This window comes from Gordionus sp. m RMFG-2023, chromosome 3 (assembly GCF_954871325.1).
Source record: "Gordionus sp. m RMFG-2023 chromosome 3, tfGorSpeb1-WG-v2, whole genome shotgun sequence".
NCBI classification, from domain to species: Eukaryota; Metazoa; Nematomorpha; class Gordioida; order Chordodea; family Parachordodidae; genus Gordionus; species Gordionus sp. m RMFG-2023.
Genome location: NC_088777.1, coordinates 53,869,010 through 54,013,188, shown reverse-complemented (window position 1 = coordinate 54,013,188; position 144,179 = coordinate 53,869,010). Strand labels below are relative to the sequence as shown.

The window sequence follows — 144,179 nt, the reverse complement described above, 5'->3', positions numbered from 1 at the left end:
CTAGTGTGTCTACACACCTGAAGGATTAGAAGGATGTTGACGACAGTGGAATGTCTTGGGTGGAGTCCATTTGGAAATTTGCAATGTAAAGGGTCGCGTCTGTTTATCTTGACATGAACGTTACACAGTAAGCATTTATAGGAAGAAACAATGTTCCAACTTGTGTCGGTAATGGAGCCTGATAGATATTCTTAATTTTCAGCTGAAAGAAGGCTGCCGATAGTTTAGGAGTTATTTCCAACCATCCGTAGCTACTATTAATGTTTACGAATTTAAAAATTGGCAACATTCTCAGCTGTTGGTTAGAAAGAATGAATTCAAAGAAACGTTCTAATAAAATGTTTTTAGCTTGAAGTGTTGAGAGACACGATGAAAACGAGAACATATGATCCTAGTATTAAATGACGTGTGAGCGATGATTGTTGGGTTAAGTAGACGTTGGACAACTAAAAAGGCGGTTGGTGTAACTTGAAGATATGAAGGCAGAGAATGAAAGAAGGAACGGAGTACGAAATCTAATACCAGACGTCAATTATAGGAAGAAATTGTCAATGTACTTTTGAAATGCGCTTCATGATTTACTAATATATTAGTTAAAATGATATTTTTTTGGCAATAAAATAAAAAATTTCTTATTATATTAATTGTAAATATTAAGTACTAAAGATCTCCCCTATTTGCCTATTTTATTAACAACTATGATTTCATTCTATAATCATAAAAAATAATCAATACCAAATATAATCTGTCAGACCTGCAAATTGGCCCTGGCCCGTTATTGGCCATGTAAGTTGTATTAGATATAAGCCTGGCCTATGACCCTTTGCGGCGCGAAGCATGTAATTATTAAAAAAAATCTTAAATAAAATCAGAAATATCTTTGATAATATTCGTAATTTTTCTATTTATGCAAAATATTGTGTTTCATTTACATCATACGCTTCTGTAGACATTTATTTAGTCTTGGGAAGTTTATTTTTGAACAAAACCTTGCATCTTTTGGTCACCAATTTCAAAAAATTGGTGAAAGTCAAATAAAAATTTATAAAGTCCAATATTTTTAAAAATATAAATAAAATATGCATTTGTACATTGCTCATTTATTAGATAATTTAGTTTGCTATTAAATTTTGATTTTTGGCACTTTTAGGCGAAACAGTTTTGCTAATTTGCTAGTATGCTATTATCTTGGCTCATTTATTATATAATTTGAGTATTTTCTATTAATTTATATAAAGAGGGTGTTTTCTTAAATTTTTTAGAAATGATTTTGATAGTATACTTTTAGTTCACTAGTAAAATTGTTATTTATTATATAATTTTAGTATTTGCTATTTAATTTTTACATAATTTGTTGCTAATTAAATGTGTTCTTTTGTCACTTTTAGGCGAAATGACCTTTTGCTAATTTGCTAGTATCATTGGTCATTTACTATCAATTCTAATTACTTCTGTTCATTATATAATTTTAATATTTTCTATTAAATTTGATTTTTGGCACTTTTAGGCGAAAATTCATTTTGTTAATTGTATTTTTCTCATTTTCTATTAAATTTACCAATTTGCTATTACATTTTCTAATTTACTATATGATCTGAGTGTTTGCTATAAAATTGTCCATTGGATACTTTTAGACCAAACTATTATTTTGCAAATTTATTAGTATATTTGCTCATTTACTACTAAATTTTATAATTTATTATTAAAATTGTTTATTTATTATATAATTTGAGTATTTAATATTCACTTTGCTCTTTTGGCACTTTTTGGGGCTTTTAGAAGAAGCACAGGTACACCAATGATTAGACGTAGAATGATGGCTCACAGGCAGGATGGTTTCGTTTCACCTCATCAGCGGAAGACACTCAAAATTTTTTAGTCAATACGCAATCATCTCCCTCTCGCAAAATTCCCGCATTTGGAAATTTCCCGAAAAAATCCCCTTGCAATATTAAAATTTTTCGCGTGTTAATATTTTTAGAATTTTAAAGTTTTTAATTTATAGATAATAATTTTGAGAATCAGTTGGTAAATAGAGGATTTTTTTTATAAAAATTAATATATTTTTATAAATAAGAATATTATTTTCATTAAATTTTGTTTCGTTTATTAGATCAAGTCAAAGTTAATTTACACTCATTTAGGGCCGTAGCCAATGAGATAACAACAATTTTGGTAAGCCAGTAATCTTTACGATCTTAAATCAAGATTTCATGATATTTTTTAACATATAGCAGCAACCTTTTCGTGGGAGTAGTTCAACAAATATGCTTGATTACATTTAAGATAAATAAAATAAAAGTGAAGATGCCTTAATTTTTGCTCAAGGCTGATGTGACAAAAGATGCATCAGGTTGTGAAAACCTGAGAATAATTATTTATATTTTTTTCTGGAGAAGTCTAAGAATATTTAATCAGGATTATTAATTTACAGTGTCTTTCTGCTGAAAGCATAAATAATTGCGTTTTAAAGCAACTTAATGAGTTAAATATTAATTCAACGAATATGATAAACCAGGCATATGATGGTGCAAACGTTATGTCTGGCCGAAATAGGGAGTATCAATAAAAAAGTTCCTTTTATGCATTGCGACAACTACATGTTGCAAATAATCGATTAAATTATAACAAACTTGCTTGTAATAGTCAATATTACCTTTCCTAAAAATGTGGATTCAAATCCGTGTAGGTCTAATTTTTTTTAAAATTGTAAATCTGATTGTTTTGCTTTTTTAAAAATTAAATTCGGTATAATATCTAAAAACCCGATGGCGCCTATTTATAGTCTGTATTTTATATTTTTAGTCTGTATATCATCATACCAAAATGTGTCTGGGATGATAAGGTTCAGTTTAGTGTTGTTAAATGGCTCATTCTGAGCCGAATTTTAAAAACGGCTAACTCAATATTTCATCCCTAATAATATTACGCAAGACTGAAGATTTTATCTATAGAAGGAACAAAGGTTTAGATGTCTATTAGCTAAACCTCGACGCTTATACAATATATTTCTGCCTAAAATATTGAGTTAGCTGTTTTTAAAAATCGGATAATGAGCCGTACAACAACATTAGTTCAGATTATTTATAGGCTCCAATCAATAATCATGAGTGTTATCTTGGCAATATAAGAATATTACATAATTTATCATTTGTTATAATTGGAATTATAGCTTAGTAATGTTAAGGAAGAGAAAAGATTCTTACTAATATTCAAATTTATACAATATGAAATTTAGAAAATAATATTGTGAATCAAGTGTAAAAGGGGTAGACTACTAAATGTTAAAATGGGGATAATTTATTTTGAAGTTAAATCGGTGGTTTTTCTTCGGTTTATATTCATTTATTCACTCTGGTAGTTTGTTCCACGAAAAATATATTTATATTTTATTTTCCTTTATTTTTATTTTTATTTTTACTAATTGGCGCAAATATGGACCAAAAACAATCTTACGACTACTCACAAGAAAAATAAAAAAAATATTTTTCGTTTTTTTCTTCTCTTTTTATATCTATTATGACAAATAAATATAGATTGATTAATAATAATAACATGACGACATAGTCTCAATTGCGACAAAAAAAATAAAATAATATTGATAAAAATAGTTATAGCGATAATAAGAAAACCACATATTAAAAAAAAATTGATTATATAATTCTTTACAAAGATCTCTTGTCCTCTCGCAGCATAAATTCGAGTTCCGAGTCAGATATGGTATACTCTAACCAATCTATAATTTCTTCCGTCAGATTAGTGATCGACAACTCATTTTCCGGCCAATTATCAATTTCACTCACAACTCTTGACCCAATCCTGTGGGTGTGGGGTTTTCCCACGTTCCTCTCTCCACTTTTGGGTGCTCTTTGGCTACTCCACGCGACTCTCATTCCCTAATTACCTTCAGTATCCGACACGGCTTCGCGCTGCCATGTCGACATCCATGCCACTTCTTCGGATATCTCGCCTGGGTACTCGTGTTCTCCAGTCATTCCACGAAAGCCTGACTTTGATGCTTTCAGCCTTTCCGCCTTCTTGGCTATTTCACTCGCTGACGCATGGTTTCCTGTCATTCCCCGATCACCCGACAGATGCTCACGGTCGATCATCATTTACCCTCTTTTGAGGCATCGGCTTATAATGTGCCCCTGGGATCAACCTGTTTGCTGGCGGCCCCTTAAGTGTCTGCCCTGGTCTTATGATATAATATATCTCTAAATCTTCGAATATCTAGCTGCACTCTACGGCTTAATAGTATGTAACTTTTATATATTTACATTAATTCCCCTTTCAATTCTGACTTATAAGATTTATATTCGAAATAATATTCTAATTTACAATTCAGTCCCTATCTCTCGTATAACTTACTACTCCTACTCTTTTTTTCTCTTTTCTTTTTATTACCACGTAATTTATATCCTAATTAAATTTCAAAACTTATAACTTAACTCATGAGTAATTATCAAAAATAATATTTTCTTTACCTTTTCGTATCTTTATATTAGAATATATTAAAATGTTTTTCACATCCACCCCTTATTCTTCTTTTTTTTTTATACCAATTTAATATTCTAAAAAAAATTTCCATGTGCCTTTTATACTTTTTTTTACAATAAGTAATAAACTTTTAGCATCTAATCCTTACTTCTCTAGATTCTAATTTTATTTTAACTTTCTCACTATCTTTTCCTACTTCTATGATTTATTACCCTTTTCTCTCCGTTCATTTCGTTTGCCAAATTCCCTTTTATCAAATTTTATTTCGACATTTAAAATTAGATACATGTACGAAATTAACAAAAGTTAAATTTATCACTACATTTATGTAAATTAATTAAACTCAAATTTGCTGAGCACCAGCTGTTTCCCTAACTCATTCTTTCTCGTTTATTTGCCTCTTCTACCCCTCATAATTTTACCTATACTCACCCAGTTGGATTGAAGCCGTTCATAATCTCCCCGTTATTTAAATATGTATTAAATACCCCTTTAATTTATTTTAAAGACAAAAATATACGTTAGTTTTAAAATTTCCAAATATATGTACCCCATTATCCACTTCATAATCTCCGAGGCACCCCAAATCCTCGTTGAAAATTTCCTGATACTTTGGTACTAATCTCCGAATCTCCCTTTTGCACTTTGGTCATTTCCAATTTCCCTCCATCTTCTTCATTAAGTAGCAACTCCTCTTCACAGTGCAGTGTCTTAGAATTCATCACCCTTCGATTTTCTTGATGCTGGCATACATCTCTTACCCAGTCTTTCCCTTCTCCTCCCTTCTCATAATATCACGATATTCTTTAACCAGTTCATAGTTCCCCGAGTAATTTTATCTATTTTTTCTCTAGAATTCTTTTCCCCATCTCACTCTTAGAATTATTTTCCCTTATTTCGCTCTTAGAATACTTCCCCTTATTTCAGAAACCTGATCTCCAGTCCCGAAATTACATTCTCACTCTCAAATTCATAACTCCTCACTAATTATTGGCACAAATACACTCAAGCACGAAAATGCTCCCACCATATACCAATTCTCGTAATCCAGTCCTAACAACATCTATATTTCGATTTTAATTCATAAATCAAAAACCTCAATCCTCTCGCCCACTGTAGCTAATTTCCACCCTACCCATGGCCGTCAACTGTGTTTCATCGAATTCCCATATTCTTGACCCCTCACTCTCTATAAATCTACCCGGCCAAATTCTCTGATACCTATTGTATCCTATTACCTTAAGCCGTATCAAACAACATAGGAGCCATTCTCCCATTTAAATTTATCATCACTCTGGGACATAGATTATGTACCACCCCCTCCCATAGCATTAAGAATCCCTTTTTATTTATTTTTCCCTTGGAAAGCCCCTCTTTTTTCACTCTTAATCGCTTTCCTTCGATCGTATTGCAATTTTTTCGCAATCATCTAGTCACAAATTTTCACGTCCATCGCCACATCACATATCCACCTTTACGGCATCTAAAGCATTCCATTCTTTGCTCCCCCATTTCCTTAACTTTAATTATCTCCTTTCATTTTCTGTCTCTAAATAGTCCACACATCTGAAGTATTCTGACCCATCCCTCTCTGTGGGAGTAATTATTTATATTATACTCTTCCTTACTATGACGAAAACTACCACTTCCTTCACATCTTAATTTCTCTGTTTTCATTGGACAATAATTGACTACATGTCCAAATTTTCCACAACCAAAACATTTTGTCTCACGGCAATTTCGGAGCATATGACCTGATTTATCGCAATTATAAGACCTCATCACTCCTCTCCCTTGAGTCAATACTCTGTCTTATTTATACTCTTATCCCCCGAGAGTTCTATCTTGGCTCTCTATACAGTTTCAACGCTTGATTATTATCAAAATTTTGCTTATCCGACTAATATACGTATCTTCTTACATCATTATACGTTCACCCCTTAATTAACTCCTGACCGGTTAATCATGTTACTTTACCCATCATCTTCTCCCCATTATGTTCCTCAATGATTAAAGTTTGCTCTTTTATTTTTACCCAGCCAATCCTCATTCGACTGCTCCAAATTAAACAACATATCCATATTACTAATATTACTAGCGCTCTAAAAATATTATAATGGATTTCCCAGTATTTTACAAAATTTTAATGTCTTCATTTTTGCTTATAAAAAATTTACTATCACCTTTAAAATTAAAATCGTAACTATCTGTAATGTTAAAACATATATTATTACTCAATAATCCCACAATACACATATACATCCGTATTTCACGATATTTAACAATTTAATACGTTACTCACAACCCCTAAAGATAATTTCCTAATGCGACGCTTAACCAATTCCTTAACTTAAAAATCCAACACACGGGTAAACGAATTCCTCGATTAACTAATTCCTCAAAAAAGAAGAAAAAAATGGATTGCTGTGAAAAAATATTCTAAATATATCTAATATAAAGATATGAAAAGGTTAAGAAAATATTTTTTGATCATTACACATGAGTTATGTTATAAGGATTTGAAATTTAATTAGGATAGAAATCATGCGGTAAAAAAAAAAGAGAAAAAGAAAAAGGTGAAAAAAGGGTAGGGAAGTAAGTTAACAGAGCGAGAGGGACTGAATCGTAAATTAGAATAATATAAATTAAAGAAAATTGTAAATTAGAATTGTAAAAGAATAGATTATTTCGCATATAAATCGTATTGTATAAGTCAGAATTGAAAGGGGAGATAAGGTAAATATATAAAAGTTATATACTATTAAGACTCAAATTTAGGTTGGATATGAGTCGCAGTTGGATATTCGAATATTTCGAGATACATTTTATCATAAGACCAAGGCAGACACCGGATCGTTGGGGGCGGCCAGGAATGCAAACTAGAAGATTGCCCCAGCCCCAGGTTGAACACCGTCGGTGCTACCATTGCGGGAAAGAGGGGCACGTTATAAGCCGATGTCCCCAAATGAGGGCAAATGGTGAGGGACCGTGAGCATCGATGTCGGGCGTTGGGAGAATGTCAGGAAACCATGCGTCAGCGAGTAAATAGCCGAGAAAGCAGAAAGGCCTAAAGCATCAACGTCAGACTTTCGCGGAATGACTGGAGAACACGAGTCCCCAGGCGAGATCCGAAGAGGTGGCATGGATATCGACATGGCAGCGAGATGCCGTGTCGGGTACTGAAAGGAATTATAACCGGGAAGAACAAGAGTCGGGTGGAGTAACCAAAGGGGACCCATAAGTAGAGAGAGGAACATGGGATGAGCCCACACCCGCGGTCAAGAGGGATGAGTGAAATTGATAATTGATCGGGAAAAGAGTTGTCGGCCACCTATCTGACGGAAGAAGTTGTAGATTGGTTGGAGTATGCCGTATCTGACTCAGAACTCGAGTTGGCGCTGTGGGAGGACAAGGGATTTTTGTAAAGGAAGAGTTGTGGTGAAAGAGAGATTTTATAAATATATAGTATATTAAGATATAATTATTTTATCAAATTTTTTGAATGTGTTGTTTTCTTATTATCGCTATAACTATTTTTATCCATATTATTTTGTTTATTTATTTTTTTGTCGCAATTGAGATTATGTTGTCATGTCATTTATATTTATCTGTGATAATAGATATTAAAAGAGAAGAAAAAAAATGAAATAAAGATAATTATTTTTCTTCCAAATATTTGTATAATTGTTTTTTGGTGGCCAAAAAATTGCAATACGGGTCGAGACAGAGCGGTTAAGAGTGAAAAAGAGGGGTTCTCTAAGAAAAAAATAAAAAAAAGGGATGCGCAAATATGCTATTGGAGGGAGTGGTACATGATCCTTGTTCCAGAGTGATGATAAATTTGAATGGGAGAAGGGTTCCCATGTTGTTTGATACGGGAGCAGCTTTAGAGATACAATAGATATCAGAGCATTTGGCAGGGTAGAATGATTGAGAGTGAGGGGTTTAGATATTAGCAATTCGATGGAACAGAGTTGGCAGCCATTGGTAGAGTGAAAATTGATGCTATATTAGATGAGATGACTGATGTTGGATTTGAAATATAGAAGCTGTGTTATGGTGGGACTGGATTAGTAGAATTGGTTCAATGTATAGAGTTTGGGGAGTATTTTCTTGCTGGTGTGTATTGTGCCAATAACTAGTGAGGAATGCGCAGGATGTCGGGAGTGGAGACTAGGTTTCTGAAATAAGGAGGAAGTATTCATAGAGTGAAATAAGGGGAAATAATTCTAAGAGTGAGATAGGGGAAAAGAATTCTAAGAGCCAAATAGGGGAAAATAATTCTAGAGAAAAAATAGGTAAAAATTACTCGGAGAACTTTGAACTGGTTAAAGAATATCGTGATATTATATGAAGGGAGGAGAAGGGAAAGACTGGGGTAAGGGATGTATGCCAGCATCAAGAAAATCGAAGGGTGATGAATTCTAAGACACTGCACTGTGAAGAGGAGTTGCTACTTAATGAAGAAGATGGAGGGAAATTGGAAATGACCAAAGTGCAAAAGAAGGATCGGAGATTAGTACAAAAGTATCAGGAAATTTTCAATGAGGATTTGGGGTGCATCAGAGATTATGAAATGGATAATGGGGTACATATATTTGAAAATTCTTAAACTAACGTGTATTTTTGTCTTTAAAATTCTCAAGCAAATTAAAGGGGAATTTAATAAATATTTAAATAACGGGGAGATTATGCCCTTGGACATATGCCAAGCGGAACTTTATAATTCTTAAAAAATTTAGGCGATAAGTTAAGAGCCCTTACATCAGAACCAAAAGAATATTATTTTTTAAAACAAAACCTACAAATAACTATTTTAAAATATAACTATTCATGTTTTTTGGGAACTTGTAGTCACACCTCCGTTTTTATAAAATAATGTTTTATTTTATTTTATATTTGATATGTTAATTTTAATATACATAGGAAGAATAAAGGAAAATAAAAATAATAATAAAACATAAATATATTCTTCGTAGAGCAAACTACCAAAGTAAAGTATAAAAATATAAACCGAAGAAAAACCAACGATTTCTATTCCCATTACATAGTAGCCCCCATCCCCCCTTAAAATTATTTTATGCAAGAACTCTTTTTGCTTCAAATAAATTCTCTAAACTTTCTACTGCTACTAATGTTCAAACCCAGTTTAATTGAATTTTTATTACTTATTAGGATCAACCCACCCCGAACCCAAATTTTTTTAAAAAATAGGGCCGGCTCAGCCCAAGGACCGGATAGAGCCAAACCTACTTCGGCAGATCTCTAGTTATAATTATATTAAAGTCCAGAATATACGATAATATGAAAAAATAAATTTTTTTTTAAAATAGAACCAGTCTTCAGGCCTATTTTCCTGACTCCATTATATATGAAAGTCCATCTAGATACTATATTATGTTTCACAGAATATCTATAAAAGATCTTCAAATTTTAATTAAAATGGTTTATAGTAAATGTAAAAATAAATAAAATTTCCAAGCCCAATTTTATAAAAAAATTTCACAGACCCGAGCCCGTCGTTAAGATTATTTTTAAATCTTCACTGTCTAAAGTCCGATGTTATTGCGATAATGCACTCGAGAAAATGTATTCGCGATAATACATTTGTGGTAATGTTTTCGCTGAAATGTAATTGCAGAAATGCGTTCGCAATAATTTTATCGAGGTAATACATTCGTGATAATACATTCATGATGTTATTTTCGTGTTAGTGCACACGATAAAGCTTTCGTGGGAATACTTTCGCGATTGTACATTCGCTATTATATTTTCGCTGTAATATATTCGCGACGATGCATCCACGGCATTAATTTTGCCAATTTTTTTTCGGTAATCGACATTTGCGGTAATCGATATTTGCGGTAATGCACTCGCGATAATGCTTTTCGAGCTAAATTTTTCACGGTATTATCATATAACTCGGGGTAATCATGATTGATTTAAAAGATATTTTTTGATAAACCATGGAGAACTAAGATGAAAAGTGAAGGTAAACACATCATTTTAATTTTAAACAAAATATTAAATACAATGAGCGCTCTCGATTTATAGTTTTTTAAGGCCATTTTTTAAAAAATGAAAAATTATATGTCTCATAAATTATTTATTTTGCTCATAGAAAAGAAAAATAAAAAATATCATAAAAGAAGAATAAAATAATCATTTAAATTACCATTAATTGCGTCATATCTTGTTAAAATAACCAAGAAAATTAAAGTATATTAATTGGTATATTTCTGAGAAAATTATTTTTTGATAGAATGAGATAGCTACATTTCTTAATGGGAGATAGTTAGTTGATCTATAACACCTTTTGAAATAACTCTTCAAAATGATTTATTTCAGCATAATAAATTTATAGCATCAAATCGACAATAAATCAAAAAGGCTTTAACCTTGTTACATATTATACACATTGATGTGAAATTTCTCTCTTGAAACGTTTGATTTTATATTCTATAAATCACACTGATAATTACCCAATTCATTCATTTATTACAAATTAAATTAAATATACTAAATAGCACATATATATAATTCATATTCTTAGGGCTACTTCGTGGATCCCAATGATAAAAATACAGAATTTTAGATTATTAACGCACAAAAAAATAGCAAAAGAATATAATTAAAATAATGCGATTTAACAAAAACGATACCTCAGTCCCCCCCCCCCTCTATTTCTGAAGTTAAATTTTTTAGCATGTTTTAATTTATTACTCTTAGAAGCCAAGTTAAAACATAAAACTAAAGTAAAATAATTTAATAATTAAGCTAGACTAAACTAACAATATTTATATCATATTTTTTATTAGACAAGGCAAAGAATGCTTCTGGTACTAATTTATCATTTGACCCTATCTGTCATAAGTAGTACAAAATGAAAATTGAGGTACACACATTATTTTAATTTAAAAAAAGCAAAATACAATGCTTTTTTGGCCCTTTTTTAAAAAAATTGGCTACCCAGAAAATTGATATCTCTTATTTAAGCACATCTTTAAAAAAATATTTATGAGACGAATTTTTTGATAAAATGTGAAATTATAACACCTTTTTTTTAATAACTCTTAGTTAAACTATAAATTAGGAATAAAAAATATATTTAAAAAATAACTTTTTTTTCCCCCGGTCATGGGTTACTTTATTTGAATATTTACTGATATATGTTGTCAAAATGTAGTAGCAAATAATTTATTTTTTTAAAAGGTAAAATAAATAAAGGTGAAAAATGTAGAAATATAATTTACGGGATAGGATAGGGGATAAAAAATAGAAGTTTGGAAATGGAAAGTTATTCAATGGTAGAGATGAAGCTTAGATAGTTAGAGCGAATGATGGCGGAAGCAAGCCTTTGGCGTATGAAGAGGGATTCCTTAAGCTGATCGGTTTTTTCGCGGATCCGTTTGCCTAATTCTTTGAAAAAACGTTGAGCTTTGCTACCGAAGGTTGTGAGGTTGAGCTTTGCTACCTGGTTTTCCACCAAGTGTCTGAGAGGGCGAGGGAATCGACGTTATGGTTAGATGGTGCATTTGGGTCAATGAAGATGAAGTCCTAAACCAAGAGCTGACCCCTTGACCATGGGATCAAGGACATTCCATCAGGACGTTTCCCATCGGTTCTAAAAATTCCTGGTTGGTTAAGTCTAGATGGAATGCCTCCTGATTTGAGGGCGCGTAATATGATGTCGTTGCATTTGGTGTGCCGTGAAAAAAAACGACCACGACAAAAGCGACAATGGAGACAGTGTCTACCCTTGCTGTCGACACTGGTTACGCAATGTTTGCATTGGTACGGAAGAACAGTTTCGCAATTGAGCCGTAGTCCAATAGCAAATCTTAGCTCGTCAGCGGATAGCGACAAATCGAGGTTGTTGAAGGGTATGGTTTCCAGAAACTTGTAACCGGATCCTTGGTTCAACTGGTGAAACATGAAATCGTCGTCATGAAGGCTCGATTTTAGGTAAGCGACGGAGCCTTCGTTGAGTGGAATATCCCAGTCTCTCTGTGAACATGAGGAGGGTCGTGGAGTATTTGGGACAACGGAATTGTCCCAAATGGTCTGGGCTTCAGCAATAAGGGGTCAGGGAAGTTAGAAAGCTGGCTAATGTGTGAGTCAGGTGAAAGACGAGAGGCGATAAAACCACTGATGGAAGAGGTGAGCGTAAGCCGATACCGCCGAGCTTGCATGGAAGTGATGCTTGTAACCATGAATTATAGTTAAAGCGGAGATTAAGGATCTCTTCAGCAAGAGATTTGACGGAGATTTCAAATGATTTTAATGAGTAGGGAAATTTGAAAATTTAGGTAGATCGAAGGGCATAAAGAATTTTAGGAATTTAGTAAAAGTTTTTGAGGAGAAAAATAGCTTGATGAGGAGAGAGAAACTTAGAGATGTTTTTGAAATGAAGTAAGCTGTGATGCGTTAGTAAAGAAGTGATTGATGGATTCCAGACCACCGACTGGAGAGCCGAGATGACTGAGGGATGAGAGTTCGGTTGTGTGGAAGTTGTGGGTAAATGGGATGGAGCAATGCAGACTCAGTTTTATGTTCGTTGAGTGAGAGACCGATAGCATGGGAATGTGTTTTAATGATGGTGAGTGCCTAAGCGACCTCGTTAGAGGACCGCAGAGTATTCCGTCGTCAATGTACCAAGTATGCAGTGGATGATTGCAGTTGGAAGAAATGTTTTCGACCATTTCGTTGATTCCAATGCAGAAAAGTATCGAACCCAGAGAATCGCCTTGTTGGATCCCTTCTGACAATGAAAGTAAATAGTTTTTGAATTGGAGATGAGATGGCATGGAATAGCAGGAATGGAAGAATTGAGAAAAGGTGGGGAATGAGTGGTACATTTGTGGGAGAAAGTAGAGCGACGAATGGAGTTGAAGGTGTTAGAGAAATCAATTTTAACAAGGATTTCGTAACTTGGGTTGGTTTGGAGATGGATACGAGTAGCGTGTGTGGCTATTTCGCAGCGGATGCTGATTCCTAGTTGGTGAGGTACTAAAATTAAGGCCGCGTTGTCCTTAATTTTGGAAGATATTAGTTTAACGACAAGACGGCGGAATACGGTCCCGATTGCTATTGGGCGGATATCCTTATTGGGTTTTTCGAGTGCGATTATTTTAGCACCAAATGAGAGTGGTCTCATGGACTCAGGAACGAGTTCGTGTGCTATTTTGTTAATAAATATTGTTAAATTTTGTAAAATTGGAACCTGGCTGACTATGAGGGGGGGGGGGTGTAAGATCTTGGAGGAAGATGGGACGAAGCCCATCGTAGCCGAGAGAAGAGTCGTGATGGAAAGATAGAATAGATTTACGCACTTCGGCGGGGGTGAAATCAGTAGGAAAAATATTGGGAGAAGGGGGAGGTATGAAATCAACTCCAGAGGGGTGCTTTAATTTGAGTTTTTTGTCTTCGTAGTAGCAAATGAATCATCAGATGCTACTAAGCGAAGGGCGGATTTGATGTTTAAGTTGTTAATTTTGCTGGAAATTAACTTTGCCTTTAATTGTAGGCTGGAAAGTTTTTGGGATTCATGAGAAGATATTGTGGTTGTGAGGGTGAGGGGTTGTATAGTTGCGTCTTTGATTTGTTGGGTTAAAGATTTCTGAATCTCTGGGAGGTTGGAGAGTCGTGAAGAAAAATGTGAAGAGTTTGAGTCAATGATCGAGAGAGGAGAAGTTATTTAATAATGATTGAAGGCATGTGGAGAGGGCTTTGGCTATTTGTACTCTGGAACCTTTAGGAATTCTAGAGATAATGAGAGGTTTATCAGATTTTAGGAAGTTAATGATGTCGCCATGAGTAGTAGGTTAGAGGGGAATAAATTGTCTAATGTGGTTGGTATATAGGCGTTATTGGATGAGGTGGAAGAATGGCTGTGAAGAAAAAATGGAAATGGATTTAGGAAGGAAGGAGAAGGACGCTTCTCGGACTCAGGACAAACGATGCCATTGGTTTTGTGTTTGGTGAAGAGGCCGGGTTTGGTGATTTTTAAGTTTTTAGAGCATGCGGGACAGTGTACCATTATGTGGATAAGGAGAGGTTAAATATTTAAGTAATCATTTGAAAAGATACTTTTAAAGATACAAATCATATCATACGACATACATCATGTTTAAGCTATTCAAAACGAATACGAATTAAATCGTTTAAATAATTAGAATAATTTTTGTATATTCGTATGAATATTAACCATAAAATTACGAATTGGAAATGATTAAATTCGTTTAAAAGAATCGGATGTAATAATTCATCATTCGATTCGTTTTTCAATAGGCTTATTTCTGTTATAAAAATTGTAAACATAATATATTTATGGCAAAAAAATAATAATCATAAAAAACTTGTAATAACCCTAGGCTCATAAGTAGCTGGGTCTCCACTATCTTTTCTAAAATTTGGAGCCATAGTTAAAGGGATAAATTTTCGTTTTCATTTAAAAATATTTGCTTATTAGAATAATAAAGTATTGATAAGTAAAAGGAAGGTTTTTATGTAAATTGCTATAACAAACAAGACTATTCATTTTTGTATTAATATTATATAATATGGTCATATCAAAGTTAAACCTTTAGGATATATTATATGATAATATTATTGTTAATTGTATTATTATACTATTTATCAGTGTTGTTAAAATAGCTACTAAAGCGCGCCACTTTTTTCAGTAGCGGTAGCTTTAGTAGGTTACTTTTTTAGAAAATAGTGATAGCGGTAGCTCGCTACTAATTTAGAAAGTAGCAAAGTAGCGCGCTACTTCGCTACTTTCAATTTTACATAATAAATACATCCAAAAATTATTAAAATATATTTTTTATTAAATCTAAAATGATAATCCTTTTATTTAATTTAATTTTGAAATTTAAATTTATATTTAAATTTAGTTAGCATTAATAGTTATTAAAAATGTGTGAGATTGTTTGAAGATAGCGAAATTTCTTTGGAAAATGGAAATAGATTATCCTTTCCTAAAATTCAAAAAGTACTTTAATCTTGAAGAAAAAATTACGACTGGATATCGGTTTCAATGCAAGAAAATTTTGCAAACCACTGGTAGAGTCTATGCTAAAAGGCATTGAGAAAAGGTTAAAACTTTATTTTTATTTTCTATTATACAATTATATAAAATGAATGATTTATTGCTTGATTAGCCATAATTTAAATTGGCTTAATTTACAATACAATCTATAATATTATTATATAGTATTAATATAAAATTCAAAACTAATATATTATTAATTACCTTGTTTATAATAATTATATTTTTAAAATCTTAATTTACTATAATTTAATGCTATTTTAATATTTTTTTATAAATGAATCTAAATCTCAGATAAATTTAAATTTTGAAAATTAAAAAGGTATTCTTCTTATATTTATAATAAATACAATCGCTTTATATAAATTAGATTTCCAGATCTGTATGATGATGATAATGTAATAAGCTGCCATCGTTCATCCTAGTTTCAAGTTAAATTGGCCATACATTAATTTGACTGAATCTAAAGGGCAACTTGATAGGCTGATGGTAACGTTAAAAAATGGCATGCCTAACCACGATACTATAGCAAGATCGAAACCGCAGCCTTCCATAGACTGTTTTTTGAAATAAATAATAATAATAATATTATTGAACCTCTAAATGCTTTTTTTAAATCTAAAAATACTCATTTAAATATTTTTGATCATTTTTTTTCATATAAAAAGTGTGTTTATTAAATTAAATACTGTGTTTGCCCTCAAGTGCTAGTGCGAAAGATTATTTAGTATGGCAAAGCTGATACTTTCTGATCGTCGCTCTAGACTTGGGGATGACAGTACCGAAATGTTATTATTAAAGTGCGATAATAAATAAATTATATATATATATGTAACAAATCATATTCATGTTTTTATACCAATATATTATTTGTGGAAATAGAGTTACGTAAAAAATATGATTTAAAATAAATCAAAATAGCGTAAAAAGTAGCTAATAGCGCGCTACTCATTTGAAAACGATAGCGGTAGCGATAGCAGTAGCGCGCTATTTTTAAAAGTAGCGTTTAACAACACTGGAATTGTGGTAATTGATATTAAATTAAATAATTCTTGATTAAATGATTAAGCTGAGGAATAAGTTCCCAGCATGATGATCAAATTTAATTACCAAATATCTCACTATAGGAGGAGTCCAGGGGCTATTCGGGGCAGCTAAATGCATTCGTTTAAACTGGACATCATTTTTTTTTGTTTAAAATTTAGACGTGTCGTATTAAAAAAAAAATAATAATTAACGCTTCAATTTTGCGTTTGCGGTTTTTTAATTTGCGTTTCTGAAAGGCTGCGTTGAACAATATGTGCTTGGGCGCATTATAACTTCAAAAGATAAAAATTTAAACATAAATTATAAGCATTAAAATGTTGTTTGTATAATTTATGCATTCTTTAATTACAAATATTGTTAGTTTTAATAGCTTCTGTAATCACACATTCATTGAGTTGCCATGGAGTTAAAAAAAATATATCATATTATAGATCACATGACACATTATAGATTATTTTAAACCAGAATTTGAAACACGTTAAGAAAGGTTTAGGGTTCTGATAAAATACGGTTACGGTTTTTCGAGTTTCCTAAAAAAATTTAAAGTTCAAAATTTTCTCGGTTCCTTCGTTATTGGGCATGAAAAAAAAAATATCCAGAAAATTTAGGCTAAATATCTCGCAAATAGGATGTCAAATAGCTATTTTAAATAATTATTGTGTAAACACATATATAAAGTTTTATTTAGTGTTGTTAAAGTTACTATTTTGCTAAAAAATATCTGTAACTAGTAATATTTTATAAATTGTAACTACTAACTGTAACTAGTTTTATTTTTTTTAATGTAAATGCCAAAAGTAACTAGTTACTTCTAAAAATATATATATGTATAAATCTAAATAATATATTCAAATAATTAATTTTATTTTTAATATGTGAATTGATCATTTATTAAAAGAATATTAAAATTATTATTAATATACAATAACTTTATAAAAATATGTAATTAAGAGAAGAGAAATAAAAATAATATATTTAGGTTTGGTCGGCTGGGCTTAATGACCCATGTATAGACATAAAGTTGGATCGACAAATTTATTGATATTCTTTGTCGTAGGTAGAAGCATCGCCTGTGATTAAACGTAACCTTTGCTCTATTATTTTGAAAGAATGATCCACAGGTGTCTGAGACTACCCTAACAAACAAATGATTAAAGGTGGCTATATTTATTTTTTGTATCTTCAGTTTAGTGATGGAATTAACAGTAAAATATCTGGCAAAATGATCTGCACATGTATAATCCCAAGCGAGGGGTAGTCCTTGGTTCCAAGGGACTAGCTTTGTGCTAAATTAATTCTAAATTAAATTTAAAATTTTGTTTAAATGTCTGATTGTGTTCGCAAATGATATGTGGAAATAGATTTTCTTTTCTTAAATTGTTACATTGCTGTGTTTTATAATTTTGTAAGCTAATTCAAGTAATAAACCTATTTTTTAATATTATATTTCCTTACATAATTTAGTATAATATTTTTACATATTCTCAAGTTGCTGGCAATATTTACACTCTGGAATTTCATAAGTTATAAATTAATTTTTTTTGAAATTTTGCTAAATTAATGCATAAAACTTACTATAAGGAAAGACAAAGATTTAGATTATTTTGGAATTAAATAATTTTTGTATAAAATGCTAAATTAGTCACCATTATACTCACTAAAAAGACAAAGACAAAGACTATGATAGAAATAACAAAATATTAAATGCAGATATCAAATATCATTTCCTTCAACAAATGATTACTCAAATAACCTTCATTCTATATGCTAATTTAATTTTTTTGAAAATTGGGGAATTATCTAGGGTATTTTTTGTCATGGTCCTCTTGTTCAGGATTTTTTTGCCTTCCAAAAAAAATAGGTAAATTCCATGATCTAAAGTGTTTTCCAAATTATACAATAGGATGCATGCATATATAATTAAGTAAAAAATAAATTATCTAATACTCTTTCCGTATTATTCTTATTATCACAATTTTCTTGACAAAAAAAACTCCAATATTATACAGTTCTATTTGAATTGACATTAAGAATATATATATATTTGCAATAAGTTTAAAATAATTTGCAACAACTGTATATATAAATATCATATTTGCAAATACTTGAGTGAAAAAATCATTAATTTTTAATACATAACCTTAAACCTATTTTTAGAATTAATAGACAATTTTAAAATTTATTAGAACCAAAAAGTAACTTATAATGTAAATGTAACTAATAACTAGTTACATGTATTAACTGGTTACAGTTACTAGTTATGTTTCAAAAGTAACTTTAACAACACTAGTTTCACTAGAGCTAGAACCTGTCATGGTTGCTGAAAATTTTAAAATTCGTCTGGTTCATTAAATATTTTGAAAGGTTCAAGTTCACGTTCCTATGTTTTGCCCCTAGTTCAGATTTCCAGTTACAAAATCTTCTTTGAACATTTATTCTCTGAATTTCTAAATCTATACCCCCCCCCCCCCCGCCTTCTTTTTATCGATAATAATAATAATAATAATATAAACTAAGATTGAATATAATTTATACACCTTCTGTTCTCTCCATAAATTAACAAAGTTTTATTTATATCATTTAAATGTAATATTATTTATTATTGTGAACTAATATTCTGAAAGTTATTCTTTTTAAACTGTATATTATATAAATATATATATTAAATTCGTGAATTACTTACACATACAACATCACTAAAAATATAAGATAAAGTGTTAGATTTAACGATTCAGTTTAAAATATTATATAAGTACTATGTCATATTTTAGATGATATTATAGTAGTGTATACCTTTGGCGAATGATAAATAATATAGTTTCAAACAACATAATGTTAAACATTTTTTTTGTTATATATAAGAGATTCAAAATTCAAATTTCTTCTGAACCTTCTATCACAAGTTTAATATTCGTTGGGTAGGTGGGCTTAATAATTATATTTATTGAATGTTTGTCTTTGTTAGACTTTGCGAATTTTTGCTTAGAATTTTTGTTTTTGTCGGAATGATGAATTCTACGGGCCAATAAGGGTATAAGAGCGCACCCTTTTTGTTCTTCAGTAGTTGCTGAACCTATTGAACCGTGATGCACTATTGGATGGTAATCTGGGGAGTCCATCTTGGAATTTTTCAAGGGATCAATGCTAAGCCGGCTTCGGCAAGATGGACACAAACATTTGGACTCCCTACAAGACTTTAGATGTTTCCATATTACTCTTTTAACCTAAAAATTAAGTTTTTTTTTTGGTTATATTAAATATAATTGGTGACATACATAAAGGCTAGATGGAAACATAAATATAATTCCCAAAAATAAAAATCCAGAAAATTTGATATATAATAATTAAGAAATTTAAATGACGATTTTAATCTGATGAAGAAAAATCAACGCGGTTTTATTTTAAAATATTCTCATTTATATGAAGTCAATTTACGTCTTTTATGTAATGTATACGTGAAGTAGAGGGTCCGCAATTTGAGGATTTTAGAACACCCGCTCCCACCACCCATGCGTGATCAGGTTTTATAAAATACTTTCAACGATGAGCGGGTAGCGGGCCGGTCTATAAACTTTTTTAAGTAATGGGCGGACCTGAGCCCGTGAATTTTTAATATTTTTTTTCAGGCGAAATGAGCGAAACAGACTTCAACTTGTTAAAATTGCGTATCATATACGTTTAATTAAGAGTTACGTGAAAACAAATGAATACAGAGCCGAAACCAGCCATTAAAATAATTTTTGAACATTTGGAGGGTTAGGGTAAACAAAATTTATAATTAACTAGTGGGCGGAGCTTTTTGGGCTCCGTTGCGGACCACCCTCTAAAGGTGAATTGTATACAATAAATTTTTGTAGAGTTTTAAAATAATATACAAATCATTATTATTTGAATGAACATTATGATGTTGAGAGTATATATAAAAAAAAATTGTAACCTCGTGGTTGCAAAAACAGCAGTAAAGCGAAACTAATATTCCCTGTTTAAAGATAATAAATAAAATATTGTAATTGTTTGATTATTAGAATTTGCTTCGTTAAAACCTGCGTAGATATAAGCAATGGTAATACATAGGATGACAATATCGTTTTGTGGCCATTCGAAGGTGTGTACAGTGTTATAATATAGGAAGCTCCTAAGATAGTTGACAAGCAAAAGAAACCCTTGATAAATTTGCTTTAGAAAATTATAAAATATAATGAATAAATTAATTAATTAATGAATTATGAATGTGGCTTTAATAATAAATCAAATTTACATGATAAGAATGAAAAAGAAAGAAAAGAAAAGAAAAGAAAAGAAAAGAAAAGAAAAGAAAAGAAAAGAAAAGAAAAGAAAAGAAAAGAAAAGAAAAGAAAAGAAAAGAAAAGAAAAGAAAAGAAAAGAAAAGAAAAGAAAAGAAAAGAAAAGAAAAGAAAAGAAAAGAAAAGAAAAGAAAAGAAAAGAAAAGAAAAGAAAAGAAAAGAAAAGAAAAGAAAAGAAAAGAAAAGAAAAGAAAGAAAAATTTAATACCAAACTTACAAACAATTATGGGCTCGTCTTTGGCTCTTAGAATAAATTTTGTCCACCATTAATTTGAGTATTTTGACAAGTATATAAAAATTTATCTAAGAAAATAGAGTGGACAATTTAAATATATTTGTAAAAAAAAATACTAAAAGGACGATGAATATTGGCACGACATAAATGTAATGCAGAAGATTGATCTTCAAGATTAGAACGCATCTGAAAGATAAAAAAAAAGATTATAATCATATATAATCTATATTTTTTTTAGTCAATTTGTGACCTTTTTTTTTCAAACTCATAATGAATCATTATTACAATATAAATGTCCTATCTACATTTTTAATACTAAAAGAAATGAAAAATGATTTTGAAAAAAAAAAATGACAAAAGTCTAAATTATAATATATTTATATAATATTTACGTGTGATGGTACATTATCTTGTTAGTCAAATACCAAATCACGGCAAATGCAAATGGTAGGCCTAAAAAAAGGGGGGAATGTACAATAATTAAGTCTACAATTTTTCGGTATCTTATAATCTATAACGTTTCTCCCTTTAAATGTATAGTCCTTACTCATTATTTTCCTATTATAACTAGTCCTGTATAGTTTTAATAGTGTTTTTAAACGACTCCTTTAGAGCCGATTCGATATTTTAGCCGGAAAAATATTGCCTAAGCCATGAAATTTCGATAATAGATGTCCGAACCATTGTTCCCTTCTACAAGCCAAATCTTCAGACTTGAGTAATATTATATTCTGGATGAAATTTTGAGTTAGCCCTTTAAAAACACATGTGTTTAATAAAGTTTTGTGCCGATCCAAATAAAAGAATTTAACTTAATTACGGATACTTAATCAAGGCGCGAAAATCGATTTTCTAAACCAAAAAAGGTGGAGAAGGTTATTTTTAAATTGGTTCAAGATAGACAATCGAAAAACGAAATTCATGGGGGAAAAAAATTGGTAACCTATATATTTTTCTTTTTAACAAAGAACTTTCATTGATGCACTTTTTAATATAAATTATTTTAGGGCATAAAATATGAGTGAATTCTCTAAATATTATGTAAACTGATTGCTTATTTCAACGTAAACTAGACCGGGATATACAGGCCATGGCCAATAAGTCTGGTCTAGTTGCAAAAATTCTAACATAGCCACGATATTCTCAAGACATCAAAAAATTTGGAGGCCTATAAGAAAGATTCTTTGCAGGTCTTCTGATAATTATATAAAACAAAATTTAAAATGTGTAAATTTCATTTTTTTTTTCAAATCTATCTCTACATAATTTTTTCTTTTAAATTCAATTTTCATGACTCATGAAAATTGAAGGAAGACATATATTTGATTAAAAATAATGTAGGATTTGAAAGATTTTTATATCAAAACAGAATCTTCTCTTCTCTGAAAGGAACATCATTCAAAAATTTCAACAATTATTCCATTATATTGTAATGTTTATGAACATGTGGAAAGTTATAGTATTTATCTAGACAAATATTACAATTTTAATTAAATATTCACAAATAAATGATCCAAGTTTTAAACCCATTGAAGTCATTTATTAAGAATTATGGATGCTTCATGCAAAAATTCGTTAACGCCTGTTACTTAGAGGTCAGGCCCTCTCCAATCTCTTGCACGCTTTAACAATCTTCCACGAAACAAGTAAATTTATTCCCCAGATGACCGTGGAGTATAGACCAATTCCTTAATCTATATGTCCCAAAAAGTTATTTTAAAAATGTTAATCAAATACACTTAAAAATTTCGCTTATATTAATAGATAAAAATATTTTACGATATCTTTTTTAAAATTAATGGTTTACTTTCTGCTAAAATAAATAATATCTATACATAATTTTAAATAATTCATTGCTGGGCGCCTGGAGAGGATCGATTAAGATTTTAGAGGTCGGCACGAACCCAGAATTAGATTGTTTGTTCATCCTGGAGGGAAAATCGAATCCCCTTCGCCCAGGAAAACAATATTATAAGACTTGTCCGACTCCCAAGTAATTCTTATAAAGGGAATAGATATTAACGCTTTAAAAATTTTTTAAAAACTTCTGACCCAGCCCAATGTACAAGTTATCTGGCAAATTCTAATTTAGCCAGATCGCAGGGCCGACCTCCAATTAATATTAAAATAAAAAAATTTAATAACATATAACATATATGCTACATTTCATGAAATTTATTATGCTTATAAAGAAGAATACATAACTTATAAAAATATAAGGATACAGTCAGTATTGGTTAAATCACTAAAATTTTGTAAACTGCCAAGTTTTAATACTAAAAAAAATGATCTTAATCTTCAAAGTTGGCAATCAACTTAGAAGATCTAAGCTAATTTTTTTAGGTTATAAGATGGGCTAGGTCATATAGTAATTGGCCCTAGTTAGGGTGACTAAGCATCACTAAATACAGTATTTAGTCTCCTTTTCTCCCAATCATCATTATTTTCCCATAAATTTCGTTTTTACTCACCTGCGTTTAACCAAATTTTCTGCCAAAAAACTAGTGTTGTTTAAACTACTCGTTTTAAACCGATTTTTTAAACGGCTAACTCAATATTTTAGCTAGAAAAATATTGCCTAAGCCTCGAGATTACGATAATATATGTAAAGACCTTTGTTCCTTCTATGAGCAACTAAATTTTCAGACTGGCGTAGTATTTTTCTGGATGAAATATTGAGTTTTACCGTGCCGTTAAACGACACCTACAAAAAAATACATTTAAGAAAATTTATATTTTTAGAAAACTTACCCCATCCAATGATGTAGTAATATTTCATGGAGAACACTTTCCCCGGAAAGTCAATTATCAAAACCTGGTAGAGGTATATGCCCTCCACGAACATCCAAAAGAATGTCGTAGTGTGGAAGTAGATGTAGAATGTTGATAAGGTGTTGCAAATCGATACCTAATAAATATTTAATATTTTAAAAATGATATGTAGACCAGCATTGTTCCTAATATACTAATTCCTCTTTTATTTTTTTTAGTGGTTATTCTCAAAATAATTTTCAAACATATGATTGTTAAACAAAATATATAATATAAGAATTTATCTATACAGCATAGACGTAGCTAAGGGTAAAGGATGGGCGGCTCGGGCCCTCTTCAGAAATTTGTCTGATGAGTAAAAGTTACGATGTCTACTATAATGTCTCGCCTTTATAGGGAAAACATATTTAATAGTCTTCCCTTCCCTGCCAATATCCTGGACTCCAATGAATAAGATTGATTATTATAAAAATCATATAAAATGACTCCAAGGAATAAGGCTGCATTCATAGTAGGATCCGATCCGACACGATTTAACAGCTGATCGATTAACCAATTTTTATTTATTAAAACCAATATTTCTTAGATTATTATCATGTATGGAATTAAAGATAAAATAAAAATTATTTTACAAAAAATTGATCTCATAAACAGATTTTAAAAATCAATCAGCTGTTGTCGTATCGAATTCCCTTATGAATGCGGCCTAAATAAAGAAAACTTAATAGCGAATCAGGTGTAGAGCATGTCAAAATAAATTGGCAATAGATTTTAAATTGATGTATGAAATATAGGCCCTAGTAATGCTGTTAAAAAGCCCGATTAGGGTCAATTTTTAATAAACGGCCCTGTTGAAATTTTAGCCAAAATAATATTGTGTAAACCTCAAGATTTAGGCAAGTAGACGCCTAAACCTTTCTATCATCCACGAGCAAGATCATCAGGTTTACACGATATTATTTTGGTCATAATCTTGATCAGGCTTTTTAGCAACACTAGGCCCTAGCTCATGAGCTCCAATATATATGATTAATGGAACAAAATTAATAAGCGCGCAAGAAACATATGGCACTGAGTTAGGGGAATCGATTTTAATTGGTAATCTGAGAGGCAGAATCTCATTACAAAAATCTGAAGAGTGACATAATAGGGTTCTTGAAAAATTGCAAGGTAGGTTAATATACGAAGAGAGTAACACATGATGGGGAAGAGAAGATGTTGGAAGAATAAAAAGAGATTATATAAAACCTGGGAATGGTTGATAAAACCACAAGGTTACCGTAGCTTATATCATGGGTATAGTTAAGAGAGGTGTAAAAGTAAGAGATAGCAATATGTATGAGAGATATTGTGAAGGACACAAGATTGATAAAGGACATATTAGGGAAAGAAATAAAGAAAATTGAGAAATATATTAAATAGATGGCATGAGTACAATGAGGAGCTATTAAATTCGGGACAGGAAATAAAGAGACTCAATGGCAGGAGTTTTATTAGAAGTGTTTAGAAAAGTATATAAATATTTTTTTAAATGGTTTTAAAGCTCTAGTAGTGCTGATATAAATTAGACTTAGTAGATATGTTAGCAAAGTTTAGCCGACTCTTGTAAAATGTAAAACATATAAATAGATGGTAAGGGCTCCATATACTAAATAAAAGAAACAGTAACTACTGGGTCATCAAATTAATGATTTACTTTGAGTTAATAGATAAAAATATTAAAATATTTTAGGAACTGATTTACATGTTACAGTATGTGTTTTAACAAAATTCACGAATATTAGAAAAAACACATATATATTTTATCAACATGAATAAGACCTTCCATGTTCCCGTCAACTAAATCGGAGAAGTCTCAGGAATAACTTAGCGTACTTCAAACTTATTACAACTAATTTTCCATGATCCAAATATATAAGTCTACACAACTCTTATTTATCAGCTCGTAAACAAAATACGAAATGGTTTTATTGAAAATGACTGCATTGCACTCTGTTAGTGAGTGAGGAAAAGATAGTTGAATGAATGGGAGAGAGATAAAGAAAACTGAGTTATATATAAGAATGGGTATAAAATACAAGAAAATAAAAATTATTATAATAATTCATGGTTTATATTGATGGTTTGAATGTAAAAATCATATGGTTTCAAATATTTAGAATCGACATTTTCTAATAAGTTAGGGCTTTGCACGATTAACCAAAAGATGGGATAACTACGGGACGAGTAAAATAGCAAGAATATTATATAATTTAAGCTTTAACATTAATAAACGGAGCAGAAAGATGGAGATGTTATAAGGGTTCCAATCGACGCAAAACTCGGTGGGAATATGAATATGATGGTGCCTCAGATAAAGAATGGGAATAATATGTAGGTTGACGAGTGGAAAGTTTAAACAGACAAATCTTAAAGAAAATGTGACATCGAAATGTAAGCTTATTAAGATGGATAGAAATATAGTCATAAACTTTTATCCCGAAAAATTTGTAAATATATAATCTTGTTGATAGTTACATTGATCGTTATGCAAATAAATAATTTTGGGTTGATAAGAAGTTAGCTGACATCCAAACACTTTTATAAAGAAGCATTTGTTACTTCCTTTCACTTCAGATTTTTCAGATATATTAATATAAACGAAAAATCTATCTAAATAAAGTTTCAAATGATAATACCCCTCCCCAAAAAATGATTCCATAACGAACTTTGGACAAATGGAAAGGGCGCGGCTGATAAGGTTGTTTCAATTCCGCTAACAGTTGAGATATAGATATAATCTTGTGTCCTGCCATGGCAGTGCGGTTTCTGAAGACCTCGTAAAACAGCAGCCAACAAATCTCGCTCAACAGGAAGGACATTATCAAATGGGAGTGTATTTTGTTGCGGGAGCATCTTAGCTTTCTGAGCAATCAAAATAAATATTATTTAGCATTTTTAATACATTTAAAAAAGAAAGTATATAACTAACCCCCTATGGGTTAATCTCTGTTTAATTGGTCAATTTGATTAATGTCTTCTTTATTTTTCAAAATTCCCTTTTTTTTTAAATAAAAATAACGTTTAAGCAGAGGTGCACTAAATGCCAGCAAAAAAATTTAATAAAACATTTATATAACAAAATGATTTTTGTAATTATTATTATGAAAACCATACCCTTATTATTATTTTAATTGTATCCTTAACCTTGTTAAATCGTAATTTGGTTGTTTTTTGGCTCTCTGATACAATGACATTAAATACCAAACTAGGCTAATGATTCACTTATTTAAAGTGTATACATTAAGTCATTTAGACTAAATATCTCTTATTTATTTGAAATGCTTTTTTATTACCTCCATGTATACACACCATGGGCGTAGCCAGGGGAGGGGGGACAAGGAGAAATCCCCCCCTTTCAAAAATTTATCACTTTTTGTAAATATCATTTATAGCTAATAAAAAACATCCCCCTTAGCCCCCTTTCACTCTTTGACCCTCAAAAATGTATGCATATATCTTAAACAATAATTTGAAAGAAAGAAATGTAAAAGTTGATATTTTTTTATAAAACTATTCATCATAATTTATACAATTTTGGGAAAATAAATATGTAAAATGAACCAAAAATGTTTTTTAATAAATGTAATATAAGCCAAAGATAAGTCTTAAGACAAAAGGGAAATGTATTATAATTATTAATAATAGATCCATTAAATTACTAAATAATATAATATATCAAATATAATTTTTTATAAAGTGAGTAATTTTAATTTATTTATCTTAATAAAAGTAAAATATAATTATAAAACTATTGATAAAATTAAATCATAAATTAAATAAAAATATTAAAGCACAATACATACAGTGTACTATTATATGTCTTAGATTTACAGTATATCTAATTTTATCAATTATCACATGACAATCAAGTTTTTGCCAATACAGCGAATTATATATTTTACAGAAAACTATAAATTATTGATAAGGATATCAGAAAATATCTTTTGAAAACATTACGGCATGAATAATATGAAAATTAATTTTTAATATCATTTATATTTTAAATAAATAGATGGCGTTAAATAATTGAGTGCAAATTGTTGTTGTTATATTTATTATCAAGAGCATTGATTAGTAAAATTTGTTAAAATGTTAACTGTAATATATTCTCTAACTGTCACATATGTCTGTAAAAGTGGAATTTTACCTAGTATTTTACTAATTCTATATAATAGAGGAATATTAACTATATGTCTACTTACTTTTATAAATAAATTTCTTATAATTGTTTGAAATAAATTAATACCATGCTTTTATCATTGGCTTTTATATTAATGAATATACAAGTTATTTATTATATTATTTATAAACTAGTAAAAATATATTTCATATTTGTTCCAGACTTATTCCCCCCCCCCTAGGAAAATCCTAGCTACGCCTACGATACACACTTTTTATGTATTTTAATGAATGAATTAGAGGTAAGGGTGTGGTTTAAGCCAACAGGGATGCCCACTCGTTGATTTAATTTTTCTAAGCCGCTAAGCCCACCCATTAATTTTTCTTAATATCGGCCCATTTTTCTAAAGATTTGTCTAACCAGCTCATCCGCCCAATGTTTAAAAAATTATAAAAAAAACCGTTGATTTTGGCCCTATATTTATTGAAATGTATTTTTTATTTAAACTTATAAAATATGTCTCCTATTTATAATGATTATTTAATTTAAAAAAATAATTGAATATTAATAATCACAACTCTCTTCTACTCATTTCACTCCGAAAAAAATAATATACCGGCCCATCGTCCATCTATTGTTTTAGAAATATTTTTAAATGCGCCCAAGATATATTTTTTAAAAAAATATTAAAAAGGCGTGGTGTTTTTATTATTAGATGCTACTAAGTTAGGACTATGTCAGTTTTTTTTTGAACTTATTTTATATCAAAAATATAAAATGATGAGTTAGAAATGGAGAAATTAGTTTACTTAAATTTGGCATATCTGCAGTTAGCGTCACTAGGGGAGGGAGGAGAGCGCAGAGGCTAGAGCCCCCGGAAAAATTTAGAGAACCCTCTCAAAATTTGTAAAAAAAATTTTTTATACTAAATGTAATTTTGAAAATATTAGCTAAAAAAAATTATGTATAATATTACGAAAATAAAAATATTCGCCTGTATATAAGTGACAAAGAAGATTATCATCCTGTTCTAGGGATGCTCTTAAGATCTTTCCATAAATTCTCAATACGTTGAGTATGGGTCGATATATCATTTAGGTTGTAATTAACCTAGTAACGATCATATCCATAAAAAAAATAATATTAAAAATTTCCTCAAGATTTAATGATTTACCAAAATGATCTTTTTTATAAATTTTCTTTTTTTGAATGAAATTTTTTTTGATTGACACTTTTCCTATTTTGATTTGACATTTCCTCTTTTGTTAGACACTTCTTTTTTGATCGTGGGACTTTTCCATTTTGATTGACACTGTTACTTTTTTTGATGGAACCTTTTCCTTTTCTGTTTGACACTTTTCCTGTTTTGGCCGGACTTTTTCCCTAAGCCTTTGGGACTTTTCTTCTTTTGATTGACACTTTTTCTTTTTTGATAGTGGGACTTTTCCCAGTTTGATTGACATTGTTACTTTTTTTTGATGGAACCTTTTCCTTTTTTGTTTAACACTTTTCCTGTTTTAGTAGCACTTTTTCCTAAGCCTTTGAGACTTTTCCTCTTTTGATTGACACTTTTCCTTTTTTTATTTGACATTTTCCTCTTTTGTTTGACACTTCTTGTTTGATCGTGGGACTTTTTCATTTTGATTGACACTGTTACTTTTTTTGATTGAACCTTTTCCTCTTCTGTTTAACAGTTTCCCTGTTTTAGTAGCACTTCTTCCTAAGCCTTTAAGACTTTTCCTCTATTGATTGACACTTTTCCTTTCTTTCTTTCTTTTTGTCTTTCTTTCTTTTCTTAAAAAAAAATCAATATTGGGAAGAGCGTTCTTAATATTACCATTGGAATCCTAGAAGCTGTGCTAAATTTTAAAGGTTCTACGCATTTGCATACAATTTTTAACATTTTATAATACGAACAGAAATGATGATTTATATTTTCTTACAATAGTTTCATTCCACGTGCAAGGAACGCATCCATCTCCGTTTATGACTTATACTTTCCATTATTTTCGGAAAGTTAAATAATGGTGGAAAAAAATATTACATTTTTTGTATATGTAATTTTATGGCCTTTTAAACATTTTAAGATTCTCTTAATTAATTTTTAGCATGTTATCTAAATCTTATGGTTATTTATATTTAATCAATTTTCAAGATGGGGGGGGGGGTGAGTTACCAATATATCTTCTCAATATTACTCATTGTCTAATACATTAAATTAATGCAAATCATCTATCCGATGATTCTATTCCCCTCTTGTTTTGAACGGATAATAAATTTTGGCTATAATCATTTTCTTTTTTCTTCCATCTCCTACTACGCCAAAGATTTCAAAATATTAATGATTTTTTTTAAAGACTGTTAATTTTTATATACTTGTAGGATATAAGGATAAAGAAAGCCGTGGAGAGGCAAATGATCGAAAGTCCGTACCCGACAAAGTATATCGTTAGGGCTGCATTTATCTTTACAGCAGTACGACCGTCTTCAGTTCCATAATGCTTGATGATGGACTATATATATATAATATTTTTCTTATATATTTTTTTTTATAACGCTAAAACTTGATATTTGAATTAACATTAATTTCCATCCTTGATATTATCTATATTTTTCTTTACCAATTCCCGTTCAAATTCATAGCTACGATATTATATTAGTAGGCATGTTTTGTATAATAAAAACTTTTAAACTGTATTTTCTCTTACTTTTTTTTAAAAACAAGTAATGATTTCCAAGCCCCTACTCTCAGGGCCCGTTTAATATAAGAGGGCTGAGTGTGCCTCTTGTGGATATGATCCACTGATTGACAGTAATTTGCCCTACTGTCAAAGTACGTTTTTAATTTTTTTGCATAAGTTTTATTAATCATTATAGCTTGTTTTTACCTTAATTATACATTGAAAAATACAAATAATCTTAAAATCTTTTTACACAAGTTATAGTTTTTTTTTATTTAGCCCACACAACACACTAGAGATCTGCAAAGGCCTATATAACAAAATCAGGTTGGGGCTGGGTCGGGCTGAATATTTTTTGAGAAAATTCGGACCGGGTCGGGTCGGGTCGGGTCGGGTCTTAGACCTAAATTTATCAACTTTATGTTGAATTTTTTTATGTAAAATAAAAATATTTCATTTTATTTATAGAAAACAAGACGCAATATAACATATATATCGTTTATTTTGAGTAATTATAAAAATTAATTTCTATCGTTTAAATAAATTATGGCCGGGCAAAACTTTAGAAAAAAAAAATTAGACCCGATCACCACAACATACTTGCATCCCATTTGTGCTCCTCTTCCAAATCAATAGCCTCAGCACTCTTGAGAATATATTTATTTATATACATTTACTTGAAAAATTACACCCCCCCCTCCTTATTTTCCCTCACCTCTATTTAGAAATAAATATCCATATCTACAAAAGTCACTTTAGACAATAAATTTCACTTCATTTTTATATAGTATATTGTTATGAATATTTTTTTTTTAGTAGAATTATTATTCTAATGTGTTAAATTTAAAATATTTATGCCAGGGCTTTCTGCTTCAACGTACCCTGGCCTTTTTCTGCTTGCACCACTTTTTAGCGGGTCACGTAAATTTATATTTTTAAATATATCATTGGAAAAAAAATTTTATCATATACATTAGGTAAATTAACGGACTGCCATTTGAGATATAAGCAATAATTTTAGTTTATATTCCCAAAACTGTGTGTTTTAGTTGTAATAACTTCAAAATCTGTAAGATAAAAATTTAATTTTAATTTCTTTTACTCTATATTTCGTTTTAAGAAATATTTTGATTTTTCGTAAATTATCCATTTATAAATTTAATAATATATATATAAAAAAATATGTTTATATTGCTGGAAGAATATTGGAAATTGGAACTGATCTTATCTTACCCATATTTAACATTTCTTTTTAAAATGATACTAATTGATATCAATTTTAAAAAATGAACTAACAAATATATATATATTAATAATTATAATTGAATAAAAAAAGAAAAAATAATTAAAATTAAAATTTGGCCTCTAAATTAGTTATATATATATATAGTTTAGTTTAGTTTATTTTAAAAAAGTTTTAATTATCAACCTTTTTCTCTTCTCTTCTTTTCTTATAATTTAAAAATGAAAATTATTTAAAATTAGAAATAAGCACGGCATTACTGCTTGTAAAAATAAAGGGGGTATAGTTTAGACTTAGATCGAAAAAAGTGAACAATAAATAAAGTTTTAACGATTCTGGCGGATGAAGAGGTATAAAAATCATAATATAATAGTAACATTTAATGATAATCAATCCAATGTATATCGAGGTTTTAAATAAAATGTGATAAATAACTTTTATGACTGAGAATATATTTTAATAATAAAAATCGTTGCAATGATGGGGTAGTTTTTAAGTTAGAAATCAGAAAATACACTCAGGGATGGCAGAAAATGGTTCTAAATCTGGGCATGTTTAAAGGCAGTCATCAGATGGCTTTTAGAAATGACGATTAATGGGAAAATCACGGGAGAAATTTTTGATTCTGAATAAGGAGAAGAAGAGAGTTTACCGTTATAATGACTGAAAGTTTGGATAGCCAGAATACAAGATCAGTGTGCTTTTGGAGATTTTTTAAGATAAAGATGTGAGTATTTGGAGATTCAAAATTTTGGGATAGTAAAACTTGGAAAAATTATGTAGAATATGCATGACTACGTTAAAATGACGGTTCATCAAGAGAAGTAACATAAATTAGAAGTTTAGATATTTCAGATTCAGACATAAAAAAATAGAGAATTTGGTGCGTTACCCGAAAAAGCAAAAACCGCCGGAAGTTTATAGCGGAGAAAAAGATTATAACGCTGGTAGTAAATAAAAGAGAAGTTAGCGAAAGAATAATTTTGACTGTATTAACACGAGAGACAGGGATAACAAGGCATGAAAAAAATAATAAAATAATTTTAGCGCTTTATTAGGGAATTTCCTAATCATTACAAAAAGAATAAAAGAACAAATTCGTGAAATGTTAATTTAAACTTGATTATCTTTCAAATTGCTCGTCCATTGTTTCATGGGATTCAAGGTATCGTTCCAATATTCTGCGGCTTCTTCCTGATGTGCCACATAGATTATATCTAATCCTTGATCATCCTTGAATCACGATAATTCGTTTTACAATATACAACATTTATATATTGATAAAATAAAAACTAAATGATAAGAAAAGGGCTATATATATACCATAATTTATATTTTTCTTTGTCAATTCCACTGTAGAAAGAATTAGGAAGATTGTTTTTAAAATTTTAGGGGATCATTTTTGAGAGAATTCTTGAAATCGATTTATATCATTATAAAACTTTATAAATCCTTTTTTTTTAAAAAAAATCGTTTTTGGTCATCAAATTGGTTTTTATTGAATTATATGATAATTTTTAGACTTTTCATATTAAATTCTTTTTTTCTCTTCAAAATGAATTAAATATATATTAAATAATTAAATACTATGTATATGATATTAATGTTATTTGTAAAATTATAAAAACGGTTTAACTTGGACTATTATAAAAAATTAATTTTAAATTGATGTGAAAATTAGGATATTTTTAAATAAATAATTTATAATAAAATATAATGCTTATTTAATTTTTAAAAAATAATATATGTCATGTATAGTCATAAAATAATTGAAATGACAAATATAATTTTCCTTAATGCAAAATCACTTTTTATTTTTATATTTTTTAAATAATTTTTATAAGTTTTCAATTATAAAATTATTAACCTTTAGGGGGTGAGGAAAGTATATTTTATCTTTCTTGTGTAATTAATAATTTTAATTGAAAAATTATTAATTAATCCCTTCAGTTGGCAAATAGGAATGATATAGGTGGGGTGGGGGGGGGGGGGGGTCAGTAAATTCCAAATCATTATCGAATCTCCATCTCAGAATTGTTATGTATTGTAATAAAATTCATGTTGAAGTATTAAATAGGAGATTATCCATATTAAAATACTTATGTATTAGCTTGTAGTAGCAACATAAGTATCTGTATGAGTGTTGGAAAAACTCCTCGTACTACTGAAAAGTTAAAGGTAGTATTTGTAGTAACGTTAAAAACCTTTTATAAGTAATATTTACAACATGAAAAAACCATTCCTACTATATATAATGATTAATTTCCGATAAATACTCTCTAGCAAGGTCAAACGTGTAAACAAATCCAAAAAAATTATTAATGTTTTTCAGTGTGGCTAACAGTTACTTTTGAAATGTAACCTGGCAGTTACATATTTTAAGTTACTTTAAGAGCACTAGTTTTTTCTATAATGCAAAAGCGATTTTGGTAAATTTTTATATTATTTAACCTTATAGAAAAAAAATAATGTGTTTAAATATAAATTTTGATTATAAAAACAATCAAGACAAAAAAAAATCATAAAATTAAATATTCCAAAAATAAGGATAAGATGCGGTATTTAAATATTTATAAATTTTCAAATTAAATGTTGGTATATATTAAAAATTTTAAAAATAGGATTTCGAATTTTTTTTTCTAGTGGATTAATGTATTCTCCAAGGAATTTAAATAAAACCTTCTATTTTTTTTTATATATTTAATATATATCACGGTGTTACCATTTATATATATATTTTTTTATATAAATATTAATGATAAAGTTAATTTAATTAGATAAAAGGTTTCATCATTCTCTAAAAATTTATATTTTCATTCGTCCGAAATTTAATCAAAGTATTCTAAAACCTAATTGATCATCTCTCTTTCTCTCTGTTCTCTATCGTTAAATTCTATTAAATTAAATATGTGTGTGTACAGCTTTCCATTATCTACCTAGATTAAAGATAGATTAATATTGAAAATATTGGTAGGAAAAAAATGTGAATCGCCAAGGTTATAGATAAACAAATGAAAAATTAGCGGATTTGTTTAAAATTTGTATTGTCAAAAATCTATATAATGAATAAAAGAAAGAAAGAAAGAAAGAAAGAAAGAAAGAACAATTGATATTAAAGGGCATGACTAAAATATGAATCGCTAAAAATTATGAATTGATAGGTAAATCACAAATTGCGCAAATTAATGTTAAATTAAGATTAAAAAATTGTTAAATTTATAAAAAAAACTAAGATGCAATTTGCCGTGACTAATTTTTAAATTAACATGACTGCGCGAGTTGTGGTAATTAATATTAAATTAAAATGTTTAAACTGCGAATCGCCGTAATTAATTTTTGATTTGAAATGATTAAGTTGAGGAATAAGTTCCCAGCATGATGATCAAATTTAATTATCAAATATCTCACTATAGGGGGAGTACGCAATGGGTTTTATCTGGTTCAGCCGATTTTATTTAAAAAACCAGGCATGTTTAGAAATTCGAATTTAAATTCATAATATATTTGTTGGCATATAAAATAGGAAGAGTTTAAAAAATAATAAAATTGCTATTATATCAAATTTATAACCCTCTTTTTACATTTTAAAAGGTTTCAAAGTTTATATATCATGTTTAAATATGATGAAAGTACAGAGTGGCGGCAGGCCTAGATAAAAACTATTAAATTTTATTTAAGACATAATAGATGAATTTAATATTATGATACAACATATCTAAATTTTGAAGTATATATAGTTTTATAAAATAATATAAAATAAAATGAATAAGTTAGTAAAATTTGCCATATATTTTTTAAAAGGTTTATGTAGAAATCGCTATTTTTTAAGAGGTCACTCAAATATTAAAATTATTTTAATTTTATTTTGATTAATATTATAATTTTATTTTAATTAATATTTTTTATTTTAATTTAATCTATTATTTTATTTTGCATTTTATTTCACGTCTACAACAAAATATATTTTTAGAAGATATTAATTATATTAGTAACTAGGGACTAGTAGACTCAGTGATAGTCAGATCAAAATTATTCTTACAAATATGATGTATTATAATATATTTATGTAATAAAATAAAATAAGTATTAATTGGCTACTATTATATATATAATTAAATCAATTCTATAAGATAATGCAATATAGAATTAGGAAAAAATAAAAAATAAATTATTAAAAATTTTACACATTTTTTATAAATTAAATAGTCCTTATTTTGCCATTTTTATAAACCAAATTAATTATTTATAATAAATATATATATTGAAATTAAATAGATTTTCTAAATATATATTTACATATTTCTGATTTATATATTTTGTAATAATATCTTATTTATGGATAATATAAATTATTATTATTTTTTGAATAAATAGTCTACGATCATAATCAATTTTATAATTAAAGATAAGAAATAAATGGTAAAACTTTATTATAAGTGATTTAATGTTTAAGTTTTCAAACCGCACAGCCTAAGGAATCCCTTTTCTTACGATAAAGAGTTTCTACTGCCATTAATCGCTCTAACTATCTAAGTTTTATCTTTTCTATTGAATAATCTTCCATGTCTATGCTTTCCTTCTTCCCTTCTCTTTCCTAATTTTCATTATTTTATCCCTTATTTTTTGTCGTAAATTCTATCTTTATATTTTTCATCTTTATTAATTATATCTTAGAAAAAAATTAATTATATGCTATTACCTATTCAAAGAAAAATATTTTGATGAAAGAACATTTTAATAGGTGGTAATCAACTATTTATTGTTTAATCGCTATCTAAATAGTAACCATGAGAGTTTATAGATTCAAACTGTATCAAAATGTTGTATGTGAAAAAATTTAAAATTTGATTAATCAACCAAAAGCAAATTAAATTTCTTGTAATAGATTAGAATCCGTTTTTCAGTTTTTTTTATATTTTTAACCTAAAAATATCGTTTATTTTTACTTTGCCTTACCTCCTGAATGCCGACCCTTCTTAAAAAAAATGAAGGCAAATGGCTCATGTCCCCCCTCTCACCAAGATGCTGATGACTTTATAAATTTTACGGATATATTATTTTGATTATTAAATACTAATCTTAAATGTTCCAAAGTTCAGTTCCGAAGGAGTTTATTTTTGACGCTATATAGGAATAGACATATAGTAGTCTTAAATTTAGGAAATGTGAATAAATTACTAAAGTATCCCAATTAAACCTATATATATATTTAACCCTTATAGAAGCTCATTTGTGAAAGGGAAGTTCGAAGATCAAAGTATTTTATTATAATTACGTTTTTTAATTAAAGCGATTGACGGGGTAACAATGTTAACGCGAATAATTTTTTAACCCTTGAGCACAAAGATTTTAAATTTGGTGTGAAGATGTATTTTTATATCTAATTTCATACCTATGTTCATCTTTTAAAAAACTTACCTGGTTTTTCTATTTTGTCAAAAAACTGTTTTTTACCCAAAAAATATAAAAATCATCCTCTAGTATATTTTGCTTTTACTAAAATATACATATCCTCAGGATTCAAATTTGGCACATATGTTCCTTAATGTATTTGTTATAAAATAAAATTTATCTGAAATCTATAGGGAAGTCACCACGCAATAACGATGTTTATAATATATGTCACCTTAGGGTAATAAAGCTGTTATGGGTCGGTTAAAATATATAATTACAGTAACACCAAATAATATATTAAACGGATTCTTAGCTTGTGGCATATAATATATCCCCTAAATAAACCCAAATATATTTACAGATCAAGATTATATCTGCTGTATCTGTTCGAGAACAACGGCGAACCCTGTATATTAGTATGCAAAAATTTGTATCTGTATCTAGATGTATCTTTAAAATTGTATATTTCTGCATCTAGATCCATTTTTAGACGATGTATTTGTATTTGCACCTAGATTCATTTAAAAAATAACTTTTAACAACTCTATTATATATATAAAATAATAGTTTGTATAATTCTTTATAAATTTGATATCTTTTATATATAATATAATTTTTAATATAAAATCGGCTCGGGAGTCGGCTCGGGAGTTGGCTCAAATGGCTTATTGAGCCGCTCTAGTCTGAGCCGTATTATACGACTACGGCTCGAGTTCAGAGTCGATAAAACTCAACTATTTAACAACACTAGGTCCAAGTCCATATTAATGGTGAAAAATATTTCCCAAGCCCAGGAAATCCCAAATAATTTATTTGATCCAGAAAAATAGGTCTGATGTAAGGGCCTTATAAGAATTAAATCTTTCTAATTTCAAAATTATAATCAAATGAAGGGTAAATTTCTGATTTACCTATGATTCTACTGGTGAGCTCCTGGTATTTATATGAAATTCATGAATACATATTAAAGTACCATTCTGAAAATATGTTCATCCTAATTTAAATTTTAATCAAACCATTTTAAATTTTGATATTTCCAATACATGCTCACAGTACACATTGCAACAATTTTATCTCTTTTACTCTTAAATTTTAATATTTATATAAAATTTATTAATAAAGTATATTTAATACCATACACACCAACTAAATAATTACCCTTCAACACATGGTTTTTTGATCAGTTTTGGCTGTCTGCAAAAAAAATTTCAGACCAATCTATATCCCATATTTAAAATTCAAAAATCTTAGCACCTCTACTTTAAATTTTATTCAATTTGATTTCCATCACATTTTTAATTTGATATTTCTAATACATGTTCACAGTATACATTGGACAATTTTACCTCTCTTATTCTTAAATTTTAATATTTATATAAAAAATTTTAATAAAGTATATTTAATACACACACAAACTAAATAATTACCCTTCAACATCTATATAATTAATTATGTTGAAATTGGTGCATAAAATGATTGTTAATTTAAATTAAATATATATGAAGAATTATCGCAAAATAAAAGGTTAAGGGGGGCTGCGTTGAAAGAACGTTTGCCTTTCCAATCGTGAAGTCGCAAGTTCGAATCCCGGGGATGGCAAAAAAAAATTTAAAAAAAAAACTAACATTACACTATATAGTCTTTAAATACATTAAGGAGATACGAAAACGATCATCATGTGATTATGGAGATTATATATATTAGATTAACAAAATCTCGAGGTTTAGGAAATATTCTTCTGGTTTAAATATTGACTTAGCCGTTTAATAACACTACCATACTGTTTAGAGAAAGTAATTTAACAAAGGCAGGATTAATATTATTAAAAAATGGGTCTAAACACTGTAACGATTGAGATGACAAGATGATGCACAAGAAGCAACCCTTATTATATTATAACATGTTATATTAAAGAATATTTTAAAATAAAGACAGATTTATATTATTATGTTTGAATGTTTGTAATAAATGTGAATGTGATGTTTCTATTGAAATAAATATAGTTGTGAATAAATGAGGTTATGAATAAGTACTATGAATAATTAAATATTATACACATAATAAAAACAATGATAAAAATTCTATAAGCCAACCTAAAGTCTAATTTATCTTTAAAAAATATTAAATTTTTTATTTATCTGCTCCTTAAAAAGGAAATTTTTAACTTAAATTTTATTTTACGATGTAATTACAATAAAATAATGATTCCATTTGGTCTTAAAATTTCTAACCATAATGAACCATTATGAAATTTTATAAATAGCTGAACCGAACCTAACCAAAACGTAACCATTATTTTTTTATACATACTGAACCGTAACCAAAAAAATAGCAAAAAGTTTTATTTGGAAAATAATCACTATGATTGTTTGCAATATATAATTTGGTCGACTATAATAATAGTATTAATTATTTTTCATCTCAAAATTTAATAGATAACCCCCCAAAAAATTTATTCTACCAACATTAGAAGTGCCTACCCTATATCCCCTTCTTCAAAAAAATTAGAGGTAAATTGTTCCTACTTATCATTTATAGATTCCTTTATTAGAAGAATTGAATTTGTATCCACCTCCTATTCATTTAAACAAGATATATTAAAATAATGGAGAACAAAACAGATAATAAAAATAATTTTTGATACTTGAGAGTCGTGAGATAATTTGAATCCCGCTATCCACCCACTCCCACACACTTTTGACTCTCTCTGATTATTCACGATCAATCCAATTTCAAAAAATAAATTTATATTAATTTTTTATTTTAATACAAATCATAAAGAAAAGATGTACGTCGATTCTTGAATATTCGTAATAAATCTCATCTATAATATAATATCAGCATATTATGCATCCCCCTAATTTACTTTTCCCTGAGAACCCTTCTTTTGACACTCTTAACCGGACCCGTATTGCCCTTTTTTCATCATATAGCCATAAATCTTCACAATCTCTCGCCACATGTCCACCTCTTAGGGATCGAAAGCATTCCATATTTATCTCTCCCGTTTACTTAACAATAGATATACTAAATACTAACCCCTTCCATTTTCTTTCCCTCAATAGTCCTCACATTCGAATTATTCTGACCTATCCCCTGAATGGAAAACCAGTTTTTTGTAATTATTCGTATTACATTTTTCCTTACTCTGACAAAAACGGCAACATCCTGTACATCTTAATTTCTCTGGTTTCATGACAATCGAGATATTTCGCATCACCGAAAATCTTGTAGCATATGACCTGGTTTACCGCAATTATAACAACTTATCCCTCCTCTCCCTAGAGACTCAATCTGTCTTATTATTATTCTCCTTCCCTGATGGTTCTCTCTGGGGTTCCTATCAGACTTCTGAAAAAATGGACAGCCATTCCGTGTAACAAGGTTACAAGACAAAAAATTGGGCAGAACTTCTATATAACAAAATTCTGAAAAAAATAGGCAGCACATCCTGGTAACAGAATTCTAAAAATGGGCAGCATTTCCGTATGATATGACTTATCGTTTACAAAACTTTGGCAAAAACGGGTAACACCTTCGTGTTAGGGGTATAACTCTGCCCTTTTGGCCTTAATATGACATTGCTTCTTTATTTACAAAAATAAATCGTAGATCCGTCTTGGCCACCACTAATTTATAATTGGTCAGTTGGGGACGTTGTTTCAGGTATTCCAAATAACGAAATTGTTTTAAAAATTTCTTTTTACGCAATCTTTTGTTTATTTTATTTGTTTTTATATTTTATTTTACTTATTATTCAAATTTATTTTTTTTATGAAATTTATATAATTACGTGAATGTAATATTAAAATGAAATAATTTAAATATTGTTAATATGGTGTCCAATAATAAATTTATTATGTTTGTAAATTAAACTTAAATAAAACTACTATGTGTATATATATATATATCTTTCACATTTTGGACTGTAAAATCAATACTGTATTGATTATTTTATGACCGAACCTCAACTTTCAAGAATAAAATCTAAAATTAATGAATCAGAATCGGTATATTTTAAATTAATAGATATTATATCAAGCAATAACATTTAAATATCAAACAATAAAAGAATATTAAGTAACAAAAAAAATGTCCTTCTTTTGCTGCTTTAAAATATCAAAAAAAATTTAATGATCAAATTAGTACATTTGAATTTGTAATTATAAATTTATATATCTAGCAAATAGATTAATATCAAAAATATCATCATTTTGCCACCATGTTAATCTAGTGCCAATATTAAGTTCATTAGATATGACATTTACAAATTACAATTTTGAGTAAATAATTTAGTCAAATAAATTTAAAAAATTATTTTTTATTTATTTATTTATAGCATTGATAATGTGGTATAATAATGATAGAATAATTATTTTTTAAAAAAAATTTTAATAAAAATCTTCCCTAATGATGGCGCCTTTTAAATTTATCATAATTTTTATAAATAATTAATTGGTTTACATTAATAAATATAAAAATATATATCATAAATAAAATGAAGAAATTGATAAATTAGGAAAAAATTGTGAAATTTGTAATGCCTGTGCCAATATAAGATAAAAATAGTATTTGGCCATAATTGTAATAAATGACAATAATATCGTGAAGGAAGCAGATAAGGTGTTGGAAGATAAATATATACAAGAGATGAATGAATTATTGATACGATACAATGAGATTTTTATAAAGGAACAGGGGACATTAAACAATTATGGGGTGAATATAAAATTGAGAGATAATTCGATACCTAAATATTGTCCAATTCGTCGCGTTCCTTTCGAACGGCGAGATGACATAGAAAAGGATTTAAACAGATGGAAGCAGGAGGGAATTATAGAGTCAGTGGATAATAGTAGTTAAGCGACACCTCTAGTACCGATTATAAAACCCAATGGCTCTGCGTTTATGAGTTGATTTCCGGGTCACGATAAATGAATGGGTGCAGGAGATCAAGTTTCCGTTATCGCGAATCGATAAAATTTTATCTAGTCTATAAGGGGCCAGATATTTTTCAAAGGTGGATTTTGTTAATGCATATTTACAGTTAAAGGTTAGCGAAGAGACCAGTAAACTCTGAACTATAACGACGCAAAAGGGATTGTTCAACTTTAACCGGTTACATTCGGATTAAGTGTGTCGGCGCCAATTTTTCAAAGAGCAACGAATTCAATTTCTTATGGAATGTAGGGAATTTTTTATTATATGGATGACCTGTTGATTAGTGGGAAGTCCATGGATGGAAGAACATAATAAAAGATTAGAGAAGGTATTACAACTTATCAAAATGATGGGATTGCGTGCAAATAGAGAAAAGAGTATGTCTGGAGTCACCAGGGTGATATATTTAAGACATATAATAGAAGACAGAGGAGTAACTCTATTAAATAAAAAATATTGAGGAAAGTATGCGATCGCCAAAGGACAAAAAGGAGTTGCAGTCGTTTATGGGAATGTATCCGATTTATTGAAGCTTTTGCAGAGGTAGCCGCTCCATTCTATGATTTGTTGAAAGATAATACACCTTTCAGATGGTTGGAGATTCAAAAAAGAAGTTTTGATTTTATCAGTGGATGCTTCTCCAAGGGGTGTGGGAGGAGCACTTTTACAAATATTGGATAAGGAACAAAGGCCTGTTATATATTTTTCGCGAAGGTTCAGACTGGCAAAGAAGCATTATTCGGTTATTGAAAAAGAATCATTGGCGGTTATATTTGAACTCATGAAATGCATAGAGTATCTGATAGGGCACCGATTCATTATATATACAAGCCGTTAATGTATCTGTTCAAAAAAGGATAACAAGGAATTGAGGTACGTTATAGACCAGGAAGGATTAATCACTTGCTATATGTGTTATCCCGATTATGGTGAACAAGGTTGAGGATAATTATGATAATGGAACGATTAGGAAGTTATCTTTAAGGAATGGCCCAGTGGCTTGGCAAGGAATAAAACAAGGCACGACAAAGGATAAGGAGATTTAAAAAATTATGTAATGTTTAATAGGCTAAGTAAATTGGGAAAAGAAGGATAATCCATACAGATTGGTGAAACAAGTAATAGCAATTATAGATGACTGTTTGAGAGGCAATAGAACTATAGTACCGAGAAAATTGAGAGATACAATAGTCAGAATGTTTCATGCGGGACATCAAGGGTAAGTAAAATGAAACAATGGACTAGAGAATATGTATGGTGGCCGTCAATGCAGAAGGATATTGCAAAGGTCTGTAGAGAAGGTTTAACTTGTAATGATTGGTCAAATCTACCTAGACGGAGGAAGGGTGATAGCTGGATGGAAACTACACAGGCATGTGAAAGGATATATTTAGATTTTTTTTGAATGGGAGAAAAAGTATTATTTCCTGATAGTGGATGCTTTTTCCAAATGAATTGATTGCTCAAGTGTCGGGATTAACGTCAGTTATAGTTATACGAAAATTGAAGAAATTTTTTGGGAAATATGGAATGGTAAAGATGATAATAACGGATGGAGATACGGCGTTTACAAGTGTAGTGTTTAAGGCGTTTTGTGAGAGGTGTTATAACGGCTCCAAATCATCCCAGTTCCGGTCAGGCCGAGAGAATGGTTGCAGTGATGAAATCATGGTTGAAATATGAAAGATATGGTAATGAAAGATGGTTGCCGCAATTGTTTTACAATAATAGCAGGAATCAAGATGGGGTCTCCGGCAGAAAAATTTTTGCGAGGAAGGACATTGTTAATGCTGGATTCGTTAAAGGAAGGAGGAAATGAAAAGATTGGATGTGTAGTGAAATCTAGTAAATTTTGCCTGGGACAAGAAGTGTATATTTTAATGTTCAAAGGAAAATTCTGATGGACGATGGGAAAGGTGGAAGAAATAATGGGTAGTGTTAAATACAAGGTTAAAGATGACAATGGAATAGTATATTGTAGGAATCAAGATCAACTGAGGCCGAGAGAAGAATGTAAAGGAGAGGAAGATGTTGTAATTACGAGTATACGAGAGAGATATAGTGATTGACGTTGGAGAGTGTCGTGGATTTTTTTATAATGATTAATGATTTTTTTATATATTAAGATTAGTGATCTGCACGGGCCTAATTTTTTGACCCGGCCCCGGCCCGAACACAAATTTTTGCCGGCCCGAACCCGAATTTTTGCCGGCCCGGCCCGAACCCGAATTTTTTTTAATTCATCCTAAAGTAATAATTATATTTTTTTTAGCTTTTAGTTTATTTTTTATATTTAAGATTTTGTTTTTGCAAAAAATATCTTAGTAAACAGAAAATTCATTTAGTATTTAATTATTTATTTAAAATACTATCAAAAATACCTATAAACCAAACAATAATTATAATGTTAAATTACACAACTATATATTAGATTCATATTTATAATTATCATTAATAATATCAAAGCATCAACATTTTTTGGTTACAGTCTATTTCTTCTTTCGTCTAATAACCTTCCAGTCAAGTTCTCTCTGAAGTTGTGGACGTTGCAGGAATTGCTAGAATTTTTCTAGCCAATTTTGTCATCTTTGGTAATCTAATTTCATTTTTATTCCACCATTTTAATATATCTTTTTCTGGATCTATATTTTCATTATTCTCTTTTATATTTAAATTCTTATAAATTTCAAGCTCATCTGTTTCTTTTTTTTCATATTCTTCCTCATTGTCCTCCCATCTTTCATATTCATTGCCTGATATATAAAAATAATATAAATAGAACAATTTTAAATGTACCTTTAGATCTTTTAGGCGATTCCACAATTTGAGAAACGCCTTGAATATCCAAATCTATATTATCAATTGAAGGACAATATTCTTCAGGATTAATTATATTTTTGACTGAATTCTCTACTTCTAATATTTCCATTGATGATAACATTCTTAATTTTCTATATTTGGGGCATAAAAATGTCGCTATTTTATGCAAAATATTGATTTTAAATTTAGATAATAAAAAATTTTTTAAATTGGTTTTTATTTCATTGTTTTGATAAAATGAATCATTTAAATCCTCGTGAAGAATATTATTAAAGCATAGCAGTACTTTATGTAAAGTAGGATTAATATCTCCTTCTAGTTCTTTAGTAGCTTTATCAAAAGGATATAAAATATCAATCAAATTTTTCAAAATAGATTTCTCCAAGTTTTCCATTTTATTAATATCTCCCTTGGATGATAAAAAATTGACGATGTCATCATATTGGTTATAAATAGATTTCAACATATTTAATTTTGAATTCCATCTAGTTTCGATATCTTGTTGTAATGTTTTGTCTAAATATTGATTCATGCCGGTTTGTTTAAAATACATGGTTAATTTTTTAGCAGAAATAAGGGTTTGATATATATTAGGAGCGATAATTTTCAAAGATTGTTCCTTAAAGGTATTTCGAAGAACAGTATTTAATAGATGTGCGCTGCAATTTAATCTGGTGTATTTTTCTAGGGCTTTAATTATATTAGCTCCTTGATCAGATATAAATATTATATTTTTCACTTGATCGGGAATTATTCCAATTGCAGCAAAATTTTGTAGCATTTCCTTATGTATGTTCGCGGCGGTTTTTTTCTCTTCTTTAAACTTATTCGTAAATAAAACATGTTTATATAAGGTTTCACCTTCGATATAATGAATTGAAACAGTTAAATAGGAAAACTTTTTAAAAGAATCTGTCCACATGTCTGTTGTAGCAGAGCATTTTTTATCAAATAATTGAACATTTATTTTATTAACCAAATTTGTTCTAATTTGATCCGTCATAACTATAGCATTTCTCGATAAAGTAGTTGGATGGGGAATAATTTCGCTACAGTCAATATTACCGTAAATGGAGCCAATTTGAATAAAATTTTGAGCCATTTTTATAAAGCCATCTCCAGTTATCGAATCAAAGGCACGCATGTCCTTGGCGCAATAATAGATCAAGGTATCACATAGTTTCTTTTTAATAGTTAAGGAAGAATTTAGATCTATTTTCTTTTGAATATACCTAGTTATTTTGGGAGAAAGACGCAGGAACGAGAATCATCCGCCGACCTCTGGAGTTAGACGCAAAAGGTCACATAAAATCAACTATTTTATTTATAATATTATTGGCATTGTGTTATGCTCATGTTAGAATGATTATTTTTAGAAATATTTATATTTAAAAAATATAATAAACAATATAAATCCCTCCTAATGATGGCGCTTTTTAAAATATTTAATTAAAATAATTATTTTGATTGTTTTTGTTATTCATGTCAGGTGAGAAGTAATGCATAAAAATCTTGACAATATTATTTTATTTTTCATAAAAAGTTTAAATTTTAAAAATAATATTATGTATAGAATGCACGATATGACTATATATAATGTGTATCTGTTTGAAATGTAATATAAGTAATAAACTAGAGTAATTTAGCCATTAAGTATAGTTAGTTATTATCAAATTACAAAGCCCAAGCTGAGGCCTGATATCAAGCTTGAGCACTGACTTAGTGATTAGTGTTTTCTGGCACCCTTTTCCTTTGGGGGGGGGGCTTCTGCATTTAAGGAATTTAGCTTGATATATTTTTTCACATTTAACATCTTCTACATTGTGTTTACTTAATCTCAGTGATATTTGCTTTACAAAATTTGAATAAATCTAAGGTGTTTAATATTTCTTTTATTAGACACTGAAGGTAGATACTTCTGCTAATATTTTGGTAATGTTTGTTGCCATGTGCTGACTAAAAAAACATTCTTGATTCCAAAATCAGGTCAAAATGGCTCAGAATATGAATTATATACTTATATTGACTTATTACACCATCAGAAAAAAAACATTTTTTAGTAAATTTTGTAATTTTGATTTAAGCATTTTAGTTAAAAAATTTAGCTTAAATCTACAAATTTACTAATATGAGTTTTTTTTTAAATCAGAATAAAATTCCTTAAGATTGCATGAAATGAATAATTTGGTTCTCACTTTTGATCTCTTAATGATATAAAACTATTTTTACCGAAATTTAATCGGAATTATAAAATTTCCCAGGTAATATCTTTAATATAATCACAAAAAAAATATTCATTGTCTTTATAATATTTGAAATGGATATAACAATGGTTTTGGATGGACTAAAATTTAGGTTTAGAACCCTGGATAAAACGTCCTCCTCTTCCTTAACCTATTAATTTTTTTTGCTGTACTTGCCATGAATTAAGTCACAGAAAATTTTTCCTGTATCAGGGTCCACATATTTGGTTAAAAAAAACATCTATAAGAATATGTTGCAATTTATTTTTCAATTGTTTAATATGATTTCATATTCACCCTTTTATATTATTAATATTATGTACAAAAAAACAACTTTCGCAATTTTATCTTAGATTTCGGATTTTCACTATAATACGGTTATCTTATTTTCCTCTTAATTAATGTCTAGTCTATTGTTAAGAATAATAATATTATTTAAATTGACTTGTTCAACATAAAAATATCGTTTCAATTAATTTGTTTAACAAAAAAATTCAAATACTTTTGAATTTACTTTACTTTATTTAGATCAATATTATAATTATATCTAAGTACAAACTAATACATGCCTCTCTCAATTCTTAATGAAAATATTTTAAATAATCTAAAATTGGTTTTCCTTATTTTACAAGGATATATTGATTTATAAAGATATGAAAAGTAATATATAAAATGAAAATCTTTTAAGAAGAAGATGTGAAAGAATGACATCAACAAGTAATTCTGTTTTCCAAAGAGTCCGACATTATTGAGTTATCTTGATAACACTTCATTGTTAATTTGTTCATTGACAATAACAAATATATATCGCGTGTCCATAATATGTTGACAATTACATATTGAAAACATTGCTTAGGTAATGACGTTTAATTGTTGAGACAATAATACAAAAATCATACGTATTAAATATTGATTTACTATAGATTAATTTTTTTTATAAACATTATTTGCATTATTTTTATGTTATACCATTGAAAAACAAAAATTATTTTAAGTAAATAAATTTATTTGATAATTTTATATATATTCACTGACTTCTATTGAATAAAAAAGTGTAATAGATGATCTTTAATAATAATTTTTTTTGGAAAGAATAGAGGTAGTAATGATATTTCTTTTCTATGATGTTAGAAATTTGAATGAAAACAAAATTTTTAAATGGTTAGGAAGAAATTTATAATTATTGAAAATTGAACGAATTCGGAAAACTAAAATTTGTTATCTATTGAAAAATTAACGATTACAACGAACCTAACAATATCATTGAAAAAAAAATACAAATATAATAGAAATCGGTGGATATAAATCGGATAAAAAAATAAGAAAAAAATGGGAGGTTAAAAGGAGTAAGGTATTAGTATTTCGGGAGAGAAAATCACATTAAAAAAACAAGACGGGTTACAATTCTCAGCCCTTACATAAAGGAAGGAATAAAGAAATATTTATCCAATGTGAATCAAGGAAAGGAAGGGGATTATAAAATAGATAGAATAGTAATGGGAAAGCAAAGAGGAAATTTTAAAATATTATTTGTTTACTATTTTTATAATTTAAATATTGTATTTTTAGTATATACAGTAGTTATAGTGTTGTAAAATGGCTCGTTTTGAGCTGGTTTTTAGCACTCAATATTTTAGCCCCAAATTTCGGTAATATATGTCTTGACCTTTATTCCTTCTAAGAACAAAATCATCAGGCTTGCTTTATATTTTTCTTGATGAAATATTGAGTTAGCCGTTTATAAAAATCGGCTAAAATCTTAGCCGTTTAACAACGCTATAACTGTAGTCGCTATATTGTTACTTAATATTGCAAACGTGTTAACTTTATCGGCATCATACACTGTTACCCGAGACCTTTATTGTTTTAAAAATCATAAAAAAATTATAAAATAAACCTATTAGGTAAAATTCATAAATATGAGTTAACCATTTTTGTTGTATTTGTGCAGGAAAAATTAAATATTTTAAAACATTGTATTTTTAATTAAATATCTCCATGATTTTATTTAAAATATTATGCCATTATTTCGAATTTTATCATTAGCCAATTTTTCAAAAATAAAATAAACTAAAATAACCTTGTTTTTTGTATTTATAAAATTTTTAAAATGCAAACGTATTTATTTCGAATGGAGAGAAATATTTAAGAAAAATATCAATTTTTAAGAATAAAAAGTAATTAACTTTAAAATACCTTACTTTTGGTGGCCATATGCCAAAAAAAACTTATAGCAATATAATATAATTTTAAAAATTATTACAATGTAAAATTCTATAATTTGAAACACATAAGAACTCTTTATTTATATATATATATATATCTCTATTACGTTTCTTTATAAAGGTTTATGCGGTGTTTTCCAATTGAGTCGAAGATATAGGGTCCACATGTTTTTGACTCCCTTTATTTCTAAAACGTGGACAATCATTGGAATAGGGATTTATTTTTATAATTCCAGCCTTGTTGTTCGGGCGACACTATTAAACGTATAAGAAAGAAAGAAGCACATATATTATAAAAGACTTTATCTGCAGCGACACTGGTAGGGATCCATAATGTTCCGTGCAAAAGAAAGTTTTGCTTGCAAGGATATACTGTATTTTGTTACAGGGTATTGCAATGCTTCATTCATTTTAATGGTTTTAGTCCTGCTATGTTTATATATGTTATAATGGCAATAAAATAAAAATGATTTAAAATTTCCTTTTTCGATAAACAAATAAATTTTAAATGACGAGTTGTTGAGTGCATAAATAAAATATTATATTATTTTAAATATAATAATTAATTGGTCTTATACAAAAAGATTATTAATAATATTTCGATAATCTTGTTAATATTTTTTATTATTTTTCGCTATTTACAATTCATAAATAATATATAAAATAAATATTATTTTAAATAATAAAAAATATGTATCATACCGCCACGCCGCCGAAATTTTTATATCGGTATCCGCATGTTGAGCGCCAATAGTGGCATCGGTGTGGTCAAAAATTAACGGCGGTGGCTTATTTGAGAAATGCAGAGGTCTAAATATTATCAAGTTATTTATAATAAATGATTTTTTATAAAAAATTAAAACTACTAGCTATTTTCCTATTTATTCTAATAATTAATTGATTTTTTTTTTATCAAGTGTTGAAACATATCTTTAAAAATAAATTTCAGCACCCATAGCAATTTTTAGTGTTGTTAAATGCGTTTTAAGACTATTTTTAAAAACAGTTAACTCAATATGCCGTTTATAAAAATAGGCTGAAAACGAGCTAGTTTAGCTCTACTCGATCCAAATTATGCCTAAGATATTTTGTAATAAAACAATGTTCCGTTAAAAAGACGAATAATTAAAATGAAAAATGTTTTCCAAACTAAAAGAAAGAAAGAAAACTCTCTTCGCTTTGGTTTATTTCTAATTTATAATTCACGCATTAAATTCGTCAAGTCTGAAAATTTTAGTTTGAATGATGTAGAATTTCAAGGAGAGATCTATTGCCAAAATTCTTAGAATGATGCCTTAAAAATTACATTTTGTCGAACAAAGTTGGAACAGGTATATAATTTTGAAATTGATAACGTATATTTTAATGCATCTCAAAGATTATTTCTATATCTTCATATCTAAATTTTAATGGTAATATTTAATATGGGTGGTGTATGTAAAATTTAAATATTGACTTTATTGTAATCAAAATATTTAACAACAAAGGGTAGTCCAATCACAAGAACAAGTTTATATTATAATTTCGAACATAGATTAGCATTAGTGTAAAAAAGCATTATGTTATCAAATTATTCTAAGGTAGATATAGTAATGCAAAAATTGTATGAATATTAAATCATTAAATTAAAGTATATAATTAAATATCTAAATTTTAGAGTTAGAGATATGTAGTTATGCTACAAAGTAATAATTCGACGAAGTCTTGTAAGCTATGATGAGTAAGATGTTTACACGTAATATTACTTATTATAAACAATAATTATTTTGCTAGCTCTAAAAAAGATTAAAAAAATGGCTTAATTAATAATATAATTATCTATTTAAAATATATAAAAATATTTGCTGGGCAAATAGTGCCTTTGGTGTGTAATACATAAATAAATGACCTGCATAAGATGACTGCTCATGGCCCGTAATTTTAAACCCTGACTGGGCTAACAAATATGGTGCATGGACCGAATTTTATCGGATAAACCAGAAACTTATGATATAGAACAAGACGACTGGCCCCACACAAAAATTTAGGCGCCGCGCTTCCAGTTAATAAAAACACATATTGTATATATGGCGCCAACTCTTGACTCATGATTACGGGCCTGAGTCAGTCATCCTATGAAGGTCTGGGAGAAAAGATCGAGCTCAGATATAATATTTTAAGACTGGGGTGCGAGATCTGTTAAACCGCCCACCCGCTCAATTAAAATTTTTTATACAATTTTACCCGCCCGTCTGCCCACCCTCTTTATATTTCCGCCCGCCTACCCACCCTCTTTATATTTCCGCCCGCCTACCCACCCTCTTTATATTTCCGCCCGCCGCCGCCCCCTCTTGAAACTATTCCCGCCCGCCACCCAATGTTCCCAATCAATGAATGAACGGGTGAGCGGATGAGTAGGCGAGCGGGCGGATGTGGGATGAGTGGCGGGCGGGTGATAGATCAAGCGGATGGGTGGGTGGGCAAGCTGTTAGGTGGGAGGGTGGGTGAGCTAACGGGCGAGCGGGTGGTCTAAAAACGTGCCCAATGTAGAGTTCGAATGCGGCCTTTTATTCAATTTTCTATTTTTTGAACCGGGCATATCCGATAAAATTAGGTCCATGCATTTTAATATAAGTACCCTATTAATAATATTCCTACCTAATTTTATTCGAGCGAATATTCTATATTTATAGCTTACCCTCTTTATTATAAATTAAATATACAATTAAATATTACAGATAAATCATTATCTCGTTTACATATACAAATTTACAAAATTTATATAATAAAAGTAGTTAGAGCAGAGACCTGCATAGGCACCATTAGCCCGGCCTGAAAAGGCCCGGCCAGTAAAGGCCCGGCCAGTAAAGGCCCGGCCAGTAAAGGCCCGGCCAGTAAAGGCCCGGCCAGTAAAGGCCCGGCCAGTAAAGGCCCGGCCAGTAAAGGCCCGGCCAGTAAAGGCCCGGCCAGTATAAGGCCCGGCCAGTAAAGGCCCGGCCAGTATAAGCCCGGCCCGGCTTAAAAATATCCGGCCCTGAAAGGTCGATTTTAGGTCCGATTCAAATTCGGGGCCAGAAATAGGGTCGGGCTTGCAGGTCTCTGAGTTATAGATTCGTTTCGGCTCAGTTTCGGGTTTTTATTAAAATAGAGGTTCAGAGTTCAGGTTTTGTTTTTATAAAAAAAATAATATCAGTTTGGTTCGGTCCAAACCTCTAGAAACAGGCTTGAACTCTTTTGAATAAAACTTACATTCTAATTATACAAAAATTGACAAATTTTCTTTCATTTCATATATATATATACAAAAATGAAAGTTAAAATATTTAAAAAATGTTTTAAAATGGTAAAAATACAAAAATTTATAAAAATTCAAATTGATTAACCTTACAAACAATTTGGATATAAATTAGAATTTAAGCAATTTTCAAATAATTTTATAAACATAAAATCGTGAAGTTCAAACCCGTTCACAACCATTTTTATCGGTTCGGTTCGTGTAAAAAACAATTTAACAGTTCGGCTTTAAGAACAGGTTCAGTAAAAATTATCGGTTAATATCGGCTTAGAGATTTGGTTCAGGTTCTGATAAAAAAATTTAACGGTAAAGTTTCGTTTCAGGTTCGGTTAAGGTTCAGTTCAGCTTCGGTAAAATATCGGTTTAAAATTTCGGTTAAGGTTCAGTTCATATTCGGTTAAGGTTCAATTCAGTTTCGGTTAAGGTTCAGTTCAGGTTCGGTTAAGGTTCAGTTCAGGTTTGGTTAAGGTTCAATTCAGGTTCGGTTAAATTTCAGTTTAGTTTCGGTTAAGGTTCAGCTCAGGTTCGGAGGTTCGGTTATAGGATTTAATTTAACAAATTGGGCACTTTGTTCATAATATGAAGGATCATCTTGAAATTGAATCTCTTCCAATAGATCACTTTCAATGTCTATAATTAAAAACAATATTCTACATACTTTTCTGCTACATAAGACCTAATTTATAATTATTAAATACTAAAAGTAATTTCGGAATTATTTGAGGAAAAGATATGGCTATACCATAGTCTAGGAAAATTAACGTCAGAGATTCATAGAATATAAGAAGGTGCTGAAGCCAGTGTCTGTTAGATTCGAAGCTATGGCTAATAAAGAATAACAAAGTTAGATTGGGGGGGGGGGGTTAATAGAAATGTCTTAGTTCATATTTCGAAGACTAGGAGGAAAGACATCCAATTTGTATTTAAAATAGTGTGTACTCTAATGGTGTATGAAGATATTTCATTGTAGACACCTGAGGGATTAATTTGGAAGTGTTTAAGATTTATAAATTTGTAGTCATGTTAGGATAAATGTAGATAATTTGAAGCCATATTGAAATTAGATAATGATAAATAGATGAAGATAATTTGTGAGTTAAGAATTTTTTATAAATCGATTTTAATTATAGACATTGAAAGAGATATATTGGAAGATATTCAAGTTGAAGATGTTCATATTAGTTGTAAAATGCCCAATTTGTTAAATTAAATCCTATATCTACTTTTATTATATAAATTTTATAAATTTGTATATGTAAACGAGATAATGAATTTATCTGTAATATTTAATTGCACATTTAATTTATAATAAATAAAATAAGCTTATAAATATAGGATATTCGCTCGAATTATATTAAATAGGATTTTTGTAAGCAAAATACTTCAGTATTATATACAATTAATTAATTAATTAATTAATTGGAATCAAATAATATTTGGTATACTTTCACTATATAAAAAAAATTATTATTCTGATATATCAGTGCAATTATTGATAATAATAATAATAAGAGATTCTAAGCCATATTTTAATGCTAAGATGATTAGATTTCTTCTATAAACAATATATGAACATGTTTACCCATCATTGCAACAAAACTCAAAAGCACATCAAATATAGACTAATTTTACTCTACAAGAAAAAATTTAGAAAATTAATTAACTTTACAAAAAATTTTATCATTAATTTTTTAATCAAAAAAATAAAACATTATTTATCTACCTTAAAAATAATCAAAAGGAAAGAATGAAGGAGAATAGGAAAGATTTTACAATATGAATTCGAGTATAAACTGCTTGTATTTATTGGTGGATGTAGATGTAACCTTTGTTATACGCATTTTGGAGCGACGTATCTGCATTTTATTTCTACTGAAGTTGTTCCAAGTTCCAGATCTCATTTTATTCAGCTATCATAGCAGTCGCCAAGCAATTTCTATGTTGCATTGATCTGGTGTTTCGCTTAGCTTTGAGCCTATTAAGTAAGGTCTTATGTTGGATGTCAACTTCGTTTTAACCTAATTTTATATATATATGTATATATATATATATAAAGTTGAATATTGGAAAAAAGTAACAAGCTTTCTATAACATCTTATTTCTAACAAATGAAATGTTTTTTTTAAAAAAAAACAAATGACACAAACTATGTTAATAAATTATATTTGCAAAAATATATTTTTTTATATTTATATTGGAAAATTTTTCGAAAGCTAACCAATTGAATTTTATAATGTTTTTGATACAGCCTAGAATCTAAATTATTTTTAAATATTTTTATTTAATACATTTTATAATTTAGAAAGAAAGAAAGAAAGAAATCGGTATACATTTTCTTCAATTTATATTGTTGATTGCCAAATTCAAGACTTTCAAGGAATCGCCAGATTTTGTAAGATGGCAAACTTCTATAAAATTTAAAGACTTTCGACTAGAGTAGGGATAGAATTAACAAAGACAACGCCTTTACAAAATCTCGCCATTCCTTGAAAGTCTTGAATTTGGCGATCAGCAATATATTTGAATAACGCGTTCAGGTACGGTTAATTTTCCAATCTGACTGGATTTGTGACCTTAATATTATAGCGACCCTCAATATCGAATCAAAGGATCGACTCGAATTTTCTGGATGTGAGTGGTAAAATTCTATATAAATACATTACATTATATATATTTGCACCACCATATCTGGATTTTTCTGAGACATTCTTCTGATATTGATATGAAACCATTTATTTTTCAATAGTTTAATGATTTCAAATTCACCGTTAATATTAAAATCTTATAAAATTATTTATCAGAGGTAGCTTTTACCTTCTTTAGGACCAGGTATGATCGATGAAAAGCTTTTATGTTTCTTCGACTTGTTATTTCGAGTTTTTTTCATATTCGTTCTTGGTTGTCTTATCTGTTATAATAGTACTAGATATCAGACTCATGTTTCTTGGGTCATTTATCAGTGATATTAGTCCTAGAGGGATTTTGAGGAGTTGAACTTAGTAATCTTGACTAACTTCATCGTGTCTTTCCTCTCGAAGGCTATTAGATGGTTTAGAAGATGTTGGCTGATTGAATCAAATAAAATATTATAGATTAAAGTTAACTAATATCCTAAAAGAAGGAATTATTGAATTAGTAGTAAATTTACAGATATTTCTATACTTAAAATTAAGGATGTTTTTGTGTCTTTGGCAAGTTTTACAAAAAAAAATTAGTTAATTTGAAATTTCATAAAAAAATTTTAAATTTGAAGAGTATTTTCTTTAAGAATTATAATTTAACCATACATTGCGAATCATTTATATTCAAGCAATGAATCTAGCACAAATAAAAAATTAATTTTTGATATACTTAAGAGTCGTGAGATAATCTTAATCCCGCCATCCACCCACTCCCACACACTTTTGACTCTTCCTAGTAATTAAATGATCAATCCAAAAATCCATTCCAAATTTAGCAAATCAATTAATATTAATCTTTATTTTGATACAAATTATAATGGAAAACGATGTATACGTCGAATGTCGAATATACTTATAAACAGATATTGAATGAGATGCGTAAATTTCGTGACATTCTTTACATGTTTCTATAAAATCTCATCTATATTGTAATATATTCAAAAATAAGAAATAATACGACATGAATAACAAATATGGCGTCGAGAATAATAAATATGCCGTCGTGAATAAGAAATAAATACTTTTATTGAATTAAAAATATAAATTCAATTAATTTTATTTATTATATTTGAATTTAAAGATTTTCAGAAATTTTTTAGAAATTTTGTAAAAAAATTAAATTGAAATTAAATTATTTTTAAAGTATTTTTTTAAAAAAAGACTAAATTATTTTCAAAAAGCGCCATCATTAGTAGTGATTTATATTGTTTTTTATATTTTTTTAATATAATTTTTCTGAAATAATTATTTCTAAACATTATTATATACACAGTGCCAATATTATAAATAAATAAAATGGTTGATTTTTATAAGATATTATTATTTAACCAAAAAAAAATTATATTTGAAATATAATATATATTCGCAATTATTAAAGATAATAAGATATTTTTAAATATTTTAATTTTTAGACAATTTAAAAGATTAACAATAAAAATATAAGTTACATCTAACTACAATTACTTTACAAATACATAATCAATCTGACATTTTGTCTCAAAGAAAATTTTTAATTTAAAAAAAAACAAATTATCAAGTAATATTATTTTTAAACATAATCATCGAAAATTTCAAAACACAAAAAAAATAATATGATTTTGGTGATTAAAATATTTTTTTACGATTAGATGATTTAAATTTATTATAGTAAATCCTTTTTTGGGCGGATAGAAATTCAAGAGTTTTTTTTGAAGGGTTTGAAAAAATTTATAAACTACATGCACCAGTCCCAATCGTAGTTAAATAATTTGAGATTCCGGTTTCTCCATCTAATTGACACTCACACTTTCCAACATTATTAAATTACTATGCCAACGTGTTGACACAATTTAATTTTAAGGTTTCATGTTTTATTTCTCATATGATTTTTGATTTGCGCTATCATCTCAAACCGATCTTCATTAAAAAGATCATTATCATCCAAATCTAAAATGTTTCACGTAAATAATATCGATTTGATATCTTTCATATTTTCAAAATCAGCTATTTTTGAATCTTAAGGCAACTATAATTTCTCACTATTTTTACATAAGATTTTCTATTTTATTAACTTCTTTCATTACATCGACTGACTGTTACTAGATTATATAATCCATGCCCCAAACATAAATGATGGTCATATTCTCCTAGACTAACACTTTTCTTTACACTGAGTCCTGCATCCGTAACTATTTTAATTTTTTTGGACCATAAATCAAATTCATTTTCAACTCTTCTTTCTATCTCGGAAAGAAAAGTTTCAGTTGTATGTTTTTGAGTATGATGAATGTGTCGCCAATGTATTAAATATAATAATAAAATTATTATCTATTTCGTAAAATACAAATGTAATATAATTTCGCCGTCTATATTTGTCGGTCCATATATCGAAAGTTATAACACAAAATTTTAGACATATATTAATTCATTGATAAATACATATCATCTAATCCACTCCGTCTATCTATCTGGTAATTGTTTTGTAACTGAAATAATGCCATATTTCGAGATAATAATAAAAACATTATGCCTTAAAAAATTCTAATTGTGGGATTAGATCAGTTGTATTTAAATATTCTACTATAAAATAATTAGATATTTTAACGGTTAAAACAAAAATTTATCTTTTTAAGACAAAATATTATATAAACAAAATATTTTACTGTGATACAATAGGAATATTAATAAATTAAAATATTGATTAATTATATAATTGGTTATTAAATAGTAGTAAGTTAAAATTTTATATCACGCATTCATGAAATTATATTTATTAATGGCTTTTTTTATTTTTGTCCACACTTCCCTTCTTAAAAGAATTTTTAGAGTTATAATCATAATTTATAGTTATGTTAATATATTTTTCTTAATTGGTCATGTGTCTTCTACTTAATATATCTTTATCTGTCCTAACTTGAAACATCATATCACTTGTGTGACCGTGCCTTTCCACCACTTGTCATCACCTTGTATTTTGCACCAAACAAAATCTCCTACATTAATGGTTCTATTGAGTGGTAGTGTTACGTTAATATCCCCTTTTTGTTCCAACGGTTTTAAAAAGCGCCATTTAATTCTAACTCGATTGAACATTCTTTTGGAAGGTGTAACTCCTGTAGTGTCATTTCCCATGTTTCTATAATTGAATAAAAATTTATCAAGTGCAGTATCTAAGTCAATCTTTATATTTCATTTTATATGTACTTTGAACGTTCTCACCATACATTCTATCTGGCGTGGTATACGAACGTAAGTACATGTTTAATACCGTGATCATTGCAAAATTTCTCAAAATTTCCGGAAAAATCAGTTGTTTTAATAAAAAGAAACGTCACAATAAATTAAAGTAAAAAAAATAAAATATTGCCGCCAACAGATATATTAATAATTTAATACCAAAGATTGCTTAATAATATCAGGTTCATTCAATATCATATAAATAAGAAATCTAAATTGACAAATTTTTTTAATAATTCACACACCCTAGAAAATTATTTGGAATATATAAAATAATGGAGTCTTTGGATGGGTTTTGTTTCCTCAGTCATAAACGTTAAAGTTATTATGAGAAATATCAATTTAATAAAAAACACTTGTCTTTATATTGTATCCTGCATCTGTAACCATTTGAATTTTTAGACCCTAAATCAAATTCATTTGAAACTTTTTCTATCTCAAAAAGAATAGTTTCAGCGATTTGTTTTTGAATGATGTGTCGCCATTGTATTAAATACAATAATAAAATTATTATCTATTTCGTGAAATGTAAAGGTAATATAATTTCTCCGTCCATATTTGTCGGTCCACATTTCATTTGGACCTTTGGAATTTGTATGCTTTCATTGATAAATACATATCATCTAATTCACTCTGGCTTTATATCTGAAATAATGCCACATTTCTAAATAATAAAGTTAGTTATAAAAACATGATCCTTAAAAAATTCTAAATGTTGGATGGGATCAGTTTTACATAAATTGATTATTTTCATCTTCACCATCTTTATTAAGCACTAATTACATATATATTACAAAAGACTTTATCTGCAGCAACTCTTATTATTTGTGTCAATTAAGGATACAAATTGTTTTCGTGCAAAAGAAAGTTTTGCTTGCAAGGATATACTGTATTTTGTTACAGGGTATTGCAATGCTGCATCCATTTTATTTGTTTTAGTTCTGCTATGTTTATATATGTTATAATGGCAATAAAATAAAAATTATTAATTAATATTCCCTTTTCGATAAAAAATTGATTTTATATGATGAGTTGTTGATTGCATTAAGAAAATATCGTATTATTCCTTATATAATATTTGATGGTCTTATACAAAAGATTTTATAATAATATTTCAAATAGTCTTGTTACAAACAAACGTTTTTATAGTAAATAATATTTATTAATTTTAAAAAATAAAGTCGCATTTTTTAATAATTTAAAAAATATTTAATATTATTTTTCTTCTAATTACAATTCATAAATAATATATAAAATAAATATTATTTTAAAATAATAAAGAATATGTATCACGCAACCACGCCGCTGAATTTTTATATCGGCGGATGCATGTTGAACGCCAACAATTTTTTGGAGGTGGCGTCGGCTTAGCCAAAAACGGCAGAGGCGTATTTGGTGGCGGTGCGGAGGTCTAAATATTATTGTTATTTATATTATGAAAAACTTTAAGAAAATAAAATGACATTTTTTATAAAAAATTAAAACTACAAGCTTTTAATCCCATTTATTTTAATAGTTAAAATTGATTTTTTTTTTTCAAGTGTTGAACATATCAATAAAAAAAATTTCAGCCTCCAAAAATACATATATTATTCTTTAAATTTTTTCTAATAATATTTTTTTAAAATATTATCCTTTTATTTTATATAAAAAAAGATTAAATTAATTATCCCAAAATATCAATAGAATAAAATAATGTTTTATATTTATCACTTCAAATATATAGGCGACCATTATAGATCTGTATTATATATCTTAGAACATAATTTTGTCCTAACTTTATATAATATATGATTTGAGAAATTTATAATTTATTTGTCTATTGTAGAATCAGTATCATAGTGTAGTGTTGTTACACGGCTCGTTTTGAGCCAGTTTTTAAAAACGGCTAACTCAATATTTCATCCATAAAAATAATACATAAGCTTATAGATTTTGCTCATAGAAGGAACAAAGATCTATACATATACTAGTAAATAGCCCGTCAAAAATGACGGGAAATGAAAATTTTCTTCTTACTTTTATGCATGTTACCTGTTATTTAAAAATAATATCCAATTTTTATTCTTCTTACCCCCTCATCCCTTCAGGCCAGGTATAATCCATTAAAACTAAGTGCTATGGTTTGAGTAAAAATAAATTTAAAGCATTTACTTGATAATACCAATATTATTTGTTAATATTACTGATTACTTATACCTAATATTTAATATTAAAAAAATTTCCAGGCAAAGTCCAAAGCCATATTAATTATGAAAATTCTTCCAAGCCTAATGAAAGATCATAATAATTTTGGTAGTTGAGAACTGAAATAAAATATTTAAATAATAATAAAGAATTTAAAAATACAATCAAAATTCAGATTTTCATGGGCCTTGGTTTTTTGATCAGGTCAAGCCCAGGTCTGCAAAAAAATTTGTTTTGGGCCAATGTCTGACCTATAATTAATATTAAAAAAATTCTCAAGCGTCCAAGCTTATAATAATTTTGAAAAATTTTCCCCAAGCCTAGCCCAATATAATTTATAAAAATATTTTCCAAGCCCAGCCCAACCCATAATAATTTTATACAAAAAATTTCTCAAACCTGGCTAACCGATAGTAATTTTCCAAGCCTGGAGATAGTTAAATCTCTAAAAACCATATATTGTCTAATTTAACCTAGCTCACTCCAACCAAGGCCAATCCATTAAGACTAAGAGTGAATACTATTTTTTTGAATAAAAATATATTTAAATTAGATTTTACCTGAGGGCCATATAAATATTCTGTGTTAAATATTACACCTATGTATAATATTTAAAAAAATCCCAAGCCAGTCCTCGCACTTGGTTTTCTTAAACCTGCAAAAGACCATAATAATTTTGATAGTTGAGGACTGAAATAAAATATATAAAAAGTCACAATGCATTTAAAAATACAATCAGAATATGAAATTTGCATGGGTCTTGGTTTTTGATCAGGCCTTGCCATGTCTTCAAAAGAAATTTTCAGGCCAATTTCTTGTCCATATTTAAAATTAAAAAATTCACAGGTTAGACTATAATAATTATGAAAAATGTTTCTCAAGCTAGATCCAAGTCCATATTAATGGTTAAAAATATTTCCCAAGCCCAGGAAATCCCAAATAATTTAATTCACAAAGATAGAACTCTTGTATCACCCCCTCTTTTTATATATTACAACTCTTTATTCCTGATATTTCACTTCTCTCTCAACACTTCACCTCCCGATCTCAACCGCCCCGGTTCAACTCCCCTCCGTATTTGATCGGAATGTCTTATACCATCTCTTCCATCCCCAAACCTGACTTTATATAATCTGCTCCCCAATTTCTCCATTATTATTCCCAACTCCCATTTCCTAGAACCTCCATAATTTCTGATCCACACATTTTGACCTATCACAAATCCGCAGGTCTTATTCACCACTTGCTCATCATTGACCGTTGTCATTTGCAACTCATCTGGCGTGGGCTTCAATAAATCCAATAGCATACGAGTCCGACGCCCCAAAAATTTCTCCGCTGGAGACCTTTCCTCCCCTTTTTTGCTATTATTGTAATACGCTACCGCTATCCAAATCTCGCCCCCTCCATATTTAGATTTTCTTAACCAACTCTTTACTACCGCCACCATTCGTTCCTCCTGACCATTGGAACTCGGATGGTAAGGTGGATCTAATATATGCTTCGCACCCGTTTCAGCACAAAAGGTTTCAAAATTCCTACTTACAAACCCTGGCCCTCCATCCGAAACAATTATTTTTGCAACCCCAAACCTGGCCCACAGATTTTTTAATGTTTTTATCACCACTTGCGTCGTTAAACCTCTCACCTCCTCATATTCTACCCACTTTGAATAAGCATCCACCACAAGTATATAGATCTTGTTCTCAAAATCAAAAAAGTCGATGTGAACCCTGTCCCACGCCTGAGTAGCTTTTGGCCAAACACTTTCTTTATCTCTACGAGGCATACTGGCCCAAGAGTTACACATCACGCAACCCCGGTTTATATTTATAATCTCCTCATTCATTCAGGGCCACCACACATATTCTCTTCCCCATTGTTTCATTCGTTCAACCCTTGATGCCCAGCATGAATCATGTTCAACACGGCTTCCCTTAATTTCCTCGGAACTACTCCACGATTTCCTCGCACCACACATTCATCCATTATTGTCAACTCTTTTTCTACATTCTTGAACCTCTTGTCCTCAATTCTCCATGGTTTTCTACCCGCTATACACGCCTTAATTCGTGTCAACTCTCGATCCTTCAATGTAGCACTTTTCAGCCCTTCCCATGTTACGGTCCTCCTTTGCTCATTCTCTTCCTCATCCCCTTCTTTTTCATCACAAATTTCTCCTGCTCCACATCTGGATAAAATATCCGGTAAATAATTCTCTCTCCCACGCCGATATTTGACTTGAACATCAAAACTACCCACCAATAATAACCATCTCTGTAATCTTGGCGATAACATCAACTCTTTATTATCCTTCTTAAAAAGATGCACTAAAGGTTTGTGATCTGTATATATAACAAACTTCCGCCCAATTAAATATTCCCTACACTTGGTCAACCCAAATATTACCGCCAACGCCTCTTTTTCAATAACCGAGTACCTCGTCTCCGCTGACTTAAAGATCCGGGAGAAAAATATCACCGGTCTTTCCAACCCATCTATATAATGTAATAAGGCTCCACCTTCTCTCCCTTATTAACACTTTTTAATAAAAAAAAACGATCAACTCTTTCAACGCAATTTTCTTATTTCAAATATTTTGTTTCAACTCCTTAAAATTTAATTAATTTCCACACTTAAATTTTTGATAATAATTTTCTTATTTAAAAAAAAAACTTACTTCAACTCCTCTTTTTTTTTTTTGATTTTCTACAACTCTTTATCTCCTTTTTTTTTTTACAACTCCTTTTTTTTTTAATCCTTTATTAATTTTATTTTTCAAAAAATTTAATCAAAAAAATATAATGAACTTAAAACAAAAATTTTCTTTTTTCAACAACTTTTTCTTTTTTTAAAAAAAAAACAATAATAATAATAATTTTAATATTATAATTTTTTTAAAATAAAATCAATAAAATGTAATTAATTTACGATAATTATAATACGCAATCAATAAAATGTAATTAATTTAAGATAATTATAATAGGAGAATCAATAAGAGTATTCAAAGATCGATGCCCTGAAGAGTAGAGGATCCGGACGATAATTTGCAAATAATTAGTAAAATAACCCATTAGTATAAATGGCTATTTTATATTTAGTGCCAGCTCTGCCACTTACGCAATATACTGCATAGGGTGATCGACAAATTTGATATCTTATTCTCAAATTACTATTTATTGACAACTTCTTCTTTAAAACTAGCTTTTATGTAAAAAATATCTTATAAGCATTATATTTCTGATTTATTTATACATACTATAATATTCATTTCATCTAATTTATTAAGAAAGTGGTCTTTTTATATCTAAAGTGATTATATACATAAATTATTACATATCTTTTATTAAATAAAAAATATTTTATTATTTCGAGCATTTTTTTTAAATTTCAAATTACTTCGTTGATTATAATATTGATTATATACAATTATGTTGGCTTTAGAGATTAAGCAAATTTGAATTATTTTATTAATTTTAAAAATATTATTTTAAGCAAAATTTGTTAGAACATTTACAACAAAAATTTCCAATATTAAACTAGTATTAGATGCAATTTACATATAAATTTCATACGCAATGAAATCTTCTAATTGCAAACCCAATTTATTGAACTGAATCAATGGGTAACAAGTGGTAAAAATTATTTGGCTTAGTATGAGACATGAATGATTGAAAATGGCAATATTGAAGGAGTCATATATTTAATACAAAAATATATTTATTTTAAAGTGAAACAAGAATTGTGTAAAAAAAATTAAAATTTTTTGTAAATAATTTTTTTGTATCTAATTTGCTTAAAGATGCAAATCCCAGAGCAGGCACTGGCTTGTGTACAAAATCAATCAGTTTATTATTTGATAAGGAAAATGTCAGAGTAAATATTTGTGTTTTAAGCAGACTATATATATATATATATTAAATTTAGACCTATATATAATATAAATTTTCATTTTAATAAATTTAGCTCCATATTTAATACCTTGTTCAACTAAGTCAGAATATATATTTTTATTTTGTAATTTTATTTTATTTGTTATGCGTGTATATATTATATATAAGAAAATATATATTTACATATTTCATTAGCATTCTTTAACTGTTTAATACTATTTAAAAAAGATAATAAATAATTTTAAAAGCATATCATTTACTATAATATGTTTCATTAACCAAAAAAATTTAATTTAACCTTTGATGTTTTATTTAATAATTTTTATTGCCCTTGCAATTGTTAGATAATATCTATTAATTATTTCACCTGAAAATAGAAAAATAGTAGTAATCAATTTTCAAGAGAGTTTTCTACAAAATGACCTAATACTATAGATACATCGTCTGAAAATAAATCATGATAATATAAATACTCTTCCTAAAATGTATCTAGATACAGATTCAATTTTTATTTTATTTATGAAAGGTGTGCATAATGCTTAATTTGATTCTATTGCTAAAATTCAAATTTCGTAATGAGCGTTATGTAGAAAATATATATTATTAATGATAAAAAATTATCATTAATGCACCCACCTTTATCTGTAAACAAATTTTTAGCCATATTTAAAACCCTTTTTATCAGGATAATTGACGACAGAATGGTTAATTAATAAATACTTTATATTTGAATAATTATTTAATGTATTTTTCAAAAGAATTAACGCATCCATAATTTTCTTATAAGGAGTGAAAACACTCTTACTGCCATTAATTTTATTGGATGTCATTAGATTCCACTTTGTAAACCTTTAGTTTTATTATTAAGAATAATTTTGTGTTTTCACTTATTTTTTTTATAAAAATTTATATTTTTCTAAGTTTTGAATTTCGCAAAATGCCCTGAGTTATGGTGCCTTATTAAAATGTTTTTAACTTTAAAAAAATAATTTTCAATGGGAAGAGGAACGTGTTTAAGCTCCTATTCGATAGTCATTTAAAAAAAAATTAATTCAAAATTTACTATATCAATATTTTATGGTTTCCAATGAATCTAGTAATGAATTATTTTATTTCCTTTCAGGGATTGTCTAAAATTATTGATTTAAATAGTGTGACATATATTTTTAAAATAAAAATTATAAAATAAATTGTAATATATAATTTATCTTCGTTGTCCATTGCGTAAAATAAAATTTATATGGTTTGTTTTTATAATGAAATAAGCTCGGACATATTATTAAATGTATTTAAAATATTCATTTTAATATAAAAATTAAAAATAAAACAAAATGTCTATTAAAAATATCTAAAAATAAATATAGATATCTCTAAAATAGTGTCAAGGCACAAATTACGATTTTTATGAAGGTGTATCGGAATGCATACATTTCCTGAATGCCGACCCTTCTTAAAAATATGAAGGCAAATGGCTTATGTCCCCCCTCTCACGAAGATGCTGATGACTTTATAAATTTTACGGCTATATTATTTTGATTATTAAATACTAATCTTAAATGTTCCAAGGATCAGTTCCGAAGGAGTTTATTTTTGATGCTATATAGGAATAGACATTTAGTAGTCTTAAATTTAGGAAATGTAAATAAATTACTAAAGTATCCCAATCAAACCTATATATATATTCAACCCTTATAGAAGCTCATTTGTGAAAGGAAAGTTCGAAGATCAGAAAATTCCTCCATATTGAAATATTACCAGAGGTATATATTATCAGGTATATAAAATAAAGTAAATTAAAACACTCAATGCACCCCAATCTTCACAAGAAGCCTATATGTCATTATGATTCAGATATTTATTTTTTATAAATTCTATATGAGAAATAATAAGGACTATTATAGTCGTTTAAAAATTTAATCCAACCAAAGTTTTCAAATAAGGGGCCTAAAAATATCCAATAAAATTTATAATAAAAAACCACATAAACCTCAACCGTACCAGATCATTGTATAGGCGTATCCAGGACTTTCTTATAGAGGAAAATAACTAGTAGGCGAGTTTTTCTGTTATAAATTTTACAGTAGATGGTCCACTTATTGTAGATCTTTAGCCATGTTATAGATAATTTTGAGGTTTTAGTCATTTCTATTTATAAAAATACTTTTTAATAAAAATTTTAGTACTATACTAGTCGTTATTTTAAAAAATTATTTACTTTTATTTATTTATCTTTCACAGTATTGTTTATAGTGATATATTACATACATTTATTTGTAAGAGTAGATAGGAAGTTTGTAGAGAAATTTTCCCTAATAAAGTGATATTAATGAGAACAGACATGGGGTGATATATCCCACCTTCACACCCATTGGTTACGCCAACCTATTATTCGATAGTGAAAGTTTTAATACCCTTTAAGATGTATTTTTGACTTGAAAATTAGTTCTAATCTTTATATGTCTTTTCTAAATATTATAAATAGGTTATGAATATATTTATTTTTAGAATGGTTGGTGATTAGCTATTCAAATCTAAAAAATAAACCCCTTACATTCATTCAAAATAGCATGGCTTTAGAAAATAATAATATTCCTTATTCCTATAAGAATAACACAATTAAACGAAAGCGAGAAACTCCATCTATTAGTATATTAATCTCTGCTTAGTCATTTCTTAATATATATATATTTATCAATATATTATGATTTAATCAATACCTTATTATAACGTTATATACTTAAACCTTAAACTCATGATTTAATATTTACTAAATATGTAATTTAAATAGGGCAAAACAAACATTTGATTATTCCAGGAAATAAGTGTCCTTTTATTGATACAATCAACAGGTTATTATTTCCAATGACTATACATTATTAACAGGTATGCATAGGAGTGTTCTTGATTTTGATTTTGAAAAATTATGTTCGGTCTCTTTGTCACATCTAAATGTATATGCTTGCTTAGTTTGCGGAAAATATTTTCAGGGTTTGTTTTTATCATTTGATCTTATACAGTCCTTATATAAATTAGCTCACATTTTATTATAATAAATTTTATGAATTTATTTTAGGACGTGGTCAGAAATCACTTGCATATACTCATAGTGTTCAAATGGGACATCATTTATTTATAAATCTTCACACTCTAAAATTTTACTGTTTACCTGATAATTATGAAGTAGTAGATTCATCTTTGGACGATATTAAAGTTCTTAAATTATATTATAATCCCTTAAAATTTTTATTATAATATTTCTCATGATATCAATTAATTAAAATTCATAAATTTTGGAAATGTAAATAGAGTTTAAGAATTTTAAAAATTAGGTGGGTGTGCTGGAAGTTCAAAAAATTTTTATGGAGGGGGGGGTTGTTAATTTTAAATATTTTATCAGTGGAATGAGCAGGGCTAGGGTTAGGTGGATGTTTTATGAGTTAAAATATAAATGAAATTAATAAATAAAGTAAGACTCTATGTTAGCAAGATCCAATCAAACTTGGATTATCTGGACTTGGACATTTTCTTAGACTTTGGCTTGGTTTTTAAATATTTTTTGGGTCTGGCTCAGACCTTGCCAAAAATAATTAAAATTGTTCTGGACCCATTAAATGTTAAAATAGATTCCTGTTATGCTTTCTATATTTTAAAAGATGGTTCCAAACTTTGATTAATATAGCATCTAAGAAGTGCCTACCATTCATTTCTTCCTAGCTTGTCTTCAGACAGAATAAATTGGATAGAATATAAGGATGCATTGGTAAAGTGACCTTTTTAAACATTTTGGATGAAATGTGTGGGGGGGGGGGGGGGTTATGAAATATGTGGCTAATGACTCGATGATGTAACTATGGGGTGTGATTTGAGGGGAGACACCCTTTAATCCAATAAGGTTTATATGATCCATAGTAATTTAAAAAAATAAAATTAATATTTAAGTTAATTATTAAATTATTTAAAATATTTTATAAATTGATATATAAATTAAATTTTTTGAGAGATAGTATATGCTTATATTGTATATACAGAGACCTGCAGGCCCGGCCCTAAGCCTGGCCATATTTTAAATTTTTTAAATATACCCGGGCCGGGCCTAATAAATTTTTTTTTAAATATATCCGGGCCGGGCCTAAAAATTTTTTTTTAAAATATATCCGGGCCGGGCCTAAGATTGTTAAACCCGAGCTGGGCCTTAATATTTTTTATAAAAATTTTAACATTATGAGTTAATGGTTATAAGATTATATTATATTATAGTTATGATTAATATAATATTGGGTAATGGTTAACACACCTAACACCCACAGATCGATCTAATTATTAATTTCCTGCAAATTTATTCAAAGTATTAATATATTTTTTTATAATTCATATCTAAATTTTTACAACATATTTTACCAAAACAATCAAATAAAGGAATATCTTAAATAAGCCCCAATATTCAAGTATTAATAATATATTTTTTATAATTCATGGGTAATTCCATGACAAATCGACCAGTGATTCGACCGACCATCTCAAAAATGAAAAAACTTGGCATGTTAGTTATTTATGTTGTAAATGATAATAAAATCCAAATTTTAGAGCCCCAGCTCAACCAGATCCAAAGATATACGCCTTCAAAGTAGAGAATCGCGTAATGCGTGATTTCTTATATCTTGTTTTTCTTAAAAAATACTTAAGATAGAAGTACAAATAATATATCACTTTATAGCCCTTAAAATTTTACATTGGAAAATATTGAAAAAAAGTTAAAAAATTTTAAGTGTTTTTGTATTTCTGGTAAAAATAAAAAATTAACATTCCTGGGAAGGGATTTTTTTTTGGTGTTGATACTCTCTAAAAATGTTTATTACCTTTATATTAAACTATTTAATGAAAAATCTCGATAGCCATTTTTGTTTTTTTTTATTAAAATTTTTATTATTTTCTAAATAAAAAAGGATAATATAGATGGCATTATACTAAATTTATTAATAATATATTATATTTAATAATAATATATTTTATAGCGGTATTAAAATCAAAAGAAATCGATTAAGTATAACCAGTATGATGTCCTGGAGCAATAAATGAGGAAGCGGCCCATATAAAGATACTTTAAAATTATATTCAAGCTATTATAAAAATATATCTATTTATCGCAATCCATTTTGCGCTTAAATACAAATTCTTGAGGCCGTAATTTGTATATATTTCACACTTCTGGATCTACTATACTATCGTTATTATTTGAAATTAAAGATTTTATCATCTTATTTTATTTTTCATTCCTTTCTTTCTATTAAATTTATAATTATCAATCATGATTGAAAAGAACATAAGGATTAAAAAAATATTTCTTTTTTTAAATTTAAAAAATTGTAATAATGAAATCATTGTGTAGTAATCCATTCATTAGAGAAGGCCATAAGTCCATTTCAAAAAATCTACAAAAGGTAAGTTTATTTATATTATGGGATTCTGGATTTTTTACTAATATAATATCTTTTTTATTATTGGATATCGTGATTATTTTTATTATATATAAAATTAAATTACACCAAAGATGATTAAAAAATCCAAAGGTTTATTAACAATAGGCCAATCATTATGTCACTCATGTCGCTTATATTTGATAAATATGGAATCCATTGAGGATATATCTGAAAATGAAGAGCCCGAACTAGCCCCATCCACTTCAACTTTGGATATAATAAATGTATCGCTAGAAGAAATAGGCCAATCCCCAATAAAAAAGAAAAGAATTGGAGAAAAGAAATATCCGCAAGAAAAACTTTAAAAAATAATAAAAGCATTAAGTCAAAACATATTAAGAAGCAGCCTTCCTGAGTTTGATATACAAAATAATAAAAATGACGAACTTCTTCAAAATTTAAAACATCATTATCCAATTATTTCTAAGGAAAAAAAATATCAACTCCTTAAATATTGCCCCCTTCTTGGACCTCTAAAAAAATTGAGATGGAGTTCAAAGCCACGAATTACTTGGTAAGAAAATTAAAAAAACTAATAGAATTAAAAGGATTTATGTCATCTCCCAATATAAAACCTGGGCAAACAATTGATCAGGAAACCGTGAATATTATAGAAAAATTTTACTCTTCTGATGAAGTCAGTCGCGCGATGCCCGGGAAAAAAGACTATAAATCCATAATGATCAAGGGGAAAAGAGAGCAGTCTCAAAAAGATTAATTTTAAACAATTTAAAAGAATTATATGAACGATTTAAAGAGAGGTACCCGATAATTAAAGTTGAATTTTCTAAATTTGCAGATTTACGGCCAAAAAATTGTATTCTGGCTGGAGCCAGTGGAACACACAGTGTGTGTGTTTGTGTAATTCATCAAAATTTTAAGCTTATGTTTGTAGATGCTAATTTGGCAAAACTATTAGCTATGCCAGAATATCCATTACATAACTATAAAAATATTTTAGCTCAAACAATATGCAATCCAGCACTCCCTATTTGTTATTTAGGAGATTGTAACTATTGTCCAGGCACATTCTCAATTAAAAAACAATTAGATGTTGTATTTGCCCAAAATGACATAGATCATATATCCTTTAAACAGTGGGTGTCTGTTGATAGAAGTAATCTGGAAACAATAAAAAAATCTTTTCAAGAATTTTTAATCTTTTTTTTAGAAAAAATTCCACCTATGTTACGTCATTCCTTATACTATTATTAAAATTAATATAACACCATCTATATTATCCTTTTTTATTTATAAAAATTTTAATAAAATTAAAATTAAAAAAACAAAAATGGCTATCGAGATTTTTCATTAAATAGTTTAATATAAAGGTAATAAACATTTTTAGAGAGTATCAACACCAAAAAAATATCCCTTCCCAGGAATGTTAATTTTTTATTTTTACCGGAAATACAAAAACACTTAAAATTTTTTGATTTTTTTTAAAATATTTTCCAATGTAAAATTTTAAGAGCTATAAAATGATATATTATTTGTAATTTTATCTTAAGTATTTTTTAAGAAAAACAAGATTTAAGAAATCACGCATTACGCGATTCTCTACTTTGAAGGCGTATATCTTTAGATTTGGTTGAGCTAGCACTCTAAAATTTAGAATTTACAAAAATATACAAAATAAATAACTATCATGCCAAGTTTCGTTTATTTTAAAGATGGTCGTCCGAAAATCGCGTTTTTTTGGTCGATTTGACGTGGAATAATGACCCTCATATCTAAATTTTTAGAATATTTACCAAAACAATCAAATAAAGGAATATCATGGCACAAAATACTAATGATATAATTAATAAAATTAAAAATAATATTTATTCTTTTAGAAATACAAATAATAATTTAAAATCTGAAATATGGGCTAAATTTAACATCATCATAGATGAAAATAAAAAAAAACATTGGCTACGTACAATGTAAGAATTGTTCAAGTATATTATCTTATAATTATAAACATGGTACATCACATCTAAAAAGACATAAATGTGATGGTAAATCCATGAAAATTAATAAAAAAATTTTACACCTGAAAAACCAACCTATAAATGTAATATAAAATATTTAAAAATTAGAAAATAAATAATATTAATATTGTGCAATTAGATTATATTTTCAAAATACTATTTATTATACATGCATTTTTTTAAATAGCGATTTATTTTTATTTTATAAATTAAATAGTAAATTAAATACAATATATTATATTCTCAAAATATTTTCCATTTTTATAAATTAAATATTAGTTTTATTTTTTTTAAATGCAATATAAAATATGGTATATGCTCAAAATATTATTACCATTTTTATGAATATTAGTTTTATTTTTATAAATGCAAAAAAATATAGTTATATGCTCAAAACATCCATTTTTATAAATAACATTTTTATAATTTTTATAAATTCAAATACAATATTCTCAAAATATTAGCTTTTTTCATGTATTTTTTAAATAATAAGCGATAATACTCGCTGAAAAATTTGGTAAAATACCTCATAGGTGAATTTTTGTATATACCAGGTCGAATATAATTTTAAAAAATTCCTAGCCGGGCCTGAAATTTTTTTTTTTTAAATATCCGGGCCTGGCCGTAAAAAATTTTTTAAAAATTTATCCGGATTTTTTTTAAAATCTTTCTCGTTATAATAATTTATTCATTTATTTGGGATGGCTTGTTAACTTCAAACAATAAATCTGAATATAATTCAAGCTTTAATTTTATAATATTTTTTTAATTAAGTTCTTTTTTAAAGATTAATTTATAAAATTAAATAATTATAATTTTGACATTTCAAAATATTTTTTTTAGAGCCACTCTTTTATTATTTATTTGTAGCCATTTTTTTTTTTAGAAATATTTTTTGTTCATCCATGATTCTTATAATTATACGATATTATGTTTTTTTTAATATATATTTCTTTTACTTTCTCAAAGGGATACAAATATGTACATTACAAATATTTAAATTGAAATCTTTTTTTTAAAAAAAATCAAAGGCTTAATAAAAAATAACCTTGAAATAGAAAATTAACAGTCAATTAGTAAGTTTTTTTTTTAAAAAAAAGTCTGCAATCAAATTGCAATTTTAGAACTATTCATTTAAATCTGCCAACCCTAAATATTATCAAAAATTCTTATAAATTTCTATAAAAAAAATACGTATTATTTTAGTATGTATTGCAACCGACTTTTTCACTGGAACAAGTTCAGGCACTTAACAAAAACGACAAACTTTCCAGAGCTTTTGACGGCACCCTATATTCACCCGGCATTGTAGGGCTCAATAACATAAAAGCCAATGATTATTGTAATGTCGTTTTGCAGGTTCGGTTATACATAAATTTTGTTCATAATATATGGTACACTTTAGTGTTATTCACCTAATTCTTTTTATAAGCATTTTTGGTATGATATTTATTTTAACTTTACTATATATATATATCACTTTCATAATTCCTGACGAATAAAAGATTTTTGCAAATTTAGATTTCGATGTGAATCTTCAAAAAAAATATGTTTGTTTAAAGTTGATTAACCCGACAATAATAATTAATGTATAGTTTTATCCTTTCATTTCCTTTAATTGCTCATATGTAGTGTTGTGAAACGACTCGTTTTAAGCCGGTTTTTAAAAACCGCTAACTCAATATTTTAGCCAGAAAAAATATTGCCTAAGCTTCGATATTTCGATAATATTATGTCTAGACCTTTGTTCCTTCTAGGAGAAAAATCTTCAGGCTTGCTTAATATTTTTCTGGATAAAATGTTGAGGAGTTAGCCGTTTTTAAAAAATCGGCTCAAAATGAGGCATTTAACAAAACTATTCATATAACACATTTATATGACAATTTATTTTCTTGTTTATATCAAAGAAGGTACTTGAATATTAAAATGAAGATTTATAAAAAAAATAATAGAATTGCTACCAAAAAAAAATAGAATTTAAATAGTATCCAAAATTAGAATGTGATGGATATTTAGGCTTCCATTTTTGGCTAGTAATTACATAGTTAAAATTTATAATATTAAGAATTAGTCGTTAAACCAATGATGTGTAATAATACCTTGAATGACGATGCCAATCATAATAATGTGTTTGAAGAGTCGCTGAATGCGAATCAGCTGGACACGCCATTTTGGTAACCCATATAGTAATTATTCTCATGTTATAAGCTACTATTAAATTGATAACTTGCTTCCTTATCATCTCGATGATCAGGCAATTCTCTATTAAAGTTTGCGTCCGACATAGGAATAAATTGGCCTCTCTTTTAAAGTTTTTAATAATGATATGGGTAACCAAAATGGCGTCCTCAGCTGTTTTTCATTGATGTACACTTTTAATGATTTTTTTATATTTGAAATTTTTACCTTACATCAATCAGTCTCTTTCCCACGTTCCTCCTCTGAGAGATTACTTTTTGCGGCCAGACAACTACCAGAAAATCAACAGACCAGCAGGTGACATAGCTTTCCTCTCAGTTTCGAGGTTTGGAGAGCTCCTCAGGAAGCTCTGGAATCCAAAACATTTTAAAGCACACGTCAGCCCTCACGAGATGCTTCAAGCCGTGGTGCTGTGCAGCAAGAAACGTTTCCAGTTCACTAAACAAGGTTTATTGCCTAATTATTCTTTCTCACACCCTATACTTATTAATGTATATTTTTGACATAGTTTATATGGTATCTTATTTTGTCAATTAAAATTAAGATTTTCAAATATTGCTTCAAAACCGATCCTATATTTATACTGATTTTTTACCACCCCCCTCTCACTCCTTTGAATATTTTATGCAGAAAAGGGAATTATGCATTTAATTTAATATTTTATTTCTACTATTAAGACTATAATTAAAAAAATATATATTTAATAATATATCCATTTTATGTTGATATGTATTAAAAAATTGTAATATTTAATATATAAAATTATAATATATCAGATTTTTTAAATAAATATGAGAGCTGAGCTTCTAGATTATCTGGCTGTAGGCTTCTACGATATCAACTATCTATATCCCCTGTCGTAATGAAGGCAGACTCAGATGATTGTGCATTTGCATTGTTTAGAAAAAAAAATTATTTAGAAAATATTATAATAATGTAAAATAAGTATATATAACATAAAATAAAATAAAATAACAAAAAAAAGAAAAGAAAATAAAAAAATCGGACCGGTTTTTACCGGTATCGACCCTATCCGGTATTTTGGAAAAGACTAAATATCGGTCCCAATCCTATATTTAATATCTGCAAAATTTATTATATTTAAAAAAATATATATTGTTAGATTTATCACTATTAATGTGAGTTAATGTCCCATTGCTAAATGCACCTTTTAGGCCATGGTAAGGTGATTTGCAAATAAAGGCATTTTCTGCAAAAAGTATAGTTTAAAAAAATTTCACCCGTTGAAGTCTTGAACACTGGCCCATAATATCGTGTCTTAATATCTTGCGTCATCTACAAGTTTTTTTCAAATTATTCTGCGTTTTTCATTATGAAAGACCCTAGGAGCTTCTGTATTAATAGTTACAGTTTTAAGAAGAAGAAAAAAAGACATTTTATATTTATTTATTTTTTAAATATATCTTAAAAAAAATATCTGAACCTCGCCTTATATAATGAAGCTAGAACAACTACAACATTATTTCAAAAATTAGTTAAAATTATTATAAGGCCTATAATGAATCATTCAATCTTGAACTCCATTTTTGTGTGCCACTGCCCATCGTCCTGTCATTTATATTTATTTTTAAAAAAATCTTAATCCACCACTAACCAGCCCGGCATAAAAATCTAATAAGTCCAGGTTCCAGTGAGTGGCACTGTTAATTTAACCGAGCAGTTAACCTTGGCTAATCCATCCTTTCTCATTTTTCTTTCTTTTGGGGAATAGATTTTGTGCATATTTTATATATAATATTCCATTCTGTATTTAGAAAACCTAATAATCTCGCTAATATTTTAAAGGGGATCCGGTAGAATTTTTGTCTTGGCTTCTCAACGCTTTCCACCTGGCTCTCAACGGCACCAAAAAACGCGACAGTTCCATCATTTACAAAACCTTCCAAGGTTCCATGAGGGTTTATTCCAGAAAAGTCCCGCCTTTGGATCTGGTAAAAAAAAATCTACTCGATTTCCATGTCCTCTAATTTTTCCCTCTATCTTTGCACTTTTAAGTTTTAACGTTAGTCGCTTTAGTGCTGGAACTAAATGAACCATTTCTACCTCTAAAATTTAGCATATTTAGTTAGTCTCCAATATATATGCGAAGGATGGTACAAAATATATAAAAAAAATGCGATGCAAGCGATTTGTGTTGTTATTTCTCCATAGAAGTTTGTGTGTAGACATAAAGGTATACGTAATCTAAAAAGCCCACTTTGAAAGTTATGGTGTCAAATTGCATTTTAATAATTAAAATAGAGACCTACAGAGATACTATTTTCACGACCCGGCCTGGATTTTTTTTAAAAATATTCTATAATCATTTTTAATTTTTATAGCTAATAATGGCGATTTAAAATTTTAAATACATCCTGGCCCATATACTCGGCCGGGCTTAGAGTCGGGCCTGCAGGTCTCTGAATAAAATTGACGAATTATAACTTTTATTTATATAGAATTATCCTAACTTTAAAATATTATATCGTTCTAGTCATTATTACCAGGGTTTCGAGTTTACACTTTTATCTTACATGAGAACATTTTTTTTATCCCTTCGTTATATAGGTAGGGTTATATCACTCCAAATCTTTTAAAATTTCAATAAAACTGTTTAATAAATTTGACAAAGCACGATTCATACATTATTCCTGGCCATTAATTTTTTACGAACTATCACTTATTTTCGAATATAAGCATCGTTAATGAAAAGTTTGGCGTTCAACGACTAATTTTTTAATTTGGATGATAAATTTTTAAAAAATTTTTTGGGATAGCTAAGGACGAAAGAAGCATTATCTTAAATTCTAATTTACCAACATTTTTTTAAGGAATTTTTTTATTATCACTGTTATTTTTATGGCTTGTTCTTTTTTGTTAAATTGAGTTTATTGAAAAAGTATTGGTCTATATATTTTTTTTTATAATAGTTATTTTTAAATTTCAGTGTTTAAAAATTTTTTTTCAAAATGAATTAATCAAAAGCAAGTTTTTTTTGCTGTTTTTTTTTCACATTTTAAAAAAATCAGTTGTTTTTGTTTTCGTTTTTTTACAGTCCTAACCCTGAGTATGTCTGTAATAAAATAGCTCTTCCTATAACTTTGTTGTTAGAATCTAATTTTCAAATTCGATATTTAATTATTTGAAATTTTCGCCGCCCGGGTAACATCCGGGTTTATAAAAAAGGATAAAACAATGTCACGTGACCTAATATATATTTTTTTGAATTGGGGACTGGGATTGCTCCATTAGGAATACCATTTTTTTTTTTTACTTTAACACAAATTAGACCGAATATGGGGCTCGATGAAAGTCTATCATGGGCTAGTTAGAACCTTATAATTGTCAAACAACCAATATATGATTTTTTTAAAAAAATGGAATAAATTTTAAATAATTTTTTTATTTTTTTAAGAGCGAAGATGAAAAGATGATATTGTTATTGACGGAAGAATACAAAGGTTAAAAAAACATATAAATATTTATTTGTTTGGAATCCTAAGAAATTAATTAGAGAGGTGTAACGGATTTTCTTTAATACCCGGTTGACCGGTTTATTTATTTTTTTAAAAAAATTGGTATTTGGTCAAATTGATACGATATACCCATAATAGCGGATAATTAAAATCCCTTTTCTGCCGCTCTCTTCTCACGTAGGACTGAATTATTCTTCGTTTGAAGTGGCCCTTTTCAAATTTACTCCACGAATGCCATTTTCCTTCTTCTAATCCACTTTCTCCGTATTCCACTCTTATGATTTAGCCTCATCTACTACACCAGATTCCCAGGATTGATGGTTGATTTTTTTTTAACGAAAATCCTTTATTTGTTTGATAGATTAAGAATTACACTTTTTGAAAAATAAAAAGAAATATTCGTTCGAAAGATTCATAGGGCTTGCTTATTGCTCTTATGATATCTTGTTCAACTGATTCCCGATATACTTAAGCACACAGAAACCTACAGGTTGGGTCCACTTGGGAACTTTTTCGTAAAATAGCGTAACTCAAAAACTTGGGGTATGCCTAACAATAAATTTTGAACCAAGGCTAGATTCGGCTTAGTGTACATCTTTAACCATGTAATTAAAATTATTATCTAGCTGTAAAAATCACCCTGATGTATAATCGGTTCTTTTATTTATTTTTTGTCAAATTGGAATTACTATTCAAAAAATGCAAAAAAAAATGAACATTCTAGAGAATAATAAAATTTTGTTTGTTATTATATCTTTTTATCCTGGTTTTCTATTTTCAAAAAGTGATGTTTCGAGCTAAATCAATCAATTCAATTCCTATTATTATTCTTTTTAAAAAATTAAAACAAAATAAAATATGATGAATAATGATTCCACGAGATACCTTGAACCATAAACTCTGTAAAAGGGTTCGGTTTGTGGTTCAGCAGAAATTTCCACTTTGAAGGCCAAAAATATCTGAATCCGCGAGGAAAAATAGTTTTCATTTTTTTCTAAACCCAAAATTTGCCTATTTTTATATTGTGTCCGATACGTTCAATCATCTTCTGTATTTTTTTTTATTCATCATTAATCGCAACTTTTTTCCCACGTTTTTTTAAAAAACTTCAGCTTTCATCCGTTCTAACTTTTGGTAATATAATATTATTTCCTCATATTTACCTTCATCCCAGTCAGTCTGATTTGACATAGCAAAATGTTGTGTCTGATTGGTTCGGCCGGTTTTACCCATGGATCTGCATCTATTAATATTTTTTTAGGGCACCTCTTGAAAATATATTTATAGCATTATATCTTTCTAAAACTTGAATTGTATCGCTTTCAAACTCGTTAAGTATCTTATTTTTGCCAGTATTAAAAGTAACTTTACAAATTTGTAACGTATCATCTCAATTTTATTCCTTCCATTTATATTCCACCCCCCACCCTCTACAGAAAGAAGAGAAGAACAGCCATTTCTTTACCTGGCAGTGGACCTGCCTCCACCGCCTTTGTTCAGGGACGAAGTAGAGGGTAACATCATACCTCAAGTCCCGATCCATAGCATTCTGGCCAAGTTCAACGGTATGACCGAAAAGGAGTACAAAACTTACAAGGACTCCACTATAAAACGGTTCGAATTGACTCGGTTGCCGCCATATTTGATACTATGTTTTAAGGTTGCTACATTTTCCTTTCTCTTTATCCTATCAATTAAATGAACGAGTACGAAATATAATTATATGAATTAAACTAAGTTTAATTCATTATTCCGATACTAATTAATTTTTCCCAAATTAAATACGGGGTGTTTATGTCATCTTAATGTATTTTTGGACACAAATCATTAAATCTTCTTTTTATTAATTTTTATCTAGAATAATTATTTCGGATTTAATAAAATATTTTTTAAAAAAATAATCAAATTTTAATATTTTCTATAAACTTTACTTCAAAAAAAATAAACGCGTGCCCATTGCGCTTGAAAAAGGGGACGCGTTATCGTAACTCGTTTACCTTGTGGGAAAAAGGAGCGAGTTACTTGGCTATTCAAAAATAGTAACGCGTTATTCGTAACTTAAAAAAAAATAACAGATACTTATAATATTTTTATTTTTCCTTTTATACGTAATAGAATTTGGAAACCATGAGCCGTACCATAAAAAAATTTTTTTTTAAATATTCGGGCCGCGCCTAAAATAAATTTTTCATTTAATCATCTTCACAAGAATCTTCATTCAGATTAAGACAGAGTAAATATTTATCAGAAGGCTGGATTTGAGCCGATTTTTAAAAACGGCTAACTCAATATTTTATCCAGAAAAGTATTATACAAGCCTAAAGATTTTCCTCGTAGATGGCACATAGGATTGAATATTTATTGGCGATATAATGTTGAGTTAGCCGTTTTTAAAAATCATCTCAAATTGAGTCGTTTAACCACTAACCAGAAGAATAATTACTATTGAGAATGTATTTATAAGAAATTATAATATTAAATCCTTTTTTTTTTTGAATAAATGCTATTTAAAGCCTAAACTAACGTTGCAATCATTATCTTTGGTCGATAGTTTTTGTGAGAACAATATTATTTTTTTTGATATTATTTTTATCTAAATTTTGGTGAGAAATTATATCTTTTAAATCGCATTCATTTGTTTCGGTGATTCAAGTTTTAGCAGCTATCAACTAAGTGATTTGATTTAAATTAATTTTATGGTTTTTTTTTATTTCTAACAAATACACCGATTTATTGTATTTTTTAAAGCGATTTACGAAAAATACGTTTTATTTGGAGAAAAATCCTACCATCGTTAATTTCCCTATACAGTAAATAAAAAAAAAATATATCTAATATCTATATATAGTTCCTGTAACGAACTTAGCATCATTCCTAAGGCCGCATTCATAGTGGGATCCGATCCTACACTATTTAACAGCTGATCGATTTTTAAATCGGTTTATGAGAAATCAATTTTTCTTTATTAAAACCAATATTTCTTAGGTTATTATCGTGCATGGGTGGGTATAGAATTAAAGATAAAATTAATATTATTTTTTTAAAAAAAACATTGATCTCATAAACAGATTTTTTTTAAAATCAATCAGCTGTTTAATCGAGTCGGAACCGATCCCATTATGAATACGGCCTTTAATATAATCCATTTTTTTTTTCATTCTCGAAAATATTTTTTATGGAATTTAATAATCGAATTGAATATCATACGAATACGGAATTATTTTGGAAAAACGAATAATGCAAATATCGTATTTTTATATGTATGCTTAGCACCAGGGTTTAACATTTGCTCAAAATTCAAAAATCTTCACAGATCGTTGCTCTTTTGAAGATCAAAAAATGCGAAGATTTTTTCGCTAAAAAAAATTTTGAGCTTGCTCAAAGAAGATTTTTGAGCAAAATAAAAAATATTTTTTGTAAAAAAATCTTCTATAATTTTGAGAAAATATTTTGAGAATTTTATAATAAAATAAAATCTTTTGTAAGGAAATCTTTATTAAAATATTTTTGAAATTTTGATCTTAAAATTTTTTGGTAAATTCTTTAAAAATAAAATTTTTGATATATATTTTTTTTTATTTTATTATGTTAATGAAAATATTTTTTTTGAATAGGTTGTAAATGTGAGAATTGGTCATAATACCGACTGCATTTTTTTTAATATTTGGAATAAGTAATAATGATTATTTTAAAAATGTAATGTCATAATTTTAATGTTTTATATTTAATGTAAACTATAAAAGTGACAATTGTCATAATACTCATCTCAGAACCTTTAAAAATAATTATAATTAAAAAAGGCTAGTTGAGCATGTTTTGAGATGGTTTCAGTGATTGTAAAGCATATAAAGGTGACAATTGTCATAATACTTATTTCACATATGTTTTAATTGGAAATAGAGAAAAATGATTATTTCAAACATGAATTAATATAATGTGTAAACTATAAAAGTGACAATTGTCATAATATTCATAAGAGAACCTATAAAAATAATTTTATTTTTAGGTATTAAATAGGCGAGAAAAAATTTTTTGAGCATGTTTCGAGATGGTTTTAATGATTGTAAAAATTGTCACAATCGTTATTTTTAAACTTTTTTAAAGCAAGTGGATAAAAATTTATTAAATATAAAATTAAATGTGGATGTACCATAGAGCAGTGACAATTGTCATAATCGTTATTTTTGAACTTTTTTGAATTTTTTTGAAGCAACAGAGTAAAATAATAAATTGTAAACATGTTAAATTGAAATTTAAATGTGGATGTACCATAGAAAAGTGACAATTGTCATAATCGTTATTTTTAATCTTTTTTGAATTTTTTTGAAGCAAAAGGGTAAAATTATATATTTGTAAACATGTTAAATAAAAATTTCAGTGAAGATGTACCATGGAAATGTGACAATTATCATAATTGTTATCTTTGAACTTTTTTGAGTTTTTTTAAAGCAAATAGGTAAAAATATATATTGTAAACCTGTTAAATTAAAATTTCAGTAAATATGTACCATAGAAAAGTGACAATTGTCATAATCGTTATTTTTAATCTTTTTTGATTTTTTTTTAAGAAATTATATATTGTAAACTTATTAAATTAAAATTTCACTGAAGATCTACCATAGAAAAGTGAAAATTGTCTTAATCGTCATTTTTAATCCCTTTTAAATTTTTTTGAACTTACAGGGTAAAATAATAAATTGTAAACTTGTTAAATTTAAATGTGGATGTACTATAGATAAGTGACAATTGTCATAATGGCCATTTTTAATCTTTTTTGAATTTTTTTGAAGCAAAAGGGTAAAATAATAAATTATAAACATGATAAATTAAAATTTAAATGAGGATGTACCATAGAAATGTGACAATTGTCATAAACGTTTATTTTAATCTTTTTTTAATTTTTTTTAAGCAAAAGGGTAAAATTATATATTGTAAACATGTTAAATTAAAATTTCAGTGGAGATCTACCATAGAAAAGTGACAATTATCATTTTTAATTTTTTATTTAATTTTTTTGAACTTAAAGGGTAAAATAATAAATTGTACACATGTTAAGTTAAAATTTCAGTGAATATGTACCATAGATAAGTGACATATCTAATTCTCAACTCCCTTTTTAAATTATTTTAATATATATATTTTGAAATTATCACATTACTCATAGTCATATCCATTATTTTGAAATTAGGTTAATATGATCTTGTTAGGAAACACTTAAACCTCTAGGCAGATGATAATAGTATCATATATGTTAAATTTTTAGAGCCAACCGGAACGGAGTTGAACTAGAAAGATGCATCAATATAAACATGATATTTTTGGGAACAACAAATTTAAAAATATTTTTTCTTTAATCTTTTAAATCAATTTTAGATCTTAGAAACTACTATTTGGATATATCTAGTAAAATACGCCCCCCTCTGATTATACTATTCATACAAAAAATCTAAATCAGTCATATATATGATTTTTATTTATTAAAATTTCAATGTAAACAATAACTTTATAATGAAATAGGTTATATAAATAATTATTTAAAATATCACATTATTTAACAATGTACGATTAAGCTTTATAATTAAAATATCATCAAGTATATCTTTGTCTAATCTTGTCCTTAGAGAGGTTACAGTTAGTGCCAATGCACTAAATGCTCTCTCAACTGAGACCTGGGTGCAAGGAGCAGCAAGAATTATTTGAGATAATTTAAATAATTCTGCATCTTGGTGTTTTCTTGAAACCCAATATTGCAAAATATCTTGTGAGGATGGCAATCTTTTGTTGTATAATAACGATTTTATTTTTAGCTTGATATCGCTATTACATAATTCATAAAATATAGGTCCCTTCTTGCAATCACGCTCAATGTAAAGGTCAAGTTTTGTTTTTTTATAATTACTAGTGGAAGGCATAACTAGAGTTGTATTTTCTTCATGAGGGTCAATAGCTTGCAATTGTTTCCAAGTTGCAAATATATGTTCCTAAAATAAAAAGATGTATATTATAAATTTATTAATTTACCCTGGCCAATATTTTATCTTCTTCCAAAGGATATTTTCCATTTTCATAATGGAATCTAGGATCCATATATATCGCACTACGAAATGCGTCATTTTGAAAATGATAGCTTTCTCTAATGTAAACATTCCAACATACTTTTAGATAAATTATTATCCATTTCCTCCAGCTCCATTTGCATTCTAGCCATGAAGCAAAAAAATCACCTATTACAATATTACTTTTTTGTAATTTCATTGTGAATTTGTATAATGGGAAAAGGACTGATGTACCTAATAGGATAATATCCCATAAATCGAAACTAATAAAAGTTTCTGTGTATAATTCACCCATTTTAGTATAAAAGGTTTTATTATCCATTAGATTTTTCATCATTAGATAAGTACTATTCCACCACCTAGTAACAGTATCTAGCGTGGGTTTCGAAACTTTGTCCATTATAAATAATCTTTTATATTTGTGAGATTTTATCAATTTAATTGTAATCAACCATACTATACATTCAAAAACCTAAAAAATAATTATTTATTCTTTATTTAAATATTAATTACTTTAGATTTATCGATCTTAATTTTTGGGAATTTTTCTTTTGCTGTATTTCTAGCATTGAAGGACGAATCACTATTAGATTCATCTGCTTTCATTATGTTTGGGTGTTGAGAGGTTATGTGTCTTTTAAGATTTGCTAGAAAAATATATTGAAAAATACATTAAATAATTTATTTTACATGGTATTGACTTCATCTTTTTGTCACACATGCTGCACGTAGCTAAATTTTCAGAAGAATCGATTAAAAAATGCTCCTTTAGAATATCTTTGAGATTTTTTTTATTTTGCATTATATATAAAAAAAAAATTTTGTAATTTTTAATTTTAACTTTCTTGTTTTTCCTTTAATTTTTATTTTCACTTGTTTATTATATTTTGAAATAAAAAATCAGGAATTAATGTTATATAAAACAAAAAAAATGAATAAAATAATTGTTTTATTGAGGCCAAATAAAACCCCCATTTATAAATTTGGATGGGATACATTTATTTAATGTTTTTTTTATTTATATTTATAAAAAATCAAATGTTAAATGAAGATATAAAAAATGCATTTTCTTTTCTTTTCGTTTTTCCCATTGTCTCTCTCTCCCTCCTTTATTTATTTTTTTAATGTTTTGCCTTATGAATTAAAGAAAATAAAATATTTCAAAAAAATGAAATTTGCTGGTGCCAGCGAGGCGGCACCAGATTGAAAAAAAGTATTATATAATTTTTTTTTTATAAAATTGAATTCAAATTTTTTTTTAATTTTCATTGCTGTAATGGTACCCAAAATCGATACGTTTTCCCCCTTGAAGGAGGGAGTTTGACGGATGGCCTCTTATTCTGTTTATGGCTATTGCAATTTTTTCCTGACTCCAATTGCTATATTTCTTTTGTGGTTTATGATAGGTATCAGAGTTTATTGTAGAAAAATTTATTTGATTGGGTTAAGAATTATTTGTTATACCAAATAAAACTGAATTTGAAATATTTTGAGAATAAGATGGTTCTTCCTGTGAGGAAAAATCTAAAAGCTTATATATAATAAACAATATAATGTTAATTGGTACCAACATGTAGATGTAGAAAGATTTAAGAGACCTGGAGATAGTGACTATTTTACTAATTTTGTAATTATTAATATCTTAAAAAATGGGAATTTTATTTCCTGGGAATTATATTCATAGATTCTTTTTAATGTTTACCTAATAGATTTTAAATAATAAACTAAAGTTAAAATTTTTTAGCCCGCTAATTGTTAAAATTTTGTAACCGATTCGCACGCACTTTTTAAAATTATTAAGCTAGGCCGCCCATGGACGGGCTTCAGCTAAAAACCTGCTCGTTTCAGCAAATAAATTCTAAAATGATCATAATGATTATGACAATTGTCATTTTTCTATGGTACATCCTCATTTAAATTTTAATTTAACATGTTTACAATATATAATTTTATATTTTTGCTTCAAAATAATTCAAAAAAGATTAAAAATAACGATTATGACAATTGTCACTTTTCTATGGTAGATCTCCAATTTTAATTTAACATGTTTACAATATATAATTTTACCCTTTTGCTTAAAAAAAATTAAAAAAAGATTAAAATAAACGTTTATGACAATTGTCACATTTCTATGGTACATCCTCATTTAAATTTTAATTTATCATGTTTATAATTTATTATTTTACCCTTTTGCTTCAAAAAAATTCAAAAAAGATTAAAAATGGCCATTATGACAATTGTCACTTATCTATAGTACATCCACATTTAAATTTAACAAGTTTACAATTTATTATTTTACCCTGTAAGTTCAAAAAAATTTAAAAGGGATTAAAAATGACGATTAAGACAATTTTCACTTTTCTATGGTAGATCTTCAGTGAAATTTTAATTTAATAAGTTTACAATATATAATTTCTTAAAAAAAAATCAAAAAAGATTAAAAATAACGATTATGACAATTGTCACTTTTCTATGGTACATATTTACTGAAATTTTAATTTAACAGGTTTACAATATATATTTTTACCTATTTGCTTTAAAAAAACTCAAAAAAGTTCAAAGATAACAATTATGATAATTGTCACATTTCCATGGTACATCTTCACTGAAATTTTTATTTAACATGTTTACAAATATATAATTTTACCCTTTTGCTTCAAAAAAATTCAAAAAAGATTAAAAATAACGATTATGACAATTGTCACTTTTCTATGGTACATCCACATTTAAATTTCAATTTAACATGTTTACAATTTATTATTTTACTCTGTTGCTTCAAAAAAATTCAAAAAAGTTCAAAAATAACGATTATGACAATTGTCACTGCTCTATGGTACATCCACATTTAATTTTATATTTAATAAATTTTTATCCACTTGCTTTAAAAAAGTTTAAAAATAACGATTGTGACAATTTTTACAATCATTAAAACCATCTCGAAACATGCTCAAAAAATTTTTTCTCGCCTATTTAATACCTAAAAATAAAATTATTTTTATAGGTTCTCTTATGAATATTATGACAATTGTCACTTTTATAGTTTACACATTATATTAATTCATGTTTGAAATAATCATTTTTCTCTATTTCCAATTAAAACATATGTGAAATAAGTATTATGACAATTGTCACCTTTATATGCTTTACAATCACTGAAACCATCTCAAAACATGCTCAACTAGCCTTTTTTAATTATAATTATTTTTAAAGGTTCTGAGATGAGTATTATGACAATTGTCACTTTTATAGTTTACATTAAATATAAAACATTAAAATTATGACATTACATTTTTAAAATAATCATTATTACTTATTCCAAATATTAAAAAAAATGCAGTCGAGTCGGTATTATGACCAATTCTCACATTTACAACCTATTCAAAAAAAATATTTTCATTAACATAATAAAATAAAAAAAATATATATCAAAAATTTTATTTTTAAAGAATTTACCAAAAAATTTTAAGATCAAAATTTCAAAAATATTTTAATAAGATTTCCTTACAAAAGATTTTATTTTATTATAAAATTCTCAAAATATTTTCTTAAAATTATAGAAGATTTTTTTACAAAAAATATTTTTTATTTTGCTCAAAAATCTTCTTTGAGCAAGCTCAAAATTTTTTTTAGCGAAAAAATCTTCGCAAAAAATTGATCTTCAAAGATTTTTTCCTCAAAATTTTGGGCGAAAAAAATCTTCAAATTTTTATTTGAAGATTTTTGTAAAACCCTGCTTAGCACGGATCAGTCCAAGTTGGGTCCAGGGAAAGTGGGATTCTGACCAAACATAGGTTTTCTAGAATCTCGAATTTCGGTCCTAACAATTATGGGTTGACTGACACAGGGGTTTTTAAAGCAGAATGTATTTATATATTTTTAGATTGCGTCTAAACCTGATTTAACTTTTGTAAGTGTTAATGAATTGACCAAACAAAGTTTTTGGATAGCTGCATCTTAATTCGTTATCGCTTAGGAAGAATAACTTAGCTTTTGGACATATGGTTAAAAATATGTAACATACTTTACCTTAAATAAATATGAAGAGATGTCGAGATGGCTGAGTATATATGTTCCGACCCGGCTATTCAAGACGCCAATCCCGATACTACATACGATCTCATCGCGAATGTCGTTCACGATTCTCTACCCGGACAAACCACCGGAACTTACAGGGTATAACCTTTTTTTTGTTATCCCTGAGCAAATTAATTACTCGCCATATTTTCTGACAAATCGATTTTCGATCAAATATTGATTATTGATCTTTTCGATGATCAGTCAGCCTATATTTTAATACCTTTTATAGAAAATATAAATTTTGAATATCTAGCACGTCATCAGTAGTGTTCTAAAACGGCTAACTCAAATATTGTACACAGGAAAAAAATATTATACAAGCCTTAAGATTTTGCTCATAGAAGGAACAAAGGTTTAGACATATATTATAAAAATCTCAAGGCTTAAGCAATATTTTTCTGGCAAAAATATTGAGTTAGTCGTTCTGAAAAATGGTTTTTAGTCATCAGACATCACAGCATATCTGAAATTTTTGTAATCATATAAAATCAAAAAAAAAATTACCAGTTTTTGTTTAAATACATTTAAATTATCCAAAAAAAAGTCATTATTTTCCTTAAAATTTAATCATTATTTTGCCAATATAGAATTTCTAATTATATTTAAAATTAAATATGGGGAAACTTTTCAATTAAAATATATATTTCCCCCTTTTTTATCTCTATTTTTTTTATAATATTATTAAATATAATTATATGTTTACGGTTATTTCGTTAGGTTCATATTCTTCACGCCGGAAGTGGGAAATGGTTTGAAATGCAAGATCTGCACGTGACCGAAATATTGCCACAAATGATTACACTCTCCGAAGCATATATACAGGTTGGTAAAATAATATTTAGGATACTTTATTTGCGTGATTCAAGCGTTTCTCCCTTCCAGAGTTGTTAATGGATTGGGAGATGATAGACTTACGTCAAATGGCCTATCATAAAATAATTCTTTCTATTTATACGCGTTTTCCTAGTCGATAAAGAGCTACGAAGCATAAATATATTTACGAAGTTAATTTCCCGCACAATATTTTTTTAATATTACCGTTTTAAGTTTAGAAAGAAATATATCAATTTACTTGTATTCAAAGCAGCCAAAGCCAAATTTAATGTACTCCTAAGGCTGTGCAATTCACTATATCATTTCTCTTTTTTTTATGTGTACCTTAATTTTAATATATTTTTTTTAGATATACAAGCTAAATACTAATGCCAAACCCTAGAAGAAGCAACATTTTGGGACATAATTATATTCTTAATTCATAATTACTTTTATACAACTAATCAAATTCTATGTATTATAATATCTAGTATAATAATTTATGTCATTTTGATACAATATAAATATAGTATATGAGAATCTAATTATGTTTTTTCAAAGAAGTGACAGATTTTTCTATTGTATATTGCTAGTTCAATGATATTAAAATTGAAGCAATTTCCTTTATTGGGTTGAAAAAAAATTACTTTTTTTATGTTTGCAAAAAAAAATTATTCTTATATTTTCTCATTTGCACATCTAATAGTTAAAATTTTTAATACTTTTTTTTAACCCTTAAAAATATGGATTCAACATACAATTTAAAACACTGGACTAAAAAAAATCCCAAAGACGTTACTCTCAAAAGACGAGTTCTCAAATTGCCATTGAGGGGCTACTTGCCATCACTTAGTCGAGTTCAATCTACTATATATGATCCCCTAATGGTCCGTGCTGGATTCAAACCCAAAACTATCTTAAATTGGGTTGTTATAACGGGTCGTACTACGCCTATTTTTAAAAATAACTAACTCAATATTTCATCTAGAACAATTATTACACAAGCCTGAAGATTTTGTTTGTAGAAGGAATAGTAAAATCTCTAGACTTAGGCAATTTTTTTCTGGCTAAAATATTGAGTTAGCCGTTTTTAAAAATGGGCTCAAAACGAGCCGTTCAACAACACTAATCGTAAATAAAAATAAGCTTAAAGGTATTCATTCATTTCCATTTATTAATAGTAATAACAAATAGAATGAAATCGCGAGATGGAGGGAATAAAATTTAATTATATATAAATTCTATAAAGATAATAATATATTATTATAAAAACAAGAATATTGGATGGAAAAAAATCAACAATTCTGTTGGGATCAAAAAAAAAACTATAAAATTTTTACAAATGAGAGAATTGTAACGTGTCTAATTCATAACAGCTGTCGATAAATAGCCCCATACTGAAAATTAATTTTTTTTATATATTTAAATGATAGGATTTCATACAGTAGCTATAAAGTGACGTGAGTCTTCGAAAATTTTAAATTTGTTTAACCTTTAAAGATATAGTAGGAAAAAGAAAATGTCCTATGATAATTTTTTTATGGGCTATTGTACCGACTTCAAGTCTAAAAAAATTTCTATTAATTTTATATTTTAAATTGTTATAAATAATTAAAAGGGTTTTTCTGAAACTAAAATAAAAAGTTGCGTGAATATCATAATATAATAAATATATCAAATGTGCTAAATATCATTTTCATTAGAAATAAAAATATAAAAACTATTAAGATTGTCTATCAGCACCCATTTTTTCGTCAAAATTTTTTTAAAAAATGTTCAAATTGATAGGCTGCGTAAGTGATAAATTATTGGATCAATCTAAATAAATTTCTTGGATATTTTCTGTCCAAGATCTGTCGCTCTGGTAATTGAAAATTGGACGGGAGGGTGCGATATCGTGAAAGGGCATTGCTGGTTCTTCCTTTTTATCCATCAAGTGGGCGTCAACTTGGACAAATTTTTCTTACGCAAAAAGTTTTTGGATTAAAAAAATAAAAGGTGTTAACATTTTGGATCTAATTCCATATTTCACTTACTAATAAATTTGAAAAAAAGTGCTAGTTAAACAGTTGAGTTTGTATGCCCGATTCATGCATTTTAAAACCTAACCCTTTAAAATAAATGGAGGTAGCATAATTACAACTACAAAAGTTGTGTACGTCATAGATTCGGAATACAGACATTTTTAGAAATTTCGAAGTGATATAAATAAAATGCAGCGTTACAATGTAGACAATGCAAAGAAGTAATAAAATTTTCACAATAATAATCTCACTTAATATCCAGCACATTATAAGATGGGATTTCAAAACTCACTTATGAAAACATGATTCTTGACCAACTTCAAAATATGGTTCACAATATGCGGTTTATCAGTGTATTGCAAATTTTTAAAATAAAACCTCTCCCCAGCAAAGAATTATGTTATTTACTTTAAATCATTAATTTAATGCGTTTTTCAAAATTGAATTAGCTTATTAATCATTATTCCATAATGTGTTAAATGGCTACTCCATGGAAATTACGCGTGTATTAACTGATTAGGCAAATTGAGTGTATAAGTCCACAGTTGACTTGCTTTTCGTAAACAATAATACATTAAGATTTTGAAAGTTGTATGCGTCTCAAAGCATTATAGCTCAAGAAAAGCTAATTTGCTGTGGATAGTAGACAGACAGGGTAAAGCAAAAACGTAAAATGTTTCATTTACTTATATATTTCCTCTTTTCCCGGGGGTGAGCAGTGATGGCGCCAGGTTCCCGTCTCATCTTTCTGTATACGAATTTATATATTTTTTTTAAAAAAGGAGTTAAACGTGTTGATATAAAAAAAAAAGAAAAACATACGATATATTCTTTCATTATTTCTTAGGGCGATTTATTTTTCGCATTTAAGATGGAGAAAATCCCTGCACCAACCAATCCGAGGACAAACATTTTTTCGGACTCGGTCGGATCTAGATTTTAAATTTGGTTGGACAAAATGTGTTTTCTCGGAACAGGTGGATAGTGCTGTTAAAAATCACGATTTGGGTCGATTTTTTAAAAACGACGAGATTCAGATTTTAGCCAAAATAAATATTATGTTCGCGCCTCCATAATAGGAAAATAGAGTTCCGAGCTTTTCTGCCATCCATGAGTAATATCTCCAGCAGAGTTGAAGGATCTAGATACAAGTATCTAGATATAAAAATGTGGTATCTGTATCTAGATATTATTTTAGACGTTGTATCTGTATCTAGATCCATTTAAAAGTATCTTTTAACAACTCTGATCTCCAGGGTTACATATTATTTTGGCCAAAATATTAATCGGGTCATTTTTGAGAATAGACCTAAATCGGACTTTTTAAAAACTCTAAGGTGAAAAAAAAAATAGATTGAAAATACTTATTGAGAAGCGGTTCCATGTAGGACACCTTGGCTACAATCCGTTTCTCTTTTCTAATCGGAGATTCGAGTACTGGCGCATCTCGACACTTGTATTTTTTCCTCCTTTTAATGTTCACGTGCGCGTCTTGAGGCTTAGCAACTTTGTCATTGATTTCATGATGCGCTACGTCTGCCGAAGAATGCTTGATGATCACGGAAGGCGTTTGCTGAGAGATAGGTTCATTTTGCGGACCTTTACTATCGGTGACACTGGCGCAATTCGAATTAACCGATTTCATTAGCTTCGTGAAGATGGCGTCCAATTTGGTACCCGTTTTATTGACGTGAACCGGTGGCTTTGAGAAATGATTGACAGTAAATATATTGACAACTCTTTTAAATATACATTATACAGTCAAATGGCGTAATCAGTTAAATGTATTGACTGAATAACTTTGTCGATTCGCGTTAGAATCCCGCAGTGCCAGCGGCAACAAAAATTTTTTTTATTCCTTATCTTCCTATTTTTGCCTGATTGATACTGAACAATCATTAAAAAAAAGAATGTACAGAATAGGAAACGATTGAAAAAAAAGAGGTGCGATTTATAATATTTTGTAATAATATTAATAGAATAAACAACTTTTAAATTGTCAAAATTATTGCTGAATATTTGAAGAAAGTAGGGTTGTGTCGATATTAAAGATCGGATCGGAACCGATATATAGCCAGATATTTTTTTAAAAAAACGGATAAGATATCCGATAATTTTTTTTATTGTTTTATGGTAATTTTATGATTGTATCATTTAATTAGAAGGTCTAAAATACAATTTATTTGTTATATTTATCCGCAACAATAAAAGGATTTTAAAAATATCTAAAAAGTCACATTCATGCTAGTGTTGTTAAAAGGCTTCGATTTAGCCAATTTTTTTAAAAAAAACGGTTAGCGCAAGATTTTGAGTAAAAGGTTAATTACTCAAACTTACTAATTTCGTTCACATATGGCAGAAAGGTTTAGAACTTCTATTAACAAAATTTCGAGGTTTAGGTATAATAATATTTTGATTTTAGCCCTTCATCGTCCAAATGGAGCTGTTCACAACAACCACTACAAATTCACCTCATAAACATTGAAAAATATTTTAAATGAGAGATTAAAAAACTTTTGAGAAATAAAAAATACAAAATGCACTGAATTATTAGCGAAAAGTTAGTTGATATTTTTTTTGTATTAGAAAATATCGATATTTTTATGACATTGATTCAAAGATTAGTGGTAAGTCGGCTGGATATCGTAATGGTGAAAAATTTGTGTATCGGTAGAGCCCTAAAATAAATATTTTGAGATTTCTTCCTGTCAAAAATAGCTGACAGGGAAATTTGATTAAGCTGGATACTATCGCACGGGTAATACTAAATATATTACACTGGGCTTATATTCCTTTTTATTTTTCTTTACGATAAGCTCTTATTATTTTATTTTTCTTTTAAACAAACCTTTTTTTTACTAAAAAAAAATCAATCAAAAATTTAAAACCCACAACTATTTATTATTTTTTTCTACGCTATTTATATACATATTAATAAATAAATATTATCTAATATATTTCAAAATAATATTTTAAAAAAATAATAACTATTACTATTTAACTAAAATGACGGTAAAACGATACATGCGCATCCCCCAAAACCCAGTCGAGTTCGGAGTCCGAAACTGAGTAATCCAACCAGTCAATAAATTCTGGGGTCAAATACGTGGCCCTCAGTTCTTCTATTGCACCTTCCAATTCCGGCGCTTGCTCCACATCCTCCGCACTGCCATTCCAGCGGCTTCCATTGTTCCCTGGCACGGGACCATCTCAACCTTAAGCTGCGGAGTCATTGATGACGGAGTCCCTCTCCTGCTTTCTCTCCGCACCCCTCTTTGTGGACACCGACTCCGAAGGTGCCCAACCTAGTTACATCTGAAACAGCGCCTCCACTCCCCAAAAATTGGCCTCATTGCTAGATTCGGACTCCTCAACTGTCCCCACCAACCCGGGGCCTGTCGTTGTCTCATTATCCAATACATTTCAAAATCTTCAAATATCCAGCATCTACTAACACTCATCTTTTGATTAGTGCTTTGAAGGTACTCAAAATATATTTATACTCAATATATTTTTTATACTTATATACATATTCCTAAATTTTAATTCTCTTTATTTTTTATAAATCAAAAAGAATACTCTGATCTCCCAGGCACTATGAAAACAAATTTTAAAAGAAAAATTTCCTTTTATTTATTAATTGAACAATCTGTGAAAACTATTGTCCAAAGAGGTAGAATTGACGAAGGTTGGGATGGCCCCGTGGCCGCGAGAGGAACCAGGGAACATTGGAAACCGCTGGAATGGCGGTGCGGAGGATGTGGAGCAAGCGCCGGAATTGGAAGGTGCAATAGAAGAACTGAGGGCCACGTATTTGACCCCAGAATTTATTGACTGGTTGGATTACTCAGTTTCGGACTCCGAACTCGACTGGGTTCTGGGGGATGCGTAAGGTTCTTGAAGGGGGGGGGGGTAGCTGTCGTAGCTAGGGATTTCGTTTATATTATCTATATGTAGTATTAGTTGTTTCTATTAAAACATGTATCGTTTTACCGTCATTTTAAGTAATAGTTATTATTTTTTTTTAGAAAAAGATAATATTTATTTATTAATATGTGTATAAATAGCGCAGAAAAAAATAAATAATTGTGGGTTTTAAAAATAAAATAAAAAATTTTTAAGGATGATATCGCGGAAATTTGGGGTTTTGGGGAAAGGAAAAGTTTGGGAGATAATAAATCAAAATTAGGAATGGGGAGAGTATTATGTCAAGATTTTATTTGGCAAAAAAAAGATTCTTTCACAAAAAAAAAAAAATCCAGTCAAGAGCGTGACAATATAGTTTTAAGAAAAAGTGTAAAAGGGAAAAGGAAAAACTAATTTATTTCAAAATACTTAATTGGTAAAAATTCTGTTTAAAATTGTTTGTGGTTTGGTTATATCCGTCATTCATCGTAAAGGTAAAAAGAAAAATTTTATTATTTAAGTTTAAATAAAAAGAGCGACTGAGAAAGAAAGAGAGGGTAAAGTTTTTTTTTATTGGGGAGGTTTTCATGGATTCGTAGTGGAAATTGAGGTTCAGGTTTTTTTGTTAAAAAAAATAAATGAGAGAGGAAGGGTTATTAAAAAAAAAGAGAAGGAAGAAATTATGGGTTAATTAGTTAAAAGAAATAAGTTTGGGGAAGTTAGCAGCAGAGGAACTCTCATTTCTTCTGAGAGTAGAGACAGCTGATTATTTCTGTGAGTGAATAAGTAAGAAAAAGAGGATTTTTTTTTTGTTTTGCTGAATTTGTTTCAATTGATTAATAAATAAAAGGAAATTTTTCTTTTAAAATTTGTTTTCATAAGATGGTCTGGACTGGATTTTGGTAGAAATTTTTTGATGTAATAATGATTCAAAGTTGAATTGCACAAAACAAATTTTAAAGAATAAAAAAATAATAATATTAAGATTTTGCCCGTGATTCAGTGAGTTATACGGAAAATTATGATTCTTATTATTTTTTTTATATTTATATGGAATCATGTGATAAAAGTAGTGTTGTTAGACTAACTATCTTTTGTCAACCATAAAAGGGCGTAGCCATATTTTTATCCCAGGTTTAGACTCAACTTAGAAGCTTAATTCAACGCTAAATAAAAGGATTTAGTAAAATTATTTTTATATATATTTTTCTTCATTGCGAGCGTTACTCAATCATACTTTTACAATGTGGGCCGAAGTGTGAACACCCACCACGGCCGCTTAAGACAAATTTCAGTTTAATGCCAGGTAATGGTTTGCGAAGATTTACAAAATAAAAAATAAGAAAATATCATATAGAGGTAAAGAATTATTGTGACAAATAGGGGGTAATTTTAGGGGTACAAAATTGAGTAACAATGTTAAAGATTATCTAAAATGTAAAGCAAAAAGTCAGCATTCATATAGCAGAATAAAAAGAAGTTTGTGTTTATAGTTATTTAAGGGTGATAATTTATGAAATTTAGAGTTGACAGAGAAGTTAACTGGCAATCTTAGAAACCAACTTAATCTAAGAGAACCTAATCGATACTGTAAGATATTTTAGATTTTGAAATTATTACAAGTTATTGAATAATTTGATCACTAGGAGATAACTATGACAAATAAAAAAAAAGGGAACATAAATTATGGAGATTAAATAATTTTAAATATTTAGAGGATAAGATTAATAAAGACTAAGAAGAGGAATATACAATAATTGTTAGAAAAATGTGTTGGAGCAAAAAGTAAACAGCTTCAAAGATCTGATATGTGAACAAGATACGCCCAAGTTGATAGGATTTAGTGAAATATCGGGTTGTTGATCAACACCGATATCTTCACAAAGGAGAAATGGCTCTTGCATCGTTAGAAAAATTAGTGCCACAATCGAGCTCGATTAGAGATCGGAATTTTATTACGGGATCATTGATACGATTTTTGTCGTTTTGTTTATTCCCTTAAAACGACTCGTGAAATTGATGATGATAAACATAATTGAGTACTATCATTTTTATGCAACGTGTGCAAAATTTATTGTCTTGTTGTTTTTTTTTAAAAAACGTGTGTTAAATTGATGGTAAACATAATTTAGTCGCTCTTTTTTTTATGCAACGTGTGCGAAATTTATTGTCTTGTTGTTTTTTTTTAAAAAACGTGTGTTAAATTGATGGTAAACATTAATTAAGTTGTTTTTTTTTGCATGATAATCATAATTTGGTTGTTTTTTTTAAAAAACGTGTGTTAAATCGATGGTAAACATTAATTAAGTTGTTTTTTTTTGCATGATAATCATAATTTGGTTGTTTTTTTTAAAAAACGTGTGTTAAATCGATGGTAAACATTAATTAAGTTGTTTTTTTTTTGCATGATAATCATAATTTGGTTGTTTTTTTTTGCATGATAATCTTAATTTGGTTGTTTTTTAACAACGAGATTGCGAAGCCGCGTCATTTTTTTTTGGTAAAGAGCATGCGCGGACAAGGATTCGTTAATTAAGATGAAATAAAATGTGCGATGCCACAAAAAGGTGAAAAAAAAGATGTTTTGGTATAAATTTAAGATTAAGAGAGTTTTAGATTTAAGTTCAGCTTTAGGCAAGGTTTGGCAAAAGATAAGCATCAATCAATAGCTAAAGGTCGACTACAGGCAAATGGTTAGTACTCGTAGAAGATATGAGTCTACTAGGCTAGTTGAGGGTATAGAAGGGATGTTAGATATTTGACATAAATATATAATTTGTTGGGCAATTAAGATTTAATTTTAACAGAAAACAGGTGATAAAATATTTCAGAAATTAAGAGAGAATTTAGGCAGAATTAGATTAGATGCGATAGCCTTAGATATTAAGACGAATTGGACATATTTATATATGATTTATTGGTATACTGGGCTATATATTTTGAATTTAAGAAACGGATGCAAGAAAAGGTGATAAAATAAAATATATCAAGAGTTATGAAGGGTTGTTAAATAGAATATTTTAGGTAGAAATATGATGAAAAGAACTTGGACATTGAGACTAGGATCAAGTTAGAGAAAAAAAAAACAATAGAATCGATATATCGGCAAAAGCGAATTGTCGCAGAAGACACGGAATTCGGAGATCAGTAGTTATCGGTATACAGGAATTTATGGATCGTTCAAAGGCAATCGTTAATCGTTTACCGATGATCATCAATCGGTTACCGAGATAAAGCGCTAATCATTTAGTATAAAAGAAGGTTAGAAACAAAACAAGCGACTAGCTATAATAATTTATCGAAAGAATTTCAGGGGGACTTCAGAAGAAACGAAGGTCGAGAGGAGAATAGAATGAATCGATGATCGCCGACTAGAAACTGTGTATTGTTGAAAAGCAAGTGCTAATATGGTTCGAGTTTTCGTCAATCGAATATAGCGATATAAAGATCCGATCAGTTACCAGAGATAAACAAGCAACAGTTGAATAAATGGTCAAGTATTTTGTGCGGTTATTAGAAGAAATAAATATTGTAAAGGCGATAACGCGGTTATCTGACACGAGCTGTCGTTATAAGCCCCAAGAATACTAGACGAGGGACAGCCGTCGTTTAGAACTTAAGAAGACATAAAAGATTAACTCAAGATGTGATTGAAACAAGTCATCTGATAAGAAGGAATAAAGAAGAGTAGCGTTGGTGGCAGGTGCAATGTCAGTAAAGCCGACCGAAATCAAAGGGGAAATTCGGTCATTCGAAGAATAGTTGGTCGAATTGAGTGAAGCGGTTGTGGGTACATTTATGATATTATACGCCAAAATTTAGGATAAAAAAATAATACACACCGATGTAAATTTTAATTTTTTTTTACAATAAAATTATTGTAATATTTTTCTGGGGGAGAGATTCAAACGATCATCAATTTTTTCTAGTACATAATTTAAAACTTTTAATATATTTTTTTTTCCATAATTTTATCTCATTATTTTTAAAATGCTATGGGATCATATAAATAAAAGGATTAATAAAAGGTTAGTGTTGTTAAACGGCTAACTCGATATTTTAGCCAGAAAAATATTGGCTAAGCTTCGAGATTAGGATAATACATGTCCAGAACTTTGTTACTTCTAAAGCAAAATCTTCAGAACTAGCCTAATATTTTTCTGGATGAAGTAAATGAGTACGCCGTTTTTAAAAAATCGACCACTAAATTAAAATTATTTATAATATAAATTTTCCTTCCTTACTTACAAGGATTACTCGATCATGTTTTTTACAACTTGTTGAAGAAAATCTCAATAAATATTTCATTTTTTCCTTCTTTGCTTTTCCCGTTCCGAGAAGGAAAGTTTGGTTTATATTCCGCCAAACAAACCCATTTTATTTAATATTTTTAAAATGTTATGTGGTAGGTAGGGGAATACCGATACCATATTCCCGATATTAAATTGATATCGGCCGATTACCGGTCCGATTTAAAATATCGGTACATCCCTAGTGGAAGGAAAAGGAGCGTTTTCGTTAATTCATTATTCGATGAATTGAAACTTCTCTCCCAATAAAAATAACTACAAAAAATGGGAATATAAATCATAGAAAATAAGTGGAATAGAATGGCGACGAAACTAGGCGCGGCAAAATTGCGTACGATTTCAGAGTTTTCTGGGTTATAACTGTAAAAAAGATTGGTGCTTTTTTTTAAAAAAATATATATTATTATTCATTTTTTGATTTTTATAGCTAATAAATGACGATTTCAAATATTTGGTTTTGAAAAAATATATGTCCCGGTTGTAACGTTTTAGAATCACTCCAGTATTATTATTTGACGAGTAAATTCGATACTTATTTTTTCTATTATAAATGTATTTTACATTCCTCGAGTAAGTTTTTATGAGTGTATTTTTGATAATGATATATTTTATGCGGTCAAAATGATCGCGATAATTTCTTAAATATATATTTACATTAAATTTTTGATTTATATTATGTAATATTTTAATTGGGGTATAATAAGCCCATTTATAGATATTATGAATGATAATATTTGTCTGAAGCACAGTTGCCATTGCGACTATCTCCACTTTCTGTTCCGAAGGTCATGACTGTTCTTTCCGAATAAGAGTCAACGGGTTCTCCCAGAAACCCCTCCAGATATCAAGAAAAGATATCCCAAATTTTAAAATGGCATTATGGGGGTGAAAATTTTTCTATCGAAAGGATAATCGGCGATGGTAATTGTCTTTACAGGTATGAATAATTAAAATAAATTGAATTGTTTAATCATTATTATAAATGTATAGTATTCGCTTTATGAAGAGTAAAGATATGGCAGAGCAGATAATTATGATTTGTGATCTCTCAGATAATATGTAATTAATATCCGGAAGGCTGAGTATGCAAGGATTCGAGATACAAAAATTTAAAGGGCTGAATGTGAATGTTATAAGTTGAAGGGATGAATGTTTTATCATTTGCCAAATAAGCTAATCCCAATAAAGAGGTTATATAATTATTTAACTAAAAATCAAATTGTATCTATCTGAAATATCATATATTTTCCCATGTGCAGCTTTCAATTTTAAGCATCTCCATATTCTCTTCATCAAACAATAAATGCCCTATATTCTTGTAGATATAAACCAGAAAACTGTGAATGGTTCACAATAGTAGCAGTTATTTTGCTTCAAGAATATTGGGGAATCAGAATTTTTTCCTTTATTCGATGATGGTCATCATGAAATTTTGTTCATACTGAAGGCACTAATATAATGTTAATCATATTTTAAAAATAATGGAAAATTATCATGGGACATTTCTGATTCGTCAATCAAAGAGAAACAGCCAAACCTCCGGTCATTTTTGACGTGTCAGCTAACAAGTATATTTATATTTTATAATGAATCATTTCCATTCCGATAGTATGAACATTTCTACCAAAAAAGATATATTAATTGAAAATATTAAATTTATAATTAATAATTTTGAAATTCATTTTTCTTTTGTTTGCGAATTTAAATAATTATCAAAATTTTATTATTAAAACAAAACATTTTTACTAATCGGCTAAACCAAGTTTTAGCTGGCTAAAAAACCGGCTAAACCAAGTTAAACCGGTTAAAAAATCGGTTAAACAAAGTTTTTTGCCGAAAATTATCGCTTTGACTTCGGTTTTTTTAAAAAAAAACAGCTCAAACTAATATAAATTAAAACTCCATAATGTTAACGGATTTTCTCCGACAGGAGCCTGAAGATTGAGCCGCCGAATTAACCGACATTTCGCCGTTACCCAACTAAACTAGCTACTAACTAAAAAAATGAATAAAGTCGCAACAGCAAAAAAAAAGGAAGATTACGACTAATTTACCAGGACAATTTATTATTTTGAATGTGAAGCGAAAAAAAAAACGTAAAATTATTTTAAATAAAAATGGATGGATGTCTAAATGCAATTTCCGGTTCTCAGATTCAAAATATTATCGGTGTTGTCAAAACTTTCAATTTTGTTTATGTTTAAAAAAAAGAACCAAGTGGAAAAATTTTTAGCTAAGCAAATATTACCGAAGCCTCGATATTTCGACATATGATGAGAGAAAGATTTGGTTCTCTTTTAGTAAATCTTGTAGCTTAGATAATCTATATTTGGCTAAGTGTTATAACGCGCACAAAGTGAGCAATAGTGCATTTCAAATGGCGTAGTGCGAATTGATAAAAATTACCGTTTGGCGCAACCATTTTTTTTAAAAAAAGGCAAATATGTTTGCTTTTCCATTACTTTTTTTTATTCTTCGCTTTGTAATATTAATATAAAATGTAATATTTAAATAACTTACTTACAATCCCAAAAAAAAGGAATAAATTAGAAATTAAAAGAAATAAGAAGGCAGACGATAAATATAATTTTCGCAGACGAATCATTTTTTTCGTTAGAACTTATTTAAAATTTTGAATGATAAACACAATTTAAAACAAAGGACGCGTTACGTTTTTTTTATTAAAAAATTACGGCAAAATGTAAACGGTCAATTTATGCGCACTATTAGCCGTCTGATTAATCAAGGTTTTTAGCAACACTACAAAATTTGTGAATAGAGTATTCAATTTTTTTTGACATTAATCAAAAAAAAACTACTTGATCTTGCTTAAAAGTTTCGAGTTGATCTTGCTTAGGACCTTCGGAATTTATGTTTAAAGTGGTGTCCGTGATTGGGAGCTTGTCAACGTCGTTTTTGCTTATAGTGGTGACATGACCGAGAGGATTGGTTAGCGAACTGGGTTTGTGAGGAGAAACCAACGTGGGGGATAAAAGTTGATTATTTTTCCGCATGTTGATTGTGACATCATTAGAATCACCAATATGATCGGCATGCTTCTCGAGATTGATGCCATGACCGAGGCTAGGAAGATCGGTATCTGAAGCGTTAATTGGATAATGATCTTTGAGGAGTAAAGGGGTTGTCTTAGTATTCACTTTTTCTTCCTTATTTTTTAAATTTTTAGTGCCAACTCCTCGGGCCTCGTATTTTCTGGCTTGGCGATATGATATGCGGTGTTTGAGCAGCATCTTATTGAGGACTGCTGGGACAGGAGGAGACTTTCCTCCGAACGAAAGATCTTCCAGGTTTGTCAGCGACATTTCTGCAGTTTGATCGACCTTGATCTGATGAGATTCGTGCCGTGTTGGGTTACACTTTTTATCGTTTTTATTGTCAACTTTGGACTTAGCGTGTTTACTGCCAATTTTAGGTCCCCTCTTTTTAGGAAGAACATTTACAGCCTTTATATCCTCAAATTTGGACACCTTGGCGTTTTTTGTTAAAATTGATTTACGAGTAATATAATGCATATTGAAAAAAAAAATTTGTAGCAATATTCAATGAATAAATAAATTTTATTCTAGACATACAGGACCTTAAAGGTGCGGAAATTAGTGACTTTCGAATCTGTAAAATTTCTACAATGCTTATATCTCAAAAACTATTTATAGTAAAAAAAATAAATAATACATCAAACTGTAGATTAAAAAAAAAACTCTACAGGTCTATCATAAGAAAAATTAGGCGCTAATTTGTCTCTTTAACTTCCGGTTTATTTATATCGTTTTATCCGTATTTTTAGGCAGTAAAGGAAGTTGATTTTCGAGAAAAAAATTTTTGCCCTTTTATCTAAACTCCTTTTATAAACATATATATATATACGACGTGAAAACCTCGGCGACGCTATCGGCTTTTACGAAATATGTATCCTTACCAAAAATTCGAATAAAATAGATGGCGCTATACTAAACCTGCAAATTAAGGTTAACATTTTGTTTGAAAATTTATCAATAACAAGATATTTTTATTTTTTATACTAAAATATTTTGAATTTCTGGGCCATTCCATATCAAGCCACCACGCATTTTAAATTTGTTAAAAATTACTGGACTGGCTCCCGTGTTACAGAGCTTAAAAGGTGCGATGTTCGGCCAGGAAAATTTTGCCTTAGTGGTTTCAAGATGAAGTACAAGGGTTTTACTGAAATACGGCGCAAGTTTACCATTCACATGATTAATTACTAGTGTGTTAATAAACGGCTCAATTTGAGCTGATTCTTAAAAACAGCTACCTCAATATTTTATCCAGAAAAATATTATACAAGCCTAAAGATTTTGCTCAGATGGCACATAGGATTGAACATCTATTGGCGAAATTTCGACGCTCATGGAATATTTTCTTGGCTGTAATGTTGAGTTAGCTGTTTAACAACACTAATTACGAGACACTTAATAATTTAAGTCATCTAAGAATTATATAGCAATCTCTCTCATTCGTAATACAACTGCCATTCATCCCAAAAAATTAATCCTACCTCGGATGGAGTAGAATGACAATATAAGAATCGCAAAAATATTTTTGCCACCATGTGAAGATTATTTCGGGAATAATGACTGAGTGGCATATCTGGACTAAAGACCTGTTTCAGAACAAATAACTTGTCATAAGAATATTTTTGTAAATTCTAAGGAAAATATTAAAGGTACAAGATTATGGAAAGACGAATGTGAGAAAGAGCAAATAAATTTAGAAGAAGGATTCAACAGAACGCAAAAATTAGATATTTTTATATCATTTCTCGGGATAAAATTGAGGCTAAGTTTTATTCAAGTCACTCGAATGCAATCAATGGTTATCATTAATAAAAATGAATATTTGGAAAATTTGTTACATTATTGACACGTCTAAATGGCATTTTTCCCCCCAAAGCCCACTCAGTTTAATTGGTATTTATAATAAGAATTCTAAATATTTTAGTATAAAAGTATCGCGTTATTGGTAATTTACCGATAAAATGTTAACGATAATTTGTAGTTTAGTATTATCGCCATCTATTTTGTGTAAAAATGTCAATTTTTTGTGAAAAAAAAATATACATATTTCGGAAGAACCGTTAGCGTCCTCAATGTTTTCGCGTCGTAATACATTTGTTAAAGGTGCCTAAATAAAAAGGCAATCGCAAATCAACTCCCTCCCTTGCTCAAAAACGCGGGTAAAACAATAATATAGGTAAACCGAAAGCTAAGGCATCGAATTGGCGCCTAATTATTTTTTCCTTATGAGTGACATTTGGAGATTTTTTCCCCCTCAATTTTGATATATTATATTTATTTTTTGACTATAGATAGTTTTTGAGATATAAGCATCTTAAAATTTTACAGATTAGAAAGTTCACTAATTTTCCCAACTTTGAGACCTTGTATTATTAGCAACCAGATATGTTAGCCGAGTTAACTAAAAACGCATTTCTCAAAATTGCTTTAGGATTTTTTTTTTAAATATTAAATGAGTACGTTGATATGGCACATGCCATGTCATCAAAAAGATCTTTGCTTGAATCCTTATCCAGTAAATCTGAATTTTAAATTAAAAACGAAATTTTTATGCCACACACAAGATAAATGCATAACTCCTATGAAAGTTGGGAGGTATTTAACTCTCTGTGTGCTGTGTGAACTGAAAATAGGCATTTATAGAGATTCCTGGAGCTCTAAGCTTGAGTTCCATGATAATTCTGCTTCATGATCATGAGTAATATACATGCATTCTGGTATTGCATATGTTCAAATAAAATTAAAAATTGTCTAGTTTGCATAAGGTTGACAATAGTATAAAAATGGAACTCCCCTTTGGATACAAAGTCCATTTTGAATATTTTTTTAAATAATGAGTTGTCATATTAATCTGATAGGGGAATTTATAGATTCGACAGTCACAATTTTAACACCTTTGAAGCTCTGTATCTCGGGAAAGAGGTGTGCCAGTGCAGGCTAAAATAAATGGCATTCAATTGACTTAGGCTTATTTATCCAGTAAATTTATTGTCATATAAATAAAATGGTTGTATTCCTTTTTATGTTCCATAAATCTTTCTATCATTTAGAAAATAATATCCAATCTAGTTCTATTATAATTACCACTGTTAAACGACTCAAATTAGCAGCTGATTTTAAATTTAGGATCTTAGCTAAAATAATATTATGCAAGCCTCTAGATTTCGTTAATAGATGTCTGAACCTTTCTGCCATCTATGAGAGAAATTTTCAAGCTTACTTAATATTTTTTGGCCAAAAAATATTAAAAATATTGGGTTAGCCATTTTAAAACACGAACTATTTAACAACCACTAATCATGATCTTTGAAAATCATAAACATCTCATAAAAATATATATATTATTAATTTTTAGCATATTTTTTTTAAAAATCATTAAGTTTGTTTTTTTAGATTTATATTTAATATTGACCAATTTTTTTTTTGAACAAAAAAAGAGGAATAATCAGCATAATCCGATAAATATTGATGCATCACAATAAATAATCATAAAATAAGTAAAACAATAATATCAGGTTGCATTTGTTGAAATATTAGCTCTGATCTGATCCAATACTTAATATTGGTAAAGTGGTAAATGATTCTTTCTCCTAATGGCAAAATTTATTTTTTTTTAATTTTAATAAAAGAGAAAACATTGCCTAAACCAATTTTTTTTTAAATAGGTTCTAACTTTATTTTAAGTTATTGTGTGGTTATTGTTATATATTATTATGTATTTTTTTTTGGTTATTTTGTCAAGTCATCAGTATCAAAATTAATATTGATATTTTGTCAAGTCATCATTATCATTATCAAAATTAATATTTTATTTTATGACTAGATAAGATAATTAATAAATTTAATTTATATTTACTGAGAAAAAAGAAGGGCTTAAAAATTTGGTTTTTGTATTTTAATATTATTGTTAAATATTTTGTTTTCTGATTTGATATATGGAATAAAGAAGCATTGACATAGGAAATATTAATATATATAACCCCCCATTAATAATTGTTTTATAACTTATAACCCTGGATAGCTTTAAACTATGAATATTTTTATCAAAATAAATCAATTTTAAAACTTTGGCAGTTTTAGTAACTGATGTAGCTTTCCCAATTTTTTTGAGCATGGGTTTAGTTGATTTATCGATCCCATTGTCATCCATTGGAATAAAATCTTGGATAGGCTCGATGTTAGCTTCTTGTGTAGAATACACATAAGCATTTGAGACATTTTTGTGTTTACCTGTTTGGTTGATGTCCTGGCTAATGTGGTCATTATTTTTATTGAGGGGAAAAATGGGATCATTTGGAAGTGAACAAATAGCATTGTAATTTTGAGAATTAATGAGGGGAGGGACTACATATGTATCATTGTTGAGTAGAGATTTTTTTTCTTGTTTGGGATCTATGATAATGGAATACCTTCTTTTCTTATTCTCTTTCATCAAAACAGCAAATGTGTCTACTAGATTTCTGTTTTCAGGCAAGCCATTATTAGGTATAGAATTTGACAATGGTCTATTGACAAGATTAAAAGTTTTAGCCATATTTTGAGTTGGTACTTTGGAGCTGGGTTTGGGAATGACAAGCTTTTCTTTTTGGCATAATAGTAAATTATTAGGGCTAATTTGTACATTTTTATTGATAACTTTATTAACTTCAATTGGATTTATTTCATTGTTATTATAAGCTAAATCAAATTCATCAACTGGAGCTGATGGTTCTAATCTTAATTGAGAATTGTCAGATATTGGTAAATTTTTAGAATGCTGATTTTGAATACTATTTTCATGAATACTATTTTCATTGTTTCTAATTGAACCATTAGGGATCGATGGAGAATGGGCTGAGAAGGATGTATTTGTTAGAAGAGCAATGTTAATTTTGGTATTAAATTCATTTATTTCTCGGTCCATATTATTTATTTTATTTGTTAATTCAATAAGGGATACATCATAATAAGATTTCAATTCTCTCATGTGTTGATTAACGATTTTGAATTGTTCCCATAACTATATTTTTATATATAAAAATTTGTAATTAGGACAATAAATTTGAATTTGTTAAGCATTTAATTAAGATTATCAAAGAAGTCAAAACTCTATTAATTTCAAATCGTAATATAATTTTTTTTAAATAAAATATAATTTACATTTAATATATTGTCAAATTTATATTTATCCATAACATAGGCATTCAATTTAATCATTAATTCATGATTCTTTGATTGCATATATAACACATTATCTTGCAATAATTTAGTTTCTTGCTTAGAACTTTGTAATGCAGTAGCTAGAGCCTGATTATTCCTTTGAATAGTCATTTGAGCAAATGATGAATTAATACCTAATTAAATTTATGTCTGGGATTTAAAAATATCAAAATTACTTCCCAGTCGTGATTTATACAATATTGACTTATTTCTGGAACGAAATTTTGCACGTCTTTTTGAAAAAGAAGAATTTTTACCTTTCATTTTTTTTGAGGATATACTGGGCAAATCTTCTATGATAGGATTGCTATCGTTAAAAGCATATATTGATTCCTGTAAACATGTGTATTCTATTTATTTTTTTAAAATATATTACATTATTATGGCCATTCAGGTTCTCTTTTGAATTTTGACGTAAATTCATAAAAGTAAAGCGGCAGTTATAATTAAACTTAGTCCACTAGGTAATCTAAACTTTCATCTCATATAACATAGCCAGAGTTATATAAAATATCCAATATTTTGATTATTTTTTGCTCAAAAATTTGGGGATCTTTCAAAATCATAAGGTTTGAAGATCTTCTTTTTTTTTCAAATTTGATTGAGAATTTTGAAGATCATAAATTTAAAGATTTTATTTTTTTTTAAATTTGAGAAATGATCTCTTAAGATCACCACGATTTTTGGATATTAAAAAATTTGAAGATAATAAAACTTGAAGATCGGAAAATTTGAGGATCTTTTATTTTTAAGAACTTTTGAGCAATGATCTTTAACGATTGATGTATTTAAAGATCAGGGCTTTCGCCAGGAATTTCTAGTTGTAAGGGGGGCATCTGCTTTCTTAGATTAATGATAGATATTGCCTTAAGGTTGCACCAATCGAATTTTTATTTTTTGATTTTTCATTTTTGGATATAATATACTACCAAATTTATTTATAATATATATTTGAAAAATAGTGATTTGGGAAAAAGCGTTTGTGGCCTAATCGGCAAGAGCGCTGCTTACAAGTCCGATAGTTCTAGGTTTGAATCCCAGCCTATATCATGTTTTTTTTCCTTAATCCAACTTGGTGGATGATATATTGGAGGCCGGGCTCAACCTATGATAATTAATAAAGGTCTTCTTATTACATTTTAATAAACTTTGTTCGGTATTTAGCATATTTAATTGGTATTTAGAAATTTCCAATATGTTGACTTGTCAGTATTTACCATTAACCCTTTTCTTAGAGGGCCAATCAGAGTTGTACATTTGCTCAAAATAAAAAGATCTTCAAAGATCTTTTATTTTTTAAAAATTTTGTGTAACGATCTTCAAAGATCTTCATTTTTTTACCCCTTTATTAAAAGCCCAGATGTTTTTCAATTTTATTAATATAATATTTCTTTTATGTTTTATACCTCTCCTCCTGCCTTGATGAAAATTGAAAAACATCTGGGCTTTTAATAAAGGGGTAAAAAAATAAATATCATGAAGATTTTTGAAGATCGTTACACAAAATTTTTAAAAAATAAAAGATCTTCAAATTTTACGATCTTCACACTCAAAAATCTTCAAAGAAGATCTTTTGTACAACTCTGGGGCCAATATTGTTTAAATAAAATAACTAGTTAAGCACTCATAGAAATATCTTGCTATTTTTATTAAAATTGGTTGCTTGGCAGTATCTATCATTATCCGCTTTCTTAGGGGTGCTAATAGAATATTTTGCTATTTTGATTAAAAATTTGTAAACAATTTTAAATTTACAAAAATGAATTAAAAATTCTGTATTATTTTTTCTCCATAGGCCATTATTATTAAATTTTGTTTACGTTGATCTTACATAGATACTGTAGTGCGATAGAAGTCTCTTTAGTATGGAGAATGAGGTTCCACCAAATACGTGGATACAAGATGATGGCTGCTGGCTAGCATTTTTTGCAAGATGATATTTTTTTTATATTCATAATATTTACGATATTTTTAAAATTATGTTTCTTTAACTTCTGCAACTAATATTCCTTTTGCTATTTTCATTTCACACTGTAACGTTTCCATATTTAAGTTTGATGATTCTAATGGGGTAATGTTATCTGATATAAAATAATCAACGTTAAGGGGGAACATTGTATTAAAACATGATAGAAGATTATAGTCCTCATGTGTAAATATATCTAAAAAACGATCTTCAAAATAATTAATAATTATTTTTTAAAGAACTACAATTAAATTCATTTTCACAATAAAAATCAATTGGTACCGACTAAAAAATCTTAAAGATTTGTAGGCGTTTTACATACCCTTGATGATTTTTGAGGAAGAATAAATTTTTTTAAAGGTTTCTCTGCCTTAATTCTAATTAAATCAAAAGATTTATTATTTCTTTTATTTTCTAATTTATTAATTGAGAATCAACACAATTTTTAGCATCCATGATATTAATCCACAATGTAGACACTTATTAAGTGGATTTATTGTTATTAATACCTCATAAATGGGTCAATATTTATATAAAAGATCAGATGGGTCCACTGATTTATAAGTGAAAACCTATGAGTTAAGAGTTTCATTAGATGAGTACTTCATAAATAGCCTCAAAATTCTTATAAATGATACGAGATGTTTCCAAATGACCAGTCAACTCCAAAAGTCTCTTAAGAGTATGGCATGTATATTTACAGGATACGTTGAAACGACTAAAAAAAATTTGCAATGCATTAGATAAAATGACAATTTAAATCAAGCAAATCACGATTTAAAAACAAAAAAAAATACTACACAATTTAAAACACATCAAAGATAATATTTTTTAAAATCATATTAACAATTTATCATATAAGAATTAGAGGTCCATGTCAAGATATTTAATTGAGGTGCTAAATACCGGCCCAAAAGACTGCGCTACAGAAGCCATAGATATATTATCAGAAATATGCATCTCGATATTTAATATAGTCCTCGTGTAAAACCTGAGGGATCAATTAATAAATAATGGGATATGATATATATTATATTCCCGTCCCGATAAACTCATTTTTTTTTAAATGCTAAATCAAAATTTTTCATACAAGCCGTTGAAAATAAAAATATTTGTAATAGCCGCTAGGCATTCACATATTTTATAGTATAAAATGTAGCAAAAAAAAAATATTTAACGAATAGGGGATATAAATATAATTAATCATAAATAAATACAATTTTTTTTTATCTAATTAAACAAGTTTAAATAACTTAATTTTTGTGAGAATATAAATATTTATATAAATACTAGGCATCAATTATTAATGAATTAATATATATTTTTTAAGGAAAAAATGTTTGACTTTGGACAGACTTAATTATAGAAATAATATTTCTTTAAAAATTTTAAAAATCGAATCGGGAATTAACAAAATATGTTCGCTCTGTGAATTTTTTTTTATTAGTTTACCATGAATTAATTTCATGACTTGTGAGATCCAAATATGGATTTTTCGCTAACCACGAGGACTCAAGTAAATTTTGATATTTTACCAACGCCATCTTTCCTACACCTGGGGCAGAACCATTTCCCCTTAGGTTTGTGTGTAAGGGAAACGCATTCGAAGTGAAACCATTCAATGACACAAGCTGGGTTGTCGCAACCAATCATTTCTCCGTAGCTGACCCTTTGGCATAAACAATATATGGGCTCGTCGGGATCGACGGGCTTGCCTAAAAAATAAGTTTCTTCTTCGTTGTCATCGTCTTCCTCATTCTCCTCATCTTCTTCGTTCTCTTCTTTCGCGTTCTTCTCTCTGACCGAATTTTCTTGTCTTCTTTCGGTGATTTCTTCTTTGCAATCTGCATCCTCTTCGCTTTCCCGATTGTTCCTACGTAAGGCAACGTTCAACTCCTCTCGAGACTTTTTAGCGCAAAAACGTCTTTTGGCGCGTTTTTTCTTGCGCTTAGAATTTTCATCCGACGCGAGTGATCTAGAGCCGGAAGAGGAATCTAAATCGTCATCGTGCTCGCTATGTTCGGAATGAACAGCGGCGATCTCTAAATCTGGCGCCAAATTATTTTCGGAGAGAGGTTGTGGCGCACTCTCGTGCTCGGCTCTCTTGGAAAACCGTTTGGCGTAACGGGTCCGGTCACTGGCGGGCTTGTTATTATTGTTACGAGGAGAGGAAAGGGTCTTTGAATTATTGAGCAAGTAGAGCCTTTTCTTGAGCGCGTCAAATTTGTTCTTCATGTTCGTAGAATTTGGTGTGCTACCACAATTTTTAGTGCTATTTTTATATTCGCTGCTAATAGAAGTGTTTAATTTGCTAGAACTGGTGTTTAAAAGTGGGATAGTAGATGTGGACGAATTGGTGTAAATAGGACGAGGCGATTTCTTGTTCCTTGAGTACGAGGCTGGAAGGGAATTGCTAAGTTTCGAATTCGATAAAGCGACGCTTCTGATATTATCCTGGAAATCCTTATTAACTTCCATATTGTTTTCCGTAGTTGGGTCTCTTTCGATTGGATGCTTGGTGGAATAAGAAGTGTTGTAAGGTTTGCCATAGCTCTGGGCATATATATTTGGGCTTTTGCCATTGAAGGTTAGGGATTTTTCCTCCAATAATTCCTTTCTCTATGATAAAAATTATATATATATATATAATATAGTATAGTATAGGTTTAGAAAAAAATTTGATTGAGTTTTTTTTTTTAAATAAATTCCTAAGTTGTAATGCGCAATGTAAGCAACTATTTTTGTAGATCCATTCCATGTCAAATTGATCAAGATTCAATTGACCATTTGGGATTTAGATAAAATTTTGTATACAAACTAAGATACACGTAATAAAAGCTTTGTCCAAATTTTAGCATCCTAGTCTCATATATCCTCTTCAAACCTGAGGTAAAGCAGGTTAAATAATATATGTCGGATGGGGAATTCGGAATCTCTTGATCTTAAATCCTTTACTAAGGGCGATTCAAAAAATTTTAAAATCTGATTTAATCTGAAATGTTTTCAAGCATGTGTAGAGCATTTTATTTACCCTATAAATTTGAGCCAATTTCAGCCACAGACATTTTAGTATTTTTTTTTTAATTTATATGAAAAATCCCTATAAAAATTAATATAAATTAGAAGTAGTTCTAAATTTCATGGCGAAATTGGCTGAAATTCATAGGGTAAATACTCTACACATGCTAGAATACATTTCCGATTAAATCGGATTTTTAAAATTTTTTAAATCGCCCTCGGTAAAGGATTTAAAGATCAAGAGATTCCGAATCTCCATACGACATATATATATATCAATAAATTTAATCAATTTTTCTTTATTAAAATGTCATTGTCTATATATATATTTAGTGTTTAATGTGTATCATATTTGATATTATAGTAAGATATTCGTATAAATTTATTATATTTTATGAAATTTATATACAGATTCCACATTTATATAAATGTGAGAGATTTAAAATCTTGATATAATGATAACATCATATGATCAATAAGGGATGGGAAGGGAACAACTAAATGATTTAAAAAATTATTTTTTTACATGAAAAAACTATACGTTTCTACGCGTCCCCGTTCAAGATACAATTTTTTTTTAAATAAAAGTAGATTCATATTTATGAATATAGAAAATGTTTTTTTTTGATTTAAAAAAAAGTGGTAACTTAGTAAAATTTTGAAAAAAACACTTTTTTCTTCATTTTTTTGACTAAAATACGCGTCCCCGGTCAAGATAGATTATTTTTATAAAAATGAATATAGAATCGGGTATAGTTTTTCAAGGAGATTCCGAAAATGGTATTAATAATTTTTTTTTGACTAAACTACGCGTCCCTAAAGCGTAGGAACGCGTTAATACCATTTTCTGAATCTCCTTGATAAACTATACATGATTCTATATTCATTTTTATAAAAATAATCTATCTTGACTGGGGACGTGTATTTTAGTCAAAAAAATGAAAAAAAAAGTGTTTTTTTTTAAATTTTACTAAGTTAACTACTTTTTTTTTTAAATCAAAAAAAAAACATTTTCTGTATCCATTTAATGAGATAAATATGAATCTGCTTTTATTTATTTTAAAAAAATGTATCTTGACCAGGGACGTATAGGGACGCGTAGCTTTATTTAAAAAAATAATTTTTTAAAAATTTTACTAAGTTATCATTTTTTTTTAAATCATAAAAAACATTTTCTATATTCATAATAATGAGCTAAATATGAATCTGCTTTTATTTTTTAAAAAAAATTGTATCTTGACTGGGAACGCGTAGTTTTTTCATGTAAAAAAATAATTTTTTAACTCATCTTATAAAGCTAAATAAGATTTTTTATTAATATTATATAAATTAAACCCGTTTGACCGGGGACACGTATTTTAGTCATGCCCTAAAACAAATCACAAAATTATTTTTTGTATAATATCAGAGAAACTCATTACAAGGATTTTGAATCTTAGAAGGAGGTTATATGAACAGCAACAAAAAAAATGCACATTAATTTGATATTAGAAAGATTACTGTAATCAGTAGTTTTTAGAAAATATTTAATTGAATGACAAATATTAAAATATTCACCTCCTTTATATCTTCAAAAATATAAGCGTTAAGATAAATTTTGACTACTTTAGTTACATGTTGTATACAAAATTTCACCTAGGATTAGTTGAAAATAATGTTTTTTTCAAATTAATTTATTAAAATATTTATTCTCAAAAGATTTACCTTCTTTTTCTTTCTCTTTGCTTTTATTGCATCTATTCGATTCATGTTATCTTCTTGGTTTGATTGATGCTTTTTATATTTTTTAGTGTAAAAGGAGGAATTTTTTGAAGGATCATCAATGTCATTTTCGTAACTAAGGCCAATATTCTTGGATTTAATATTTGGTAGCTCATTTTGATCTTCATTATCTGAATATTCATAATCTTTATAACTATTAAGATCCTTAAAGTTTTGGTTTGTGAGCAATTGAAATCTTTGACTATCCCCATAAATGTAATGAGAATCTATTTGACTTCGGCTAGAGCTGACCCCTTTAATTCTCCTATGTCTCTTAGATCTACCATTGGTAGTTAATTCATCAATCTTAATTTTATTTTTTTCATCAATATGAGAATTATTCAGGCTACTATCAAGAAAATGTAAATTTGAATGCTTGTATGATAAGTTTTTAGCAGAAAAATATTCTGGATCATTATAAAATTTGTTATTCAGATGTCCATAATAATAGTATGGTAAGTTTTGTATGGAATTGTTGGCAATTATATTTTGAGTAGGAGAATAATAGGGGGAATTGCTGATGCTTTTATGTGAATTAATATCATCTAAATCTGTCATAGGGCTACAAATGCTATACATAGGGGTATTGTTAGCTGATGAAAAAGTATTAGTGTAATAAGGATTATAAGGTGATGAGTTCATTTTTTTATATAATATATGAGATTTGGTGGGTTGATTTATAATTTGAGGCAGTTTTATTTGGTCAGTTGGCAAATTGAAAAATATGTTCTTGAGTGATTCATTCATTTCTAAATAATATTAAGTATAAAATTATAGTAATGTAATAAATACCTATAGCTTTTCTGTCGTTATTTAAAAGTTTTACATTTGCGTCAATAATTTCAAATATACTAGAAGAGAGTTTCAATTTTTCATCACCAATATCTTGCAATTTGTCAAATAGCTTTTCAAGCTTATCATAACTTTTTTTAGTAACAACTAATTCATCATTTTCATTCTTTTCTTTTTCTTCTTTAATATTCTCTATTAAATCTAATAGCAAATAGTAATATGTAAATTATTAAATTTATAATTTATTTAAACCATTAAACTTGGAATCATATTCAAATATTTCACTAATGTTCTTTTGAATATCATTGGATAGAGAGTCCGTTATATTTATAAAATTCTGTACGTATGTATTAGCAATTGATAAATCTTCAGTAGATATAGACATTGATTATTGTCTCTTACAAAAAATTTCCAAGTTTAAATAGTGCTTAATATATTTTGATTGCCATCTCAGGAACCATATGACATATGTAAAACAACCGACATGAGGGTAAAAATTATCCAATATACAAGATATTCTCTTATCTTTCTAGCAGGAAATTTTTAAGCACTCATTATATTGTTAATATGTAGTTGGGGGTGGGGGAGAGGCACGCAGTACCTGCATCGTTTGAATGGCACAGCATTCACTATTAAAAAATTTGAAATTTTTTTAAATTATATTTTATCATATAATTAATATATTAAATAAATCTTATAAAATATTTTATAAACAAAATAGTAGTACATTAAAAAATTGTACATTTTTAATTCAAATCCCTACCCTATTTTAATTGGTTCTAAATATAGATATCCAACCTATATCGAACGATTAGATCATAGTATTGCTTAAGTCACAGTTTAGAATTACCGATGTCCAATGCAATAGAAAGTGTTACAATCGTTAATCACTATAAAGTCTTTTTTGATGCAAAATATAGTCTAACTAATATCCGTTATAAAATTCCTAATGTTGATATGTTTATTAACATTATACAACGTATGATTTTTATTAAATTTTGTAAAATTTTGTATTTACTGTAAATTTTTGTTTATTTGTGCACCAATCAACTTTATTTATTTAACTTAATTTCATATTAAACAATTTCAATAAATTTACTTAAAATGCATTTATGTATAAACCTCTAGTAAAATAATAATACTTTTATAGTTAGAAAATATTTCATTTCTAATATGGCACCCTTGCCGTGTAAATAACTCAAGGCTTCAATATATTTGCATAATTATTTCTTCCAAAGATTTTTAGTATTTTTATTTTATCAATTTATCCAACATAATAAATTCTGATATAAATTTTCATCGTGAGTGTCATAACTATGATTGCAAATTAACCAGCATATTATTTGTGTTGCTATGTAATTTAAGATTATTATTATAGATGCCGAGAGCATATGATTGCATATTTTAGACAAACAAAATGGTCAATTGTGTAGTCGTTTATATATCATTAAAAATGGAAGATAAACTTTAAAAAATTTAATATCTCACAATAATTTTCTTGATTACATTTCTAGCTTCCATCATGTCATCTAGGAGGAAGCTCTAACCACCATATAATTTTATGATTTGGATTGGTCGTTTATACTCTCTTCTTCAAGAATTGTTGATTCGGTTTAGGTCTATTAATTTTTCCTTATTAGTCTATTCTATAAAACATTGTCTAAAATGGTAATAGAGTGTTATATTAGTTTCATGACCTTATGTCAATATACTTGCTAAGAATTGTATAGCCTTATGTGGTTTTTCCATTATCAATTGAGGCATATGTATGAATTAATTAAACTTTTTTATCACTGGCAATTATACGCAAAATTTTTTTATTATCAGCAATCGAAAATATTTTATACTGTAATATATAGATTTTGTATTAAAAAATATTATTTTTAGAAATGTCTTGTATTGTTTATAATTCATTAATATGCTAGATTATTTTGTATACAAAATATAATAAATGACAAAATATGGAATTTAGAATAATTTAGCAAATTTTAAAATAGTAAAAAATATTAATGTAAAACCCGGCTGAAGGCCTGCAAAATGGGGGTTATGGGGGGCAAAGCCCCCATAATTTTTCTTTTAGTTGAACCCCCTCAGATTGTAAAGGCCAGCGATGCCCCTGAAATGAATGTTTATTTAATATTTCTAAGGTGGAATATATATAAATAACCCATAAGAAAATAAATTAGATTTAATAAAACCGAGAGAAAACAAAGACACTCGTAATCAACGAAAATCTAATTGATACTGCCTTAATTGACAATATGCGAAATAAATGGATGCTTATACCTGTTATAAATAGTTTTATTTATTAATATTAGATAAAAATTTTTGTGTGAGTCATGAAATATTTTTTTTTGTTTGGAATTTAATTTTTAATAATTTTTTTTTAAAAGTTTCGCGCAGTCATCATGAACATTACTATATAAATATTTTTAATATTTATTATGTAAAAAATAATTTAATATTTATAAAGTAAAAAAATAATCATATATAAACTGAAAAAAAAAGTGGAAATCGAGATTATTATAATTATATTTTTTTTTTAAAATCCTTCTTTCTTGAAAACAAAAAATAAAGACGAGATATTAATCCTTGTTGTGAAATTAATAAAAAAAAAAGGTAAAAAAAAAATAAAGACTTTGCGTTTTTAAATAATAAGAACTGCTAAGTTAAACGTTTATACTTTGAAACTTTGAAAATACCGATATCTACTAATAAAAAATACTACATTAAATATAGTTTTATTTATTTTTATAGATAACTTGTCTGATATGAGACATTTAGTAAAAGATAAGTGGCCAGAAAACCTTTACATTCATTATGGGTAAAAGAAAATGAAACAACTTTGTTTCCGACTGAATCTATGTGTGGATCTCTCAATAAATGGGATGAGGTATTATAAAAAGGATAATAATGAAAATAACTAAATGCCCCCATGTTTTGAAAGATTTTTAAAATTGTATTAACAAAATTCCCCTTTACAGCTGATTTATTTTTTATTTTTAGCCCCCCCCCCTAAATATTTTAAGAAAAGGGGAGGCCTCTGGCCTTTATGTGGGGTGGTGGCGTAATTTTAAAATCTTATTCAATCATATTTATATATTCAATTATTATTTTTTTATTGATTACTAAATAAGAATTGTTTTGGTATATAATCATATTTTAGATTTTGAGTAGTACATAAATATAATGCATATTATTATTCTTATCTCTATTTCACCATTTCAAACCCCCTATATAAATTACTCTATCTAATAATTTATAAAACATTTTCAATAACGAATGGGATGAAACTAGCGTTACTAAATCGATTCAGAGATCACCCCAAAAGAGATCAAAAATTAATTTTGGTTTATTATTTCACAGTGAAAAAATATACAAATAATGTAATCTGATGACTTAGATATTTGTATGTCTAAAATAAAATGTGCAAAAAAGGATTGACAATAATTTTATTTATTTAAAATATTTTGAACATAAGATATTAACGACACTACTTGATCCAAGATTTTAAAATCTTAATATTGTCTTAGAATATTTAAATTGGAGATCTAATACATGTTGCAATGTTTTAATTTTGCATTTAAAACTTATAAAGCAAGAAAGAAATGTATATACAGTTAAGGTGCAAACATCCAATTCAATTCATATGTGCTCAATAGCTCGTAACATTCCTTTATAATCAACGATTATTATAGCAATAGAAATATAGAGCAGAAATGCCATATTTTACTCTGCCAACATACTCAACAAAAAAAACACCTACATTTTGTAAAAAACGACTAGAATATTATAGACTTGCTAATTTAGCTAGGGAAGTACATTGCATATCTTCTACCAGTACGCTTATTGAAAAAATCTTTTTCATCCCAGAAATAATACTCAATGTCAAAAGAACCTCTTTCTGCCTCATTAATCTCGACAAAATAATATTTATTCACGGCTATTATAATTGTAAATTTGTTTTCTAATTTATTAATATTTCTCACTTTATATTTTTTTTGCATTCCATGGTTCAGTTCCATTCCTGGCTTTGATTTAAAATTTTAAATGCCTTATTTCCGGTATGTGAATGTTCCTTTCCGTTCGTTCTTTCATTCGTTCGTTCATTAGATAATAGATAACAAATTAATTAACTAGTACAAATTGCATCCTTAAAAAGTGTTTAGTTAAAAAAAATTAACTTTGTTAATTAACATTTTTTAGAAGAAACGAGTTGAATAAATTAAATTTAAATTTTAAAGAAATAGCCGCATTTATATATATATATATATATATAATTACTATCATTTATATAAAAATTAAACATTTTATAGTATTTTAAAATATGGATATCTCTGGGTGTAGCCTTGACACTTTTATATAATTTAGTAGTGGTGGCATAAAAAAAACCAGTCAAATAAGATTCGGACATTTTTGGAAAATTTGATATCAAAATTAGTTAGATCAATCACTGTGAAATTGTAAACGAATTATAAATAACTGATTTTTGTCCTCAAGGACAGGGGTTGAGAGATTGCTAGTAAAGTTGTGAAAATGAAAATTTTTATTCATATTTTCCGTGGGGGGAGGGGGGCAAGGTCAACTCATACCCCCTTTGTCTATTCCCGATATAAAGATAATCGTTACCTTTTAACAAATAACTTAATTACAATGACTGATTACATTTTTCGAAAGTAACAAATTTATGGAAAAAAAAGATAACTGTTATGTAAATCTGTTTGACTGGACTTGTAAAGTTTTGGTTCTCTCCTTTCGAAATTATATTTATATAATGGCCCGATTATTATGGTTACCGCTTAGAAAGGTAATAACCATTCATTACGTTTCCGAGGGCTCGGTTTGGTTAGACACTCTGATAAAAAGTCTCGACCAAACCATAATTATAGGAAATTTTAATAAGGCTAAAAGAAGATTTTAAGGCTGCAATCAATTTCTAAAGAAAAAAAAAGGGTATACTTATGTAATCTTCTTACTCTTCCCAATACAAATCGAGACATTGTTTCATCGGGTATAAAAAATAAAATAGGTGAAATACTCTGATATCATGACCAACTGTAATTTTATATTATTTTTTTTACGAATTTTAGTGTTATCGCGCTTACGTTCATATATAAAAAAACGGGAAAAATCATAATTCCATTCAAAACTGAGACTTTGCCAGTAACAGGTTTCTCTAACTGATACAAAGAATAGCCAATGAAATCACACGAGCTTAACTGACGGGCTACATCCTGACCTTACATCCCTCGTGATAAAATCTTTTAAAATGAAAATATTAAATTTGGTATACTTACCGTTATCAATTTTTTTTACATAAAATTAACTCATTCTTTGCCCAGGTGGCAAGCAAGGTTATACTTGTTCATTTCATCTTTTAAAATTAAAGACAGATTTGAAGTTATCATAAGGCTTAGGGTAATAAATAAAAATTTATCGTACAATTTTATATTCTAAATGAAAAATAACATGAAATGAATTTTTATTTGCATATTGACAGCCATTTATTCAGGTGCGAGCCTATATTCACTTTCTTTTCTTTTTGAAAAATATATTTGGATTAAGGTTTTTCAAAATAATATATCGATTATTTTTTATTAATATGAAAGAGTTTAACCCTAACCCTAGCCTAACCGGGGGTTTTTCTCGAGCGGGTCAGGGTGGATTGGTAAAATATTGCGCTAGGTTAAGCGTAGATAGCTAAAGTTTAAACGGTGTAGTCAAGGGGTGGTTTAGTGATTGAAGCCTCCCGTCACCATGGATCTCTTCTCTTCTCTTCTCTTCTCTTCTCTTCTCTTCTCTTCTCTTTTCTATCAGGAAAATAAACGTAAAAAATAAAATCCTAAAAAATCTAAGAATAAACAATTACTTTAAACACATTAGGGGGTAGACCTGGATAAAGCGATTGGCGGGGTAACAAGGTTAAAACGCTAATAATTTTTAAATTTTTCAACCCCATAAGAAAATCTTATATTTGGCGCGAAGTTGTATTTTTATATAAAAATTTCTTACATAAGTTCATTTTTCGAAAAACATTTCTGGTTTGAATATATTTTTGCCATAAACCCGTTTTTTTACCCAAATATTATAAATTGCAATATCTTGTTCAATGAGGCAATACGGGCCTATATATATATCTTTATCCTAATACTTAGCCATTTTACCCCAGGTATGATGGGGTATAAAATGGTCAAAATGGCCACATTTAATTTCAACTCCTAAAAGTATTATACATCGAGAGCCACACGTTATTTTTGATATTTTGTAGATTGGGGATTTGGCTACATATTAAATTCTATAATTTGGATTTGTATTTGTTTTAATAATATATGGTAAAAAATGCAAAATAACCAGTCCGTTTTACCCCGGTTCTCCCATAACGAATCTAATTTTCTCATATATATATATATATATATAAATAATTTGTTATAAATCATATAGGGGTAAATATTACAAAGGTATTAGTATTTAATGTATCACAAAAGATTATATTTTAATGTATCAGTCAATCACAATTATATATAAAGTCAATTAATTTTTATATTTTATTGATTGAGAACCTAGTTCCCTTTAAGCGTTAACATTATAATTGGAAGTAAAAGCCTAGGGTCTATCTTATGCATAGGATGTTCAATTAGTGAAGGGTTCGGTCATTGAAAGTATATAGCTGAGATTGTGGCGTTTTATTATGTTTGTGGCTATTTTTATGTAGGTAGAATCCCTCGTTATCTCGGTTCTAATAGAAGAAGCGGAAGGTCCAGACGTTATAATCAGCATGGGATCGATATAAGACTTTTCTAATTCCCTTGTGCAAAACAAATATGGTATTAGTCTTTCATAGGCGTAGGGGGGGGGGGCAAGAGGGGATTCCCCTTCAGAAACTTACTCCTATACACCCCCCTCCCAACCTAAGAGTTAAATTTTTTGTATAAGACAATTATTAGTTTTTTTAAAAAAATATCGATAATTTATATATATATTTTTATTAAAAAGTGCAAGCAGTTTAAAAAGTTTTATCTCTTAAGGATTAAATTCGTATATTGGGAGGTAAAATTTTTATATGCGATCCAATATTTATCAAAAAAAATATATGCATAAATAGAGTTGCATATCAAAGAAAGATTATAATCCCGGAAAAATTCTTAAATGGAATTTACTAGCATTCATTGATTCCTTCTAGTTGGGACTTTCCTTATAAGCTTATCATCTCATATTTAATATATATTATAACGGGGGGAAAGAAAAAAATTAAAATCGATAATTAAATTATCGCAATCAGTTTTACATTATTAGCTCATAGTGAAAAAAATTATTAATCGATGTGTATAATAAATGGTTCCAGGTGGGAAAAGAGTTCCTTTCATTTTTATAAAAGAGGTCACCGTAGGTACATCCAATTAATTCAACAAATTGAAGTTTTTGCAATTTTCTTATTGGCTCAAAATCCTAAATCAGGTGATAAACGTGTTCTCGTTTTCATTTCCAAATTTTTTGAAAAATAAAAAACATTACTCGTTTTTTATCTTTTTTATTTTTTTAAAAACATTGATAAAAAACAAAAATGTTATTTTAAATAGTAAATAAAGTTTTTTTGTATAAATTTTTTTAAATTAAAAATAAAATCATAATTTTCATTTACCAGTTAATTTTTTAAAAAAAATAATTTTTATAAACAATTTTACAAATTTGTTTGACTATATGTATGTGAAAATTTTGTTCACTTTACTCCTCGTGGTGTGCATCGTCGGTAATAATTTGATTTTTGATTTATTTTGTTTTAAAATTAATTGGAAAAATTATTTATAATGAAACGATTATACAATTCCAAATTTTATTTTTTCTCATCTAGAAAAGTTATGAACAAAATTAGGACTTTTAAAAACAATAAAATGTGATAACAACTTAAATTTTAACTAAAATAATATTATCATATCTAATACTGTGCACCAAATTGAACGTTTCGGCGCGCGGCGTTTCAAAACGCAAATAAATAAAGCGTAAAAGGCCATGTTTTAAAATTGAACCGTTAATTTTCTAAATTTAAAGCAAAATAAATATTTTTTTAAAAAAATGTTGTCCGATTTAAAAACGTACGCATTTAAAATGCATTATTAGCGTTTTGGAAAAAGAGAAAAAAGACGCTCTGTTTGAAACGTTAAATTTGTGCGCACTATAGGCCTTACCATTTGACAAATAGAGGTTCAAATCTCTCTGTGCCATCTAATTGAACAAAATCTCCCGCCTTGCATCATATTTTTATTTAACTAATTCTTTTAGGAGCTTTTTTGAACAAAATTTCAGAGATTCTTGAATTTTTTTTCTTCTTTGGCTCCTAGACATAAATTAAGATTTTGGATAACCTTTTTTCGGTTCGGTCTTTGTTGACCTTAAATATAAAATGAAGGCTAAGAATAGAAATTGAATTTTAATCGGGCAAGTCTCGAATGGAAAATAATTTTTTGAATAATTTTCTAATCTTGTATTTAAATTAATATTCCTAATGAAAAAAAATAAATATATCAGATGCTGATATTCCGAGTGCTGAAGAAATAAGAGAAATTCTTAAGACTCACAATGACTTTAGAGCTAATGTCCAGCCACCAGCCCGTGACATGTTCGAATTGGTAAATAATTAATCCAGATTAGCCCAAATAAATGTTTTTTAATGTATAGAGCGATTTTTAATCACATAAGTGTCTTTTCATTTTTAAACATTTGGTGTTCATTTTTTGGAAACTAATTAGATGAGAGGAGAACACTGTGATTTGAAAAAACTCTTCTTCTTTCTTTCTTTCTTTCTTTCTTTCTTTCTTTCTTTCTTTCTTTCTTTCTTTCTTTCTTTCTTTTTTATGTAATCATAATATATAATTCACTTCATAGAGATGGAATAATGAAGGAGCCGCCTTAGCAGACAGGATGACTAGACGTTGTATTAACAACCATGATCGGGATCAAGATAGAAAAATCTCTAGTTTAATATTTTTTTTTAAAAAAAATAAAGTATTCATAAAAAATATATCTCATTGTTTCATTTTAAAGAATATGTAAATGCTGGCCAAAATATAGCTTGGGATTCGAGTAATTTGAATTGGAAAGTTCCCATTGGAAGATGGTACAATGAAACCAGTGACTTTACTTATGGAGCAAGCAATGCAGGAAGATTTATTTTACATTATACACAAGTAAAAGGCATATATATGGAATATGTTAAACTAACAAAATTTTTTAGAAATGGGTTTATTTTGCTTTTATAGGTTTATTTAATATGTGTGTTCGTTCATCTCTTAAAGGCGCACAATAAGCTTAATATTTAATACATCATTTCGTTGATTATTTAACATCCTTCTATCTATATATGTTTATATCTTTCCAACAATGGCTATTTACAACTTTTATTTATTGGATAAATTTTTCATAATTATAAAAAAAAATTAATGTTATTAAATAAATATTAATTATATCTTTATAAAACTGGAATTAACTTTAAAATAAAACCTTCTTTTTTAATAATATTTTATATCGCCTGTAAAAGTTTCAAAGAATGGTAGATTTAAGGTTTTTACAACGAGACATAATATCTCACTACTATATAGAAATTTTTTATAAAATGTCATAACTGGATTTCCAAAATTTTTCATAGTTTTTTTTTATAGAATAGCGCTATCAGAACAATTTTAGTAAAATGTATTTTTTTGTACTAAGTTTAGATAGAACAATACACTTCTCAAATTATCTAATTTTTAAAAATTAACAAAATCTGAGCCACCTTAAAATTGAAAATATAGGAGATGACAATAGATTAAAATTAAGATAAAATAGCTAGATAATCATATCGTAATTCCGGAACGTGCTACACTCGACATTCCATAAGATTTATGAGTTAGGGAGTGGATTTTAATTGATTAATTTTCCAGTAAATATATAAATAAAACTGGATTAAAAAATATTTAATTTTTGAAGATCGTTAGGGCATTGTCAATTTTGGGCTATTATCTGATATTAATTATGATATTAATTATCATATTTTATAAATCAAATCACCCATTGTGCACTTTTTCTTAAATTTTATTTAAAAAATCACGTTAATGGAATCAAATTATTGGTGTAATCTTTTTATTTAGCTAAATTGTTAAGGAATAAATTTAGAATTAACTAAAGATTGAGCTTTATATTATATAGTTTGATAATTAATAGTAGTTAGAACTTGGTCTATTTATATTTTAAATTAATAAATTCTAACAAATTAAAATTGAAGTGAAGCATTTGGTACAGAAATTAGGTAATTTTTTTTAAAGTGTTTATTTTGCTTTTCACTTATATTTAAAAATTTTATTAAATAAAATCCTTCAAAAGGATAATTTATGATTAAATAATCATTAGGCTCTGAGTTGTAAAGTATTATGAATTACAATCACCTCTCAATTTTTTTTTACTGATATTCAATATTGTTTTTCTTACAATTCAATCCAAATTAAATCATTTTCCCCAATTACAACAATATTAACACTTACTATTCTAAACCGACGATTGAAACTTAGTTATCAGGTGTGTAAAGAGAATTTATATATAGCGCTTTTAGTTATTTAATATCATTTTTTCGCGTTATCTTTGATGAAATTAGGGTCCTCTTTTCTTAGTATACAATGAATAGACGGAAAGGAAGACATTATATATATATATATATAGTCGCTATGTCTCTGAAAAAGGACATTAAGAACAATTGCGAATTCCTTACATCAATTATAATAGAAATTTTTTTTTTGTCTAACTGAAACAAAATATTTTTAAGAGTTTATATAATTTTTTTTTGAAAATAAAAAACTTAGTTAGTGTGGGCTGCCACGAAGGAAATTGGATGTGCCAAGACCTCATGTCCCGGGATCTTCTTATATACTTGCAATTATTACCCAAAGTTAGATATTTAGAATTCTAAGATTTTTTGTAATATAGAATCAATCAGGGGAGCTGACTGGAAAGCCAAAGTCACCGTGAGATGAGTTTACCAGGGGCCCCAAACTTAAGGAGGGAAAGCCCCCTAATAATATTTTTACAAATATTAAATTAGAAAGATCTGAAAATATATATAAATATTTTATTTTTTTTTCGTGGATAAATTCATGTTTGTGTTCCAGCCATAAAAAAAAATAAGGTTATAACTGAGAAACAAAATTTTTTCTATACTATATATAAAAAGTCTAAAGGAATAACCTGCAGTCCGAATCATCGGTTTTTAAGACCTGATTAAACAAAATTGTGGATATCAAATTCACAAAGTTTAAAGTTCTATTTTTAAAAATATGAGGGAATTTGGGAAAAATGATTAGCACAAAAAGGGACAGCCTAGTTAAAGAGTGAATTTGTTAAATTGAATACAAACATATGCGACCAATTTGATGGACATAACTCACTCATTATAAGTAGCTTAGCTTATATAAACCTTTAGATTATTGTTTATTTATAATATTTACAGATTACGCATTAATTTAAAACTACACATATAAAACAATGGCATCTTAAAAAAATTAATAAATTCTATTAAATGCCGTTCAACTGACATTATGAAAAAACTTCTCCAGATTGTTTTGTGGGGCCATTTCTATTTTTATTAATTATTTAACTTGGTTAAGATGACGTGAGAATTTATCCGTATACAATGCAAAGATTTGTTTATGTGGAGGTTTGTGTGGAATTCATAAATGTACTTTGAGTGGCATTCTCGTTTTTTATCATTATTTAAATATATACTCAAGTCCAACATACCCATCATCACAATATTAATTTTATACATTCTTTTTAGATGAAAATATTGATCCTAGGCATTGGCTCACGATCTTACGAAAATAGGTTACTAAAACCTACCAAAAATTTTGTATATATAATAACTCGAGATCTCTCTATTCTGAAAATTTCAATTGTGCATTTTAATTATTCCTTAAGAATACACTTCTTTCCTGCCTACACTTTGATAAATATTTGCTAAAAAATAATAAAATTGATCTCTGAAGATTTAAAATGAAGTTATTTTTATGAAGAAGCTTCTTTTTAGAGAACACTCAAGAAGAAGAATTTTTGATTAAATGTTATCTAAAATTAATGGTCTAATTTGTAAAATAAACTTTTATAAGTAAATTTTTTATGATTTTTTTTTTGCCCAGCTATCGGCTGGATTTTATATTAATATATTATACTTTTTTTAATTGAAATTTGCAAACTCTGAACAATTATTCTGAATTTCATATTTTTGTCATTTATTATGCATACAAAAAAAATAAAAGTACAAGACATTATTTCTAAAGATAATAATTTTTTTAATACAAAATATAAATAAGATGTTTAATTTTTAATTATATATTTTATAGATGGCGTTAAAGAATTGAATGCAAATTTTTACTTATATTATTAAAAGTTTCAAATATTAACTCTAATATATTCTATAATTGTCAAATATGTCTGTAAATATGGCATTTTACCTAATATTTTTCAATTCTATATAATAGAGGATCATCAACTATTCTATTTACTCTTTAAAGAAATTTCTTATACTTGTTTAGGTCTTAAAATATTTTTATGAAGAGACATGATAATTAAATTTAAAAAGGAATAATATAGTTAATTAGTGATTTTTAACTCTGTTAATTACAATACTGGAACCACTGATAATGATATACTAGCCTTATCTATAGGTCAATTTATTTATAAGTCATTGTGGTCTAACATCAACTAAATTATACCGATGCATTTTTAAACAAGTTATAGTTTAATTTTTTTCCTATTTAATCTATTTGCCGATTCTGATTACTATACCTGTATACACCTTAAATTGATTAAAAAACATTATATACCATTAAATATATTCTACAGGGGTAATTCGGATATTGGTCTGCCCTATCTCAGATCAGATAGACAAGCATGCGATGGCTGCTTAAAAGGTGGCGTGTGTTCAACGGGCGAATATAGCGGAAAATTGTTAAAAGAATGCGGTAAAAAAAAGATTGTATACCATTTTTTATGTTACGAATTATAAAAATCCAAAAAATTTAACTAATTCAAATTTGTTAAAACGAATAATTTGTTATTTTTTAAAAAATAAATATAGATAAATTTTGCGTTAACTTTTGGAACAATTGCGAGTATTTAGCTTCTACCCCAGGTTATTGTACGGGCAAAGATAAGGATAATTGTACCCGATCCTGCGTATGCAAAAACGGAGTTCCAGGTTCATATAAAATATATATTTATAAAAAAGAAAAATATACAAATAATTATTATACCATTATACAAATAATATATAAATATAAAGGTCATAATCAACCTAATGATAATGATAATAATGATAATAATGATAATAATGATAATAATGATAATAATGATAATAATGATAATAATGATAATAATGATAATAATGATAATAATGATAATAATGATAATAATGATAATAATGATAATATTGATAATAATGATAATAATGATAATAATGACAATAATGATAATAATGATAATAATGACAATAATGATAATAGTAATAATGAACAATGCACTGATGCATGGGAAAAAATTCATTGCGATCGGGTTGTTAGAGATGGTTTATGTCGTGGCGGTAATTATCACGCGGAATATTGCAAAAAATCTTGTAATCAATGCTGATTAGAGAACTTCACGAATCTTTTATACTATTAATAAAGATTTTGCATTCCATTAATTTAAATAATGTATAAGGGGTCAAAGGTGATATTGCTTAATAAAATTTATATATAAATCAATAATTTAATAGTAGTAATCTTTTAATATTATATGTTTAGTCACTGGAATATTAAACGGTTTTTTCTCGGGGAATATTTATAAAATACAAATTTGTAATCAATAAAAATGTGAAATTTTTTATAAAATTGACTCAAAATGAATTTGCTTGGGGTTAATGTTTTATATTTATTGAGTAACAATAAACGCTTCTTACTTTGTTAGATTTAAATACTCCTAATTTTAATAGGGATCCTGTTAGTAATATTGGATCCTTAAGAGATTTAAACCATCTGTTGTTAAATTTAATTTAAAATATAATTGTTAATCTGTATCATATAGATATACTTTATTATTAAATCTTAGTGATGATTTAAGTCGAATTCTTGATATAGTATTAAGAAAAGAAATTAAAACTCGATATACAAATATTTTTTCTACGTGAAGAGATTGGCATTCACTAATGACTCCCTAGCTGAGCCATCCCATGATACGAATATTGAACTCCGCCAAAAAAACACTACAACCCAACCATTACTTCAATTAGAGATTCGCCAGGGCCGGGCTATATTTTTAAAAATAAATTCGGTTTCGGGGCTCGGTCGGGCCTAATATTTTTAAAAAATACCGGGCCGGTTCGGGTCGGGCTTGAATTTTTTTTAAAAACGATATCATTACATTTTGTCCAAGGCGCTAATATTTTTTTTTATTTTGTAAGAGTAAAATTAATTATATATTTATATAAAATTCGGGTCGGGCCGGGTCGGGCCGGTGTGGGCCGGGCGGATAAATAATTTTTACTTCGGGTCGGGTTTTTCGGGACAAATAAATTAAATTTGTTCGAGATCGGGCCGAACAATCTTATTTAAAAAAAATTTTGGACTGGACCGGGCTTGAAAAACTAGGCTCGATGAAGATCACTTATCCAATATCCCCTCAACCTCACTCCATTGCCTCTCAGTTAACGTTGAAAGAAGTGTAGGCTATCCATTCCTTTCTTCGTAATTTCCACACATGGTCCTGATGGTTACTTTTCCTATATTCTTTCAAGACATCACTCCCTCCTAATTATGCTCACAATTTATCATCCTTGCTAAAAATAACTCGCCTTTGCAATAAACATTTTAAAAGTTGAGGTACCCAGCTTCGTTACTCCAATCTTTTTTTTGGTATTAGTCTGATGGTTCTTCAGAAGTTCAATGATCATATTCAGCTCATTGAAATAGATTCCACCTTTCGAAGCTTAGTTGCTCTTCGAGAATAAAACATGAAGTATCATGTCTTTTCAGCCAACTTCAACTTGGTATTGGGATCTCTGGTGGCTGTAAAGCTGTTGTATATCTTATTTGAATACACTTAGAGAATATATCATTTCCAGTTGTTTAATAACAAAAAATTTAATGAATTCCTATTCTATAAAACTTGATACTTATTTGTACAGTGCAATTATCGATTGGAAGTCCGAAATTATTTCTGATCACCCTCTTCCAGCAAAAAATAGGCAAGAGGGTTGAGATAGGCCTATAATTGCAAGCTGCGTTGAATCACTCCTTTCCATTTTGCAATTATTGAACAATTCATTATTCACTTCTCTGCTTAATGGAATTTGTATTTAGTATCTTGAAGCTATTCCCTGGTTAATTTACAATTACAACTAAACCAAAATGAACTTACTCACGCCATTAGCATTTGTATAAACTGCTTAATAACCCAACCTTACACTTAATCTTATCGCAGTTTTACTGTTGAGATAAATGCAAGACATAGTCCTCATCTTTGTTTTTGTAAAAGTCAAATTGTTAGAAATAATTTAAATTCGATCGTGAGCTTTGAGATCATCTCAGATTCTATTAATTGTGGAACCTCCAAATAATGGGAAATGTTCAAATGGGGTCAAATTTCTTAGAAAAGAAGTCAATTTCCTTTTTGGGTTATTCGTGCATTAATTCAATGACGCCCTTTAATCAAACTCCAAACATCCTTCAGAAAAAGGAACAATTAATAGCAAAATATTCAGAGATTTTACAAGAAACATATGGTAGACACTTTTAGAGGATGGGGGGGGGGGGGGTAGTAAGATAAATTTATTGGGGGATTATCTACTAAATTTTTAGATAAAATAGAACAATATATATTGCTCTAAAAATTAATACTTTTATTATATATATATCTATTATAATACAATGTTATTGTTGATCATCGACCAAATACATAATGTTGCAAATAATCATAGACATCATTTTCCAAATAAAACTAAGGGTTAGACATTCTCATCAAACTCAAATTTATGGTCAAACAATATGCTAATAATCCATTTATTGTAAATGAAGAGGGGTTTTTTAATTGAATTCATGATTTAAAAAGGAATTCTTTATATTCACAATATTTTGATAGTTGGTAGTAGAGCTAAAATAATTTTAAGTTCTTCCTTTTAAATTTATGAAAGGAGTACCCAATATAATAAAAAAAGGTGTAATTAATAATGCGAAAATTTGTAGACGCTGTTATGGACGATTAGTGAAGACTTCTTCTTGAAACAGACTGGCCAATGCAATTCACAAGGCCATTTAGATTAGCTTCATGTGTAGCACCTCATTTTTACAAGATGATTATTTTTAATATTAATATTTAATATTTGTTTTTAAATTATATATTTTTTTTTTCTACTATGAATTCAATTTTAAATATATTAATATTTTTTATATTTTCTTTTTTCAATTTATTTGATGATTTATGTCTGGTTTTAACAATATTATTTACCATTATTATTGAAACAAAAATTAGAATAATATATAATTCTTTACAAATATTAAAAAATTTTTGCAATGCTATTCATAATATAAATATGAATATTTATTATCTATAAACCTATGAACAAATTAAAATATAGACAATGTTTTATAGAATTGACTAATAAGAAAAAATTTGTAGGCCTAACCAAATCAATAATTCTTGAAGAAGAGAATATAAACGACTAATCCAAATCATAAAACTATGGTTAGACCTAGATGACATTATGGAGGCTAGATAAGTGATCGAGGAAATTATTGTGAGATATTAAATTTCTAAAAGATTATCTTTCATTTTTAATGATGTATAAACGACTAGAGAGTTATTGCTCATTTAAATTACAATCAAATGCTCTCAGCAGCAGGAGTAATAATATTAAATTACATATCCACACAAATAATAGATGCTGGTTAATTTTCAGTCATAGCCATGACACTCACAATGTAGACTCATATCATAATTTGTTATATATAAATTGATAAAACAAAAACACTAAAAATCTTTAGAAGAAATAATTATGCAAATATATTGAAGTCTTAAGTTATTTACAGGATAAGGATCCCATATTAGAAATGAATCATTTAGTAATTAGAAAATAAGGACAAGGATATAATGAAAGCAATTAAGATTTTATATATTATTGTCGCACCCCCTCTAGTTGATAGATAAGGAAACAAAGATATCTAATATGGTCACATCCATTGTGCGATGAATAATATAAGATGTTTAATTTTTAATATTTTTTATTAAAAATAAATAGATGGCGTTAAAGAATTGAATGCAAATTGTTTCTTATATTCATCATCAAAAGCATTGAGTAGTAAGGTTTCATAAAATATTAGCTGTAATATATTCTATAACTTTCAAATATGTCTGTCAAAGTGGCATTTTACCTAATATTTTGTATCCAATTCTAAATAATAGAAGATCATCAACTATATGTCTACTTACTTTTTATGAAGAAAATTCTTATACTTATTTGGACATTGGAATTATTTTTAGGAAGAGGCTTGTTAATAAATTTAAAAATGAATAATGTAGTTGATAAGTGATTTTGAACTCGGCTAATTACAATATTGAATTACTTAATTTTCAATTAATAAATGATTATATTTATTTAATTAAGGTTAAATAATTTAAATAATAAAAATCAATTAACCATTAACTTTTAATACTAAATTGATATTTAAAAAATTATGAGTGTTATTGATATTCCATTATTAACACAGAATAATTGTAAGCTGATATAGTGAAAATATATAAATATATGTATTAATCTAATCTAATATAGTACTCACATAATAAAAATTTAGATAGTCTTATTAATTTTTAAATAATAAAATTAAATTTTATTATAAAAGAAATGTTTCAGAGGATTATCAAAATAATTTATTTTAATTCAGGGGGATATTAGAAAGCCATTAAAGAAAAGTTTTCGCTTTAGGGAACTATTCAAATTTTTCAGGGGGCTCTACCACCTTCGCACTCCACCCCCTTAGTGACGCTATTGTATTCTATACGTCATTTTAATTGATTTATATGTCTGGGGCCTATTAATTAGATTATACGATTGACATATGTTTTTAAATCAGCAATTTACAAGAATGACTTATAATATACTGTTCACATCTCTCCAAAATTATTAATACCCAATAAAGTGTGTTTTATTTCTTACCAATTTAAAAAATTAAACTAGGATGAAATGTCTTACTGCGCCCTTTATTTCCATCATTCTGCATTAAGACTAAAAAAAGATACTTTTTATATATTCAATTTTCTCTATGATTGTATCAAGACAATTTTTTTTTCTTAAATATATTCCCCCATCTCATTTATTAGGAGATATATTGAGCTTCAGTTGAAAATAAATGTGGTGTTATTTGCTCTCCAGGAACAAATATGAGTTTTCTGGCTAATTTTATTTCTCTATATTTCATATCAGATTAGATAGCAAAAAAATAAAACTTTAATTTAAATTTCTGAATTACTAATTTTCAGATTGGAATCTATTAATCTTTTTGCATATTGTCCATTAAGGCATGTCAGAATCTTTTTGTTTCTATTATATTAATAATCCAAATTATTTTTTTCCCTAGCTTCTTGAGCTAATCTCACATGTTCTACATTAGAAATAATAAATAAAACTTTATTAGAACGATTGTAGAATACTAATCCTTCGCTTTATTGATTTTAATTGTAAATTTATTTTTCTTGCATGAAACCATCGAGACAGATGATTAATTTAAATAAAATATCACACATAAAAGGCGAGATCTAAGCATTTATAACTTTCTAATGTGATGGACCGCCATCCATTAAATCAGGCACTATGGTTAGATTTATTTAAATTTTTGAAATGCGTATAAAGAGCCTTATAATTAAAACTGCCTTTATAGTACTAGGACTACTAGACACTTATCGTACAACAAGTACCCTTCAAATCTTCAGCAACTGAATGTCCAATTCACACGCTATTTTATCCAAAGTCTTTTAATTTTTTTTATAGACTGGCTATATAAACTATATATTATATCAATAAAAATATTTTATCACTTATTTACACTACAGATTTATTTTCACCGACATTTTTCCCGCCATAATTTTTTTTAATTTCTTAACCCCCCCCCCCCCCCCACCCCAGCGCAGTTTTTTTTAGCGCAAAGTTTTATTACCTTTTACCGTCAAATAAAATTAAAAAAATTAGATATAAATTAATATATTTCCTCGAGGTATAATTATGTGGTATAGGGATTAGCATGGGTTCGTTTTGATCAGATTTAAATACGTTTGTCAGGTAATCAAACTCGGGAATAGTAATGATTGTGATTAGCTTGTAGAACCTGAATATTGATCTTTATTTTTAGTAAATTCCAAAAATAACATTTTCTTCAAAAAAAAGAAGATATATATGAGAAAAATAAATGTAACATTTACTCGTATATAAAAAATCTGAGTATCCAGATATTTCTATATAAAAATATGGTATCTGTATCTAGATAACTCTTAATAACTCTGTAAATAACATAAAGCATCTCATGTAAAATAAAAAATAATATAAAATAAACAATTTACAATGTCACATTAGAAAATTTAGAACTTATATTAAAATCATTTCCATATTAATAATTTTATTAGAGATTGAAGGATCTGAGGGAAAATTGAATCAAAGCCCGATCACCAAAAAATTATTAGTAAAGTTGCAGAGTGTGCCGAAACCGTATATAAATACATTTGTTTTGATAAAAATAGATAGAATATGACCTTAGTAAAAATAAGCGATTCCCTAGACTACATAGGAGATGGGAAAATATACTAATTTATATATGGGTGGGACAGGAAATGATTTAAGAACTCTAATTACATTAACAATATGGAAGAGTACCCAAATAAATGATAAAAAATAATACGATGAGTTATAAATTAAATTCATTTATAGAATATGTAGCACCCACCCACGCAGCCAATTTATTGGGCGACTCAGCGAATCGATAAAGTTCGATAAAAAAATATTAAAAATACCGCCGCTGCCGACTGAGGATTTCGATGCGCAGGCCCAATCATATTGAGCATTAAAACAAAGGCCAATAAAAACTGTGTTGGTTTGTTGGAGAAGAAAAGAAAATAACGATCGACGGTGATGACAGATTATTAAATTTTTGCTTTATTTCAGTGGCGCCGACTCCATGCGGATTTCGTATTCTCGACCAATTGGAATAAATGGATATTATCGACTTATTAATATTATAAATATCTAATTTTCTTTGAAAAATCTATAACCCTCATAGAAAATTTTGTGAAACATGGCCACTTCCGTTTCATTTAATGCATAAGACTGAATATTTCAAAGTAGCAGAGATAAGTGGCTCTCCTTATAATAGGTTTTGAATCGACTACAGAAAGGCTACAACCCGAATTTTGTTAAGTGAGGCATATTAGCCTTGATCGAGGTTTTAACTTAAAGATTAACTCAATCTTGAAATTAAATATACTATTGCCTCCTCAAGGCTTATCGAATTTTTGTTTTGACTGCTAGGATTGAAAGACGATTTAAGAACATTACAGGGCAAGAAATAATTCAATTTCAATAAAATCTTTAAATGTTTACATAGGAATACAATTTTCAAACAGGTGAGTTATTAGTTGCTAAAATTAGTCAATCCACCTTGAGAGAAATAATAAATTGAGTTATTTTAACGAACACCATTTAATTAAGCCCCCCCCTCCCCCGTTCAACAATTATGTATTAACGCCCCCTTTCACCTAATTTATTATTTTAAATTCAGTTTTTCTTTGAGAAATGATATTCCCTTTTTATTATGTAATTTTAATAAAATTGTATCATGTGATCTATTTTTTTTATTCTTAGAATGATTCCCGATTCTTTGGGAAATAATAATGTGATTTACATATGGGATAATGGTAGCCTAGGAGATCTGAACTCAAAATGAACAATTTCAAATGATTGACGTGTAAGAGTATGGTAAGCGATAAAAGACGAAACGAAATAAAATTATTTCGCATTTTGGTATCAAAGGGGCTCTGACTCAAGATGAATGGTAGCAGGTTAATGCTGACTCCAAATGAAGAATTTATTTAGGTGAAATTAGCAAAATAAAGAAAATTTTGGGAATTGTATGAAATATTATTTTTTTTATTGGTGGGGGGGGGGGGGTGTATCACGTGGTCTATGAATGATGGGCATGTAGTATATACTTATTTTTACATTATATATAATTTTATCTAATCGGAAAATAAAGTGACAGTTTAAAAACTGAGAAAATTATACATGATGGAGTTATTTTTTTTACATTGATGAATAAAACATATTTTCAGTTTATGGATGATAAAGGTTAATGTACCTCCACTCAGTAAATGAATTCCTTCTCCATATATTAATAAGTGTTCGCCATGCCACTGGTCGGCATTTTGTAAACGACGACCAAACATGAAATAGTGTGGTTGGTTAATATTATTTAGAAATATTGAAAAAGGTAGATTTCCTATCTTATTATTCTTACTACAATTTTTTTATATCAACTTTCCTATCCTCCTCTTAATGTGATAAAATTGAGGGAAATTATATAACCCAACCCGATAAATTCGATTTTTAACAGGTTTTAGATAGAGATTTGACATCGGAAGAAGGGGTCCAAACCAAGACTCTCCCTATGCACCATCAGGCACACTAAAAAGTGTAACAAAAATATATTTATTGTATATGAAGCAAAGATTTACTTTTCTTTCAAAATTAGTGGAGTATTTTTTTTTACCCAATCATGTACCAGCTTAAGCTATTTAAGATTTTTTTTTATATTTGGGTTAATTTTGATTTTGCTTATTGCATAAACTCTTAGCCCGGCCTGGCCCGAACCAGAAATTATTTAAATATAGTAATTAATTTTTATAATTACTCAAAATAAAAGACATATGTTATATGTCGTTTCGTTTCGATAAATAAAATCAAACATTTTTATTTTATACAAAAAATTTAATATAAACTCGATAAATTTAGATATATTTTAAAAAAAATTCAAGGTCCGACCCGGCCCGGCCCGAATAGCCCCGAGCCCGGCCTGAACGGCCTCGGGCCGGGTACGGGCTGGCCTAACTTTGCACATCTCTAACTAACTCTTATACAAAATAACATCTGTTGTATATTTAATCATTTTTATTAAAAATGTCACTCAGCCATAATGACTTTATCTTGTGGAGTAATAAATAAAACTATATTTTGTTTTCATCCGTTTTTTTTTGATCGGTGTATTAATCAGATTCAGACCCGCGTAAACAGTGAACGGGTGAGCGGGAGAAACAGCTTTCAGCCTCCGGATTTTGTTTTTCATGCATTTTAAGGTAAATTATCACTTAATTTTTTTTTCAAAATAATTATTGCATAAACTTATTCTAAGATATTAGTATTCTTTGGTTCATTTATTACAAATTATATGATGTTGTGAACCAAAAAATGTAGTTTTATTTTTTTTATATAAAAAAGTGGTTCATAAATTTTCCATTATTAAAAATAATGAACGTTATTACAATATATAAATAATAATTTCAAGTATATTAACAAATAAATGTTGTGTAGGCATATAATAAATCGTCAACAAGCTACTTTGAGATAAAGGTTTATGTAATGTATTAACTTTTATTATAAATTGAATTTTGTTATTTTGCGTTAAAAAGCCACAATTTATTGTAATAGAGATTAAACATAGATAAACGATTTGGTAAAAGTATATTTATTTTTATACATTATCATATTATATTAATAAACACCCACCACAGTATGCATAACCCTAATCTAACAATATTCTACAAATAAAACGGTATAAAAAGATTTAGCCCAAAAAGTCAAATTCATGATTCATCTACCATTAAACGAAGGAGAAATTTCTGGTTCACTCGTCATTCTTGGGCGGGTTATCCACCAGTTTTTATATAATTATGAAATGCATTCTAAAAATTTTCCTCATCCTTTTTTTAAAATTAAACATAATATTTTTTTGCTTTTAAAATAGCTCTATTTTTATATACTGAATAAAATTTGCCTCAGATTCCTGAAAAAAAAAACAAAAAAATTCTCCGCTATTTTGTGCCCGTTTTAGCTGGCCCCTTATTATTTTTTTTAGAGTAATAACATGCCCCGCTTCAAATTTTAGGACTAGAGCACTGACTATATGGAGTTACTGATCGCGCTGGATATCGTGATTCTTCAATCATTTATTTTAAAAAAATACTCCACCTAATAAATATGTATCCAACATTGAAGTATTTTAGGGATGAGGATAGCAGAAGCTAACCAACCCATCACCCCCCACCCCACCGCTATTTGATTTTAACCCCCCTTTTCAAATTTTGAGGAGGTACTACACACCGTTTAAAATTTTAATTTTAAGACCCACCTCTATATATTATTGCTAGTAAAACTAGAAATTTTTTCCCCCTTTTTACGTCTTTAATAGATGGTAAAAAGTTTAATTTTAATTATTTTAATTTTAATTTTTAACTATTTTTATGCATTTTAAATTTTAAAAAAAATTGTAAAAACTAAGTATTGCTTAAACGGTTCGATTTGAACCGACTTTAACGGCTAACTCAAATTTTATCCAGAAAAGATTAGAGATTTCCTTAATAGATGTCCAAACCTATGTGCCATCTACGAGAAATATTCTAAGGCTCGCGTAATAACATACTGGGTAAAATATTGAGTTTGTCGTTTTTATCACTAGCAAACCTATTTATTTATTTTTCTTCTAAAATACATTATTTTATTTATTTTTTGTATGCACTTATAGCTCATTTTATTTTTAATGTTTTTTTTAAATGTTAGGAACAATTAAATTTAGGGAATTTTAACCAGGGTTGTGTATTTGACCCAATGGCATATATAATATCTAGACTGACGATTCATTCATTAAAAGTGTACATCAAAGCAAATCAGCTGGAGACGCCATTTTGATTACGCTAATCATTATTGAAATTTTAAACGAGAGCCTAATTTATTCCTATATCTGATGCAAACTTTATTAAAGAATTATCGGATCATCGAGATAATAAGGAAGCAAGTTATCGATTTAATAGTAGTTTTCAACATGAGAATAATTACTATACGTGTTACCAAAATGGCGGTTCCAGCTGATTCGCTTTTTAACGACGCCTAAAAATGCGTTTTGAATGAATGAATCGTCAGTCTAGGAATTATACATGTCATGGATTTGACCGATCAAATACGATTCGGTCAATTAACGGATATCTGGCAGACCAAATTCAAACACAAAAATTTTTTAAAGATAAAATTAATTCTATTGGTTTAAGTAAAATAAAATATAGCTAATCTAATGCAATTATCAGAGCAATATCAATTTTATATTATTTTTTTTTCATTTCTATATGATATATTATTTCATATTAATATAAAGTTCAACATAAAAAATTATAATATTTTTTTTTTAATTCATACTATAATTAATCGTTTCGCTCTCCGAGGGAGTCTTGTTCTGATTCGTTTTTCATCCAATACTAATCATTTTCTTTAATATTTTTTTTTAATCAATCTAAGGTTATGGATACACTTACCAACTTTCCTTAGTGTCGAGGTCTTCGATCGATTTATATATTTTTTTTGTATGAATATTTATTACCCTAAGGCGACCAATTTTTATTTCTGCTAAGTATTGTTAGTAGAATATTAGCAACTTCTCTAAATGTGATTCCATCAACTTGTGGCCAATTTTTCATATGTAAGTTTCTGCTATAACGCTTCTTTTTTTACTTCTGAAATTTATGATATAACTTAAAATATTTTGAATTCACTTTATAAAATGCCCTAATTACTTTATTATATCATAATGCTAAACTCAGTTCTACTATTAGTAAGAGATCTTCCTCTTGATATTTGGGGATCCAATAAATAAATAGCATCGTGAGATCGTTTTTTTCTATTTAGATGTTTTAGAGTATTTAACTGTTATTTAACCGTATTTGACCAGGTCAAATACTTCTTCAGCCAAATGACCGATTTAAAAACCCTAATTTTAACAGACATTGTTATTTCCTTTTAATATAATATATTTAAAATTAAATTAAATATTTAAGAAATTTATTATTTTTTTATAACGTTTATAAAATGATTAAAGAATGAAAAAATTTTAGAAGACATATAACACAATAATATGTTAATTTATAACTTTTTCCTTTAAAAATGTCAAAAAAAGAAGTTTGCTCAGAATTCATATCTTTCTCTTAGTGTCCGCTCGTCGCTGTAGACTAGTGTTGTTAAAAGATTCGACCTGAGACTAGCCAGAATTACGAAAGTCTAAAGATTTTGGTCATATATAGCACAAAGGTTTATACATCTATTAGCGAAGTCTCGATGCTTAGGAAATACTTATCTGGCTTATATATTGAGATAACCGTTTATAAAATAATCAGCTCAAATCGAGCCGTATAACAATACTACTGAAGATTAATATTCTTGGAATAAACAATTTTTAAACAAAAAAAAAAATAAAAAAAATAAAGTTATAAAAAAAACCTAGAAAAATTTGAATATTCAATTATAAAGTTTAATTTCTTAAAAAAAATATTTATTACCGGTTTAGCTCGACATTATAAAAAGGTTAAATTAAATGTCCAAAAATTATTATCCTCTTTGACAAATATATCTCTTTTAATATATATACAAACTGTTGTAGTTTTGTATTTTTGTTAAATATTTATATATATATATAATGATATATATGAAATGTCAATCAAAAGGATCTTTCGATTTGGTGTTTGGTTTTTTTAGAGGATTCATGTAAGAAGAAGATCAGATGTTCTTTTGTTGATGAATTTTTGTATGGATTTTTGGATGTTGTTTGTATATGTATTATGTATATTTATACATAAATATGAGTAAATATGTTATACATTTTTTAAAATTATGATTGTATAAATTCATATATATTTGGTTCGAATGGTTCATAGTCTTTTTAAATGGTGCAGATGACGTCAGGATTTATCTATGGATTATTGAGAACACAATGCAATGTAAAGGATAAGAAAGGTAAGACCAGTAAATATTTCATGTTAAGGATATAAATTAATTTATAAAAATATATAAAATGAAATAGGTTATTTGTACATTTTTAGGCTAGTTTAAGGATTAGGAAATATTATGATGAATAATTCATTTCTATTAATGTTTATATATTATTAATTTGGCTGTGGTCAATTGACGTTATATAAATAATGGGCACTCATTACAATTATTAATATTGTAAAGGAATTTTAATCTTATTTTAAAAAGGTTGGTGGGTAAGTTAGTTTCATAAATTGAACTACATTTGAAATAAATTTTAAAGGTGAGTTGGATTTATAAAGTATATCAATTAGTGATTGAGAAATGATGTTGGGAGGATACAAAAATTAAGAAGGTTGGGATATATATGTATTAATGAATTTTAACCTTATTTTGAAGAGTTGGTGGGTAAGTTAGTTTCATAAATTGAACTACATTTGAAATAAATTTTAAAGGTGAGTTGGATTTATAAAGTATATCAATTAGTGATTGAGAAATGATGTTGGGAGGATACAAAAATTAAGAAGGTTGGGATATATATGTATTAATGAATTTTAATCTTATTTTGATGAGGTTGGTGGGTAAGTTAGTTTCATAAATTGAACTATATTTGAAATAAAGTAAAGGCGAGTTGGATACATAATATCAAATATGTGTTGTTTAATTGGTATTAAACATATATAATATATAGGTGATATATTTGATGAGAATTAGACATATAAAACATTTAATGGTTATTGATAAATATATATGTGATATTTAATTGTAATGGATAAATTATATGGGATATATTTGAAATTTAATTTGCAATTAAATAAATTAAGTATTTAATTGTAATGGATAATTATATATGTGATATATATTTGAATGTAAAATAAATGTTATCATAATATTAAAAGTGATGCATGTACAATTTAAGAAATCTTTGAATGTAAAGTTATTTAGATGGGTGTGAAATGATAATTGATAAATCATGTAAATTAAAAAATTTTCAATTTATTAAATTGTACAATATTCCCTGTCTAACAGTAATTATATTTCTGTCTTTATTTTTTTTGAACAATTAAAAAAAAATTTTTAAATCAAAATATGCTATTTAGTTACCTTTAATCTATATAGTTTTAATAGTGATTATGTCATTATTTATGAATACATAACAAAATTGTAGTTATACGTAATTTATGTAGTTTTTATCATGATTATGTCACCAAAATCATATTTTTTTTATGTTTACCAATATTCAATGATTATTTTAAAAATATTACATCTGATGATTTTTTTTTAAATCAAAATTTTTTTTGATACAAAATATCACATTGATTCCGTATATGTAAAGGAATTGTAGTTAGATGTAATATATATTTTGATTGTTAATCTTTGATAAAGAAATATATGTCATATATGTTTCATTTAACCCCTGATGTGAGATGAAAAATGGTGTAAATATGGGAGTATTGATGACCAAGAGCTATGACTCAATGAAAAAACCTGAAAAGATTATGGGAAGATGATATCAAATAACTGATGAGGAATGAAGTAATTTTGGGAAGACTATATGAAAAATGAAGAATATCGTAGAAATTAAATGTTATATTGTTTTCTTTGAGAATAACACGTGGCTTCTGAAGGGTGGGCGTGTTGTAGTTTTGTATTTTTGTTATATATTTATATATATATATAATGATATATATGAAATGTCAATCAAAAGGATCTTTCGATTCAGAGTTTTGGTTTTTTTAGAGGATTCATGTAAAAAGAAGATCAGATGTTCTTTTTTTGATGAATTTTTGAATGGATTTTTGGATGTTGTTTGTATATGTATTATGTATATTTATACTTAGATATGAATAAATATCTTATACATTTTTTAAATTATGATTGTATAAATATGAACCAATGATAATAAATTGATTTTAGTAGAATGCAACATAACACTTCATAGGTTGCAATAAACGAATTTTGATAAAGTTTCAAATTTATTACAGTTTCAGATTTTATTCATTCGTGATTTTTCATTTGTCGCCGCATAACTTTAGACAATTCCAATAAAGCCTAGCCAACTTTTAGCCTAAATAATAGACTGAAACCTATAAGTTGAACCTAAACTTAAATATTGAAACTAATTCTTTGAGATTTAAACTTGACATAACAACACTATTAAATATAATAAATCTTTACTTTTTGTAAATCACAGTAGAATTCTTACGCAATTTTCCTATAAAAAAAATATTTTTAGAAAATTCTTTTTTATAATATATAATTTTAAACTTAAAAACTATGATTAGCACATAATTTATATCATTTCAAAATTTGATTTTTAGAATATAAATATTTTTTTAAAATATAATTATTAAATTAATTGATACGTGCCAAACAAGAAATCGAAATATAAGGAAAAAATTCCCCTAGCAAAGTAAGTATAATCTATATTTATAAAAAAACTTTAGCTTGACATAATTTTATCAAAATTACCGATATTTGCTAATAAAACTAGGAGGAGATTATACAATTTTTATAATTTCAGGGTCAAAAATATAAAATAAACAATTGAATTGACCAAGTTAAACTATTAGAACCAGTTTATAAAAGGGTAATAAAAATAAGTTATATTTATCTATATATGATTTAGCCTAATAATTAGTGTCGTTAAACGGCTTAATTTGAGCCGATTTTTAAAAAGGGCTAACTCAATATTTTATTAGAAAAAAGATTATGCAAGCCTTAAGAATTTGCTCATAAATTGCCTAACGGTTTGAACATCTTATTAACGAAATCTTGAGGATTAGACAATATTTGTTCTGGCTAAAATAATGAGTTAGCCGTTTTTCGGTTCAAATCGAGTCGTTTAACGACACTACTAATAATAGCCGGTTTATCCAAAATTAAATATGTTACATTATACTTTTCGTAACTATCCCATAGAGAATATATATAGCTAAGAGATAATATCATCGTGTATTTAATATTCATGAATTGTAAATTTTTAATAAATTTTATCAATTTTTTTTTTAAATATTCTTATAAGGTAAGCTTAATGAAATATAAAACTATACGTTCTATGGACAAAGATATCGAGATTATCGAAGAAAACCCAAAATACGTTAAATCGC

The 144,179-nt window shown here is 28.0% G+C and overlaps 4 protein-coding genes and 1 long non-coding RNA gene across 5 annotated transcripts; 1 reads left to right on the top strand and 4 right to left on the bottom strand.

Annotated features, from left to right (window-relative positions):
* Nucleotides 1–19,503: 19,503 nt before the first annotated feature.
* On the bottom strand, nt 19,504–21,092 carry LOC135927237 (uncharacterized). Its single transcript, XR_010572010.1, has 3 exons — nt 20,644–21,092; nt 20,538–20,579; nt 19,504–19,824 (listed from the first exon to the last, which is right to left on the bottom strand). It is a non-coding gene; the product is annotated as an uncharacterized LOC135927237 (long non-coding RNA).
* A 25-nt stretch (nt 21,093–21,117) lies between these two features.
* LOC135927114 (corticotropin-releasing factor receptor 1-like) lies at nt 21,118–33,404 on the bottom strand. Its single transcript, XM_065463052.1, has 8 exons — nt 33,321–33,404; nt 33,117–33,230; nt 30,450–30,586; nt 26,620–26,815; nt 23,891–24,047; nt 21,532–21,592; nt 21,256–21,325; nt 21,118–21,207 (listed from the first exon to the last, which is right to left on the bottom strand). Exons 1-8 carry the CDS (start codon nt 33,321–33,323, stop codon nt 21,118–21,120), a joined length of 828 nt encoding a protein of 275 aa, XP_065319124.1. The 5' UTR covers nt 33,324–33,404.
* Nucleotides 33,405–67,423: 34,019 nt separating this feature from the next.
* Nucleotides 67,424–89,490, top strand: LOC135927607 (ubiquitin carboxyl-terminal hydrolase 39-like). Its single transcript, XM_065463715.1, has 13 exons — nt 67,424–67,517; nt 67,660–67,720; nt 67,765–67,859; nt 67,945–68,081; nt 73,531–73,683; nt 74,745–74,970; nt 76,330–76,475; nt 77,939–77,984; nt 79,436–79,659; nt 80,748–80,809; nt 88,099–88,228; nt 88,850–88,954; nt 89,316–89,490. The coding sequence occupies exons 1-13, from the start codon at nt 67,439–67,441 to the stop codon at nt 89,346–89,348; spliced, it is 1,497 nt and encodes a 498-aa protein (XP_065319787.1). The 5' UTR covers nt 67,424–67,438; the 3' UTR covers nt 89,349–89,490.
* A 1,058-nt stretch (nt 89,491–90,548) lies between these two features.
* LOC135927113 (uncharacterized) lies at nt 90,549–108,607 on the bottom strand. The gene is made up of 8 exons (XM_065463051.1): nt 108,589–108,607; nt 107,617–107,790; nt 107,381–107,574; nt 106,308–107,240; nt 102,005–102,673; nt 92,334–92,671; nt 91,656–91,717; nt 90,549–90,907 (listed from the first exon to the last, which is right to left on the bottom strand). Exons 1-8 carry the CDS (start codon nt 108,605–108,607, stop codon nt 90,759–90,761), a joined length of 2,538 nt encoding a protein of 845 aa, XP_065319123.1. The 3' UTR covers nt 90,549–90,758.
* A 2,068-nt stretch (nt 108,608–110,675) lies between these two features.
* LOC135925766 (metacaspase-2-like) lies at nt 110,676–115,377 on the bottom strand. The gene is made up of 4 exons (XM_065461236.1): nt 115,230–115,377; nt 114,978–115,178; nt 114,129–114,934; nt 110,676–112,025 (listed from the first exon to the last, which is right to left on the bottom strand). Exons 1-4 carry the CDS (start codon nt 115,360–115,362, stop codon nt 110,919–110,921), a joined length of 2,247 nt encoding a protein of 748 aa, XP_065317308.1. The 5' UTR covers nt 115,363–115,377; the 3' UTR covers nt 110,676–110,918.
* Nucleotides 115,378–144,179: the final 28,802 nt, after the last annotated feature.

Bases quoted from the DNA above. Each gene is read 5' to 3' on its own strand.
- LOC135927607 (XM_065463715.1), top strand. From the start codon at position 67,439: ATGGCTTTAGAAAATAATAATATTCCTTATTCCTATAAGAATAACACA. The intron at 74,971-76,329 runs GTTTATTGCCTA...AATATTTTAAAG, and splicing joins TTTCCAGTTCACTAAACAAG to GGGATCCGGTAGAATTTTTG. The intron at 88,229-88,849 runs GTATAACCTTTT...TTATTTCGTTAG, and splicing joins AAACCACCGGAACTTACAGG to GTTCATATTCTTCACGCCGG.
- LOC135927114 (XM_065463052.1), bottom strand. The intron at 21,593-23,890 runs GTAAGTTTTCTA...CCCTTTTTTTAG, and splicing joins TTACTACATCATTGGATGGG to GCCTACCATTTGCATTTGCC. The intron at 21,208-21,255 runs GTATTTTTTTTT...CTATTTTCTTAG, and splicing joins CAATATTCATCGTCCTTTTA to ATAAATTTTTATATACTTGT.
- LOC135927113 (XM_065463051.1), bottom strand. The intron at 107,575-107,616 runs GTAATTTTGATA...AAATTTAATTAG, and splicing joins GTATAAATCACGACTGGGAA to GTATTAATTCATCATTTGCT. The intron at 90,908-91,655 runs GTAAATGAAACA...TTTTTGCGTAAG, and splicing joins GGAAAAGAGGAAATATATAA to AAAAATTTGTCCAAGTTGAC.
- LOC135925766 (XM_065461236.1), bottom strand. From the start codon at position 115,362: ATGTCTATATCTACTGAAGATTTATCAATTGCTAATACATACGTACAG. The intron at 115,179-115,229 runs GTTTAAATAAAT...ATTTGCTATTAG, and splicing joins ATATGATTCCAAGTTTAATG to ATTTAATAGAGAATATTAAA. The intron at 114,935-114,977 runs GTATTTATTACA...AATATTATTTAG, and splicing joins TAACGACAGAAAAGCTATAG to AAATGAATGAATCACTCAAG.